Source organism: Bufo gargarizans, chromosome 6 (genome assembly GCF_014858855.1).
Source record: "Bufo gargarizans isolate SCDJY-AF-19 chromosome 6, ASM1485885v1, whole genome shotgun sequence".
In the NCBI taxonomy this organism is placed as follows: domain Eukaryota; kingdom Metazoa; phylum Chordata; class Amphibia; order Anura; family Bufonidae; genus Bufo; species Bufo gargarizans.
Window position 1 is genome coordinate 134,761,362 of NC_058085.1, and position 144,179 is coordinate 134,905,540.

General features: G+C 43.7%; 1 protein-coding gene across 1 annotated transcript; it reads right to left on the reverse strand.

The window, feature by feature from the left end:
* Window positions 1–18,953: 18,953 nt before the first annotated feature.
* NGFR (nerve growth factor receptor) lies at window positions 18,954–107,651 on the reverse strand. Its single transcript, XM_044298215.1, has 6 exons — window positions 107,537–107,651; window positions 70,432–70,567; window positions 37,135–37,494; window positions 28,670–28,886; window positions 27,882–28,030; window positions 18,954–23,147 (listed from the first exon to the last, which is right to left on the reverse strand). The coding sequence occupies exons 1-6, from the start codon at window positions 107,570–107,572 to the stop codon at window positions 22,849–22,851; spliced, it is 1,197 nt and encodes a 398-aa protein (XP_044154150.1). The 5' UTR covers window positions 107,573–107,651; the 3' UTR covers window positions 18,954–22,848.
* Between the last annotated feature and the right edge of the window lie 36,528 nt (window positions 107,652–144,179).

Below are 144,179 nucleotides of genomic sequence, written 5' to 3' on the forward strand. Positions count from 1 at the left end.
AGCAAGAGGTCGCCAAGGCAGCTGTGTCACGGCCAGCTCCTCTGAGGGCAGGGTTAGCATGGCAGAGATGTGGAAAACTTTTGTCAACACGCCACAGCTAACTGCACCACCACCTGATACGCAACGTGTTAGCAGGAGGCAACATTTCACTAACATGGTGGAACAGTACGTGTGCACACCCCTCCACGTACTGACTGATGGTTCGGCCCCATTCAACTTCTGGGTCTCTAAATTGTCCACGTGGCCAGAGCTAGCCTTTTATGCCTTGGAGGTGCTGGCCTGCCCGGCAGCCAGCGTTTTGTCTGAACGTGTATTCAGCACGGCAGGGGGCGTCATTACAGACAAACGCAGCCGCCTGTCTACAGCCAATGTGGACAAGCTGACGTTCATAAAAATGAACCAGGCATGGATCCCACAGGACCTGTCCGTCCCTTGTCCAGATTAGACATTAACTACCTCCCCATAACCATATATTATTGGACTCCAGGGCACTTCCTCATTCAATCCTATTTTTATTTTCATTTTACCATTATATTGCGATGCTACCCAAAGTTGAATGAACCTCTCCTCTGCCTGTGTGCTAGGCCTAAATATATGCCAATGGACTGTTGCAGTGGTGGCTGACATGAAGCCTGATTCTCTGCTATGACATGCAGACTAATTCTCTGCTGACATGAAGCCAGATTGTCTGTTACGGGACCTCTCTCCTCTGCCTGGGTGCTGGGCCTAAATTTATGACAATGGACTGTTGCAGTGGTGGCTGACGTGAAGCCTGATTCTCTGCTATGACATGCAGACTGATTCTCTGCTGACATGAAGCCAGATCCTCTGTTACGGGACCTCTCTCCTCTGCCTGGGTGCTGGGCCTAAATTTATGACAATGGACTGTTGCAGTGGTGGCTGACGTGAAGCCTGATTCTCTGCTATGACATGCAGACTGATTCTCTGCTGACATGAAGCCAGATCCTCTGTTACGGGACCTCTCTCCTCTGCCTGGGTGCTGGGCCTGAATATATGCCAATGGACTGTTGCAGTGGTGGGTGACGTGAAGCCTCATTCTCTGCTATGACATGCAGACTAATTCTCTGCTGACATGAAGCCAGATTGTCTGTTACGGGACCTCTCTCCTCTGCCTGTGTGTGTGCTGGGCCTAAATATATGCCAATGGACTGTTGCAGTGGTGGCTGACGTGAAGCCTCATTCTCTGCTATGACATGCAGACTGATTCTCTGCTGACATGAAGCCAGATCCTCTGTTACGGGACCTCTCTCCTCTGCCTGGGTGCTGGGCCTAAATTTATGACAATGGACTGTTGCAGTGGTGGCTGACGTGAAGCCTGATTCTCTGCTATGACATGCAGACTGATTCTCTGCTGTCATGAAGCCAGATTGTCTGTTACGGGACCTTTCTCCTCTACCTGGGTTCTGGGCCTAAATTTATGAAAATTGACTCTTACAGTGGTGGGTGACGTGAAGCCTGATTCTCTGCTATGATATGAAGACTGATTCTCTGCTGACATGAAGCCAGATTGTCTGTTACGGGACCTTTCTCCTCTGCCTGGGTTCTGGGCCTAAATTTATGAAAATTGACTCTTACAGTGGTGGGTGACGTGAAGCCTGATTCTCTGCTATGATATGAAGACTGATTCTCTGCTGACATGAAGCCAGATTGTCTGTTACGGGACCTTTCTCCTCTGCCTGGGTTCTGGGCCTAAATTTATGAAAATTGACTCTTACAGTGGTGGGTGACGTGAAGCCTGATTCTCTGCTATGATATGAAGACTGATTCTCTGCTGACATGAAGCCAGATTATCTGTTACGGGACCTTTCTCCTCTGCCTGGGTTCTGGGCCTAAATTTATGAAAATTGACTCTTACAGTGGTGGGTGACGTGAAGCCTGATTCTCTGCTATGATATGAAGACTGATTCTCTGCTGACATGAAGCCAGATTGTCTGTTACGGGACCTTTCTCCTCTGCCTGGGTTCTGGGCCTAAATTTATGAAAATTGACTCTTACAGTGGTGGGTGACGTGAAGCCTGATTCTCTGCTATGATATGAAGACTGATTCTCTGCTGACATGAAGCCAGATTCTCTGTTACGGGACCTCTCTCCTCTGCCTGGGTGCTGGGCCTAAATTTATGACAATGGACTGTTGCAGTGGTGGCTGACGTGAAGCCTGATTCTCTGCTATGACATGCAGACTGATTCTCTGCTGACATGAAGCCAGATTCTCTGTTACGGGACCTCTCTCCTCTGCCTGTGTGTGTGCTGGGCCTAAATATATGCCAATGGACTGTTGCAGTGGTGGCTGACGTGAAGCCTCATTCTCTGCTATGATATGCAGACTAATTCTCTGCTGACATGAAGACAGATTCTCTGTTACGGGACCTCTCTCCTCTGCCTGGGTGCCGGGGCCTAAATATCTGAGAATGGACTGTTCCAGTGGTGGGTGACGGGAAGCCAGATTCTCTGCTATGGAACCTCTCTCCAATTGATTTTGGTTAATTTTTATTTATTTAATTTTTATTTTAATTCATTTCCCTATCCACATTTGTTTGCAGGGGATTTACCTACATGTTGCTGCCTTTTGCAGCCCTCTAGCTCTTTCCTGGGCTGTTTTACAGCCTTTTTAGTGCCGAAAAGTTCGGGTCCCCATTGACTTCAATGGGGTTCGGGTTCGGGACGAAGTTCGGATCGGGTTCGGATCCCGAACCCGAACATTTCCGGGATGTTCGGCCGAACTTCTCGAACCCGAACATCCAGGTGTTCGCTCAACTCTATCTATGAACACAGATATCTAAGTATATGAATCTATCCTCCAGAAGTATCTCCTGAGCAGTACCCAGAGCCATCACTTACATTCAGTAGGCAAACTGGGGGGCAAACGAACTACAAGTTTTGGTTATAGCATAGTATGGGCTAAAACTATATAAACTTTTGCTCATACCAAGCTGAAGGTTCTGGGCCCTGGTGCAAAAGTTTAAATAAAGTCCCCAACCCACCATAAGCCGTTTACCATGCTGGTGTCTTCTTATGTAGCAGAGATGTTCCTAGGCCCCCTTAAAGGGTTTCTACCACTTCGGTTTCACATATTTAGCTGTCAGACACTAGCGATCCGCTAGTGTCTGCTCTGCCCAACCATCCTAATATAATTGCTTTTGGGGCAGCCGTTTTGCTAAAAAAAAGAACTTTTATTAATATGCTAATGAGCCTCTAGGTGCTATGGGGGCGTCATTAGCACCTAGAGGCTCCGTCTACCTTCAGAAACTGCCGCCGCCCAGCGCATCCCTCCAGCCCGCCCATCTCCTCCTGAATGCGATCCTCCTTGTGAGCGCCTGTATTCGGCGCATGCGCAGTGAATGTCTGACAGCTTCCCTGCTCAGACATCTCCACTGCGCCTGTTCCTCGGAGCACTATGGCGTCATCGCGCAGGCGCAGTGGAGATGTCTGAGCAAGGAAGCGGTCAGACATTCACTGCGCATGCGCAGAATACAGGCGCTCACAAGGAGGATCGCATTCAGGAGGAGATGGGCGGGCTGGAGGGACGCGCTGGGCGGCGGCAGTTTCTGAAGGTAGACGGAGCCTCTAGGTGCTAATGACGCCCCCATAGCACCTAGAGGCTCATTAGCATATTAATAAAAGTTCTTTTTTTAGCAAAACGGCTGCCCCAAAAGCAATTATATTAGGATGGTTGGGCAGAGCAGACACTAGCGGATCGCTAGTGTCTGACAGCTAAATATGTGAAACCGAAGTGGTAGAAACCCTTTAAGCACCAGGGCCCAGATTTAGTAGTTAGTTCTGTACCCTTATAGATATACCACTGATAGGCTAAAAGTAGAGTTTCCCCAGGACTATTATTTCTTGGTTTCCCCAGTGAAAGATTCTAAACCACTGACTGGTATAAAAGGCAAAGAAAATGGGTAGAAATCTAAAAAAAAATAGTATAGTGTGATGTTGAACTGCAGGAAAAACACAAAGGGCTGGAAAATAAGCTCCAAGATGCCTCAGTGTATTGCTGGTTTAGTAGCTTTTGTTGAACAAGAAGGTCTACTGCAAATGGTTAATTACTATTGATAGATTTAAAGGCAATGTACAACTTTTGGAGGAAATTTTTGCTTATGCTTGCATTTTACTCATATTAGCTAAAAATCAGATGGCCTTTTTTAAAAATATTGAGCGATTCTGTCACAAAGGGTTAACTGTTTTTCTAACTGTGTGACTGGTATTTCACTTTCACTTTGTGCTGGTCATCTAATAACCCTTATATTTAAAGGGAGTCTTTCACCCCGATTCACCCTATTAACCTAATAACAGTGTTATGTCCACGGCATCCCCCCTATTAAAACTGTGCTTACCGTTTGTTCCTTGCTATCATCGTTCTGCAGAAAAACATCGTCATGATTTTCCTGTATAAATCGTTGGTTGTTACGATAAAAAATGTCAGTTGAATATATTATATAGGAGACACACACAGTGATATTTGAGAAGTGAAATGAAGTTTATTGGATTTACAGAAAGTGTGCTATAATTGTTTAAACTAAATTAGGCAGGTGCATAAATTTGGGCACTGTTGTCATTTTATTGATTCCAAAACCTTTAGAACTAATTATTGGAACTCAAATGTGTTTGGTAAGCTCAGTGACCCCTGACCTACATACACAGGTGAGTCCAATTATGATAAAGAGTATTTAAGGGGGTCAATTGTAAGTTTTCCTCCTCTTTTAATTTTCTCTGAAGAGTAGCAACATGGGGGTCTCAAAACAACTCTGAAATGACCTGAAGACAAAGATTGCTCACCATCATGGTTTAGGGAAAGGATACAGAAAGCTGTCCCAGAGATTTCAGCTGTCGGTTTCCACAGTTAGGAACATATTGAGGAAATGGAAGACCACAAGCTCAGTTTAAGTTAAGGCTCGAAGTGGCAGACCAAGAAAAATCTCGGATAGACAGAAGCGACGAATGGTGAGAACAGTCAGAGTCAACCCACAGACCAGCACCAAAGACCTACAACATCATCTTGCTGCAGATGGAGTCACTGTGCATCGTTCAACCATTTGGCGCACTTTACACAAGGAGATGCTGTATGCGAGAGTGATGCAGAGGAAGCCTTTTCTCCACCCACAGCACAAAAAGTGCCGCTTGAGGTGGGCTAAAGCACATTTGGACAAGCCAGCTTCATTTTGGAATAAGGTGCTGTGGACTCATGAAACTAAAATTGAGTTATTTGGCCATAACAAGGGGCGTTATGCATGGAGGAAAAAGAACACAGCATTCCAAGAAAAACACCTGCTACCTACAGTAAAATATGGTGGTGGTTCCATCATGCTGTGGGGCTGTGTGGCCAGTGCAGGGACTGGGAATCTTGTCAAAGTTGAGGGACGCATGGATTCACTCAGTATCAGCAGATTCTGGAGACCAATGTCCAGGAATCAGTGACAAAGCTGAAGCTACATCGGGGCTGGATCTTTCAACAAGACAACGACCCTAAACACTGCTCAAAATCCACTAAGGCATTTATGCAGAGGAACAAGTACAACGTTCTGGAATGGCCATCTCAGTCCCCCAGACCTGAATATAATTGAAAATCTGTGGTGTGATTTAAAGAGAGCTGTCCATGCTCAGAAGCCATCAAACCTGAATGAACTAAATATGTTTTGTAAAGAGGAATGGTCCAAAATACCTTCAACCAGAATCCAGACTCTCATTGGAACCTACAGAAAGCGTTTAGAGGCTGAAATTTCTGCAAAAGGAGGATCTACTAAATATTGATTTCATTTCTTTTTTGTGGTGCCCAAATTTATGTACCTGCCTAATTTTGTTTAAACAATTATAGCACACTTTCTGTAAATCCAATAAACTTCATTTCATTTCTCAAATATCACTGTGTGTGTCTCCTATTTGATATATTTAACTGACATTTTTTTATCGTAACAACCAACGATTTATACAGGAAAATCATGAAGATTAACAAGGTTGCCCAAACTTTTACATCCCACTGTACATACATAATAGAAAAACACAAGTACAATGAGCATGAACTTAGTAACAGACTGGTACAGAAAGGGAGAGGACCCTGCCCGCAAGAGCTTACAATCTACAAGGGAAAGAGAAAAGACACAGTATGTGAGTACAAAATGCAAAATATTGTGATTTGTTATTTACATGCACTTAATGGAATTCTATGTACAACATATTGTTAACAACTTGGGAAATTGTGTTAGGTTGTCAGGCGATGGACTAGGTCTGCCCCTGGCTAGTTGGTGTTCAGAGAGTCTAAAGCAGTCGGAAGCGAAGACGTGTCTGTTTAACCTCCTGCACAACTAGGTTTAAGTTCGGAGAACCCTAGTCTCTGACCTTACAACTGCTCAGAAAGCAGCCATACTATAAAAGTTCTCCAGAGAGAAAGAGAGACTAGACATCTGAGAATGTCTAGAACTCACAAGGCCATGCATTAGACTCAGACAGCAAGGTATTGTGTTCCTTTATGGCAGAAAGGCTTTGCTGCTATGGAAAGGGAATATTGCAAAAGCATTCCTCATACTTTGAGACGAATTGGGCACCCATATCTCAGTTTTGCACCCGAGTCCAGGAACTGCAGAAGAACTTAAAAAGAACCTTATTGCATGCCTGTGGTTCTGCTGGGAGACTGCACAGTGTCTCTATAGAGAGAATAATATAACCACAATAATTGTTGCTGCCCACATGCGGCTAATGAGAGAATATTGCATTGTGATATACTGTGGAACTGTGCCTTTTGTACTACAATTCCTATCATCAACTTACTAATGAGATACTTTAGGGGTCATTTATTAAGACCCGCGTTTTAGGAGCCGGCCTCTACATATCTTAGGCGGTATACACCGCCAGCCTAAATCTTTGGCAGCTCCCTTGCGTAGGCATAGATGGACTTATTTAATTTTCTATGCCTAAAACAGGTGTAGAAAATGATAAATTAGACCGGTTGGCCGGCCCTCTTGTCCACCCACATCACGCCCCTTTTTTTAGACCTGGTGTGAGCAGGGAAAAGATATACACCAAAAATTGGCATATATCTAATAATAAATGAGCCCCTTTATTTATTGCAGGCCTGATCATTGTCATCATCGCCCAATGGCCATACCTTGCACCCACCAAATCATCCAGCATCAAGAACACCCCAACCAACCAGACAGGAGTCCCAATACCAGGTATGTCCTGAGAAAAGAAAGGGTGTGTTCTCCAGTCACTGTATGGCCCTACGGAGCACAACAGTGGAGATTGCCACTATGATCTGTGAGTAATACCACCACCGTCAGAGTTAGAACTACCACTCTGATCCTCCACACACTCCTCAGCGTCCGATGCAAATAATCCCTGTAACATAATTGAATTTACTGCTGAGCCTGCCAAACAGAACAGTCAGTGCCGCAGTGTTAGGCATAGAGAGACAGAGCCACAGCCTGGTCTTCTGATGAAAAGGAGGTAGATTCCAAACTATATCAGATGACCCATAGGCTATAGCAGTAGCTCACCATATGGGGGCACCCAATGGGTTAGGGAGGGTTAGCAGGGACTGGTGGTTCCTCCTTTCCCTATCCCTCTTTTAAGGGGTGCGCCCTGGCCCCCGTTTGTGGCATGGAAAGGGGTGGTCAGGGAGGTTAGGGGTTAATGGCCGGATCCTCCTGTGCTGGTTAAGGGGGGCGGGTAGCCAAGCAGGACATATATACCCCTGCCCCCGCCTCTTCACTTCCTCTTTAGCGGAAGCGCCGTGGCCCTCCCTCCCTTATGGTTTAGGCGTTGGATGGAGTTTTTTCTGTTTGCTGGTCTCTTATGTTTTGGATTTGGTTGGGCTCATATCTGCAGTTTGGGGGATGCCCTGGTCAAGTTTCTGAAGTCACAGTGACTGTGAATACAGCGGAGAGGTGCTGGAGACAAATTGGCTTATATCTGCCCGCTGGGAGTCCAGCGGCCTCGCAGACCGCCCTGTTTGGTTATGGTGGTCTTATGGTTTTGCCGCTTTAATAAATAGCTGTGGCCGATCAGCACCCAACAATAAAGAGTTAAAGATAAAGAATGGTTGTCAGTGTCTTTTGTTTTGGGCTGGTATGGGAGGTATCCCCTCTCCATTTCCCCCCCTTGGCTATTACCAACAGTCTGTAATCTCAGGTTATTGCCACTAGGGTCACCCAATAGGGGTGCATAAAATTGTATCTATATTATGGTCACAAAAAAATCCAACAACGTTGTAAGCCATTGTAATACTTTCGTTTGGAATTGTAATACACTGTTTTTCTGATGGGAGACTGCTTTATGCCAAACATGTAATATGCTCAAGAGAAAAATAATGCTTGCTATAAAAGGAGTCAACTTCATATAAATATGAAGAAGTAGATTTGGTGCGGGTCATAAAAGTGAGCTGCCACTTGTTACAGCAGGTTTTCTTTCATATAATTGACTGCTCTTGAACATGTAAGGATATCTGTAAACTACTTGTTAGCACTAACGGTAAAGTGCAATAATGGTCTGCAGGTGCGGGGTATGCCTGCAGACTAAGGTTCCTCTAGGGGTGTAAGTAGCACCGAGGCTCATTGGGGACATCTGTATGGTGCCTTCCATGGTTATGGCCTTAGGCTAAGGTTACATGGCCACTTTGGCTCCATGACATAAGTTACCAGGAATCCAGCAGGTTTGGACTTCTGATGACTTGTGGTTGCAGTAACTTTCCTTTTACAGCAGAGATACTGTAATCTTTTGGCGTGTGATGTGTCCTGCATTTTTTACAGGAGCATTTTCAGCTTTTTGTTGGTGTTATTTTGTGTTCTTGCTGAACCTGCGAATATCATGGCAAAAAAATGACACCCTTATGCATCTATATGCACGCACAAAAAGTAAAATACATATGGAGATTAAAGACATATGGATAGATGGATGATAGATACACCAAGCAAACTAAGCAAATGCTTGGAGCCACAGAGATCAGGGGGACAAACATACTGCTTGTGCAGCCAGTTCAGCAGCACAAGGCCCTAGTGAGCGAAGCATGAGAATTGAGAGAGTGAAGAGGAGTGGTGGCCGAGGCAAGGAGGGTGGACACCCTTTGTTCCCCTCAGTACACACCCTGAGCTTCAGGCTCCTGCCTGGTGGTAGTTCGGATGCCCCTGATGGATGGTTGGCAGGATGCAAGGCAGGAGGATAAGTGCAGGGGCTGGTGGATGGTGAAGGCAGAGACCAGGCCCGCTTGGTTAGCACAAATAAAGTCTCTCTTTACTCAATAGATGATGAGGGTTGCAGTACAAATATAATCAGTAATCACAGGAATCAAGTATTTCACAAGGCAGTAATTCTCTAAGAGGCTCTGTATTAGGGGTAGACAGTATGATGTCCCCCACTAAGTCTCTCTCCAGGTGTACCATGCATCTTCCCAAATGACCTCATGCGTGCAAACTCTCAATAAACTTTCAGCAGTTGTCAGCTGTGGGTTGCAGTCTTTAAATGGGTGGTCAATCCATTTCATAAGTGTACCGGGCGTCAAAAGCAAACAACCTAGATCATGGGCAGTAACATCCAAGATCATAAGTGTGTGTTACCTTTACAGTCTAATCCATACACCACCTTTATGGTCCTCAACCATGTGTATAAATTCAATGCGTCTTTTCTCATTGTTTGTTCCTTAGTAAAGTTGCAAGCAGCTTTCACTCTCATGGATGGTGCATCCCTGGAGAAGAGTACTATCAGGGCCTATTTGGCAGAGCACACCAAAAGAGGTCTTCACTCTAGCTTGGCTTGCTTGGAACTCCTTACAATAACTTTGCCAGAGGAAATGGGACCAGCTCACTACCCGCCAACTGGTTACCAATGCTGCCAGATTATCTATTTCCTCCTATACATTGTCTTGGTGGATCACATAAATCTTAGTATATAGGTAACCCTTTAAAAAGGGAATCAAGGAAAAAAAGAACCAAAAAAGTAACATAATCTCCTTACGTTTTTTGAATTTGTTTAATCAGATATCACAATTGTAGACCATAAAAAATACAATAGAAAAGCCGCACATTGCCCGGAAGTAGAGGAGAGGGGGCTAGGTTTAGTATGGATACTTTTTGTCTAAACAGTTCTAGTGGACATTTTGTTGTTTGTTTTGTTTGAAGGAATTTCCTAGTTAGTAACAGTACAAAATAGCTTTGGTAACATTGCCAGCCACAGTGTCAATACTACCTGCTCCTAGTACATACGATACATAGTACCATCCATAGTACATATGCTGTGCCCCACTATTATGGCAGTAGTACACTGCAAAAGGGTTAAAATGTGTTTTTTTTATCTAATGTATGTGTTTAATTTATTATTGGTGCACAAGTAGTTTATAGACCTTAATTACTTTTAGCAGTTTTGGAGTATGTGAGGTATGCTGGAGATCATATTACATACATAGTATATACTCATGGTTGTTCTGATATTATATTTATAGATACAGTGCATACAGAACATGTACCAAGTTTGTCATCCATTACATCTCTGCAGAGATTGTCACCCAGCTTTCCCAGGCTGCTGAATTCCATATTTGTCTAGTTATGTAGTGATAAATTCCATATAGCTAGACCAACTTGCCATTCAGGGTTCTAGAAAAGTTGAGTGGCAAGACAGTAGATCTGCAACAGATGATGTTTTCCTGGTACCTTATGATAGATTCACACAGTGTATCAGGGCAGCATTGTGTGCATTTTATATAACCAATGTGCCCCCATCACCAACACCCCACAAAGGTTGGTGAATGGCAAGTACTGTAGAATACCGAGCTGGATTTTCTTGCCAGGATCCTGGAAAAGCTGAGTATGATTCCCTGTGACAAATCCAAAGCTTTTCGGGCCTTGGGAATTCCTGGGAAAGCTGGGCTACTACCATGTGGAACTGTAATAGACTACAGAAAACCAAATCTGTCAAGATAAATCCTGATCCCCAGTCCTAAATAGTGAAGTAGCTAGACAGATTTGCTTTTCGGCAAAAGCTGGGTTACCACCATGTGGAACTGTAATACAGAATGCACAATACTACTGTATTTTTTGCTTTATAAGACACACTTTTTCCCCAAAAGTGGGAGGGAAAGTCAGTGCGTCTTATAAAGCACTGGCAGAAACTGCTGCTCCGCCGCCTCCACCAATCAGCTTCCTGCCCAGCCACATGCGCTGCTGCTAAATTGAAGAAGGGAGGGAGTGTTACTGGCATTATGTTGCCGCTGAATGTTGTGTTATACCCTGGACCTTCTCCACCTCAAGTTCCTGGGTGAGTGGACAGCCAGGATATGAAGGGGAGCTCAGGAACCAACCTGGACTTTAAATATGTATTAAATATGACTATAAAACCCCTCATCCCTAAGAATAGATATGGCCTTGCGGATCGCCCGGAGGTTGTTTCGCGGCGAACTTTGCGCGTTCGCGATTCGCCGAACATGCGAACATATGGCGATGTCTGCCGGCGCCATATTATTTTGCATTGCGCCAAGCTTTGACCCATGACACATCCATCAGGTGGGACAGGACAGACAATTGAGATGTTTCCGCAAATGGAAACACCCCCACCCTATAAAAGAACCCAATCTGACAGCCATTTTACATTCTGTGTTTTGCCAGTGTAGGGAGAGGTTGCTTTGTGGAGCAGGGACAGGCTGTTAGGGACACCAATTGCTAGCTAATAGGGCCACAAACGTCCTTTTAAGGACTGGTATAGGTGTGCTATCAATAGGTGTGATATACTGAGGGATGTGATATATTTATAATATAATTTCTAACATAGAAAGTATATTATAGTGCATTTGTATTGTCCAGCAGTTATGTGCGGTTCTGCTGCGATACCGCAGCTATATAAAGGGACAAACGCTATTGGGACAACTAATTGCAACGGGTGTGATATACCTGTTGCCCTAAAAATAACTGAGGGGTGTGATATACCTTCTTCCACAAAATACTGATTGAGGGCTGTGATATGCCTGCTTTCACAAAATATTGATTAAGGGGTTCAATATACTTGTTTCTCTTAGATATTGATTGAGGGGTGCGATATACCTGCTTCCACAAAATACTGATTAAGGGGTTCGATATACCTGTTTATACCAAATATTGATTGAGGCCTGCAATATACCTGCTTCCACAAAATACTGATTAAGGGGTTTGATATATCTGTTTTTGACAAATATTGATTAAGGGGTTTGATACACCTGCTTCCACAAAATATTGATTAAGGGGTTTGATATACCTGTTTCTACCAAATATTGATTGAGGCCTGCGATATAGAAAAATAACTGAATGGGAGGAAATGGTCAAAAACCCCAAACACTGTGGCATGTTTATAACCGGGGGAGCAATTCCTCCGCATGTGATCCGTTGCTAACGGCAATCCCCAGCAAAAGTGCATACAATCGAGGATATCGGCAGTGGACCATATGCACCACAATGGCATCCCACACAAGATGGGATAATGTGTGGATGCAAATATAAAAATACATAAATCACTGCGAAAGGTGCACCACAAAGATATGCAAGTGACAATACTGGCTAATCCCTCAGGCTGATGTTAAGAACTGAGACTTTAGCCAATGTATTCCCGTCAGGAACACATTGGAGCCCTTTTGCACCACCGTCAAGGTATCTCAGCGTGGCATGGGTTACTACCACTAGACTACCTACGGTGTGTGAACATGGTCTGAGAGGTGCTAAGATACAACTTTCAGCCAAGCTCCCACATACCTCCATAGTGAAATCACTCAGGTAGTGGGAGAGATGATAAGACTGTAAGCCCCACCTATAACAGGCCATGTGACACAGGCTACCAGGTGCAACAGAATGCTACCAGCAGTACGCAATGACACATTCTAAACATATCAAGAAAAATAACTGAAATAAAGTGGCCTAAATGGGAGGAGTTGCATATCTTTGTGGTGCACCTTTTGCTGTGATTTAGGCCTGCGATATACCTGCTTCTACATAATACTGATTAAGGGGTTCGATATGCCTGTTTTCACCATATATTAATTGAGGGGTGCGATATACTTGCTTCCATAAAATACTGATTAATTGTTTGATATACCTGCTGTGGGAATTCGCTCTGGTAGTTAGGACTATCGGATGCAGTATAGAGGCAAAATACAAGTTCATAATTCAAACTTCAGTGTTTTTTCACACATGATGCCCAAAACAAAACATCACTTTCACAGTATTGGTGTTACTTCACACCCAATGGAAAGTTAATAAAATAAAAGTCACCTTGGTGGCAGTTCTGCCTCAGAAAGTTCAAATACAGGCTTTAGGTGGCCTGTTCCCCTGACACACTGGTCTCCGCTCTCCAGCCCAGCACAGGCCCCAGATCCGTGCACACAGACCTCCTGAGCTCCACTGTCAGACAGAGGTAATCCTCTCCTCCTGGCAGTGCTGGCTGGTTTTTATACCTGGAAAAACCCGGCCTAGAATGTGGGGAGTAGTCACCCACCCAGCACTTTGACTACTCCCAATAAGAGCCATCCCGGATCAGCTATCCAGCCATGCTAAGTACCAAGGTGTCAAACAGCAACTGCTGATGACACATAAAAACTGTCTCTTACTCCCCCGAGGTCAGGAACCTCAGTGACACGTACCTATCATCCACAATGATTTCTTGTACCTTCTTACATACCTCCCCCTTTGTTCAACCCTGAGGGGGTGAACACCGGCCAACCAGTATACCCGGGACAGGGCATCCACGTTTCCCTGCAACCGACCTGCCCTGTGTTCCACGGAGAACTTAAAGTTCTGTAAGGACAGGAACCACCTGGTGACACTGGCATTTATTTCTTTGGCCTGGCTCATCCACTTGATAGGGGAGTGGTCAGTCACCATGTGAAACTTTCTCCCCAACAAATAGCAGCGGAGCTAGCCAGGCACTCTTTCTCCACTATACTATATGGGCCTCAGTTAAGGGTAGCTGCCAGTACCCTTTGGTGAGGTCCAAAACAGAAAAATACCGGGCTTGTCCTAACCTCTCAATCAGCTTGTCTACCCAGGGCATGGGATACGCGTTGAACTTGGATACCCCGTTTAATTTTCGAAAATCGTTACAAAACTGCATTTGGGTATCAGTACTATAGGGCTGGCCCACTCACTTCTAGACTCCTCAATGACATCTAGTTGCAGCATTAGTTGTACTTCTTCAGAGACGGCCTGTCGTCGAGCCTCAGGTACCCGGTATGGTTTCAACCAGATTTTGGCCCGAGGCTCAGTGACAATGTAATGCTGGATTATGGAAGTGCATCCAGGGAGGTCTGAGAACACATCCGTGTTCCTGCTGATGAACTCCCTAGCTTCCTCAGTCTGTTTAGAGGAGAGGCTGTCGGCAATCTTCACTGTGGCAACCGCTTCCCTCACATCAGACTTAGGGGCCGGAACCTCTCCCCCTAGAAAACTCGGCCACGGGCTATCATCAGTACTGGTCTCTCTATCCTTCCACGTTTGAGTACATTCACATGGTACACCTGCTCCGGCTTCCGCCGCCCTGGCTGGTGTACCTTGTAGTTTACTTCTCCAACTTTTTCGAGTACCTCGTAGGGTCCCTGCCACCTAGCAAGTAACTTACTGTGCACTGTTGGTACTAGAACCAAAACCTGATCTCCTGGGTTAAAGATCCGGACCTGAGCCTGCCGATTATAGACCAGACTTTGAGCTCGCTGAGCCTGCTTCTCCTCCTTCTCCTCCCTATCTGCTGCTCTGTCTCTCCCTCTGAACTCCCCTCCTCTTCCTCTCTTGTGATGTCCATCATCGGATTCGTCACCTTCACCACCACTGACATTAGAGATCTTGGAGTAGGCAGCAACAGCGGGGACCACCCTCCTTGGGCTGATCTGGGACTGTCGTCAGACTGCTGGGTGGCGACCATTGATACCTCCTCTTCCTGATCCGATGCAAACAATCGCTGCGCATCGGTAAGGTCTTGTAATGGATAGGAAAATAATTCCTCTGACTCGCTCGAGCGAAGGGGATATGGTGGTGGTCTCTTTGAGGGTGCACACAGAAGAGAGTGAAGAGGATGCAGATAGAGAGGATGAGGAAGGTGCAGAAGCGAAAAGCTGAGTTAGCCACTCAACCAAGTCTGGTGCGTCCTTTGACGTAATGACGCATGCACCTTCTGCAACTTTTTTTGGGGGGGCAACTAGTTAATCAAACCAGTAGAAATGATTTGTTCCAATAGCGTTTGGCACTCTGTGTGGCTACAGTATCTCAGCAGAACCGCACCCAACTGCTGCACAATACAATTGCACTATAATATACTTTCTGTTAGAAAATATATTATAAGTATAGCACACCCCTCAGTAAGTCACACCTATCGATAGCACACCTATACCAGTCCTTAAAAGGACTTTTGTGGCCCTATTAGCTAGGGATTTATGTCCTAACAGTCTGTCCCTGCTTCACACAGCAACCTCTCCCTACACTGGCAAAAGACTGAATGTAAAATGGAGGCCAGATAGGGTTTATTTATAAGGTAGGGGGTATGTCCATGTGCTGAAACGTCTCAATTGGCTGTCCTGTACCACCTGATGGATGTGTCATGGGTCAAAGTTCTTCACAAGGTAAAAGAATATGGAGGGTGCGAATATCGCGATATGTTCGCCCTTTCGGCGAACAGCGAATGAGCAAAGTTCGCCGCAAAACGACCGCCGGGCAAACCACAAGGCCATCTCTAATGGCAGTGTCCTGAAGGGGTTAAGGATGGGGGGCTATAGTCACATTTAATATTAGCACTGACCAGGTACTGTATCATTATTGGCCTAAGTGTTTGCATTTAATGTGGCTATAACCCCCCTCATCCAGAGGAATGCAACCATGTACTGCAGGGCCTGGATGCCATCTTAAGGATGAGGGGAGTTATAGTCACATAACATAACATCCACAGATCCCCCATAACAGTGCATTATCTGCAGATCCCCCCATAAGTGTGTCATCCGTAGATCCCACCATAACCGTGTGTCAGCAGCAGATCAAACATAACAGTGTGAAATATTATTTTATTTTATTAAATATTTTAGCACACCTTTTGGCTTAAAATATTTTTTTCTTATTTTCCTCCTTTAAAACCTGCGTCTTATCATCAGGTGCGTCTTATAAAGCGAAAAATACGGTAAATCAACCAAGACAAATCCCCTCCTCACTCTTAAATAGTGCCATATCTAGGCAGAATTGCCTTCCAGGGTCTTTGGAAAGCTAGGTTACTTGCACATTGTAAGGGTAACATTATCTAGACAGTGTGAACAGATCCACAAGACTTCCAACCTTCCCATATTGCTGCATGTCAAATATACCTAGATAGACAGTGAAAAATCCTTCCTGCTTATTGTCACGACCATGTTTATGGCCGTGACTCCTTAGGAGCCGCATACAGTTGCCCGCGGTTTGGGTTGTTGTGTCAACCGCAGCTGGAGGCATAATGTTGTTTGCCTCAAGTGCGGTTGCCGCGGACAACAGGAGTGTGTGCGGTTGCCTTGGAGTCGTGTGCTTGTATGTATGCACTTTTGACATCTTCCCTTCACTGTGGTTGCCCGTGGCAACGTTTGGTTGTATGTGTACATGTAGTGGCAGTGTCCCAGCCTTCGGGCTGACTCCCAGGACATGGTTGCCACCCATGTCGTTGCCTGCGGCAACAGCCACAGTGTGTTCTTGATTTGGACACTTCCCCTTTAAGTTGTGTTTTCCCTTCTTTGGTATTGGAAGGGTTAACTCCCTTTCTGTGTGTGTGTGAGTCACAGGGTGTGTCTGACTGTTGGGTGTGGCTTCTTGGCCCTATAAAGCCTCAGTTGAAGACAGTAGTCAGTGAGGGTGCTTCAGCCATGCTTGCTGGAGACACCCTCCTGGCTATTTACCAACTGCCAGTGGGGGCCTCCCTTCTGGTCATAAAATAATGTCGTTTGGTGTTTAGAAGATGTGTTTGTCTTTATGCTTCTTTATTGCAGCTTATGGATCTGGATTCCTGTGTGTGGTTATGTGTTTGCTGGGTTCATTTCACGTTCTGTGGACATCAGCTTCCCTGCACAGGGATCCAGTCAGCAAGGCTGTGGCAGGTAGGTGGAACTAGTTCGGTTCACCTGCCATATCCGTAAGACTGTTTGTGTTCCCCCTTCCCTGCAGCTTGGCCAGTGAGACCCCTGTTCCTCCGTGTCCAGAAGGAACAGGCCGTCTTACCATGACTCCTAGTCCAGGGACCGGTCGGAGGGTGAGTTAGGGATCCAAGGTTCCTGAGCATGGGTCCTCCTACCTTAAAGGTCGGCCCATGCAGCTAGGAGTTAGGGTCAGGTTAGGGACGCTTTAGGAGGTGACCTGCTCCCTAATCCTGTCGTCCTGGCCGAGCAGCCTAACATCATCTGGCATCGCACGGCTGAGGGTTTTCCCCATCCTCAGCCGTGACACTTATATAGGCAAACTTGACATTCAGGCCCCTGGGAAAGCTGGGTAGCACTGTCTATAGTGGCGGTGCACTGTACTGTCTAGTAGTGTTGAGCGGATCGAAGTATCCGAAGTTGACTTCGATTCCAATTTCAGGGACAATTCAATTAGCCGCAAAGCCGAATTTCCTTGTGCTTTGTGGTAACAACATACATTTTCCCTGAAATGGCTGTAAAAATTTAAAAAATCATACTTGCCTCATCCATTTGAGCGTGAAGAGGCCATGACAGCCATCTTGCTTGAAGACGCACTGTGTGAGATTTCGCGCTGGATCATCAGGCAAGATGGCTGCGGCGGCCTCTTTGCGCTTAAATGGATAAGGTAAATACATTTTTAACCGATCAACCCTTAAAGGCCTAATATTCATCTCAGATGCCGTAGTCAGCGTTGGATGCAGCATCTGAGGGGTTCAATCGCAGGAGGCAGCTCAATCACCGTTCCCTGTCATTGCAACTGCTACAAAGTATTTTGTCACCAAGCAAATTTTTTTATAAAAATCGGCGAAGCAGTTGACTTGAAATTTAAGAACTTTGCTCATCTCTACTGTCTAGTATTTCTGCGTACACAGAAGCTGCTAAGTTTTACAATTTTTTATTTCATAGTGTTGTGACTCTTATTGGATTTAAGCCCTCGGACCCTTTCCTGAACTTCCTGTGTGACTGTGAGGTCACGAAGAGGGCATGTAAACTGATAACAGCCTCCATCCAGCCAAAGATGGAGGGGCAAGGAGGGCAAGGAGGGATAAGGGATTTTTCTGACTGCAGGAAATTTCCTAAAACTGCTTTCTGTAGCAGTTTGAAGTTGTCCAAGCAGAAAGAGATAAAGATAAACTTTCCTTAGCAGTTTATGTTTTTTTCTTGTTTTTCAATGTATAATGGTCCTTTAAAATAGCCAACCTGAATATAACAATATTGTCACAGACAATGGGGCATATTTGCGGAGCCCTGCAAAGTGGTGGCTGGAGGACTCCAGTCCAGCCATCACCATGCGCACTCTCCATAGATGTGAATGGGAGATGACTGGCCACTGCTCCCATTCACTTCTACGGCCCCATAGAAAATGAATGAAGGGCGGCTGCACATGTGCAGTGCTCCCTCCACCACTTTCGGGGCTACATTCTCGATATAGATGCGGGTACCACTGCAGCAATATCCGAGCGATATGCCCCCATTGCCTGTAATGAGACAACCCCTTTAACCCTTAAATAGTGACGGGTGCAAAGCTGATATAGGGGATAGTGGGGCGATGGTGCGGAGCTTAGCAAATGCTTAGGAGCAGAGCTTAGTGGGTTCTATCTATTATATATCTATCTACTGATCTCCAATTATCTTTGTAGACCCAACCCACCAAGAACAGGTAGGACATGCAAACTCCAAACAGTAGCTGTCCTCATAAGATTCAAACTCAGGTTCTTACCACCATGCTGCCATCTACTTTTTCCCATCCAAACAGGCACACACCATTCACGCATAATCATTTCTTTGGGAAAAAATAAACACAAAAGGTATTCTGTAATAGTTGTAATGTCGGTTTTGTAATTGTCAGTCAAATTATTTTACATGGGGCTGGCTGAGGCAGGGAGAGGAAGGGAAGGATCTAGGCTTATTACAGAATAAAACATCAATATTTACAATTTTAACAAAATCAAACGCAGAAAAAAAACAGCCGAACAATAACAAACAATATTAACAGACCAAAAAAAATCCAACAAGTTTAGATATTTATATAAAAAGTGCTCTAAAAAATTATTTTTTTAAAATAGCAGAAATGCTGCAATTAGAATTTGTTACAGAAAAGACAACATATATAGTAAAATAAAGGCACATTATTTGTTGTATTTCATGGTAAATAATGGTAACTAGGCCCGAAACATGACCTCTGACCTCACAGGTTGAATTGGAAAGGCTATGACCTCTGCTTAAGTGCTTTAGCTGATACTGCTGATACAGCTGAATGACAACTGATCTATTTCAATTCTTCATTGCTTCTTTTAACAATCTATAAGCGTTACTCCAGGAGCTTAGGATATTTGAGAATCCTTTTCCAAGCCTGGGCCAAATGACTTTGGCTTAAGTGATCTTGTAACCTAACTCCGCTGATGCCTAATTATCAATTGCAACTTATGCAAAAAGCCAAAGGAGCAGACACTTGGCAAAGTATTCCAACTGCAGCTCTGAAAAATTGGCCTCACGGTGCAAATCATGAACGCTAGTCATATCTGTCAAAGGGATGTAAAGAATTAGAAAAACATGGCTGTCTTCTTTCAAAAGCAGCTCCATACCTGCCCACAGATTGTGTGTGGCATTGCAACTCAGCCCCTTTCACGTCACTGTATTTAAGCCGCTATACTAGACACAACTCATTGACAGTTATGGTACTATTTTTAAGCAAGCAGCCATGTTTTTCTAATTAATCTGCATTGTTGCAATCACAAGAGGCTGTTTGCCAGGAAATATAAGATAACATAGGAAAGAGCCAGAAGTAAAGGATTATACAAAGCTATATGGCTTATGGTCAACATTGTCTACTTTAGTTTTCATAGACCTGTTTGCAATTAGATTTCTCAAGTTACTTTTAATGTTCTCATCCACAGTGTTGTAGGTGTCTATTGCCTAAAAACCTACTCTAGTGTACATAGGCATACACAATAGAAAATATAGAAAAGGACAGTAAGAGGAGAGTGGAGAACATGTCCATATCATAATAGGAAGTGTTGTGGCACTTGAGTATGGGGGCATTATGTGTTGTACCCTGTTTCCAACATTTCTTATTAGACACTTTTTCTAACATTTTACAACATTTTTCACGGTACCATTCAAATTCTAGACTACTCACTAACCATCAGTGAAGTGTGAAGCACATACTATAGGTAACGGTATTAGTGGTATGGCCCATGAGGTCCTGGTAAAAGTGTCCATCTTATACTTCATACCTCCACATCTCCTCTATACTTAGCTGCAATCATTTATGAACATGAAATCTTATACCTGTCAGCTGAATACATGGAAGACAAAGAGTGAGAGCACCATGACAATGTCTTCTCAGAAATAACATTTTGTTTTGGGGTTTTATAGTATCTGGAACATCAACACCTAGTGCATTTTTGGCATTGTAGGCTTTGATTAGAATTTAGGTCACTAATAGTTAGTAAAAATCTACTACAAGGAGTAACCACCTAGTCTTTATCTGATCTTGAATTTTTGGTGGCCACTAAATGGTCAGAGTTTCTAATCAGAACTTAACTGTTACCCTTAAAGAACTGGCTACTGAATTCATTAAGGTGGTGAATTCAGAGACAGATGAATCTTACCATAGGTTGGAGAAAGAATCCGTAGCTGACATACTGCTAGAGTTCTGAGGATTTAAGGGTCCTATGGTCAATACAAGATGGGTTATATAAAGACTGGTGGTCTATAGGTCATTTTGACTTCATGGATTCAAGCAGAAAGGTCAAACTATATGCTTGTAATTTGAGACACCAGATAAATCTTCATGTCCCGAGACACAGAGAATTGATGCATAAGAAAAGGTGATTTCCAATATCCAACCACATTCTAGCCAACAGTGGTTTGAAGGCCTTTTAAACATTTAAAAGAGTTGTCCAGGATTAGGAAAAAATTGCTGCTTTCTTCCAGAAGCATTATCACACCTGTCCATGGATTGTATCTGGTTTTAATAGATCATCTTCATTGAAGACAGGTGTGGTCCTGTTCTTGGAAGAAAGTAGTCATGTTTTTCTAATACTAAACTGCTCATTTATGTCAACAAATGATTAGAATGGGTAACAAAAACTTTATCCTGGACACCAGAATATATTAAATGTACATAATGTTGGCTACTGTTTACTTAATGGTGTGGATCTAGCAATAGAATGCATAACCTGATTGTTCTCACTAGTGTCTGGTCTGTGTTTGGATAATGTTATATGTGTCCATTTTATCCCTGAGTGTGTCACAGGCTGGAGGTATTTCATATGGTTGTCCATAGGATTGCTATCACAAGACTGTACTTGGCAGCTTGATTTGGATCATCGTGTGACAGCCAATGGATCCTAGTAATGTATGTGACCAAATAAAGCAACATGGAGTCATATTAGCTTCTGTTTAGTGGTTCCAAAGCATATTTCAAAGAGGCCGCCATGATTGTGTGTTAAACAAATGTTCATGAATCTGCAACCAATCAATTCATCAGGTACTCTGTTTTAGAGGCACATATAATTGGACTGAATATTTTTGGATGTGGATATGTGGTTATTATTGGGAACTCAGACACAGGCTCAAAAAACAGATACTTTTTATAATATTTGCATTCAGAATGTGCTAATATTGCTTATACTATATGGGATAAGTTGTATGTCATTGGTACCACCATGAATGATTGTCTCAGAGCCTGAAATAGTAATTCATTGTATTCGGCTACATGCTTGGCAGTAATACTAGCTCTGCTGGCTGTACTCATTGATGATCTAAATGTATGCAACTCTAAATCCTTATGGGTTAAGTATACATGCTTGATCCCTAGATCATTGGTCCAAGTTATGGAATACTGGTGGTCCAATACACACTCCTATACTCAGAAAAAACTTTGGTATTTTCCTGTTTTTCCACAACTATGGTTGATTCATCTAATGGTAGCACATTGGATATCATATGGGTTCTTTTTATGGATATCTGAATGTCTTGATGTATCTATATAAAAAGTTTACAGCAGATCCATCCCCTTCCAATAGTGGAGACTAGTGGAAGGAGCTGATGACATCACTAAGGCTTGACATACAATGCGCTAAAGATCTAATTTGACCTAGAAATTTTAAGGGCTTAATGTTGACTTACAAGTGTGGGAGTTTCTGGAAGTGGGTTTTTTAAATATTTAGTCTTGATCTTTGGGTTAAATATGGTCCATCTGAGTGAGATACAACTTTATCAGGTTGTTGTGTCTCAGTACCATGACAGCATGAAGTGAACAATCTCTTTTTAGGTTAGCAGCCATTTGGGTAAGGGGGGTCACCCTTCGAGGCGTATAAAACAATATAATGTCTAGATAAAAAAAAAAATATTAAATCTAGATAAAAAAAAAAGACTGACTATACAAGAAGGTGGGTGCACCTTTGAATTCTCAAAACAATGTCTTAAGATTCATAGTTCCCGTTTCCTTATCATCTCAAAGTCTTATAGTCCATCACAGTGAGAAACCTGGAGATACAGGACATGAAAGGTCCATGGAGAAGATTACACACCACAATACTGAAAATAATGCTTCAGTGCAGACGGATTCTCCGTTAATACTGGGTGAAAAGGGTAGCTGAAGGGTTTCAGGGTCGAGGGGCAAACTTTCCTTCACATCTCGTGCGGAATGTTCCACTGAAAGATTTCAACATGGAACATCTTCCTTCTGTCCCATTGCGTCTTGATTACACTGGTGAGGTAGCAGTAGATTCACTATGCAAGCTCTGGGCGATGTCCTCCCTTTGAATTTTGCGTAGAGCTGTATATAGAGCGTCAGTGGTAGCACAGTCCTTGTTGGACCAATCAGAAAGCAGAGCTCGTACTGGAAACTCTTCTCTTGTAAAAGTGTCTATGATCTCATCTTGGTAGCCAAGTTCTCCAGCCAGACTTTTCCAAGTTTGATCCAATGACCCAGTCAGAAGCTTCTCCACTTCTTCTTGCTTATGTGGTGATAGGTTATTGTATAGGCGAAGATCATTCTTACCTGGAGAAAGGAACAGACACATTTTATTACTGATAAAGCTACAGACTACAAAAACATAGTACTGATAAAGCTACAAAGTAAAAAAAAAACCCTAAGGGGGAAATTTATCAAGCCACTGTGTCAATTTTGTGGCATAAGAAAGTAGCAAACACTGTGCAAAATTTTTACATGCAACAAATTTTACGCTTCCCTTGCCAGAAAGGGGGCGTGGTGAAGGAAGGGGTGTGGCAAAAGGGGGCATCCTCCAGCAGCGCATTTCAAAGACCGGAGTAAAATGACACTCTTTGTTAAATTTCCTATTCTGATCCTGCTTTCTAAGCTACCAAATTCATGTTAACAAGGAGAAGGAAACAAAATTTTACAGGAGAACAGGAGTTTTCTATTTGAACAATACTTGTCAGAAAGGTTTTTGGAAGATATACAAGTCCTTCTGCTGAGACCCCCAGTGATTTAGCTCTAAACTGTGAGGGCACCCAGTTGAATTCCTTTGCATTGCCACCACAAGGGAAATTAGGTATTACACAGTTTTTAAATTGATATCAGTGGGCTGTCTATGTACTGCATGGACTTTCCTGGGTCCTCAAAAGAGAGCAACACTTTTTGTAGCTTTGTAGATCCTGAATGAGAGTCTTATCAACTACTAATTTTTCAGGTTACACACCCTCACAAGGAAACAGGCAGCATTATATAGGCATCATGTACATACATTTATACACGGATGTGGTATACTTTTATAGCTGATCTATTACGTGGACCAAGGTTGACAAACAGAATTTTTCTTTTTTCTGGACAACTTATCCCGAAATTACGGAGAGCTAACATTATTTGTGGGCATATTGGAAAAACATATGGAATGATAAAGATTATAAGTAATACATATCTATGGGCTGTATTACATTTAACGATACGGCTGATGATTGTCAGGAGGGAAGCATTCCTTCCCGGCAATCACCTGCTCACTAGCCGAGGCGACTGCTGCTACTAGATGCAACAATCCATAGTATGGGTAGGAGTGATCGCTAATGCCATCTCTTGTCCCTATACTGATAATTTGCAGACAGCAGATCGTGACTAGACAGCATGATCTGTCACCGACAAACAATGATTTTTAAGCATGCTTAAAAATCTGGATTGCCTGATGAGCGAACACTTACTCATTCATCAGGTAATCGGCGGCAGTAGTACACTTTCAGATCATCACTAATGAGCATTACTACTTATTGCCGCTATCGATGATCTGGCAGATTATCTGCCAGTGTAATACAACCTTAGGCCAATGCACGCGGCCATGTTCCGCGGCCGAGTGCAGTCCGTGGTATGCCGGGCTGGATTCCTGTTCAGAGCAGGAGCGCACGGCATCATTGGTTGCTATGACGCCGTGCGCTTCATGCCGCCGCTGCTGTACAGTAATACACTTGTATAGATCATACGAGTGTACTGATAAGTACTTATTACAGCATTTACTGTAAATTGTTAACTGATGATAATTACCACTAAAATTATCTAGCCAAGTACCACCACCCTTATAAAAATCACAGACACTTTTTTTTTATGGACACAATAAAGTTGCCTATTTTAAAGGACTATCCAGAAATTTCTAGCCAGTTAGCAACCCTGACGTGAAATTATATTGTCATGTTCTAGTGGGTCTTGAGAACGCCAGAACATACCACGATCATACAGAAAACAGACAAAGCAACCAGAGAGCTAAACCAAATACTTTATTAACTAATGACCAACACAACTGGCATAATCCTGGACAAACAGGTAGGGAACAGTGGCAGATGAAGCATCACTGTTCCAAGTGACCGGTTTGACCTATACCCTAAAGGCGATCTGGTCTCTGTCGCAGTGAAGCAACCAGACTGCTACACCCTAGGATGGTTCCGGTCACTTGGCAGCTGACCTGCAAGGAACAGATGTTGGTTCATGACACCAGCTGTCCAAGAAAGTAACAAAACAGGAACATAGGCAAACAAACATAAACCCATACACCTACAACATAGGACACTGTTCAGACACAAACCAAGTACCGGAACAAAGATGAGCCACATAGTTAGGAACCCATTTAAAACTATATACAGGACACATGGCAAAAACAGGCAGACAAGTACATGCAAACAAAGACAGGCGCCTGGACGCCTTGCGGAACTGGATGCATGGCGATCACAGATAGAACTGAACATGGAGACATAGAAGCAACTTCTAAACAGGCTTAGACATGGTGAAATAGACATAGTAGTAACAAAGTACATACACCGGAACCCATGCGTAATGGGGAGCATGGCATTCGCAGTCAGACAAAGCGACATCAATGAAATATCAGGCGACCACACAGATCAGGGTAAAATGACAAACACCCAGGTGAGGAGAAAGCCCCCTGTACACAGCAACCCTAGAGAAAGACTCCTCTCAGGCACACAGCTCACTGAACTGAATAGCTGGGTGATGAGATCACCTGACCACCTGGTCATCAAACAAACAAACCAGGGAAACATTATTCCTACATGTACACAGATTTCAAGTCACAGGAGACAGATCACATATAGGCACAGAACACTGCAGCCAGCACGCACCACCCAAGTAACCAGCATACACGGGTAACGGCCTGCAGCCAGTACGCAAGGGTGAAGGCAGCCAGCCTACACGGTAACACATACTAAGAATGATCTCCTTGGCACATTGGTGGCCTTAGAAATCGGTGGCTAAGTATATTATAAAGCAATCTCATAAAACAATTTGCACTCATTCAGGGTGTTACGTAGAGTAACTGCGCTCAAATAAGAGTACACGAGGTGTGTAATTTAGCCATAGATTTCATGGATCAGGATTACCATACCCTTGAGTACTATATATTCTTGTTTTATTATGTAGATTTAACAAGTAACAATAATCTTTCCTTTCCAATTCCCTCATTTCCATCTTGGCTACATTCTACACCCTAAACCCCAGGACCTCTGTTCTGTTCAGTGAATACACAACCATGTCAATTTCCTTTTTATCGCCTGGGAACCAATGGTGAACCAAAAATGTAATAAAACATTGGCATAAAATCAACTTCTTTGACACCTACAAGGCAAAAGAATATTACATATTCAGACATTTATAAGAGCAGCAGAGGTACAGACAGTGCATGTGACAAGTCCTCACTCGATGTGCTTCTCAGGGTGACACACCAGTATATCAAGCTCAATATATTACTTGTCAGGAGAAGAAGAAATTGAACTACAGATTTAAAAAGAAAAAAAAAAATACCTTGATAACTTGCAGAAATTAGGTTTTTTCTCAAGGACTTGATCAAACTTAATAAAGAGTCTGATGTATTTTAAGAGAAATGTTTCGCTTTATAAGACTCTATAAGTCATACGGGAAAAATGGTGGTGTGCCTTACAAAGCAAATACTAGTGAACTCTTCCATTATGGAAGCGCTCACTAGTATGTATTAGGTACAGGGAGCGGGTGAAGTGCTGTGAGTGCTGCCAGTACTCACCCTGCCTTGTGTTCTTCTCTAGCCCCTGCTGCACTGCAGGTACTGACCGAGTACAGCATCAGGACATAGTGCGCGCACTATGACCCAACGCTGCATGCAGTGTGGTGACAGTGCAGTGCGGGTTGGAGAAGACAAGGGAGTGTGACTAGAGAAGTAATAGCCGGACCTAGAGAGGAGCAGCAAAGCAGGGGAGGTAAGTTAAGTTCTTTATTTTATCTCTGATCTGAGGTCTGATGGTGGTCTGGCATGCAAGTCTGATCTGAGGTCTGATGGAGGTCTGACATGGAGTTCTCATAGGGTTCTGGCATGGAAGTCTGATCTGAAGTCTGATGGGCGTCTGACATGAAGTTCTCATAGGGTCCTGGAATGGAAGTCTGATCTAAGGTCTGATGAGGGTCTGACATGGAGGTCTGATGGGAATCTGACATGGAGGTCTGATGGGAATCTGACGTGGAGGTCTGATGGGGGTCTGGAATAGAGGTCTGATGGGAATTTGACCTGGAGGTCAGATGTGAGTTCCTGATATGGGGGTCTAAACTGAGTTCCTGATTTGGGGGTCAGATCTGAGGATCTGATATGGGGGTATGATCTGAGTATTTGATGTGAGGTCTGATGAAAAATATTTTTTCTTATTTTTCTCCTGTAAAACCTAGGGTGTATTTTATCATCCGTTGCGTCTTATAAAGCGAAAAATACTGTAAGGGCTGAATAAAGGGATTTTCCAGGATTTACATATTGATAACCTACCATTAGGATAAATTGGCGGGGCATCAGACAACAAAGTTCAAGTAAATGGGAGTAGAGCTGCAGTAACCAGGCACATCCATTACATGTTGTATGACGTTGTTTAATTCTGGCGCCTTGTTCCAACACTGCAGTAAGTAAAACCCGCTGATCTACCGGGGTGCCAGGAGTCAGACCCTCTATGGATAGGTCATCAATAAATAAGTCCTGAAAAGCCCCTTTTATTTGCAGTTTCTACTGATACTATAAAGTGCTCGGTAGTCATATTAGACTAAAATGGTGGTCCCTTTGGACATCTTAGTTCTATCAGATGGTTTCTCCAGTGATAAACTATTATCACAAGTGGGGGGAGAAGAAAAGTCTAGTATCACCCTGTATTGCTTTTACTAGTTCAATGAAGCATTACATTGGGTCCATTGGAGTCCATTTTGTTGGCCATAATGAATTGTTTGACATTGGATATCATTCATGAGCTATCAGTCTTCACAGGTCTTCTATACCTTGTGTGTGTCCTGTAGGCTGTTCAGCTGTACTATCACTGTTCACAGAGATGCCGCTGTCACTATGAAGCTTCTCTCCTTCTGGGGATGGGGTCTGGTTTACCGGATGACTGTTACCCCCTTGTTTGTTCTGTTTACAGCTGTTCCATCTGTAGATATATAATGTAAAAGGTTGAAACACATTTATTTAGCACAGTTTACACTTATTCAGGTAGCAATGCATGGCAATATGGCTGAAGACAGATTGATACCATGCAACATTGTCATACAACATTACTGCACAAAGTCTGATGTATCTCTATTCTGGTACATAGAGGGAGACCCAGGCAACTGACGTCCTTCGGTGACACCCATAAACCCTAATAGCCTAATAGACCACATGGAACGAGTTTGTCCTGTTATATGTTAGAAAGATAATTGCCTTTTTAGCTCAAGTCATCAGTAGTAGTGGATGGGATAACAGCCCACAAATCTCAATTACGACAATAAATTTTTTAGCAGACATATGTCACCCAATGGTACTATCTTTGGCATTGTATTTAGCCCAAGCCATTTTGTTTTATTGAATGTTGTAGGCCTAATACATAACTCTAGAGATGATTTTGCAATGTGCAATGATATCTATGAGCACTGGAAATATAGTCTAGCTGGAACAGCGCTAGATGACATGATTAGGGGTGGTGTATTGTACTATTATGGAGGGTTTCTACTTGGGTACTGGACATTACCCATAGGTCACACAGGACATCATTTGCGCCATGTACAGGTATGAAAATTGGAAAACTCACCGTTTAAAGACTATAAATGCTACCAGTCCTGCAATAACCGCAGCTAAAATGGAGCAGTAGACTGGGATGAGGTTCTCAGCTGCTCCACTAGGAGTGATAGGCTCAGTACCGTCAGTAGATGGATTGACTGTCTCCATGTCTACAACAGTGCTGTCCTGAATGGTGGTATCCGTGCTGAGAGTAAAAGGTGTCACCGATGCCATACGTGGATTAGGATCTAAGAAAATGAAGGAAAAAACTAAAACTTTGTTTTATATTTCACTTACTATATTGTCTTACATTAACTTGGCAATGACAGTTCAATGATATACTTGGGTGACATGGTTCGTTCTCAACATTCCTGCATGGGAATATCCAGTGGGGATCATGGCCACTAGTCTGCAGCATTGGGGCATAGGTACAGAGGTATGTGATTTAATCGTAAAACTACAAAAAATACTTCAAATTAATGCACAAGTTGCAGACGTCTCCCTGACGGAAGATACATTTGAAATGTCATCTCTTGAAGATTCATTTGACTTTTGAGATCCCTGTATTGTTTAGGCCCCAAACAGGGCAGAATATATCTATGAAGGCTAGATGAGACTTCAAACAATCTTTTGGAAGGAAAAAGCAGCAAAATGCAATGAGTGCGTTTTATAAGTAGGCACATGCTCGAAGACAGTGGCGTACCGCCCATAGAGGCAGACCACGCCACTGCTATGGGGCCCGCGGCACTGGGGGGCCCGTAGCGCAGATAAGGCCCCGCCCACTCATGACCTGTAGCCGGCTATGCGGCTGCTTTTCTCCCCAGGGCCCCCCCCATGTTTAGCTGAATCGCCTCCCAGAGGCGCGGCTAAGGCCCTAGACACCCGCCCCCCTCCTCAGCGCCGCGGTCTGCAAACACCCGATCCTCCTCTCGTCGGCGTCCCAAATCCCGCGCAGGCGCAGTGCCGGCGATTGCCTGCGCCTGCGCTCTGATAATACGGCTGAGGGCAACAGCTTCAACATCGTCACTGGGCATGCGCCGAGCCCAGTGACGATGTTGAAGCTGTTGCCCTCAGCCGTATTATCAGAGCGCAGGCGCAGGCAATCGCCGGCACTGCGCCTGCGCGGGATTTGGGACGCCGACGAGAGGAGGATCGGGTGTTTGCAGACCGCGGTGTTGAGGACTTAGCCGCGCCTCTGGGAGGCGATTCAGCTAAACATGGAGGCGTTAGAGTTTTCATATTTAGGCGGGCACGGCACTTCAGAGGGGCACCGTGGAGAAAGAAAACCGCCCCTCTGGGCACCAGTCCTTACAGCGTCATTTGCTTATCCTAAGAATCGATTTTTAGAAGAAAGGACAAGACTGACATGGAAAAGAAGAACACAGATGGAAAAAAGGTACTTTATTAAACATGGATCCATGAGTACCTTTTTTCCATCTGTCTTGTTCTTTTTATTCTGTGTCTTGTCATTTCTTCAAAAAATCGATTCTTATGATATGTAAATGACGCTGTAAGGAGCCCAGAGGGGCGTTATTCTTTCTCCACGGTGCCCAGGAACGCCCCTCTGAAGTGCCGTGCCCGGCTAAATTTGAAAACTAATAACGCCTCCAAGTTCATCTAAATCGCCTCCTAAATCCGATCCTCCTCTCGCTGGCATCCCAAATCCCGCGCAGGCGCAGTGCCGGCGATTGCCTGCGCTATGATAAGATGACTGACGGCACTACGCCTGCGCGGGATTTGGGATGCCGGCGAGAGGAGGATCGGGGTGTTTGCCGCAGAGCGGCACTTAGCCGTGCCTCTGGGAGGCGATTTAGATGAACTTGGAGGCGTTATTAGTTTTCAAACTTAGCCGGGCACGGCACTTCAGAGGGGCGTTCCTGGGCACCGTGGAGAAAGAATAACGCCCCTCTGGGCTCCTTACAGCTTCATTTACATATCATAAGAATCGATTTTTTGAAGAAATTACAAGACTCGCAATCAAAAGAACAAGACAGATGGAAAACAGGTACTCTGTTAAACATGGATTCACGAAAAAAAAATTGGGGGTAAATTGCTAGTGACAGATTCCCTTTAAGGCTACTTTCACACTTGCGTTCAGAGCGGATCCGTCTGGTGTCTGCACAGACGGATCCGCACCTATAATGCAAACGCTTAGATCCGTTCAGAACGGATCCGTTTGCATTAACATGAACAAAAAAAAAAAACATATTTTTTTTTTGTTCATGATAGTGCAAACGGATCCGTTTTGACTTTACATTGAAAGTCAATGGGGGACGGATCCGTTTGAAAATTGAGCCATACTGTGTCAACTTCAAACGGATCCGTCCCCATTGACTTACATTGTAACTCTGGACGGATCCGTTTGCCTCCGCACGGCCAGGCAGACACCCGAATGCTGCAAGCAGCGTTCAGGTGTCCGCCTGCTGAGTGGAGCGGAGGACAGATGGAGCCATACTGATGTAGTCTGAGCGGATCCGCATCCACTCAGAATGCATTAGGGCTGGACGGATCCGTTCGGTGCCGCTTGTGAGAACCTTCAAACGGAACTCACAAGCGGAGACCCGAACGCAAGTGTGAAAGTAGCCTAACATGGCACCCCAAATAAGGAGATCTGCAGGCTGCAGCAGATACCCCATGTGACAGGTCACCCCCAGGAAACCCCTAACAGTTTCTGTAGGTCATGTATAAATTTATTTAATGGGGGTGTGGCATGGGAGGAGCAAAGTCAGGAAGTGGGAGGGGCCATGGTGGGTAGTGGGCGGGGTTAAGGGGCCCAATTCAGATTTTTGCTATGGGGCCCAGTGATTCCTATGTACGCCTCTGCTCGAAGACCAGAGATCTAGAAGGGTTCTCACTCAGTGATGGATACAGGAATTAAGAGGAAAAAGGACCATTCAGGACCAACGCATAAGTATACACCTACTCAAGAATCAGAGCTATAGGCGCCGAATGAGAGATGGTTGGAGTAAGAAAAAAAGGGTAATTCAGGGTCAATTTATAAGTGGACACATTCAATAGTCTACGAGCTACATGAGCTCTAGTTAGGGATGGTAAAACTATGACGGAAAATGGGCATTCAGGTCCCTTTCATAAGTGGGTACATGCTCAAGAAGCAGAGAATTATAGGGGTCTCAGAGAGAAATGGTGGAGGTAAGACAAAAAAGGGATTTTCAATACCATGTACTCAGTGTAAACATGCTCAAGGACCAAAGAAATATGGGGGCCTCAGGGAAGGATGCTGTAGGGAGGACAAAAATGAGCATTTATTGCCATTTCAAATGTGGGCATATGCTCTAGGACAAGAAAACTATAGTGGCCCTAGGGAAGCAAGATTGAGGTCAGATAAAACAGGGCTTTCAAGATGATTTCATAGAGGAACACATGCTCTAGGATCTGCATGAACAAGAGCCAAAGGAATGAGAGGATACGCAAGATACAAAATGCTGAGGTCTAGAATCAATACAGTTTCAGGCAGTAAGTACTTTACTATAGCATGTGTAAATGCATGTGCTGGCCTGCTCTATGTGCTGGAAAGACTGGGCAATGTTATTTGGCACTGGATGAATTTCAAGAAATTGACTGTGCCCTCAACACAGTGATAAATGGGTGTTAAAGACAGCAATCTGTAGACTGAGCACTGAAGGGATTTCATAAAAATGACTCCAATGGGATTTATAGATAGGTACAAGCAAAACTTTTTTCACTTTCTAAAATGTTTAATTTCTCATCTGAATGGACCATGTGATTTACCCTTCAGGAAGGCAGAGAACAGGCTGCCAACTCTAGGAAATATTTATAGTGATTTAATCTCATTGTACTCTGATTTTGAAGATGTGCCTCGAGCAAAACATAGACAGACTGCCAACTATAGAAAACATTCTTGTGACAACTTTATAAGAATTTTCACGGCATCGTCTGAAATACTGGAACATTCAACACAGGTTTGTGTTGTCTCTATTAATATGGTTGCCTAAATCCATGCCAAAGGCATTTTGTAATGTAATCTTACAATATGTCCTTGCTAGTTGCTCATGTTGGTGTGTGTTAGAGTCCATTCACACGTCCGTTTTTTCTTTCCTGATCTGTTCCGTTTTTTGCGGAACAGATCAGGACCAGATCTGGACCCATTCATTTTCAATGGGTCCTGGAAAAAATCGGACAGCACAATGTGTGCTGTCCGTTTCCGTTGTTCCGTTCCGCATGTCCGTTTAAATATAAAACATGTCCTATTCTTTTCCGCAAAATTCGGATCCTGGTACAATACAAAGTCAATGGATCCGCAAAAAACGGAAGACATTCGGATGTCATTCCGTATGTCTTCCGTTTTTTGCGGAATCCGTTCCTGGAAACACATAGCAAATTTTTTTTTATTTTTATTTTTTCAATTTTTTTTCAAAGAAATCCAAACAACTTTATTTGATTATTGAATGTATACATGTTTCCGTTTTTTGCGGATCCGCAAAAAAACGGATGACATACGGATGACATACGGAAACATTTTCAGGAACAACGGATCCGCAAAAAACGGACTGAAATTCGGATTATAGAAAAATACTGACGTGTGAATGTAGCCTTACTCCGTATTTATTGTGTCCTGTCAACTAGAGGTGCTCTAGGTGGAAAGTGGTATGACCAACATACTAGCCCATCTGTCAGCAGGCCAAGTGGTGGAACCACTGTGCCAACAACAACAAAAAAAAAAACGGTTTGACTTTGGGCTAGACCTAAGGGCATTACTCTGACTGTCCCCTGGTATTCACCCATTACCCATTATACAGGGTTCTGGACTCTGTTGCAGGGGAGCCACCAGGCTTCTACCTCCTGGAATATTCTTGGTGGGGTTGGCTGCTGACCTACGGAGATCAGAGAAACCTGGTGAGTGGTACTAAGGGAACAGGCAATACACGTAGTTGGGAATCAGGCAGAGGTCAGGATTGGCAGAATTCATGCTAATCTGTGAAACTATTTAAAGGTCAAGGCAGGCAGCACAGGATCAGTATGGTGAACAGGCAAAGGTCAGGAACCAGGAATCAGACAGACAAATGGATTATAACTCTTTTACAGGCTCCAGCAAGCTAGAGAAACCTAGCAAGATCTGTAGAGACCCTTTACTCAGAGCAGGAAGTGAGGTCAGCAGCACACCTATATTGCAGAAGCTAATTAGCAATTGGGAACAGCCTTGCAACAGCTCACAAGGCAAGAGAAGGTTAACCCTTGCAGTACTAGAACAGCGGGGGTATACATGAACAATGGCCCTAATTCACACCCAGGAAGCTAGCGACTGTACGCATGGGACGGAAGCTGCCATGAACCGCCATTGTAACAACCCAAGAGCAGAAGACAACCCCTGATTTGGACCATGCTTAGGATTCACTTAAAAGTGTAGGCACATAAGTTCCATATAAATTGAAGTTGGGAAACAGAATAAGGAGGACAATTCTGATAATCTGTTGAGAGACAATCCAACCCTGGTTGTCCCATTTACTTTGCTAATTGAGGATGAAAATCTATGCATGAACTGTATGGTTAGAAACACCTGCCACCATAATAAGGTGGATATCTTGATGTTTACTATGGTTTACCCTCTCTTCTATGTATACCATTGAAGATGAGCACTTTTCAGGTAAATTTGGCTATTGCAAGTCATAGGCCACTTTCAGAGGACCTTATGGTCTGATGATATACATCCACATCCAGAAAGCAACTCCAATGACGTATAGGTGGGTGCCAGTGAAAATATCCTTGATCTGGGGTTCATTAATATAAACCCAAAAACTCCACGACACTCCTGGAAATTATATATATATATATAGCCAGTTTTTTTTTAAAGATGTTGTAGGGTTAATATTTTATCCAATACTATAAACAAAAAAAAAATGCACATTCTAATACATTATCTGTACATTCTCCAGATGTCTTCAGAATGACACTACACATCTTTAGCAGGCTCTATCAGGCTATCTCTCCACTAATGAATCCATGCAGAGCTTTGTGTGATGTCTAGGACAGAGATGGCCCTGTTGTGGTCTAGGATGCCCATGGGCTGTTTCCTGCCTTTGCTGTGTCACACAATAAGGTCACTGTGAGCAATTAGAACAATGAGTCACAGACAGACAGAGGGACCCATCATCAGGCTGATGTGGATGTTATGTCATCCTAAGTGCATGTGAGAGCGAAGACGTAGTGATACTCCACCCGTATGGTGACGCCGGCATGTATCTCTGCAGGCAGGGATGTATATGTCATGTAGCTGTATAGGGGTTGTAAGAAGGTACAAGGAATCATCGTGGATGATAGGTACGTGTCACCGAGGTTCCTGGCCTCGGTGGAGTAAGAGACAGTTTTTATGTGTCAGCAGCAGTTGCTGTTTGACACCTTGGTACTTAACATGGCTGTATAGCTGATCCGGACGGCTCTTTCTGGAAGTAGTCAAAGTGCTGGGTGGGTGACTACTCCCAACGTTCCAGGCTGGGTTTTGCCAGGCATAAAAACCAGCCAGCACTGCCAGGAGGAGAGGATTACCTCCGTCTGACAGTGGAGTTCAGGAAGTCTGTGTGCTGGAATCTGGGGCCTGTGCTGGGCTGGAGAGTGGAGACCCATGTGTCAGCGGAATAGGCCGCCTAAAGCCTGTATTTGAACTTTCTGAGGCAGAACTGCTACCAAGGTGACTTTTGTTTTATTAACTTGACATTGGGTGTGAAGTATCACCAACACTGCGAAAGAGATGTTTTGTTTTTGGCATCATGTGTGAATAAACACTGAAGTTTGAATTGCGAACTTTTATTTTGCCTCTGTACAGCGCCTAATCCTAATTACCAAAGCAAATCCCCACAGGGTATATGACATTATTCACTGAATAGTAGGGAAGTGATGTGCAACAAATTTCCTGAGGCTTCCCTGTAAAATAAAAGAGTCTATGGCAAGCAGCCTGAATTCCAATATATAGATTGACTGATTGATTGGAGATAGATATGAGATAGACAGATAGATAGATAGATAGATCGATAGATAGATAGTGTGATAATATATTTGTAATCTTTGTATGTTAATATTATATCCGCGCAGGCTTTTATTAATAAATTTAGACAATTTATATCCTTCTTCACAAGTTCCTTCAGATTCACATGTACAGTTGCATAGATTCCTACCTTAAAAGGTTGTAGTCACTTGTTCTTTTATGCGGACATGAGCCGGGAGCTTGTTGCAGAGTGTTGTGATCTTCAGCTCTACTGCCGATTCATGTGCTTCCCCGGCTGGTGGCATCCTACGCGTTTCGGGGCCTGCGGGCTCCTTCGATCCCTGATGAAGGAGCCCGCAGGCCCCGAAACGCGTAGGTTGAGAACTGTCCCACGGAGGTACCAGTAGGAACAAGTGTGATGTCACACGTATTCTGTTCACACAGCGGCTCCTAAACGCGCGTCTGCCACCGGCCGGGGCAGCACGTGGATCAGCAGTAGAGCTGAAGATCACAACACTCCGCAACAAGCTCCCGGCTCATGTTCGCATAAAAGAACAAGTGACTACGACCTTTTAAGGTAGGAAACTATGCGACTGTACATAAATATAAATTGTCTGAATTTATTAATAAAAGCCTGCGCGGATATAATATTAACTACTAGCAGGATAGAACACAGGATTTGCACACACGGGAGCGCAGAAGTGTATCTCTATAATATTAATATTTGTAATCTTATAATCTATCCAGTGACCCTGGGACACAAGCTGTTTACGGTATATTTAATATAAAGCCTCTCATTTGTTGTCTGTATTAGCAGTTTGGAAAGAGAATCAGGATCGAGTTCTGTAGATACCAAGCCAAGTTTTCTTAAGAATTAATGGATTTTCTACAACTTTAAAGCAGCTTAGAAGTTGGACATGTGGACATGCTACTAAGAATCCTACAGTGAATATTCAATATTTCCTGCAGTAGAAATAACCTTCTTCTGATGCCTAAAGGAGTCATTTAATCCTGACTCGCATTTTTTATTAAACACTGGTCTGCTTTCTTCTTTCATTTGAATGGGGCTATGGTGTAATACCAGACACTGTCCATGGACAAAACTAGCGCTATTCCTGCTACTGAGCAGCTGAATAAAAAACTTTACAAATAGACTTGATTCAAATATTCTATGTGGTCTGATCCTGGTGTCATACTCCATTCTATCAATCCCCTAGACCAGTGTTCCTCAACTTTAGTCCTCAGGGCCACCTGCCAGTCATGTTTTCAGGATTTCCTAAGTATTGAGCAGATGTTATAATTAGTGTTAATGCATCATAGGAGTATGGCTGCAGGATTAGAATTTTCAGGGTTTGTTTGCAATCTTTTACCAATGAACTATTTGCATTGGAGCTATTTGCAGAAAATTGTTGGAGATTTTTTTATTAAAACTATTTGCAAATATAAACAAACCGATAAGATGTACATTTATATGGTGGATATTATTGGGATATAATAGTACACCTTTGTATACCTCTTCTGTCCACATATGTACTCACCGTAGCATACTGTGTCCGATGTTGCAGTGCAAACTTTCTCCTCGATCTCATCATCTTCACAGATTGTACATGGCAGACAAGGGTCCATGTTGTTGTCCAAATTTGAAAAGGTCCATTCAGGACATTTTTCGCACATAGTGTTTTGGTTCATATAACATGGTAGGATCATACCATATCCGATCGGACACGTCTTACAATGTAGACATACTCCGTTATCCTCGCTTTTGTAGAACCCATAAGCACAAGCACACACTGCGTCATCCGTCTCCACGCAGGGAGCTATCATGCGTGTATTGCCATCACATTCTGTGCAAGGCTTACAAGCTTCTGTGTGACTGGTCGTGTCTGAATAGGTTACACCTATGAGAGAAAAAAGAGAAGATCTTTTAAACATTGTAATAATAATATTACTGTGGCTCCAACCACCATTTCTTCCACTGGAAGACCATGATTGATTCCTCCCCCTTTCTCATTCATAGGAGTTATGACTTCTTAGTAGGTTCTCCGGATCTTTGTCTGGTAAGGTGATATTGCTGGTTTGATAGACATTGCCTCATGCATGTACCAACCATAAATGGGGCCAACAAGATTCTGGGCGCCCTCTCTATTGGTTTGATAATAGTGCAGGAGTTTGATCTACTCTGCATTTGTCCTGGCCTATAACTTTACAACAGCATAGAAGTTGGACCTGTGGACATGCTACTGAGAATCCTACAGTGAATATTCAATATTTGCTGTATTAGAAATAACCTTCTTCTGATGCCTAAAGGAGTCGTTTAATCCTTAAACCAGGGCCAGATAGGCCATAGACCTTACAGGGAAATTTCCCAGTGGGCCGATGCCCAGAGGGCCACCTTGGCCCTTCTCACGGCCGGACAGTTTTTGGGGATGTATTTTGTGATAGACTGTGGTATTTGGCTCTGTTTGGTGGTATAATGTGCCACAATATGGTATTGCTGGCTCTGCCTTCCATCAATTTGGACTCGACTACAAAACGGGGCCACTTTTAGTATTTTTTCCAGGGCCATTTTAAGTTCCCAGTCCTCACCTGCCTGAAACGCATTTTCATTATGTGTTATTTGTTGGTTTATATTGCTGGTTTGCTAGACATTGCCTCATGCACATACCCACCATAAATGGGGCCAACAAGATCCTGGGCACCCTACCTATTGATTTTGCCCTTGCCTAAAACTCACTCAAATGATTCCTTTACTTTGTTAATAAACTGGTATGTAAGCACTGTATATTATTTTTGCATGAATGGTAGTGGTGGCATTGTATAGTATTAGTTAAAGGGAACCTGTCACCGGCTTTATGGTGTCCTAACTAAGGGCAACATAAATAAGTGACTGATTTGCTTAGCACAATGCTGGGTCACTGTCTTTAATTGACCCAGTCAATCTGCCAACATCTTGTATTGAAAAGCTCCAGCTGATAATGATGAGTCATGAATATTCATGAGCTCCTGACTCTCCCCGCCCACCTGCTGCTGAATGACAGTTATTTTCCATAGGAATCAGCAGCAGGTGGGCAGGGGAGTGGCTATAGCTGTTAATTAAATATACGCTGGACTCAACTCATTAGCATGCAGCATGCGGCATCTTTGTGTGTATATTATGAGGTAACCATCTGTCACACCAGTAAGTGAATACATCTAAGGCACTTTTTAGTAGTTAATGATTGTATATAATTAGTTAGATTGTAATCAAATATCAACATGACAGGTTCCCTTTAAGTAACTGCTTCGAAGTGCTATTGGGACAATATATGCCACTGTTATTAGGGAACCATAATATTTGGCGGTTATAATGAGGAATTGTTTGGTTTGGTTATTTGTAAAATGTACACTATATGGCGAGTTGGTTCACCAAACAAAAGTTACCAACAGGGCACCTCAATTTAAGTCAGCCCTGATTGCTGTGATCTCGGGTGATTGCTCAGAACTTATGTTCCACACACCCAGAGGATGTAACAATGCACAATTAACCTTTTTTTTCAGAAACCATCACAGACAATAAAATAAATTGTATATTGCAATGTACATATATACACACGTTGGCTTATGTACAACAGAAATTGAGGATATTCTTAATAAGGGGAACCCTGACCTTGTGAAGTTGGACATGTTAGTTATAGCCCTGCCTCATTAACTATTATAACAACCTGAAAAGCCATGCTCTTCTCAAGTGGAGAACAGATGCACCATAGATACAGCCATGGTGACTCATACATGACTCATTGAGCAATTATACTGTACACAAAGCAGGACCAAGATAGATAATAAACATAATTCAGCAATAAAGTGAAAAAATACAATATTTATACAGAGTTCTCTATAAACATTTCCCAACAATTGCTCATTTGGAGACACACTCCATATTTCTCACCATTTCTGAATAAAGTTTCATGAATACGCCGATAGTCTGACTATAAAATGGTTATGGCCTGTACTTGGTTGTAGGTTGTGTGAAAGGAATTTATGGAAGGACTCCATGTATGGATGGACTGTATAGAAGGACTCCATATATGATGAGTATGGATGTATGGATTGTATGGAAGGGCTTAATATAAGATGGACTATATGGAAGGACTCCATGTATAGAAGGATGTCATATATTATGGATTGTATGGAAGGGCATCATATATGGATAAACTGTATGGAAGGACTCCATGTATGGAAGGACTCAATGCAACACAAAGGCAGAGCCTCATGTATGGAAAGACTCCACAGAGGGACTTGATGCATGGAAAGCTCAATGAATGGAAGGACTCCGTGTATGGTAGTACACTAACCACCAATGTAAAGGAGCTGTCCACCACCAGTGGTTTGGCTACAAGCCTAGTGTAGGGACTTCTCAAAGACTTCCTGGGAAGAATCTCAATGCTTTTCTCAGATAAGACTATACCTAATGCTAATTGGTGACACATAGAAAACAGCCACCAAAAGTTGCCCACATTGAAATAAACAATGTCTTGAATGTGATACATCTTCATACTACAAGCTGATCCACCCTGTGCACTACACCAAGCCTATACACATATACAGTGTTTGAGGGTACACTGGCTTATAGTTCTTCAGCTGTTGTAACAGCTGTAGACTGTCAGAGCATGCTTAGAGTTGTAGTTTTGCAACAGCTGGGGAGACACCAGTTGGCGACCATTTCTGGCTCTAATTTCAGTAGCCCCTAACATAAAATTCATCCTATAATCTTAATTGCCATCCTCCATAAACATACTCGTGTGTTAAGATGGGTGGCACAATAATACCCATTTGCATCATGCTCCAAAAGATGGTGCAGAGTTATACATTATGTGTAATGTACGTTTCCATTTGAATAGAGGAGACTATTGTCTGTGTGGGCAGGACAGATTCTATTTAAAGGGATTCTGTCACCTCCCCTAAGCCAAAAAACGATTTTAAAGCAGCCATGAAGCACAGCTTACCTGGATTAGGCTGTGCTCTTTTATCTTGAAATCCGTCCAGCAGTTACTGCAAAAAACGACTTTGATTGATATGTAAATGTGTCCTGAAGGTGCCCAGAGGGGCGTTTTGTTCTTCTTAGAGAGCCCAGTACCGCCCCTCTTTCAGTGCCCAGCCCGCCTTCCTTGTACTGTCTAACCGCCGCCCCCAGCCTGCCACAGCCTCTCCTCCCTCTCCTCCCCCTCCCTCACGCCGAACGAACTTTCGCACAGGCGCAGTACCCACTGAGGGCTGCGCCTGTGCGATCAGCAGGAGACTGAGGGCAGCAGCTTCATCTTCGTCACTGGGCATGCGCCGAGCCCAGTGACGTCCGATGCTCGCTCTTCCCTGCTGACTGAGGGAGGAGAAGCTGTGGCAGGCTGGAGGCGGCGGTTAGACAGTACAAGGAAGGCGGGCTGGGCACCAGTGGCGACTCTAGGAACAATATATAGGGGGGGCACAAAGATACCACAGTCAAAAATGGGGGGGCAAAAACAAAATAAGTATATAGAAATAAGATTACAAAATACTAGAGAGTTGCGGTATGCAGGGATACATTTATAATAAAACAATTTACTTACAAAAGAAGCTATTCAGTCGTCTGCTGTGCCTCCTCTGCTTGCTTCCGCGGATTCTTTCCCCTTCTTTCTGTCTCTCGTCAGTGCACAGGCGCACTGTTATGGTGGATCTGTGGAAGACACACTGTTATGGGGGCATCTGTGGATGACACATTATGCCTCTCATTAGCCCTCATTATGCCTCTCATTAGCCCCCATATCAGCCCTTATGCCTCATTAGCCCCCATTATTCTTCATATTAGCCCCATTATGCCTCATTAGCCCACATTATGCCTCATTAGCCCACATTATGCCTCTAATTAGCCCCCATTATGCCTCTTATTAGCCCCCATATGCCTCCTATTAGCCCCCATATGCCTCCTATTAGCCCCCATATGCCTCCTATTAGCCCCCAATTAGCCCCCATATGCCTCCAATTAACCCCATATGCCTCCAATTAGCCCCATAGACCCCATATGCCTCCAATTAGCCCCCATATGGCTCCAATTAGCCCCCATATGCCTCCAATTAGCCCCCATATGCCTCCTATTAGCCCCCAATTAGCCCCCATATGCCTCCAATTAGCCCCTATATGCCTCCAATTAGCCCCCATATGCCTCCAATTAGCCCCCATATGCCTCCAATTAGCCCCCATATGCCTCCAATTAACCCCCATATGCCTCCAATTAGCCCCCATATGCCTCCAATTAGCCCCCATATGCCTCCTATTAGCCCCCATATGCCTCCTATTAGCCCCCATATGCCTCATATTAGCCCCCATATGCCTCATATTAGCCCCCATATGCCTCCAATTAACCCCCATATGCCTCCAATTAGCCCCATAGACCCCATATGCCTCCAATTAGCCCCCATATGCCTCCAATTAGCCACCAATTAGCCCCCATATGCCTCCTATTAGCCCCCAATTAGCCCCTATATGCCTCCAATTAGCCCCTATATGCCTCCAATTAGCCCCCATATGCCTCCAATTAGCCCCATAGACCCCATATGCCTCCAATTAGCCCCCATATGCCTCCAATTAGCCCCCATATGCCTCCAATTAGCCCCCATATGCCTCCTATTAGCCCCCATATGCCTCATATTAGCCCCCATATGCCTCATATTAGCCCCCATATGCCTCCAATTAACCCCCATATGCCTCCAATTAGCCCCATAGACCCCATATGCCTCCAATTAGCCCCCATATGCCTCCAATTAGCCACCAATTAGCCCCCATATGCCTCCTATTAGCCCCCAATTAGCCCCTATATGCCTCCAATTAGCCCCTATATGCCTCCAATTAGCCCCCATATGCCTCCAATTAGCCCCATAGACCCCATATGCCTCCAATTAGCCCCCATATGCCTCCTATTAGCCCCCATATGCCTCCTATTAGCCCCATATGCCTCCTTTTAGCCCCCAAATATGCCTCCTATTAGCCCCCAAATATGCCTCCAATTAGCCCCCAAATATGCCTCCAAATGCCCCCATATGCCTCCAATTAGCCCCCAAATATGCTTCCAATTAGCCCCCAAATATGCCTCCAATTAGCCCCATATGCGTCTAAATGCCCCCATATGCCTCCTATTAGCCCCATATGCCTCCTATTAGCCCCCATAATGCCCCCAGCAGCCACATTTTTTATAAAATAAAATAAAAAAACACTTACCTCTCCTGCTCCTGGACGGACGCCGCCTGCCATTTTCTCCCTCCTCAGTCGACTGTGCTCTAAACTGGCGCGCACAGCGTGAGGTCACAGAGCGACCTCACGCTGTGCGCAGCCCTGCACAGCCGACAGCCGAGGACCAGGAAGTGGTGAGTACAGAGCGTTCACCACTTCCTGGTTCTTCGGTACTAATGAGCGCTTCCATAATGGAAGCGCTCATTAGTATTCACTCAGGGGAATCAGCGGGGGGGCACCCGGGGGGGCAAGGAACAACATAGGGGGGGCAATTGCCCCCCCTCGCCCCCCTCTAGCGACGCCACTACTGGGCACTGTAAGAGGGGCGGTACTGGGCTCTCTAAGATGAACAAAACGCCCCTCTGGGCATATTCAGGACTCATTTGCATATCAATAAAAGTCGTTTTTTGCAGTAACTGCTGGACGGATTTCAAGATAAAAGAGCACAGCCTAATCCAGGTAAGCTGTGCTTCATGGCTGCTTTAAAATCGTTTTTTGGCTTAGGGGAGGTGACAGAATCCCTTTAATAATAGTAGTATAAATATGCGGCAGACAGAATATTCTTTGCAATTTAAATGTAATTTTTTTTTAGTGATTTTCACAATAAGAGGTTCATGATCCAGTTTATAGGAAATTAAATGCTGTGTAACCACTATCCATATATGAGCCGGACGTTTCGGTCCATAGGGACCTTCTTCAGTGGCTTGGAGTTTTTATAGAAAATTAATAGCACATCTATAATGAGGTATCTGAACCCTTTGTGATAAATGAAGTATTCAATATGGATATATACACAGAATTGATTATATACACAGGGAGGATAAAGGCCAATATACAGAGGAAAAGTGGTGGAAAGAGAGAGTATAGGAGGAATCCTGTGTGGGGGTGTAAGGAAAATATTAGAGATGGTAGCTGGTAAGTGGTATATAGCATTCTATATATAGCTGTATTTCATACAACCACCATACTGCTATATACCATTTACCAGCTACCATCTCTAATATTGTCCAGTACATAGAGCGAAATGACATTTTGGTCTATATTTTCCTTACACCCCCACACAGGACTCCTCCTATACTCTCTCTTTATCCTCTTTGGCCTCTTTGGCCTTTATCCTCACTATGTATATAATCAATTGTGTGTATATATATATATCCATATTGAATGCTTCATTTATCACAAAGGGTTCAGATACCTCATTAATAGATGTGCTATTATTTTTTAGAAAAGGTCCCTATGGACCGAAACGTCCAGCCTATAGATGGAAAGTGGTTATGCAGCATTTAATTTCCTATAAACTGGATCATGAACATCTTATTGTGAAAATCACTAAATAAAATTACCTTTAAATTGCAAAGAATATTTTGTGTGCCGCATATTTATACTATTTTTGGATGACCGTCGAGTCTTTGCTGGCACCGAGAAGAGTAAAACAGTGTGCGGTACTCCATTCTCTAATATATAGATTCTATTTAATGGCATAATGCTCTAAAAATGAGGGAGTGGGGGCATGATGATTGACAACAGTGGGATCATTCTATGACTACAGTTTCACCTTTATGGAAACATGATTCTTTATAGGCAATTTTGAAGTATCAACCCCACGGGTAAATATATCTAATATTGTATGGGCCATGAACTAATAGTGTCATGTAGATTTTGCGCCACTTGAATAAGTGGACAACATAATGTTGATTTAACTCTATGACTATACAGGGAATTTGAAGTTCTACATCAGGAAAATGGAGCTTGGCCACTATAAAGATTAATTATGAAATAATTCAGCCTGGAATTTTGGACCTAAATATCAGACACTCTGTACTATTTTATGAGTAGTTGATACCCACGACCTTACATATTTTCCACCATGTAGACATCTCTATAGATATCCCTATGTAGATATAAGTTCATATGTAAGTTTATAATCAGCAGCAAAGGCAGCAAAACAAAGCAAGCTGTCCACATGATTAATATAAAATATCAGAGGAGGATACTTCAGGTCAGGCTCCATGTGGTGACCAGGCTCCATGCAGCACCCACGGGATAGCAGTCACCACATGTATCTTAACTCCTATGTTTTCTGTGTAGGACATTGACCTAACTCTGAAACTTAAAAAAAGGATGACATTTTGTAAGACAAATTCCATGGCTCTTCCACAAGATAATAGGCAAATGTTCGGAATGTTACAATGTTGTTCCCAGATTTATGAAAAACAAACTACAATTTGGCATAAATGAAGAAAATTGAGATTAGGAAACAAAACTATCATAATTAAAACCATGAAATAATTTCAAGAGTCAAGTGCAACCAAAGGCAAGATGGCTGACATTGGACCATTGTGAATTTACACAGAGAGGCTCTAATGATATGTAACTTGAAGCTCCTGGGTCCCAGTGCAAAATGTATTATAGTGACCCCCAGCTACTATGTGCCAGTTATTATATTAGTGTCTTCTTATTTGGTCTCTAACCTCCCTCAGGCACCTTAGCCTAGGTCCAACTGCCATAGTTACTATTAATTCAAAATTTGCAGTTATTGTCCTGAATTTTCAGACACAATCTTGGCAAAATTATCTTGCACTGTTTCACTCAAGAGCGGGCCAGGGGACATTACTTAAATTCCCCATATTTATTAACAAAAGTATTGATTGATACCCTGGAGCAGATCAAGTATACCAAAGGTTGTGTCACCCTTTTTCCTCACCATCACCTTGCTACCCCATGTCTATGGTCATACAGTAGCACTACCAACCACAGCCTCCAACCCTAAATCACAATCAACAACAAAGTTTACCTGCTCCCTGCAAAGTCACAAAGCCTCAAACTCCTGTCACTAATCCTTACTTCACTGACAAATTGAACAGAGTAACATGTAGAGCAATTAGCATTGATTTGGGTCTTCTTCCTCCATCTTCTTGGCTATATATGCAGTGTAGGAAGAGGAGCTGGTGATGATATTTTCAGGGGGTGCCTGCAGTACTTCACTTGATCCTTGTACTATACTGTTGTCATAAAACAGTAAATTGTGTTTCCACATGTGTTTCCACATGTGTTTCCACATTTGGCACACTAGGATTTGGAGTTTGTGTTAAGAAGATGGGGAGCAAGGTGGAAAATTGGTGGAATTTAAGATGTCTATGTGGCAAACTCTGCAGAGACAAGAAATGTGGCTGAAAGAAGTCATCATGGTGGTCTGGTCCAGATGTAGAAGGTAAGGAAAAAAATGTCTACCTCAGAGAAAACATCACTGGATGTAATAGGCATGTAGTGCTGTATTTTCTTTTATGTTTTCTAACACTGAAAGACCAGGCACCTACTAAGTTCCCTGCTACATATCCTAATTAGAGACAACTGGAGGAGGAGAGGATATGGCAACTGGTGCTGGCCACCACAGAAGGGCAGCTTTTGCAGAGGTATTTTTTGCTGCTGGGGCAGTATTTTGTGCTGCATTGTGGTATTTGGTTCTGCTGAGGCAGTATTTTGTTCAGCACTGTGGTATTTTGTTCTACTGGGATGGTATTTTGTACTGCAATATGGTGTTTGGTCCTGCTGGGATTTTTTGCTGCTCTATATTTTTGGGTTATGCTGGGATGACAATTTGTACTGCACTATGGTATTCGACTCTGCTGGGATGGCATTTTGTGCTGCACTATTAATGAGTCCTTCCTACTTGTGTTGCCCCCATCTACTTGTGTTGGCCCTGCCTACTGTACTTGGGTTGCCTTGCCTTCTGTCATTTTAAAACTGCATACAACATGGGGCCAATATTAGGCTATTTTCAGGGTCACTGTAAGTTCCCAGTCCATCTCTGGTAAGAAATATAGAGCTATCAATGTTGTAATCATTCATGGGCCCCCCAAGTACCTTAGGTCCAGGGCTACCCAAAACAGCCCCATTATAATCTACCACTGTTGTAACCTCTCCATCCCCCTGCCTATAGAGATTTGAACATGGTAGGTAATGCTGCACTATATGCAATACAGTGCACTTCCCCCTAATTCTAGAGGCTAAAAAGACATAAATGACAACCCAATAGTTTATTGGGAGGAATGACTATGTTTTCCTACTTTAAGAAATATTTGTTAAAGAAATGTTTTTTTTTTCTCGTAAACACTGCCAATATGTACAGACCCCACCCTCATAATGAAAGTCATGTTGCCTTCATCATCATCTGCACGCAGCTTCCATACACAGTGACAGTAGAGTGCACAAATTAACAATAGTGCCAGCATAGCACCCTAATACACAATAGGGTTACTCTTTGTGCAGTCATACAATTAAATAATAACATTTTTATATATTTACACGCCTGATATGGAAGTGAATATAAGTTATGTAAATGCACACTGTATACAGTAAACTCCCCCTAAAGATGGTTGCCAGAACCATTTGCAGGAGAGTTTCCCTGTTTTAAGAGCCCCCCTGAAAAATCTAGGGGAGCAACACTTATTAGGAAGTACAAATGTCATCTCATTAAATAGTATAGCTAAAAAAGATGGCGTCTGGCAATCAATCTTGTTTTTCCATTTCCACAATGCACCTTTAGGGGGTATTTACACCAACAGATTATCTGACAGATTTTCTGACCAATCAGATCGTCAATTACACACACACAGAACTTTTGTAATAATTATTACACACACCAACTATGGGTCTGGTAATCTGTTGGTGTAAATGCACCTTTAATTTAGCAGGGAAACACACAGTACAGCCAAGCACCTGACTTGTGGTCTTGCAGCTCTGGTCTCACATTACGCACTTAATTTTAGTTTATTTTATGATTTTCACTCTGTAAGGAAGGTTGTACTTGAAGAAATTATTTTACAGATAGATTATTTTAGAAGTGTTATGTTTTTAGATGGGAAAATGTGGATAGATAAGAGCTGTGGAATCTGAACTTCCTAAGTCTTCCCTGGAAAATATAAAATCCTATTGCCAATAGCCTGAATCCCAATAGATACATAGATTGATCTGAGATAGATAGATAAAAATAAAAACATTTGCTTGAGAAATATCTGCTCGAGAAAGATCCCAGGAGGAGGATCGAAACGTCGCTGCTTGGTGAATAAAAGTTTTTCCTGATTTTACGCCTTGGATGTGCCGTGGAATTTTTCATACTAGATAGATAGATATAGAGATAGATCCTGAACAAGTAGTTGGCCCTCATAATCCAAAAAGGTCAAACATATGGCCACAAAAAAAATAACATTCTGAGTAGTACTATTGTTCATCTATACAGAATATAATTTTCAAGGAAATAGTCACAAACCTAGCAAGGAGCCATGGTGAGCTAATGGGGGGCTTACTAATTGCTTATGACTTTACAGAACACTGATGATGGCATCAAGTAATCTAATGGTTTGATGATGTCATTGATTGCTGGTGGACTCTCACTGCCCTCACCTGTGTAGAGCAGACAATAGGCACATGCATATGTAATTAACAATTTCTGCTGTTTTCAAAGACGTGTCCTCTCACATTGACAGCGACCTGGCACACACTGATTCTACATTAATTGTTGTCATTCGCCATTTCTTCCCACAGTGAGTGAAAAATCAATTCAAGATGTAAAATCTGGCACAACGTGTTATGTGCAAACAAAGGAAAGTGATTTCTGTTCTGTATCCACAACTCTATTGTTTAACTATAAACCATTTATATTTCCACATCCTGACTCATTGAGTAACAGGGTTGGACTGGGGTTCCTTGGACCCACCAGAGAAATGTATTTTCAGGACCCCACCCCTATATCACCAATAAAGTGTAATAGGATTTAACCAAAAAAATAGACCCTAATGGCAAATTATTGTCCTCAAAGACAGCGCCAAATGTTTTTTATGCTAGACCTTTGAGGCCAACTACAATACCAGAGCCTGGGCCACCAGATGATCCTCTGGAACTCTGGTAGGCCACTCCAATGCTGCTGACTAGTATATTATCAGAATGTATTCAGTACTCGACTCTTGTTCACCTGTCTTCCTCACAGTACTGTGTGTGGCACATTGATAGAGGAGGCTAAAAGTAGCTATAAAAAGGTTACAAACACAGGTGGTAGCTTAGATAAACCCTAAAATTAGCTACCAAAATAATTTTATAGGACATAGCAATGACAGTAATTACTTTGGTTTGTAGGAATTGGTACAGCTCCAGGTGTACATAAGCACTTGGGTGACCAAGTCACAGTGGCCACCTGTATTGCCAACGCTTACATTTTAACAAGCATATAAGATGATCATTGATTAGCTTGGGTCTACCTGAACTCAGTGGGGCCCTGACATTTTCCCATGTTAGCCAGTCTCCGAGTTTTCTAGAAGAAGGGCCTTCCTGACACTCTCTAAATGAAGAGGCACTGACATTTCCATAACTTAGAAAAGCCAAGCACTGGCTTCAATTGACCATGTACTTGTGTGGTTTGTACCTATTGAAATTAGTGGGATATATGGAAGCCTACAGAACAATCCAGGTCACATAAAAAGGTCAAGGTGTATATGGAGAACCCTTTGAGTATATAAACCTGACATACACACCACAGTTTGGACCACATTCTTATCATTGGTGTGCGCATCCCATAAATATGAAGAAATGGTGTCCCTCCTTAAAGCCAGAAGATGTCATCAATGTCTGATAGGTATGTGTCACATTCGGGTGTGGGAGGGAAACACCACACCAAACACTGGAGGGAAAGGGGTGAGGGAATAAAACCTGGAAACTAGGGAAAGGAGATGGACATCTCCTAGTAAAACCGTAATCAAAGTCCTGACTAACTACCAGTATGAACTTGACCCCAGAGGTAGGTGAGTTCATACACAGGAATACCTAATGTCCTAACTCACCCTATAGGACACTGGTACTAATGTCAGGACTCAGACAACCTGTTCCTCCAAAAGGAAGGACCTCCAAAAGGTCTCTCTCAGGCCTTAATACCAATTACAGGGAAATGCAACACACAAAATAACCCATACAAAAGGGAAAGAAAAACACTTAACTTCAAGTAGCTATGGCAGCACCAGAGACTCAGCCAAGATCCATACACCAGCTATTCACAGCACAAACTGAAGCTATAAACCGCATAGCATAGTGGGAGAAACAACAATAAATAGAGAAGGTTAAATGACCATAATAGCCACACCTGGGGAAAGAATGTGTGGCAAGCACCAGAAACAACACAGACGTCATTTGATCCAAACAGAAAACATGTCAGATCAAACCACGTGCTGCGGGTCTCACCGATCTCCTGCCACCTGTCGCGGGAACGTCCATGACAGTATGAGTTCCAACCCTGGGATCCCTTCTATCTTGATCTTCTGATTGCCCTTCAACCTGCCAAGAGGACCAGCATTGACCACTTATAGCAGTAGATGTGGCCATGGCTCTTTCTACAGATGTCTATGTGATAACAAGCACATGGAATCCCACCCTACATGCATGGCATAAAAATATAAGGTATGGAAACTCCATTTAAGGTTCGTGCCACACTCATTTATAATATACTCTTATATGTCACATTAGATAAACCCATCAATGGAGTTCAGAGTCTGAATTTCAGGAGCAAGACAATCTTCAAAGTAACAGAACCCCTTGGATATTTCCATCACTGTAATTCGCAACATCACATTCTGAGCAGGGCACCATTCGTGACTGTGTCATTTTGCTCAAATCTTCATCTTCAGACGTGACTATATACTATAAATCCTTTCTTGCAAAGATGTTTCATCATGGAGTTCAAGTCTTTTTTTTGTATGAGAAAAATTTAAGTTGAGCGGACACCTGGATGTTCGGGTTCACTGGGTTCGGGATCCGAACTTGACACCGAACCCCAATTAAGTCAATGGGGACCCGAACTTTGGAGCACTAAAATGGCTCTAAAAAAGCAATGGAAAGGGCTAGAGGGCTGAAAAGGGCAGCAAAATGTAGTTAGCAGCATGGTAAGCGCTCTGCAAACAAATGTGAATAGGGAAATTACTTAAAATAACATAAAATACATAAAAAAATTATAATAATCTTGATCTAGGAGGAGGCGGTCCATATGGAGTAGGAGGTTGAGGAGGCGGTGGATGAGGAGGAGGTAGCCAACACTGGTTTTTGGTTTTTTATTTTATTTTGTTAAAATTTGGGTAGACCCCAAAACATTGGGAAATATAAAAATAAAGAGAAAGTGCGCTGGAGTACAACAATGGCTGTGTGAGGCCGGTATACTTGTCTATTCTGCACAAGGTATGGACAAGTCCTGTGGGATCCCTGCCTGGTTCATTTTAATGAACGTGAGCTTGTCCACATTGGCTGTGGACAGGGGGCTGTGCCTGTCTGTGATAACCCCCTCCTGTCGTGCTAAACAAACATTCAGACAATACACTGGCTGCAGGGCAGGCCAGCACCTCCAAGGCATAAAGGGCAAGCTCAGGCCATGTGCCCAATTTGGAGACCCATAAGTTGAAGGGGGCAGACCCATCAGTCAGTATATGTGTCTAGTGGCTCTGTGCGACCATCGCCTCTTCCTCCGAACTAAACAGGTCACTCGCATGACCTTGATTCCATGTGGGGTCGAGGACCTCATCGTCCTCGACATCTCTTCCACCCAGTCTTCACCCCTGCCCTCCTTGTCGGTCTTAACACTGCAGAAAGCCACAGCAGTTGATACCTGTATTTCATCATCATCCGAGACGTGCTGCGATGGTCCTCCCATGTACTCATCCTGAAACATAAGTGGTTGGACATTGGTGCAGTCTCTTCCACTTCTGGTGCAGGGCTATGTGGATGGCCCTGGGAAACCCTGCTAGCAGAGTCATCTAAAAGCAGAAGGGACTGCTGCATGACTTGGGGCTCGGACTGTTTGGCTGATTTGCAAGGGGGTGAGGAGAAAGACTGATGGCCATGGGCTGCAGGTGCCAACTCTGATCTTTCAGCAGGGGACTAGGTGGGAGACAATGTGAAGGAACTGGAGGCACTTTCAGCCACTCAATCTACTATCGCCTGTACTTGTTCTGGCCTCACCATTCGTAAAGCGGCACTCAGGCCTACCAAATAATGCTGAAGGTTCTGTCGCCTACTCGCACCCGAGGAAGACGATTTTTAGAAATTTTGGTCCCTGTCATCTATGCAGAGCAGGGGGTTTTCAACTGCAAAAATGGGTTAATGTCACCCAACAATGTAACAGACAAATTTTTTAAAATTATTTCCCTGTCTGCTATGTAGAGCAGGGGTATAATACAGCCCCAAAAATGGTTAATGTCACCCAACAATGTAACAGATGCATTTTTTTTTTATTATTTCCCTGTCTGCTATGTAGAGCAGGGGTATAAAACAGACAACAATGCAAATATGTCAACCCCTGAAATCACAGACTGATTAACTATATTATTGTCCCTGGCACATATGCACGTGCAGGTGTACTTCACACAAAAATTCTGTACCTGGCCTATGTTGGTGCAGGAACCTACCCTCCGAGCCACTTGTGAATGATTGGCCTGATAACCGTGGAAATGTCACCCCCCAATCCCACAGATGGATTTACTGTATTTATTTGCCTGGCTGTCAGATATGCAGCGCAGGCCACAAAGGTACTTTATGGAAGAAAAAACATGATTTTTTCACCCACAGTGAAACAGATGGATTTACTGATTATATTTCACTATCAGATTGGCAGCACAGGCCGCAAAGGTACTTTATGGAAAAAAATATAAGATTTTTTTTACCCTCAATGTCCCAGTTGTATTCACTGATTATATTTCACTATCAGATTTGCAGCGCAGGCCACCAAGGTATTTTATGGAAGAAAAAAGATGATTTTCTCACCCACAGTGAAAAAGATGGATTTACTGATTATATCTCACTATCAGATTCGCAGTGCAGGCCGCAAAGGTACTTTATGGAAAAAAAATATATGATTTTTTCACCCACAATGTCCCAGTTGTATTTACTGATTATATTTCATTATCAGATTTGCAGCGCAGGCCGCAGAGGTACTTTATGGAAAAAAAATATATGATTTTTTCACCTACAGTGAAAAAGATGGATTTACTGATTTAATTTCACCATCAGATTTGCAGTGCAGGCCACAAAGGTACTTTTTAGCAAACAAATATGAATTTGTCCCCCCAGAATCTAACAGATGGATTTACTGAATTGATTACATTCACATATGCAGCACAGGGGTACTTTACAGAAAAAAAATGTAAATATGTCACCCCCTGGGTCCCTGAACTCACAGATGGATTACCTATATTATTTTCCCTTCCCCTGGCACATATGAAGCGCAAGTGCACTTAAAAAATGGGTATATGTTGCCCACTGAACTAAAAGAACAGGATTAAATTATTGTCCCTGTCCCTGGCACATATGCAGTGCTGGTGCAAAATGGCCGCCGACGCCCACCTAACTAACAGACGGATAAAACTTATTTTTCTGTTTCACTGGGTTCAGGGCAGGGTACAAAAATGTTGCATTGCACCCCCCAAAGATCGCTCCCTCACAGCAGCAGCATCCTATCCCTACACTAGTAAGAGCAGAGTGACGTGCAGCGCTACGTGACTCCAGCTTATATAGAGGCTGGGTCACATGCTGCACTGGCCAATCACAGCCATGCCATTGGTAGACATCTAAGGGCACACTAGTTAAATGCTTGTAGATTGGCTGCCCTGCAGCCTTTCAAAAAGCGAAATTAAATCGCTGAACACTGAACCCGAACTTTTACCATAATATTCGGGTTCGTTAAACCCTATTCTTGAACAGGGACATATAGTAGACTGTCCGATATTTTGTCTTATAGTATCCATTATAAGCCTCATCATCCCATATATGTTATGTGCATCTTTCCAGATCCATGATTCCGTAACACTAGCAGTTTATGATGCTGCAACACTTGTGTAACTGGAAAGCTATTAAGTCAACATTAAGCCTATTTCTCAGATTCAGGGGAAAGGACACCAAAAACACGTTTTGATGCATGCAGACCATAGTCTCAACAGGACAGCAGGAATTACTACATCATTTGACTCAATGTTCTGCTGGAGGCATAAATAATTGACTTTCGTTGCATTCTTTGTATAGCGGGAGACACAGTGAATCATTTGTTTTAACAAGTTCTTCCAAGCACATCAATTACCATCTATGTAAAGGTTCGTTGGAAGTGGCACTGGCATTTACATGTGTATTAAATACAAGCTGTGGTGCCCACCAAGAGGTAAAAAAAATCATCAAGTCCTTGAGTTTTCTTTGTCAGACATTGTATGATGGATCTGCTTCTTGAAAAGATGGGTTACTATGCCTCGCCACTTATCTTTACCCTTTGCCTGCTATTTCCCCATCATATGTTACTGGAAACTTCAACCACCACGATTCTGAAAAACATCTCATCTTCCCAACTATGAAGAACAATTCATCGTAGGACATTTGATCTCCCCAAAACTGTAGGTGCAAGCGAGTATGCGCCATAAAGGCAGCCCATGTAGGTTCCATGGGAACCTATTTCAGGTTGGCCGCTATCTCCGTTTTAATAAATGGTGAGACATGGATGTCGTCTCCACATCTGTATGAACCATTGTTAGCTACAAGGAAGGAGAAATTGACTTCAGGGATGAATGCCGCTCGACCTCCTACTAACCTAAGTGTGTGATCATGTGAAGCGAGTGTGATGTACCGCCAACATGCATGTCACCACTGTGGCCAGTCAATGGCCTCAGCAGTGATGTGTCAGTATCAGCACGTGACTATTCAGCCTCACAAGTCACGTGCTCTTCCTGCACACGTCACTCCTAAAACTACTGATTGGCTTCTGCCCACGACGGTCACCCATAACTCAATTTTCAGATGTTAGACAACCTTTAGGTCAACGGTAGGCCTCAATGGTAGAAAATAAATTACTATAATGTACTATAGATAGCAGATTATGCTTTCCTATGCAATTTTGACTCATACAGTACCAGCCTGACAGAAGCCTAAAGGACACTCTTTTGTCGGTGAATGGGGGCCTATTGATACATGTGACATATGGTTTGCCCACACACACTGAACGTAAAAAATAAATAGGGCCTTAGATGCCATTGACAATGTCCGCCACTGTACAAGGGAGGAAAACCCGATGTGATTCATTAAGCATATTCTAATTCACTTATGGCATGTCTTGCAGCAGAGCAGTTGGCGCCTGGAAGCCGTGGCATGCCTTGTTTCCAGATAAGATATGGAATTCACCAGCTCAACGTATCAGAAGATGAAATTTGAAATTAAGATCCAGAAAGGGGATTAAATAATTTTATTAAGAAGGGAACACTGTTTCACATCATGTAATAATTAATGGACAGCATGGAAGCTTAATGCTTTTATGAACACAGGGCCTTAATGACTAGAGCAAAATTTGACCTTTTGTTATGTGGCATTTCAAGGTGACATATATATCAAAATGTTTTTTTTTCTCCGGAACACATGGATTTTCTAATCATTTTAAATGAATGTGGATAATAATTCATTTTGTAGATATTAATATTTATACAAAAAAATGTATCTTTTTATTTTCATGTCTCATAAGTGTACCCTGACGTTGCTATAGAGCTAAAAACAAAAACTCTATTTTAGCTTTACATGGATATCCCTCTGTTAGCTTTAAAAAGATCATGTGCATATGAAGGATAATCATCCAAGTACAGAAACGTCTTTGTAAAGGGGACAAGTGCCCTTTTTTTCTTTTTCACTTTTTTCTTTTATATATTTTTTTCATATTGTACTGTATTAATTAGTCAGTATTTTTTATTTATTATACTATGGGGTACATAGAACACATTATCTCTATACCCTGCTGTCTCTCTATACAGTGCCCTGTATACATATGCATGCAGAGAAGACACAGAAGTCCTCTCTGCACAGGGAGTACCTGTGATGTCATCACTGACATCAGGGGGTTCTCTAGTAGTGCTTCTTTAGGGAACGCAACACTCAGTTCTGTGAGAGGGAGCTGATTATTTCCATTCCCTGTCACAGTGCAGGATCAGGACTGTCAGAAGCACACAGTCCCAACAAGCACAGCTACCGACATATGGACCATGCCATTAGTCTGTTAATTTATATTGTTCAGAAGGGGTTAATAGGAGCCACGATCTGGGTGCCTAGTGTGAGTACCTGATCTAGTGGCTGTTAGTTACAGTCATACTTGGCCCTGAACTCAGCAGGAACCCCGTGTCCAGGAGGAAGTGAAATAAAACCGAGGGCTGGGCCCACAGGTACAGAGGGTACACGATGTCACACAGACAACGGTTCTTTCCCAGCGGTTGAGTTTACTGAACAATGTAGTGAAAAAGAAGCTGAGAATATATAAAACAGATTGGTACACATGGTAGCGCGGACAAGAATAGGACATGTTATATTTTTTTGCGGGGCCACGGAACGGAGCAACGGATGCGGACAGCACACAGAGTGCTGTCCGTATCCTTTGCGGCCCCATTGAAGTGAATGGGTCCGCATCCGAGCCGCTAAAACTGTGGCTCGTATGCAGACCAAAGCAACGGCCGTGTGCATGAGGCCTAAATGTGATGTTTTCCCCAAAGTCCAATAAGCAGCCTAGCTGCACTTGTATGTGCCTGGACGAGTTCCTCGTTGGGGTGCGCCCTAAGTATTGCGCAATCTTATTTGTAATCCACAGGAAAATGATGCCTGTCTCTTGTAACTTTAATCCTTACTCCAGCTCCCAGCATATAACACCCTGTGAGTAGCCAGTGAGAAAGGAAGGTGTCAGCGTATGAGTCCCTTGGGGCAGTGTTTCCCAACAAGTGTGCCTCCAGCTGTTGCAAAACTACAACTCCCAGCATGCCCGCACAGCCAAAGGCTGTCCAGGTATGCTGGGAGTTGTAGTTTTGCAACAGCTGGAGGCACACTGGTTGGGAAACACTGCCTCAGGGCTATGCATTAGCTCACAGCCCATACACCGCAATGTAACTTACTTGGAGCTTTATTGTATGTCCAAATGCCACTTCAACAGTGTGGTGTAATGTGACATGACAAAGCTGCACTTACAGTTCCTTGAGCAGGTAACTGGTGCTTTTTCTTATTTCCTGGTCCACTCCAGAACTTGATCCTACAGACACGACACTCCTGGGAACGTCGCTGCAAACCTCCTCTTCGTTCTGTCGCCAGTCTCCACCGTTAGCCGGTCCATTCCCTTCCAGATTCAGCAGATATGATCTCTTCTGGTTTCCAGCTGCACCAAGCACAGCCTCCGTCTGCTCACTTCCTGCTTCCCTAGGAACCTCCTCCCCTTACACAGGGAGACTGTGATGCAATAAGTAATTTGCTAAGTGCAGTGTCAAACCTGCATATTCTGTTTGCTATCACACTTGTAAGGGTCCAAAACAGACCATAAATTAGCTATTTTACAACTTTGCCAAAAAAATAGGTTATTAGTATTCCTCTGATAGGCAGCTCCTATGTGTGTTTTTATCATCTTATCCTTTGCGGCCATCTACTGACCAAAGTGAGAATTTGCAGTAATTGTACAATTTACAACATAGCAGAGTAATATATTTAACCCTTAGGCTACCGGAGGTTTTTTCGTTTTTGTGTTTTCATTTTTCATGCCTATTTTCCTTGAGCCATAACTTTTTTATATTTCCGGTCACATAGCTGTATGAGGGCTTATTTTTTGCAGGACAGGTTGTACTTTCTAATACCACCATTTATTATGGCATTAAATGTAGTGGGAAGCGGTAAAAAAATTCCACATGGGATGGAATTGGAAAAAAACCCCGCAACAATTCCTCCACTGTTTTACGGGTTTTGTTGCCACAGAGTTTTGTTTACGGCAAAACTGACCCATGCCCTTCATTCTCTGGGTCAGTATGATTACAATGATACCCAATATGTGTAGGTTTTTATGTCTAAATAGTGTAAAAATAAATGTAAACTTTGATAAAATATTTCTTTTTTTTTTTTACATCACCATATTCTGACCCCATAACTTTTTTATACTTATGTCTACTGAGCTGTTTAGGGGTTAATTATTTGCGGAACAATCTGTGGTTTTTATTGATACCATTTTGGAGTGTGCATGACTTTTTGATCACATTTTATAAAAAAAAAAAATTGTAAGAGAAGCAATGAAGAAAATAGCAACTTGGCCATTTTGACCCTTTTTTTCATTACGCCATTCGTCGTATTGGAATTATTATTTCTTTTATATTTTAATAGTATGGGCGTTTTAGGTCATTAATGATGATACCCATGATGTTTATATTTATTGTTATTTAGGTATTTATTTTTTAATTATACGGAAAAGGGGGTGATTTAAACATATTTTTTTATATTTTATATATTTTTAACTTTTTTATTTTTTTGTGATGATTTTGAAGCTCATATATAAGTCTATAAATAATGTTTTTTAATTTTTGATTTTGTTCTATCAGGGATTTTAAAAATTACATTTAAACTAGAAGTTGCTCATTTCTTATCCTGGGCTGCCATCTGGTGGTCAAAATAATAATTGCAGCATGAACACTTAAAGCCTGTGGTAGAAAGGGTTTTTGCGCATTTAGATGCCGTGATCTCGCTTGATCACGGCATCTAAAGCATTTAATTACTTCAATCGGCATTATTACTGGTAACGGTAATTAGCCGCAAGTCTCTGCTGTATAAAACAGCAGAGACCTGCCGGCAATGGCGCCTGCTGCACATGCGAGCGGGCTCCATGTTTACACATTGCTCCAGCGCCATACATGTATGGCGCTGGTAGTGAACGGGTTAAGGTCCCTTGCCCCACATCCTTACAGAAGGAAGACCATAAATATACATCAGTTTTGCAAAGAGGCTTTCTGCAAGCTACTGTATATTTACATGGCGCAGTCGGGAAGGATTTAAGAGGACCTGTCAGCTCTCCTGACATGTCTGTTGAAGTAAATACTTTACTTATATTTCCAATGAAATACTAATTATGGAGCATTTTTCTCAATTGTAGCACTCCTCTGTTATTCCTCCTGTAAATATATGAATACATTGAGCATCTCTGTTGTCAATGAGATGTGTCCCTTCAAAGTCAATGTCAGCATTGATTGGACAGTGTCAGGATGTTTCCTGTTTTCTTTCCCAGAAACATGGCTGCTTTCTTTCAAAAATAGTGCCACATCTGTCCAAAGGTTGTGTGTGGTATTGTAGCTCAATACCATACACTTAATTGGAGTTGAGCTGCAATCCCAGAGACAACCCAGGTGTGGCACTGTTTCTTCAAGAAACCTACCATGTTTTTGCAACCCATTTTAAGGTCAAAACAAACGATTTTCATGTTTGGGTGCTGTCCAAGTTGGACAGCACCTGGACTGAACACTGACACATTAACCCCTCCCCATTTTTTCCATTTTCATATTTTGGCCATTTTTGGATGTGGTGATACCAATAATGTTTATTTTTGCAGATTGTGAAAACAAGGTGTTTGAATTTTTAATTATTTTTGTATTTTTTTATACTTTTAATAACGTTTTGAACTTGATTTTTAGCCCCCCTAGCAGATTTGAACATGCGATAATTAGATCACTTATACCATAGACTACAGGAATATACTGTCACCTCATTCAGTTTCAAAGTAGGCATACTGCCATGCAGCATAGTTGCACTGAAGAATAATCGTGGCTTTTTTTGTGAAAATTCAGCACACTAATCTTGAGAAATGCTTTTTTTAAAACTTTTTTTCAAGCATACACCATTGCACTACCAGTAATGCCACCCAGCTCCTTCCGCTCTTCTTTGATTGACAGTCCCCAAAATTACAGAGCCAATAGAAATGACATGGTAGAAGCTAGTTCCACTGAATGGAGTGGCCCTGCCTATGGTGCTCTGAAAACCTTATTTGATTTTGCAGGTGACAGACTTTGGAGGTACTGTACCCCAGAGCAGGAGGTCAACTTGCAAATTGTTTGGTGTTTAATGCTTGTAATGTTATTTAATGTCATGTTATGCTCTGTATACCCAGTATGTTAATAGGTGGAAGTGACAGTGGCACGGACCACTACAGGAAGTTTGGGGGTGGATCCTGGATCCTCCCCTTACTGAGACTAGAGAGTCCTGTTCTGGAGTTAGCTCGGAGAGGAAGAGTGAGGAAGCAACTCCATGTACTCTATTCCTCACAGGACTGGACTAATAAAACTACAGAGTCTCAATCTCTGGATGATCAAGAAGGTTCAGAAATCTGCATGGCTAAGCACTCGAGTCAGAAAAGTATCCAGCTGCTTAAGCTATTTAGACTTTACTGCAGTGAGGGGAATACTGTTTAGACACCCCACACACTTGGACATGACTTGGCTATTCGTATCTATAAAAAATGCTATATGCCTCAGGTGCGAATTATAATGATTGCAATAGTGAGATTGCCAGCCATAGAATCTGCAGAAAGATACTTGATAAAGATAGAGAGGAATGAGTACCATAAAGAAAGGGCGCACCTTCCTTTCAGTACATGGGTCTTGGGAGCAACAGTGTGAGGAAAGTCAGTGTGTTTGACTGCAGCAACCAGAGCCACTAACACTCCCATCCTCTGCTCTGGCTCCCTCTAAGCTTGCTGCAGTAGTGATAGATTCCACCGGCAGGACTTAATAGTAGATAAACTAAGGCAGTCTTGGGAGCCTTCTGAAGGACACAGGCTGCCATAGCAACTAAGTGGTTCCTATTATCTCATTATGTATAAGCCATTTAAGCATCAAAACCAGCCAAGTCCCGCTAAATTACCTCTTAGATCATGTGGTTGCAATTGACCATGGCATCGGAGGGGATAAATGTCTGTGATCAGAGTTGTCTCTAATCATGGACTAAGGGGTTAAAGTCAATGGAGTAGATTTATTATGACAGATTTCATTTTCCAGTCTTAGTTAAAAAAAAAAAAAATACTGGAGTAAGATGTACAACCTTTATTAAGAGGAACAGGCCTCTTAAAGGGGTTATCCTATGATTAATGTAAAAAATTAGAATCAGACATCTTATCGTATATGACAATCTCTTTCTAACAAAGCTAGAACCAGTGGAACCAGCCCTGTACCTCACATGGACCCAGAGATCTCCCCATTCATTGCTCTGCTAGATTTATACCAAGCTGGCAGCTCAGGGGGTTGTCCTCTGCTGCGGCTGGTGACAGCTGAAGGATGCAACTGGGCATGTGCATCCACTACAGTGAGGGGGACACAGACATTAGAAATAACAATCAGCAAGTGGTGCTTTACAAATAGATTAAATAGCTCAGTTGCTATAGTAAATTTTTAATTACATGCGATTGTGAAAGTTTTCTGATCCAGGTGCTTGTTTGAAAACTGTAGAATATTTTGGTGGGACAACCTCTTTAATGAATTTTGGTGCATCGTCCAACAATTTGTGCACCAGAAATTCACATCTACACCAGCTATGACGTAATACAGGTGCGAACTATAATTTACTCCAGTGTATTGCATAATTTATACTAATTCTGAGGACACTTGGGAGGCCATGCCTCCCCCCGTTAAGATCCGTCCACTTTTCTTACCACTTTTGATATACAAATTATGCTGCAAATATGTCATGTGCAACTTTTTTTACGGCATGGTGTAAATAATTTATATATGTGCCCTAATGGTTCAATTCGGAGGATTTCGCATTCGCAGGTTTTTCACTGACAATTTCTCCCTGCAGAGGAAATCACAGCATGTCCTATCGTCATCAGTTTTTCACGCAGGAGTGGGCCATTCAAGCCAATGGATCAGTGGGAAAAAAAAGCTGAAGCACACTGACAGACGGTCTGTTTTTTTTTCGCTGAAGGTTTCTAGGAGACACTGGGTGTTTATTCAAAATATTTTTTTTTTTTACTGAAGTGAAAATCTGAGGCAAACTGATGGCATCTGTGCAGTAAAAAAAATGGCAAACTGAATTCAGTCACGAAAAATAGAAGCAAGAGGAAACTCTGACAAAACTTTGACGAGTTTTTATTCGTTTGTGTTAATAAGGGCGGGTTCGCATTAACGTTCCTAATTCTGTTATAACGAGATATAACGGAATATAATGGAATTTTAGGATGGAATGCAAAACGGAACCCTTTAAGAGGCATTCCGTTTTGGTCCTTCCTAATACGTCTATGGGTACAAATAACTGATCAGTTTTCTTCCTGTCGACAAGACTTTTTTTTCCGTCATGCATAACGGATGAAAACGGAACCCTTATTTGTGCCCATAGACATGTATTAGGACGGACCAAAACGGAATGCCTCTTAAAGGGTTCCGTTTTGCATTCCATCCTAAATTTCCATTATATTCTGTTTTATCTCATCATAACAGAATTAGGAATGCTAATGCGAACCCGCCCTAAGCCATAAGTAAACTGATGTGTCACACAGGTGATTTGAACTAACTATAGAGGGTGTGGATGTACCTACATGTTGGATCGTGAGAGCTCGAGAAGGTCTCCTCAAATGGCACTTGATAAGTTGGGACCCTGGTACCAATTTTGCACTGTGGCCCAGGAGCTATAGGAAGGCATTCGTATGAGCCAGTGGAGCTGAACATGACAGCTCGGCCGTCCAGTCAGCAGGTGGTTTATATTAACATGACAGGTTTTACCCTGATGTTTGCAGTTCGCATACCTTTGGGCAGTCTTAACTTCAAACATTTCACCAGTAATTCTAAATTTATGTAGCCTGGACCTCGCTCTGACGTATCCCTACAAATCTGTAAAACTTCAGTAAAGCCCAGTCTATAATAAACAAAGTAAATTGCAATTGAAATGCTGGGAGTTGCTGCAGTGCAGTAGAAAACTTCCACTGGTCAGCTTGGACTTACGAGAGGAGATATATGTTTCACTTTAGAGTTACCTGCACATGTTGCAGATTATGGGCATTTTTTTCCAAATTGTGGAAATAACACGGGCGGCATCCGTGTTTTGCGGATCGCAAAATAGGGCACGTTTGTGTGTACAAGCCCTTATAGAGTACCAGCAAAGTGAGTGAGATCTAATAAATCGCATTACCACTTACTGTATTTTTTCCATGCGGTAAATCACCTTCCATGTGGATTTTGAAATTCCCTGCTCCTGGCCACAAAACACTGAGGGAAGGGGGGCCCAAGCTGTACTTTTGCACCAAGGCCTATGAGACTTTAGCTACACCCCTGGCGATGGGAAGGTACAGGGTGTAGTTGCACCTGGACTTTGGAGCCTGAGGAAGCCCAAAATGTTCCTCTGCCACATATGAAGAGAGCAGTATTTTAAATAATGTATAATTGGGAGCTCTTGGGAAGCTTCAATTTAGGCCTCTGGGAGCTATCCCATCGTGATGATCAATCTGGGCCCACCACTATGGTGTTCAAATTTGCCACCCAGGGCAAGAAGGTGTTTGCTTTCCCCTCCCTTCTCATGGTGAATTCCCTACCCATTGTTTGTTAACAATGAAGTTCCTTTGGAAAGGGGAATCCTAAACTGATCCTTGCCACTAATAACAATGGGGATGTGAGTAACCAGGCATGGGATACCTGTCTCAATTGGCCTTTCAGTAGCACATATGACCTTCCTACGGTAGGTTATAAATGGACACAAGTTTAAAGATAGACACTCTAGGCACACAGTCGCTAGGCATGGCCTGTCTTGGCATGTGCCTTAGGTGCTGGGTGCTAAGGGGTTGCCAAAAAGCCATGTTGCCTGTGGTATTTAGATACAGGGTTAGGACAGTGAACTGAACCTAGGTAAAGGAAAGTTTAGCGACTACTTGAGAGCTAGGTGTGACCCATCATACATGTCCACCAGATTTACTGTACATCTTATTTCATGGCAATATTACTTACTAATTCGGCTTTTGAAAAGTGTTCAGTCGTCAACTAAATCTCTGTATTTACAGCAATAGTAATGACTAAGTAAACCTCAATACTCCATTAAGGTTTTGATGTGCTCCAAATCCCATTTGAGTTTGGAAGCAGAAGTCGGAGCTTCTCCAGACCATGCTCGGGGAGAGGCTGTAGAGTTGGTTTTTAAAGTGTAATACAACTTTTCACACTGGCATTAGAGTAATTTGCATCGTTAACTTATCCCATTAAAACTCATTTTAATAGCTGTTTGGCTTGTGAGTCAGAAGAGTGCGGATCTTGGACTCATTCCTATAGCAGGATTATCCTACTGTTCTTCATTTTCTTGCCATAACTGGTAAAGTCAGGGGTGGTGGCCGCCCCAAGAACAATAGGGATTAAGACACTCGGGAAGGTGTAAAACTAACTTCAAAGTCACATGTACCCTTCACTTGTACTTATGGCTTTTATTATTATCATGGTTACTATGGTGACTTGAGGGGCACCATTAGATAAAAATGCGTGCCGTATGAATTGTGCGACTTAAAGGGGTTTTACAGGATTAGAAAAACATGTATGCTTGCTTCCACAAACGCTACACCTGTCCATAGCTGGTGTATGGTATTGCAGCTCAGTCTCATTCACATTCAATGGACCAATGAACAGGTATGGGCTATTTCTAGATTAAAATGTTTCTCTTAAGCGGGTTGTCGGGGTTCACCCCTTTGACATAAACATCGGAGTATTTCATGCTTTCAAGCTTTTTTGTTTATATTATTGCACTGCTAGGCAAAGGCTTCCGCCTAGCAGTGTTCCCGGTGACGTCACCTGCTCTGATGGGCAGGCTTTAGCACTGCCCTAGCTGTTTAGGCTAGGGCAGTGCTAAAGCCCGCCCATTAGTGCCAGTGATGTCACCGTGCTCACTGCTAGGTGGAAGCCTCCGCCTAGCTTTCCCCATGGAGAGCCTGATACATCACCGGATCTCCAGAAAATGCCTTTTCCCTGCGTGATTCAGCAGGAAGGCTGAGTAGGTGAAGAAGGGGATATGTCCGGGTTCAGCTCTGAATCCGGACAATCCCTTTTAAATCTGACAAACTCCTTTAAAGGGACCTCTCTATCTAACTGTTTCCATAGACACTTAGCTGTTGTTTGGTTGATTGAAAAACAGTTTTCTGTTGTTGATCTGAGGCTCCGTTCTGGAGTTATAATACTTTTTGCTAATTTGCAAATTAGACCTTTGGTGCAACAAAGGCATCACCAGTGCATCATTTTGCACCCAAGCTTCACTTATTTCTGTGGCCAGCCCTTTGCTGCTTTGATTGACGGGGCCAGGCAGCAACAAAGCAGCGATAGAGGAGCTGGCCACAGAGAGGAGCAAAGCTTGGGTGCAACAAGAGCAATAGTGGTGCCCTCTTTGCACCAAAGATCAAATTTGCATATTAAGAAAAAGTATCATAACACAGGAACAGAGCCTCAGATCAACAAAAGGAGAACAGTATTTTAATCAGGTGAACCACAGCGATGAGTCTATGCAAATAGTTGGATAGGGAGGTTGCTGGTGACAGACTCAATTTAAAAGGGGTTGCATGAGATTAGAAAAGAGAATTGGGGACATTTACTTAACACGCCTTGCCAAACCCCCTTTTTGTGACTTTTTTAACGCTGGTATAAAAATATTCTGTCGCACGGCCGTGTTTGCTCTGTCCTCGCTGCTTGGGAGTGGTGAGAGAGTGGCAGGGGCATGGTGGGGGCCGAGCCAGGCTGGGACTTCGGCCCCAACAAATTGGAAGCAGGAAACAAGCGTAAAAGAGGAGTGAGAACTAGTTAGAAGAGTAGTTTTCACTCCAGGAGCATGGACCAACAGAGTTGCCTCTTATAATAAATTAGGTTCTTTGTACGCCAGTGCAGGAGGGAAACAAAAACCAGTGTGAAACGCCGGTGTTTGTAAAGGACCCCCATTCTCTTTTTTTCTAGAAAACAAGTGAATAGTACCATACCAGACCCAGACCACAGATAAGAATCATACTTTATTCCTTGACTTATACAACCCATTTAATGCAGTCACTGACTGTAACTTGGACCATACTTTCCTTCCACTGTGGAGTGATTTTTCTTTCTACTGAAGTAAAACTCAAATTAATGCCTCATTCACACCAGTGTTTTGGACAGTGATTTCCATCAGTGATTGTGAGCCAAGATCAGTTGTGGCTCTAAACACCGAGCAGGTGCAGATCTTTCCCTCATACCTTATGTCTGTGGAGGCTCCAATCCTAGGTTTGGCTCACAGTCACTCATGGAAATCACTAACCAAAACAATGACGTGTGAATAAGGCTTAAAGGCTAAGTACACCTCTGGGGGCAATTTATTTTTATAATTGCATTGTACTTATTTTGATCTAAATATCATTTTTTCAATTGGTCTTTATAAAAAAAAAAAATGGAATCCTTTTTTGTGTACAGAGCTGACATGCTCTACTAGCTGCCTGTGGATTTTCTTTCTTTACCGTCATATGGGGAGCAGACGGACTCCTTATCTCTGCTCTATGAGATTATAAGCACTCATTATAGTCCTTATTTTACTGATACGAATGTGGCTTAAATAAGTGTTTAGGACCTCTTAGTAGTTTAGAAATAAGAATCATTAGATGGCACAAAGTGAAAGTACCAGTCACACAGTTAGAAAAACAGTTAACCCTTTGTGACAGAACGACTCAATATTTTTATTAAAAGCCAATTGAAAATATGATTTTTAGCCAAAAATCTGTAAAATGCAATCATAAACAAAAATTGCCTCCGAAGGTGTACATAGCCTTTAAGAATAGTAACATGACTTAAGTCCTACTTACATAGGCTGATGTGCAGGGAAGTGATCTGAAATTAATTGTTTGTTCTGATTAGAGATGAGTAAATCGAATCATACAAATCGATTGTCAGGACCAGGTGAGATGTCCAACCGTGTCCACAGAGCGACAGGGGGAAGCCTCTCCAGCAGTGGGGACAGCCCCTCACGTATGAATCGATTTGCTCATCTCTATTCCTACTCATTGCCCGCTCATTCAGCTGCATCATATACAGCAATCATTTTCTTTGTATGCGGATGAATGATTGCTACTACGATAGTTTATCCCTTCACAGTTTCCTTGCTTGTTGGCAGCATATTCCTATTTACACAGGGCGATGTGCTCTTGAGAAATGCTGACTTTAGATACCTCCATTCCGCTCTGGAGGCAGACACCAAAACGCTGCTTGCAGCGTTTTGGTGTCCGCCTGGCGATGCGGAGCCAAACGGATCCGTCCTGACTTACAATGTAAGTCAATGGGGACGGATCTGTTTACATTGACACAATATGGTACAATTGTAAACGGATCCGTCCCCTTTCAATGTAAGTCAGGATGGATCTATTTGACTTTTTTTTTACATAGTAATGCAGACGGATCCGTTCTGAATGGATACCAGCGTTTTCATTATAGGTGCGGATCCATCTGTGCAGATACCAGACGGATCCGCACCTAAACGCAGGTGTGAAAGTAGCGTTAGTTGTGTAACGCTTCAGAGGTGCATTACCACTTTTGCACCCCGCTAGTATCTCTAATGGGCTAGTATAGTGTCATCATGTGTATTTATTTTCCGATCCTGCAAAATGTTTATTCATATTTCCTATTTTGTAACTGTTTAAGTGTAATGTGCCTGGTTTACCAGCAGATGGCGGCATATATGGCAGAGCTTCCTTACATAGAATGGAGCCTTCTTTCCATTCTATTCTCCCCCCTCTAGGGAGACGTTTAGCTAGTTAGAGGTCAGAATAGAGTACCCCCTGCTAGGGGAAGGATGTGTCCAAGCCGGCATAGCACCTTCAGCTCTTCTGGACATAGAGGCCAAAGCTTAAAGCCTCAAAAGCTAGGAGTAAAGTTTCCATGGACAAAGCTAAAGACTACAGAAAATGAAGCACAGCAGAAAGGAAAGGAAAAGATTCCTATTTAAACCTGTTGGCACAGTAGAGCCAAAGAGCCACAGACGTAGCAGAAAGGAGTTTGCCTGCCACTGTTAATGCCAACACCTGCTGAAAACCAAGAGAAAGCCTGTAAACTGTTCGAGGAAAAGTAAAAATGCTGTTCAACGATATACAAGGTCTGGACTCAATTTATTTCATCATCCTCTTTACCAACTACCCCTTTGCTCTGTTGCGCATGACCACGCCTGGGGTTTCAGCATATCCAGGTAGGAGCACTGTGACACGTGAAACACCATTAAGGGATATTTAGGCCACCCTACACCACTCTGGCATTCTTACACTGGGTACCACCATATCACTAATAGGGGCCCTGTGCTCTTGTTGCTTCAGTGCAACTGGCGTCACGACAAACACTTACGTCTTCTTAATGGATCTTGGCACCAGCGTGCGCTGCAGTTGTCCTTTAAGTTGGAGATTATTACTGGCCTAAGGGTATGTTCATACAAATTAATTCCTTGCGGATTTTAAGAAAACCATAGCAAATCTGTATCCCATTGTTTTCTGCAAGGATTTCAAATCCAAATTAAGAAGGGACGTCTCCCTCCTTGGTGCCTTTTCCTGTGGGAAGCACAGAGGCTGTCCGCACACAGATTCATGGAATTCATACTACAAATCCGTTGCAAAAATCTAAGGGTCATCCTTGGATGTATGCCATGTGTATGAGCGGCCTTACAGTAGGCCCACACATGGCAGCAGCAAAACACCCACAAAACTGCAAAGGGCAAAATCTGCTGCTGAAAAAATCCATACCGCATGTCAGGTTATGTGCAGATTTCATTGCGGACACTCTCGGCAGCGTGTTTTTTAAATCTCTTCCACTTCGCCGCTACTGTAAATGCTGCTTCTGCACGCAATTCTGCTAAGGGCTCTTTCACACGAGCCGATCCCGTGCGGGTAATCTGCTGGATAAAAGAGAGCCAAGCCCCATTCCAGACAGCAGAGACACGGAGCATTAACATGATTAATAATGCTCTGTGCCTCTCTGTGACCTTTTTACTACAAAATCTGACAACTTTATCTCACTAGGATTTTGTAGTAAAAAGATCACAGAGAGGCATGGAGCATTATTAATCATTTTCATGCTCCGTTTCTTACTGTTCGGAAAGGGGCTTGGCTCTCTTTTACGCAGCAGATTACCCGCACGGCATCTGCTCATGTGAAAAAGCCCTAAGTGTGGCAATACCTTTGGCTTTCGTGGTTTTGAATAGTCTACATGTGCTAAGTGGTCTAAGTCTTCTCACTGATGGCTACTCATAATAACTGATAAGGATGATATACTGGGTCTTACTGCAGCAAGCAGAAAGTTAGAAAAAAGAGTTTGCTGTTTCTCAGAAATAGCACCACCCTTGTCCACAGGCCATGAATGGTATAGCAGTTGAAATACATTGGGTTAAAGCTGCAATGCCAAACACATGGCTTATGGACAAGTATGGTGCGGTTTCAGCATGAAAAAATCAGATTCTTTGTGCCATGTTCTTACACGTCATGAAGATTTATGAAGTGCACGTGCGCATCTATAAAGTGTGGCTATGAGAGCATGATGGGAGTTGTAGTTTCAAAATAGCTAGACAGCCACCCGGTTGAGATCAATGTTCTCCGTAGAATCTTTCATCGACATGATAGTCACAAATTTTGTGCAAAAACTTTTTGGCCATTTTCCACCCCTCTTATTAGTTTTCCAAAAAGTGTGTGGGGTTTATTGTGGTCTCCTATGGCCCAACAAATTGACTATAATTTACGTAAGAAACGGGTACTGTTTATAGCTCAAGTCTGTGCCAGATATCATTTTGATTTTCCGGCATATGTACAGGCAAAACTGAATAGAATGTATTAAGATATGACAAATATATTACACCAGTGCAGTTAAGACTAAAACTGGCGTATGAAATGCCGTACTTGGCAAACTACCCTCAGTGAGTTCAGTGCTAAATTCCTGGTTGCTTGCACTGATCACTAGGGGGAGTTCAGGAGCTTACTGTATACTATTTCATTTATTAGTTAAATGAATAAACTGTATGAAGTTAGCACCTGAGCTCCCTCTAGTGGAGGGTGGAGACAATCAGGATTTTTTTTATTTAGCTCTATGTCTATATAGGGGATTTGGAAGCTTGTATCAGGAAAACCTAGCATCAACAGCTAAAAGATATCTCAGGACATTTATCAGCACAGAATATTGCATCTAAAACGACATGGGGTTAAAAGTTGGACATTCACTTTAATCCTATAAAGAGATTATTCTTTTGCAGTATTCATATATAATATTGTGTGGTCCTACAAGTACTGTGCTATCAGCACAAGAGCTAACCTGACAATCAATTCCTTAATTTGCTTTAAGATCATCAAATTTGCTGTAAGTTGCAATGTCTCAATAACCAGAAAATTGTTGTCCACTTACTTTATGAGCGTACTTAATCATTTTTGAATTTGTTCTCTCATTACACTCATTAGGGTAATATAAGAGACAATTCTATGTCTGACGCACTGGATATTATCTCCCTTCTTCCCAAGGTCACAGTCAAGGAGAGAAGAGGAAGAAGGGAGGGTGCCATTGATTTTGAAGTAATGAGGTTTATATTATGGCAGATGGAATCCAGATTTTGATTTGAAGGACATAAAGCGAGGCCCCCTAAGGGGGGCAGAGCATTGCCCGGGTCTGGGGCGCAGCTGCCGAGTTAACCCCTTGAAGTCAACAGGGCAGCAGTGATATGAAGGTGATGCACAGTATAAAGCCAAACAATCCCAGCCAGTATAGGACACAGAAGTGCAGGCAGATGATTAATGCACCAAGTATATACTGTATAAATATATATACAATTAGTCTGGTGTTACTTACTGTCAAGGCAGGGTTCACAGACAGTCTGATTCACCCCACATTCGTGTATGACACCCTCTCCAGATCCGCAGGCTATACAGCATTCTCCGCTCTTGGTGTATTGTCCTGTTGGACAGTCTTCAGCACCCACCAACAACTACAGAGACAAAAGACATCACTCAGTTAACAACATGTTATCTATATCTATCTTTCTGTCTGTCTTTCTAATCTATCTATTGATCTACCTACCTACCTTCCTATCTATTATCTTTCTTTTATATCTATCTTTCATTCTATCTATCTATCTATCTTTTACATCTATCTATCTATCTATCTTTCTGTCTGTCTAATCTATCCATGCATTCCATCCATTATCTATGCAGAAGGAAGCAGTACTTTAGTAAAGAAAGTGATGGGTACCAGCTGCCTCGACCTTGATCCAGGGTCACATACAGCCAAGAGTATTGCAGTTCTCCAGGGATTCCAGTTTATTTTTCCATGTTCAATGCACAAATACCAGCCCAGTTGCAATATGATCCATGCAGCACAATACATTTCAATCATTAAGTGCAATTAGTCATTATATCAAAATATATTTTGTATTTTAAAAAATGATATTGTGAACCATGTGAGTATATCTAAGCTGTATTGACATTGCTTACCATCATTCATCACAAAATTAGTGATTATCAGTGGTGCACCCATAGCACATCAGCTCTATATTCATCATCAAGCTGGGCTTATACTTTGGGGACGTGGCGCATTGTAAAAACCGCAACCGCTTTTACTGCATCTCATCTGCAACTTGTAGCGTACAGTATCGGTAACACACAATATGTAGGGGGCATGGTGTCCTGCAAGTACTTTATGGATTAATTACACTTTATGGTTTAAAGGGGGTTTTCCAAGATTTTTATACTGATGACATATCCTCTGGATTGGCCATCAGTTTCTGATTGGTAGGTGTCCGTCACCTGTGAACTCCGCTGATCAGCTGTTTGAGAAGGCACTGGTGCTCGCAGTAGTGCTGCGGTCTTCTCCACAGTTTTGCCTAGGCCATGTATTCTCACGTTCATCGGTCACGTGGCCTAGGCACAGCTTAGTCTCATTGAAGTGAATGGGGGTGAGCGAGATACCAAACACAGCCATTATACAATGTACGGCGCTGTGCATGGTGAGCAGAGAGAAACTTACAGGAGTTCCGGTACCTTCTCAAACAGCTGCTCGCGCAGAGGGTTCCCAGTGTCATTCCCCCACCGATCAGATACTGGTGACCTATTCAGAGGATAAGTCATGCAGAGGATAGATCATCAATAAACATTTCTTGTAAGACTCCTTTAAATGGATTGGAAACCTTTCACCAGGTTAAAGAGGACCTTTCACTAGTATACAAACTAAAAACTAACTCTATCTGTGGGCAGAGCGGCGCCCAGGGGCCCCCCTGCACTTACTAGTATGCCTGGGCGCCGCTCCGTAGCCAGGCTATGAGCTGTGCGCTGCGATTGGCCAGCACTGCAGCAAGGGACACGCCTCCTACAAAAAATCAGTCCAGTACAACAGACGGAGCTGAGACACCGGAGCCTATACCGGGCAAACGGAGCGGCGCCCAGGCATACTAGTAAGTGCAGGGGGACCCCTGGGCGCCGCTCTGCCCACAGATAGTGTTAGTTTTTAGTTTGTATACTAGTGAAAGGTCCTCATGCACACGGCCGGGCAGTGGCCATATTGCAGCCCGCAAACAGCTGGTCTGCAATACACAGGCACCAACTGTGTGTGCATCTCAGATGCGGACCCATTCACTTGAATCGGTCAGCAATTTAGAAGGTCGGTGCGGAACGGAGGCAAGGAACCCCATGGAAGCAACATCGAGTGCTTCCGTGGGGTTTCTGTCTGTGCCTCCGCACCGCAAAAAATCTACTTTATGTGATCTCCCTAAATGTGACATTACAATTTCTCCTGGGCCAAAGAAATGGACCCTAGAAGAAATCTAAAACTACCCAGCATTATTTTTCGGTACATAGTTGTATTATTTAGGAACTCAATTGCCATATTTTAAGGAAGTTAAAAAGCATTGTTAGGATAGCTCTTTCAGTGGGCATGATTTGAGTACTCTATGGCAGTGTCATACAATACTGTATGTGGCAGTATTATATTATCTTGGTGGCATATGTCAGAATGATGATATTATGTGGACCTGAATAAGAACAACTGTCTAATGGTGGCAAGCATCATGGAGATCCTACATTGCTTATCGTCCAGAGCCCTGTTTTCTTTAAAATGGCCCTGATTAGAAGATAATTTGACAGTATTCCCTTACAAGCAGCTGCAGCATAGTCACAGTATATAAGCCTTTGGAGGAGTCTTAGGTTCGCCAATTGTATCCTACATTGAATAAGCACCTAATAGTAGTGTAAAAGGAAACATTTGTTCACATACAGTAAAATCCTCCATGAAACTGCATTATAGGGGGTGATGTCCAGTACCTCCAACTTGTCAACACCTCCCTTCAATGGGAAATATTCCACAGCTGGGGAAAGAATTTGGGATTTCAGGACTTCAAAGACCTTGGAGCTCATCCAGCATTAGAGAAACGCACAAGCCGAAAGTAAGCTTCTTTCCAATTTTGACCCACCAGGAATCCCACGAGGAGAAGATCAGAGCTGTTGTCTCCTACGTCTGGGCAATCTACAGGCTTTTGGCCTTGGGTTACAAAGCATCAATTCCAATCTTAATGTTTCATTAGGGGGATTGCTAGTTCAGCAATTCCTTGAAGAGTCTGTTTAGGATTAGAAAAACATGGCTGCTCTATTCTAAAAATGGAGCCAAACCTTTCCATGTGGTATTGCCGATTGGCCGCAATCATTTCGATAGAGCTGAGCTGCAGTATCAGACACAACCCATGAACAGGAGTGGCGCTGTCTCTGAAAGAAAGCAGCCATATTTTTCTAGTCCACTAGTGGTCTATATATATAAAACAGAAAAGTGACATGACAGCGGGAGGTACAGGACTGATGTCCTTCCAATTAGTAAGAGTGTTTTCCAGTCAGGGAGCCATCTTCTAATGACTGAGACTCCTAATAAACTAGACCAATTTGCCATGAGACACTGGACAGCTTTCCAATAATCAAGCTGCTCCCTTTTCCCACACTCAGCATGGTAATAAATATGCGCAAATGACTTTAGTGGTTTCCAATATCCTTACCCCTCCCCCCCCCCCACCCAACTGGCCATGTCTTAATAGCATCCTCACACAGATGGCTGAGCCATTAGTGCAGGTAGATATGTCACTGACCACCTGTGGTCACAATGTATCCTGGCTGTTGTACAGTACAGTATGTCTGCATTGCACTAAAGCCAAGGGTGTGCCTCTATGGGGTGCAGAGCGAGCAGCCGCACCAAAGCCCTTGTGCCTTAGGGGGCCCAAAGGCCCCACTGTCACATAAAAAAGCACCACTATTATAAATGGTATATGGTAGGTGGGGGTCCTAGAACCCAGAAGCTTGACGTTACACCTCCTTTGTGATACATAAAAAGGTGTGAGATATAAGCAGTGTTACACGGGCAGACTATGGCAATTGCAGAAGGTCGTTGCCAATCATTACCCTATGTAATGCCCAGCAATCAGTCAACAAAAAAGAAAGAGCTGATGGCATCTTTTATGTGTACATAAAAATGATTGCATCTTGCAGCGTATCGCCCTGTGTAAGCAGCGGGTGTGCTGCTGACCATAATGGAAATTAACTACTGCACATATCATTGTAAGTAGTGACCAACTGTTCATCCAGCCTTTCATTTCAGCAATTGTTTGCTTGTGTAACAGGAGTGCAGTGCCCCAGAGGAATACTGCACAGGGTTAAGTGCCAGTAAAAGGATGAATGTAATGTTGCTGAGTTAAATGTTGTGATTTGTTGTTAAAGCACGTATTTATATATCCACTAAGCCTACCAAATAGCAAAGTATGGGAAATATATAGTTAACACTGGCAGACCCGGTTAGGTTACTGGGTTAATGGACCAGGTCCACTACCTGATTAATTAGTGAGTCTTAGCAGAGCTACAGACAAGACCTACATGTGCAAGCTTCTGCATGAAGAAAAGAGACCAGCCATCTTAGAAGGCCCAGAATCACAAAGGCTATGTAAGGTAATGACAGCAAGGTATTTGCTTGTTTATGGCATAAAGACTTTGCTGCTGTGAAAAGAGTTTATTGCCACGTGTCCTACCTCCTCTAAGGGCGTTGTCTAAGTGAACCCCTCGATCTTCACAATACCCCTGATGGTGGGGATAGACTTTTCCGAGGCGGTGTCACGGTCCCTCCACTGAGAGAAGTGAGAAGGTCGGATAGACTTGCTGCACGTGAGGGTATCTGACAGGTGTCTCTGTTTTCCTCTTTGTATGTTGTTGTTTGGCAGGATCTCAACTCTCCTCAGGTGCTGCTTGTTATCTGTGATGAGGCATTATTTAGGTCCGCCTCACACTGCTGACCATGCGGTTGATATTTCATCTTGGAGTTGCTAGAGCTTATTTGTCTTGGATCTCCTGTTTCTCCATACATCTCAAAGCTAAGTACAAGTTGCCTTTTCTGTTTGTTGTTCTCTAGTGTGTTTTGGTTCTAGGCCTCAGGGAGACGCAGGTTTCTTCATATGGGAAGGAACCAGCTGTCTCGTCTCCTGCTTCCTATCCTAGGGCTCGTCAGTTTTAGCGGGGCATATGTATCCGGCGTATAAGCATTTCCACCATCAGGATCTGCTCATACTGGCAGGAGTTAGGGAAAGGCCTGGGGATTACTAGGAGGTCACCATCCCTCTTCCTTAGCTTTCGACGCCTAGACTGTTGTCTAGTTATTCTGTGTGTATCTGGTGTTTTCCCCTTCCCCATTATCCGTGACAGGCGGACCAGGAGGTACCTGAGAAAGGTACCAGAGGTACATGCGTTGTCAACAGGCTGAGTCATAACCAGAAGCAACACTGCAGGACCAAAGGATGAGGCAGAGGCGAGGTCATACAGGTAATAGGTCAGGGCAGGTGGCACAGGTACAGGTCCGGCAATCCAGGTCAGCAACAGGTGAGCCAAGAAAAGCAGGCAGGAATCAAACAGGTAGCAGAATCCAGGAATACAAGTACGAATTCAGGAACACCAGCGGATATTAGGAACCTTAGCAGGACACAAGGACCTTGACACTGAAGCATCTGGGTAGGGTGCTGAGCCACTTATATATGTGCAGGATGGCTAGGATTGGTTGGCGAGGTCATATGATCCAACCCATAAAACACAGGAAGTGATGCGCTCCGGCCCTTAAGGAAATGCTGCAGGAAACAAGCAGCAAGCATGCTGTGGCCAGGGCTGAAAGGAAACACTGGCAGCAGATCACCGCTTAACACAGCACCTGGGACCATGGCGGTAAGCAGGGGAACAGCAGCCGCTGTTACAATCCATACTTTGCATACATTGCCCTGCACCCTGCCAACCACCTAACATCAATGGCACCCCTACTACCATCAGGCAGGAGCCAGAAAAGTCAGAGAGTGTCCTCAGGGAAGAAAACAAACCTCCATTGACTGTGCGCACCCCAGGGAGCGCCAAAGTGAGCACTGCCACTGTGTGCTGTGAGTACTACTACCACCATCATAGCGCTGTTTGACTTGCAATATGGCCAATCTTAGGTAATCTGCCTATATAAGAGGATACCTAATCACCACCAAGATGTTTTACTTGAAAATTATCAGTCGAGGTCTGTAGTACCATTCCAGAATAAACACTCCAGGATCTGAATGCCTGCTATTCCTGAAGACATGCACTCATCAAAGAGGACTTTCAAAAAAACAGGACTAATCTACTCCACTAGCAGTCGCATATGGACCTCACTAGTGATTGGACCCGAGGGGTGTGCATCCTGTCACTACTGGAGGGGCGCACCACTGGTCCTGATAGATTTAGCAGCCATAGCTTCCCCAGTTTATTGATTGAGAAATGACACATGAGGATGTTACTGCAAAGCTTTTACGGACCAACGCAGTATAATTTTATTAATAGGTCACTATATAGCAGATCAGAAGGGGGTGAAGCTCTGTGAAGTCCTATCATATTGTAAAAATCTGATCTCATTTGATTATAGCAAAATCTAATCCCATTTTATTATGTGCTGACCTTCTGATGGACCCGCCTGAGCCTGCCTGTACAGGATCCATCTCCTGAATCCTTGATACAAAGTGGGTTTCTTCTCTCTTCAAGGGTGAGATGAGATGTAAAACCTGGCACCCACCCAGCAGCAGAGGACTAGTATTAGCAGCAGTGACAAATGCTGTCGCTGGTAGCTCTTAGTGGCCCCATTGTCACCCCAGAGCGCTACTTGAGCTCATAACAGCTGCTGGCTTCCAACTGCAAAAGACCCAAGAATTTTTAGTATTTATAGGAGACTTTTCATATAGGAATATATACATCAGTAATATATATATATATCTATATAATCGAGTCAGTCTAGAATTTGGGATAAAATTTTATAAAGGCATTTGCCACTGCCACCATAACCATGAGTTGACACCAAATATCTTATTTATGGAATTGATACTGGTAAACGTGGGTGCACGGCTTACATAGCGTGTCGGACTGACAGCTATTCTTGCTCCTCTCGGTTCAATCAAGCGAGTAACTGTTCTCAACAGGGAGAGGGGTATAAGTCACTGACACCTTTGTCACCAGATTATCTCCTGAGAGTAAAGCATTGGGATGTTGAAATCCAACATGTCTTATCCTTCTTTTCCTTGATGTCTTCTCTCAGCAGAGAGTTGGGATACCCCCATACACATTAGACGGCTTAACAGTACCAGCATATGGCCACCTTAAAGGAGTTTCATTACACTTCACTTCATTAAATTTGAAGCCCAGTCTGCTGTACCTATTGATAAAATCATACTCATCTGCTGCCACTGCATTCTGCCTCCCTGGGTCCTAACTCACTTTCAGTCCTCATCCCTGAAAACTGCCAGATGTACGGGGCCACATTTGCTGCTGCAGCCAATGCCTGGCCTCAGGGGTGAAGTCTCCCCAAGCGGCACGTCACTGCTGGGACATGTGCTGTTTGGGAATATGTCACCGCTGAAGCCAGTCATTGGCTGCAGTGGCGCATATAACCCTGTTCGTCTGGAGGTTTACAGGATGGGGACCAGAAGACCGCAAATGAGGGAGCTAGAACAGTACGGCTGGCAAAAAGTGAGTATGTTTTTTTTAACAGCAGCCTGGGTTTCTAATTTGAAAACAGGGTTATAACTGAAAAACCCCTGTTAAAGAGGACCTTTCATTTTTTTTTTTTTTAGTTTAGCTAAATAAATACCTTTCCTTGCGGGGTACCCCCCCTTATGTTGCCACCCTGCCAGTTTTTTTTTATTTTTTTTCAAATATCGCTCCTACGCTCCGCTGTGCTCCCATGCTGTTTTCCCGCTCAGTATGTTAATCCTGGACATCGGTACAGGGAGGAGGAGACGCCAGGGTTTCTCAATGGGCGTCTCCTTATCCCTGGCTGTGCCGCGATCCAGTCACAGCGGAGAGCGTCACAGCCAGGGAGAAGGTGAATGATTGACCTTCAGTGCATATTTCTGGAAAATCCCTTTAGCACAGTTTGTAGCTGCAGGGGTTGCAAAGAAGAATTACAGTCAGGTCCCTAACATCTTCTGGGTTCACCCAACTACATAAGAAGCAGATCTAAGGAGTTATTTCCTCACTGTACATTACACTTAATAAGTGACGCCACACTCGTTCTTAATTCTTAAGTGTAGCATTTTTGTTATGATGAATGATACGTATCATGCACCAGTTCAGCCTTTCCGAACGTAGCTGTTTAAAGAAGGGATCACAGACCGATGCTAAGTTTACATTCCACCGAAACACCGGGACATTTTCATTAGTTTTAGATTCTTAGCACTCTATTTACTGGGAATACAAGCTTTTCCACATATAAACTAAATCGTTATACCCTCTTGTTAGAGCTTTTATGTGGTTTCTACATGAGGATATTGTATTAGTTACAGGAACAGTTAAGTTAAAGGATATATTCATCCACAAATTAAAAAGGTATCAGTATTTCTACACTTTTGTCAGGTCTTAGATTACAATTTCCCAACAATCAACATGGACACCATTATATAGCCAAAATGGTTGTTAACCAGTTTCCAGAAACTCACAAATGGTAAATGTGCCTAGTTAAAGTTGACTATATGTTTGAAGCTTTAGAAAAAAGGGACTGCAAAAATACCAGTGCCCTTTCTTCAATCCCCTGCTGGTCCAGCACAGATGGATCTGGTGGTCCCCCACTGGTCTCTGGTTACAGGTTGCTAAGTCATGATGTTCCGTATTGGTATGTGACCACTGCAACCAATCTGTGGCCTCAGTAGTCATGTGCTGTACTTACTGACATCAACGGTACAGCAAATCATAGCTAGCAGCCTATAAACAAAGACTGGTGGCGGACTGCTAGAGAATGTGTATTGTATTGGTGGGGAATAAAGAGGTGACAACTATTTTTCTGTTGTTTTAGAACATCCGCAGCTCCTCTTTTTCTTTCACACTTGGACAGCTCCTCTAGCAGAGATCTGGAGGCAGACATTGTATGACTGCATAAAATGGAAAAATTGACTTTTAGAAGTCTATGAAAGCTGTTATATAGTCAGTACAGGTTCTTCCTAGAAAGTGATATAATGGTTAAAAAAAATTAGTGAAGAGGCGCTAAAAAGTGATATACTGGGGTCAAAGAGTGACAGACATGATCTAAGTACTCCTAGACTGGAGAAAAGGATCTAGTCAGTGTTGGAATGGGGTACCTTGGGAAAACGAAATGACTGGCATTCTAGGGGCCTGTTACTGTGTCATTGGAGGAACATATGGTATCTGGTGGGTTAATCTGACCCTGAAGGTGGTGGTTCCATGGCATGAGGAAATAGATTATATGAATGGACTAGTTGCTGGCTGTCTCTATTGTTTGGTACACAGATACTAAAAAATAAGAAAAACTTCTTTAGTAAGATAAATAACTAGAGTTTTTCTAAAGCTTTCCTCTAAATTATTACATTCCAATCTCTTTTTTTGCAGAATCGGCACGCTTCTAAAATTGTAATTACATCCTATAAACAAATAAAAGTAATACATGTAATAACGGGCATCCAGATGTGCCCTGCGGGAAACACATAAAAGCTAAAATTATATTAATATACTTAGTGAAGTGTTGGTGCTTAAATAAGGCAACAGATGGGCTAAGGTTTATGGACACTACTGATTCCCACCAGTCCTTGTGCCCTGCCTATTCAAATATATGGTTGTGCTTATCCCTAAGAGCTTACTGCTTATATGAAACAGCCATATATACCAGATACAATACATGTACTAAAGCCAATGATGTCAACCATGGATACAAGGGTATGTCTTCATATGAATCAGTATACTCCTGGTTATTTGCAAGCATCAAAAAAAAATTCTTTCTTGGTGGTTCTGAATGGCTTAATCCCAGTACCAGTTTGGGTCTCATCAATCAATTGTCAATAATATACCAACAGAAATCTCAAGGTGACCAACACAATAGTGAGGTGCCCCCATTTGACTTCTCTGATTCACATGTTTTCCATGAGAAATCAAATCAGAGGAGGTCATGTCAATGTAACAGATCAATTAAAAGATTTCTAGCAGAAAAGTGCGAATACTTAAGAATATTGACCCAAACACAGTCAATCCAAAGCAAAGATGCATGACACATGGAACATTTGTGGCTACTATGTAGCCTGTCAAAGTTGGGCTCATACATCTTCCACATTAGCGGCGGGAATTTTGGTAATGTTTTGTCTTAAGCATTATCAAACATGGAAGAAGAGAATCAGACCAAATTTGATGCACTTCTAAAGAGGTGGGAAAAACGACCAATGAGCTATAAGTCAACTTGTCCTTCTCTGAGATGGAGTGGTAACAGGGAAAGACACTAGGAGGTAATTTTTCCTATTGAGATCTGTTTGTGGTTTCTATAGGCAACTAATCACTTGAATGTTGTAGCTTCTACCCAATCGTAAGTCCTGTTATAAAGGAAGATAATAATAAGTAAAATAATATTATTTGTGTGTTTATGTTTTTCTAGAAGCTAGGGTCTAATCCTGTGGTGCTTGTACCCCAGGAGGTACGTGCCATGTTCCCAGGCAGTGATGGCCAGTTCGCAGTGTTTGCCCACGAACACATGCGGGCTGCCATCTTGACTCACAAGGCCGGGGATGCACAGGGAAGCCCTTACCTGTGCCTGAGCCGCGAGCCGGTGACCGCATTTGTTTCAGACCGGTTCGTGGCACAGGCACAGGTAAGGGCTTACCTGTGCATCACCGGACATGTGAGTCAAGATGGCAGCCCGCATGTGTTCGCTGATGAACACTGCAAACTGGTCATCACTGTTCTCAGGTTACACTTATAATGTCCACATGCTGTGCTTTAAAAGTGAAGCACAGGGTATGATCAAAGCCTTGGGGTACTCTGAGGTAATTCATTTGCCTAGGGGGTGCTTGACTTGACTTAACAAACATTGAGAAACACTGATGGAGACAACACAAGATGAAAATGTTCCATATAGCTTTTACAGACTCCTACATTTACTGGGTCAGTTTTGAAGTAGAAGGTCTACATGTATGAATCGAATTCAAACATATATATCTAGCTCCACTGTTCTGTTCCCCATAAACAGGACAACACTGATATCTTAGTGGTAAGTCTGTAACTTTCTAGGGAATAAAGTTATACAAACTGTGATGTTACATAATGAAACCTTCCATCATGGGTGGGCAGGAATGTAGATGTCAGATTATTTGTCAAGCAGTTACAGATGTTTATGGAATAGATTGTGAGTAATTGAGCTGCCACAATCCATGTGTTGATCTTGCCAATGGTCAACCAAAATGTCTGTAGCTCAAATGTGACACCCACCGTCTCTTTTATACATCTAGACAAGCCATTCGCCATTTCAATAATTGTTATCCATACACTCAGCGTAACCCGAAAATATGTTTACTCATCCTATAAACATCTATAGTGTATACATAAACCTGTGTAATATGAGGTGCCACAAAAATATAGGCTACATAGAAAACATTATGGACTTTACACAGCCAAACTCAAAGTGAAACTCCAAGTTTGGGTAAATTCTTCCTAAAATGTGGAAGCAAACAAATAAGACAAAATATTATCTGAACAGCTTCCAAAACAGCTTCTACTGCGAGAGAACACCAGCTTCTTAAAAGTTGACGGGAGATCATTTAAAGAATTTTATCATATATACACTGCCTATTAAAGTGGTCCTATTAAACTAGACATATTGGCTAGTAGGGCTCAATTTGAATTGTCCCATGCTTTATTTCCCCTATGGTGGCACTGCAAGAAACACTTATTGTCAGTCAAGTCTCCCTAAACATTATAGCTTTATGCTGGGAATCCAAATTGTGGCCAGCTCATTGTCATTGGACCCTTACGAAAGAAAGTAGACAAGCCCTTTAAGCTACCACATTGAATAAACATAATTTTGATTGTATTCTCTTTTTATATGCTGCCCCTTTTCAATTTGAAAATTACTAACAGAAAGTCCAGGAAAATATCTGCCCCATGATTACCACTGTATCTCACTTTATCTCACTTACCTCTAGTTATGAGAACTTCAAGGACATTTACATATATATGTGTGACCGATATTAACATCTCTTAATTATAAAGCCCAATGTACCGTACGTTAGGTTTTATAGTCCTTTAAACAGCTCATCAATACGAAGCCTGGAGAGTAGCACTAATAGGGTGCTGAAACATGAAGGCACCTCCAGCACTGGTAAATACCACAGCCTAGGTAACTAATCTTTGAAGGAGGCGGAAGACGAAAGGATTTCAACTAAGATGAATTTTCAGATCCAATGTCTTATAAGTATGAGTCTGCAAAATGCCCTGTCTTAATGGACTGAGAGAAAATAAAACAGCATGCTAATATGCACATTGATTTCTAAAGATCTTGGAGATGAAGAAAAAATAACAATAAGGTTCCAATACTAAGCCAAGCTGTATGGGGTCTCCCTCGCCATAATACTATATATGAAAAGCATATGTCCCCTCCTGCAATCACACCCCCTCTGCCATTATCCACATCAAAGTTCATACCCCGCCAAAGATCACAGGGCATAAAATCCGTGAACAAGTGGTATAAAAACTTCCAGAGGAGGGAAGACTATGTTCCAGTTATGCTGTATCACATATGCTATATACAACATCCCACATGTGAAACACAAGCAGAATACTTTTCAAGCACAGGCCAGGTTATTCTGCAGTACCTATGCCCTACATATGGAGTAACAGGAGGAGAAATTGAGATTATATGAAGTACTAAGAGGAGTTATAGGGAGATGTTATACGGAGTAACAGGAGGAGATATAGAGAGTTTATATGGAGTAATAGGAGGAGATATAGGGAGAGGTTATATGTAGTACTAAGAGGAGTTATAGGAAGAGATTATATGGAGTAATAGAAGGAGATATACGAAGAGGGTATATGGAGTAATAGGAGGAGATATACGGAAAGTTACATATTAGGTGGGGATATAGGGAGATGTTAGATGGAGTAACAGATATAGGAAGAGGTTATATGGAGATGTTATATGGAGTAATAGAAGGAGATATAGGAAGAGGTTATATGGTGTAATATGAGGAGATATATGGAGAGGTTATATGGAGTAATAGGAGGAGATAAAGGAGAGGTTATATGGAGTAATAAGAGAACATAGAGAGAGAAGTTATATGGAGAAATAGGAGGAGATAGAGAGAGGGGTTATATGGAGAAATAGGAGGAGATACAGGAAGATGTTATATGGAGAAATAGGAGGAGATATAGGGAGAGGTTATATGGAGTAATGGTAGGAGATATAGGGAGAGGTTATATAGATTAATAGGAGGAGATATAGGGAGAGGTTATATGGAGTAATAGGAGGAGATATAGGGAGAGGTCATATGAAGTAATAGGAGGAGATATAGAGAGAGGTTATATGGAGAAATAGGAGGAGATATAGGGAGAGGTTATATGGAGTAATGGTAGGAGATATAGGGAGAAGTTATATGGAGTAATAGGAGGAGATATAGGGAGAGGTTATATGGAGTAATAGGGGGTGATATAGGGAGAGGTCATATGAAGTAATAGGAGGAGATATAGAGAGAGGTTATATGGTTTAATAGGAGGATATATAGGGAGAAGTTATATGGAGTAATAGGAGGAGATATAGGGAGAGGTTATATGGAGTAATAGGGGGAGATATAGGGAGAGGTCATATGAAGTAATAGGAATAGGAGGAGATATAGAGAGAGGTTATATGGTTTAATAGGAGGATATATAGGGAGAGGTTATATGGAGTAATAGGAGGAGATATAGGAAGAGGTTATATGGAGTAATAGGAGGAGATATAGGGAGAGGTTATATGGAGTGATAGGAGATATAGGAGAGTTTATATGGAGTAATAGGAGGAGATATAGGGAGAGGTTATATGGAGTAATAGGAGGAGATATAGGGAGAGGTTATATGGAGTAATAGGAGGAGATATAGGGAGAGGTTATATGGAGTAATAGGAGATATAGGGAAAGGTTATATGGAGTAATAGGAGGAGATATAAAGAGAAGTTATATGGAGTAATAGGAGGAGATATAGAGAGGCTATATGGAGTAATAGGAGGAGATATAGAGAGAGGCTATATGGAGTAATAGGAGGAGATATAGGGAGAAGTTATATGCAGTAATAGGAGGAGATATAGAGAGAGGCTATATGGAGTAATAGGAGGAGATATAGAGAGAGGCTATATGGAGTAATAGGAGGAGATATAGAGAGAGGCTATATGTAGTAATAGGAGGAGATATAGGGAGAAGTAATATGAAGTAATAAGAGGAGATATAGGGAGAGGTTACAAGTAGTAATAGGAGGAGAAATAGGAGTAATAAGAGGAGAAAATCTGAAAGTAATAGGGGGTACAGATGGACACGTATGTACAGTAATAGAAACTATTATGGTACCAAAAAAACTTGATACATTTCAGATTTTCTTTTAATGGAGATTATATGGAGCAGTGAAATTAATTACCAGGTAAGGTTATAATGTGAGAGTCACTCAGCCACGAGTTCTACGTGTTAAAAGGATAGACCTGTCAAAATATTTAGCTCAAACCCCATTTAAAATCCCCTGTGGACATTGGGCAAATTTATGGTTACTTGAAAACGATCTAATAACATGGAATGAAAATCTAATTAAAAAATAAGATGCTATTATAAAAAGCTTTTTTCTTGGAGGTTGGGTAGAAAAATAAACAGTTGTCGGAATAAAGACCTTTTAGCTGAATTACATCAGATTTATTATGACTGAAAGTTAAATACCCTATAAAGTAATGAGGCATGATCTGTTCATCAAAGAGGATGCCTGAGATTAGGACAACATGGCTGCTCTCTTCTTCTAAACAGCTTCCCTCATAGGATCTTTCTGGTATTGCAACGCAGCTCCCTCCAAGTGAATGGCGCAGAGCTGCAAGACCAAACACAGCCTATGAATTGCTAGGATATGCCACCAATCTCTGGGACCCTCACCTATCTCTAGAACAGAGCCCATAAAGTGAAAGAGAGCGGACCAAGCATGTGCGGCCGCCCTACATTCATTTCTATGGTAGTGCCCGTAGAACTTAATCGAAAGTGCACCGCGCAAGCATGGCCTCTGCTCCATTCACTTATATGGGGCCAAGGAAACAACCAAGCCAGTGCTCGTCTATTTTTTTCAGTCTCATAGAAATGAATGATGGGCAGTGCACTTGAGCAGTTTACTCTCCTCCACTTTGCCGGCTCCGTGCGGGTCCCACCTCTCACCTCTCCCACCTATCAGACATTGGCGGCATACCCTAATGAGATGGGCCAACCCCTTTAATTTACTAAATTTACTAAACTGTTTCAGAAAGTGTCCATCTGGTCGCTATCTGCATATTAGCCCCGATTTATGAATTTCAAGTTTTATAAATATTTGGTGCTATATGTTTCTATAGTCCCTTCTATTATCCAATTCAGAGAGGTGCTGCAAAATGGGGGTTCATAATCATTTTTCACCCAAGCTGATTATAGGATGTCTCACTGCTTGCCACCAGCCACCAGCTGTAATAAGTAGGGAATCTGTGCAGCGCCACCACAGGGGAAATGAAGCATTACACATTTCTCAATAAAATCAATAGGTTGTCCTTGGGATGCATAGACGTGCCTGATCCTCCAGAGAAAGAGGTGCTCTTCGTATCTGCTCTCTAACTAGGAGGGGGATCTTGAGTGATTAGGCTTGAGCTAATACATACAATAGGTGTCAGGCAACAAAATCTATGCTATGTTATTACTGACTTTTGTGTCAGGGGTATCATATATACAGTCAAGTGATTTCATGACATCCCTTTTGTATGCAGAACACTTGCCCATAACACCTGCATAGCTTTTTGTGTAATAGAAGTGGCATCTGCAGAGCCTCTGTCACAGCTTTGATCTGCAGAGCATCTCCGTGTCCCTCCCTCGGATTGTTTGAATTCTTGCAGAGTTTTTTACAGCCGCTTTTTGGCCCTGTCCTCCTGACTGACATAACTAAGTGACGCTGACAACCTGCAGGTGCAAGTTTACCACAGTTCGCAGCAGGTTCCTAGTAAACACATAATGCCCGGAGCATCTTATGTACCTGTCCTTTTCACACCCTCTGCAGGAAACTTACGTTTTTATACCTCACACACTGACGTAGAGTCATGGAGTAGCACGAAATGCCATGGAAACCCATATAAATATGTATCCTGTGGATACAATGTACTTAAAGGTTGATCTCTGAATTGGGCATACATAAAAATCATTGGGCCCCATAGCAAGAATCTGAATTGGGCCCCCATGTCCGGATGCGCCAGAATCGGCAATACCTTGATTTTCGTTGTTGTGCTCCTATGACACAGCAGAACAGCGAACGTCACTAGCGCAGATGCGAACATAGCCTAATATACACCTCAGCTGCTGTAGAACATCATAATAGTCATAGGAGAACTACAAATCTCATCATGACCAGTTTAGGCCTGTGTCACACTGTTTGACAGTAGTTCCAGCCAACTGTTTCGGCAGAGTACGGCCTGCTAGAGCTCTCTGGGTACAATGGGGCCGGTGGGTATTCCGGGAAGCTTCATCAATGCCAGATCCATTTAGCTCCATCCATCAGACTGTTCTCTGTCGGAACAGACTGCTGCAACAGGTGAGAAACAGGTGACAATTAGTGGGCAATACATGGAGGGGTAAAAGAGGCGAGAACTACAACTCCCAGCATGTCTAGGCTGTTATTATGGAACACAAGTTGACAGGGGTGTTGCTAGGTTAAAACATTTGGGGCCTCGGGGGCCATGATGTCACCGTCATGTGACCAGTGCAGGAGAGGACAGCTCAGCAGTGAGGAGAAGTCCTGGGAAGAAGCTGTGGTGAGGAGAGGTAAGTGAAGGGGTAAATTACTCAGTGTGAGAGGCAGAGCCATGCTGGGAGTTGTAGTTATTAAACTGGGACTGTATGTTAGGGCTGAAGGGAGGGAAGTTATTTACATGGGACAGTGGGGTGGAGTGATGTTATTTACATGGGACTATATGTTAAAGGTGGCTGTGGGAGGGAGGGATATTATTTACATGGGACTGAATGTTGAGGAGTAATGTGATTTACATGGGACTGCCTGTTGGGGTGGCTGGGGAGGGGTTATGTTGTTTACATGAGACTGTATGTTGAAGGCGGCTGAGTAGGGGGAATGTTATTTACGTGGGACTGTATGTTGAAGGCGGCTGGGCAGGGGGTAATATTATTTACGTGGGACTGTATAATGAGGGGGCCAGTAGAGATAGTGTGATGTTATTTATATGGGATTGTATTTTAGAGGGGGCTATAGATAGAAAGGGATGTTATTTACATGGGACTGTATATTGGAGGGGGCTGGAGAGATGGTGTGATGGTATTTACATGGCACTCTATGGCGGAGAAGGGAAATAATGTTATTTACATGAGACTGTATGGTAGAGGGGCTGAGGAATTATAATTTTTGAGGACAGTAAACAGAGGAATATAACTACAGGGGGCACTGCAGGGGGCATTATAAATAATGGGAGGGCTTCTGGGCGAGCATTATAACAGTAGGCGGCGATATAAATACTGGGGCACTTCAGGGTGAGCATTATAACAGTAGGGGGCATTATAAATACTGGGGGCACTGTGGGAGAATTTTTAATCCAGGAGACATTAGGCATTCTTATTACTACTGGGGGCTCTATAGGAGGGACTTATAGATCCACATTATTTCTACTAACAGCACTGTGGGGGTCTTATTACTACTGAGCGGTCAGTAGATAGCTTTATTACGACTGGGGGAACAATAGGGGGGCCTTATTTCTACTAGGGGCTCTGTAAGGCATTATTAATACTGGAGGGCTCTTTAACTAATGGGGGCACTCTTGGGGAGCATTATCACAGTTGGGGGCACTGTAGGGGGCAGTATTACTAATGAGGGCATTCTAGAAGGGACTTACTATTGGTGGGACTATGAGGAGCACTATTACTATGGGGGCACTAATTTTTCTTCAGGATAGTATTTGGGGGTACAGAAAAATGAGGAACTAAGATGTCTGTGTGTCACACTCTGTAGAGATGAGGAGCGGCTGAGAGAAGTTGTCCGGACGGAATGGAGAAGATGATGACAGAGAAGATCTACATCAGACGTCACCTGGGAGAGGTAGGTGCTGCTGTATAGCTGTATAGCTATAGCGAGCTTAGGGGTCGGTTGGTCGACTTAGATAATTGGGCCGTATGCATTGGGGCTCGGGAGAGAGTATAAGAGGAGAGAACTACAATCCCCAGCATTACCAGACTGTTATTATACAGCATCAGTGGATATTATAAGAGGAGAGAACTACAACTCCCAACATGCCCAGATTGTAGGGCATCAGTGAACATTACATGGATGTGGATACAGTAGGACAAAACTCCAACTCCCAGTATTAGGATGTTATAGGCCAGGGATGCTCAACCTGCGGCCCTCCAGCTGTTGTAAAACTACAACTCTCACCATGCATTGCTGTAGGCTGTAGGGTGTGGAACAATGTTCATAAACGCTGTTGAATGTAATTTATATTATGCCTGCAATGTCTCTCTTCTGTCATTAGATGGCGACAAAGGATAAGATATAGTCTCACTAAAGCTGTTTAGCAGAGAAAAGTTATATTCAGTTTTGTCTTTCAAAGTTCAAATAAGGACCTTCAGAAGGGTGATAGCAAACTGTAATTGCAGATTTGAGGCTGCACGAAGATATTAACTTACTGCGTCCCACTCTCCCTGGAAGAGGAGGAGTTCCGGTGCAGAGCAGGAAGTGACCAGACGGAGGCTGCCCGGTGAATGCTGAGGATGTCAGGAGAGAACCTGTGGAGCCTGGAAGAGGATTTACGGCTCACAGTTGAGTCTGGCAACAGCATCAAGGGAATATTCGCAACAACGACTCTAGGAATCACGTGACTGTATGGTCCAGTTCGGGAGTGGACCAGTGGTTCAGGGAGAGAATACTAAGAGTCTGCCTAAGTATCCAAGGAACTGTAAGTGCGGCTTCGCCATGTCCCATCACATTGCACTGTTCCAGTGACACTTTTGGACATATATGAAAACTGCAGGATACAGACTTCACCTTCTTTGGATTACAAATAGTATTGTGTAATACATAGGGTGCACCCCAATGTTAAAGCTTGCTCAGGAACATTCAGGCGCATCCAGGCTGCTTTATGGACATTGGGGAAAATTACACAAGTACTGGGTTAGTGTTAGGCAGTACTTCAGGAGCGGGACAAGGTAAGTAGTTACTGTGGGTTTTTGTTTGTTTTTAATACAGAGGGGGCACAGAGGGCTTTATTACTATGGAGGGGGCACAGAGGACTTTATTACTATGGAGGGGGCACAGAGGGCATTACTAATGTGAAGGGGGCACAATGGCCATTTCTACTATGGAGGGGGCACAGAGCCAGAGGGCATTACTACAATAAAGGGGGCACAGAGGGCATTATTACTGTGAAGGGGCAGAGTGGGCATTATTACTGTGAAGGGGGCACAATGGGGATTTCTACTATAGAGGGGGCACAGAGGGCATTACTAGCATAGTGGGCATTACTACTATTAAGGGGCACAATGGTCATTATTTATGTGAAGGGGGCACAATGGGCATTATTACTATAAAGGGGGCACAATTGGGATTATTACTATGAAGAGGACACATTGGGGAGTATTACTATGAAGGGGACACAGAGGGGATTATTACTGTGAAGGGGTACAATTGGGATAATTACTGTGAAGGGGGCCAGAGAGGGCATTACAACTGTGAAATGGGCACAGAGAGGGCATAACTACTATGAAGGGGCACACATCTGTACAAAACTACTGTGAAGGTTGTACAATGAGGGCAATAATACTGTGAGGGGGTACAATATCTTTAAAGTATTGGGAGGTGGGGGGAGAAAGGATCCTCCCTGGGTGCCAAACACCCTAGGAACGCCACTGTATGTAAATGTAATTGGGAATGGGGTGTTCCTGCAGGGCTGGGCCCCCTTCCTCCACGTGCCCCATAGCAGCTTCATGGACTGTCTCTATTAGAGGTATGCTATTATCTCTGACACTGGTTCTGCAAATGAGGGTTTGCTGACTGTGCTCCCTACAGGCGTGGTAATAGAGGGAAACATTTGGGTGGAGAAATGGCACAAAAGTCATGGAAATAGCTTGGAGGAGAAAACAGATGTGAGGCCATTTTGTTATGGCCAGTAAATCCTGCCATCATAATACAGGCCCCATTTGGATCTTTTGTGAAGGTGGCCCTCAATCTTCTAACGTACTTCTAATGGAAGTGACTATAATACACCGTAAGATGGAAGATCTACCCTTAAGCTTCTGCTGCCCCAGGGCACAGATCAGATAATCTTTTATTCTGGCCCTTGACAAGGGATACAAAAAGGTGATGATCCCCTACTACTTTAGTCTCAAATGAGGACTGTCAAAACCACTGCTTGCCTCGTTCATGAAGACAGATGATCAGTAATAAAGAAATCATTAGTAGCTTTGAAATAGCAATTAAACCATCACTACTGATGGACCTCACTGGATGGACTTCACTCAGTGAGTTTCTGCCTAAGGATATTGCATTCTGTTAACCAATCAGAAATCAGGTTTTATGCGGCCAAGGATAGATACATAAAAGCAGATGTATGAGAGTGTCAGAAAGACCCATATGATAGGATCTGCAGGATCAACTATGATGATGTTGTTATAGAGGGTGCAAAAGTTGCAGTTGCACCCAACTCCTAGTTCCTGAGGGAACCAAAAAACCTGCCATATTAAAAGTCGCTCTGCTCTGATTTATGAATGAGAGTCCAGAGTGGCCATATGACCCATCAGAGGTTGTCAAACATTTAACAGTTTTATTAATATTGGACTCAGGAGGTAGAGAGGGTATGTATTGAGGTGGTATAATAAGAGGCAGGTATTGGGAAGGAGCCCAACCTTAGGGTACAACCACACGGTCAGGCTTCTGCATGCAGTTTTGGAAGCCAAAACTAGGGATGAGCGAACTCGAACTGTATAGTTCGGGTTCGTACCGAATTTTGGGGTGTCCGTGACACGGACCCGAACCCGGACATTTTCGTAAAAGTCCGGGTTCGGGTTCGGTGTTCGTCGCTTTCTTCGCGCTTTTGTGACGCTTTCTTGGCGCTTTTTGAAAGGCTGCAAAGCAGCCAATCAACAAGCGTCATACTACTTGCCCCAAGAGGCCATCACAGCCATGCCTACTATTGGCATGGCTGTGATTGGCCAGAGCACCATGTGACCCAGCCTCTATTTAAGCTGGAGTCACATAGCGCCGCCCGTCACTCTGCTCTGATTAGCGTAGGGAGAGGTTGCGGCTGCGACAGTAGGGCGAGATTAGGCAGATTAACTCCTCCAAAGGACTTGATTAACTGATCGATCTGCAGCTGTGGATCATTGAGCTGCTGATCCTCAATTGCTCACTGTTTTTAGGCTGCACAGACCGTTTGTCAGTCTCATTTTTCTGGGGTGATCGGCGGCCATTTTGTGTCTTGTGGTGCGCCAGCACAAGCTGCGACCAAGTGCATTTAACCCTCAATGGTGTGGTTGTTTTTTGGCTAAAGCCTACATCAGGGTGAAGCTGTCACACCAAGTGCATTTAACCAGCAATAGTCTGTTCATTTTTTGGCCATATACAAAATCAGGGGCAAGCTGCGCCTGTCACCAAGTGCATTTAACCCGCAATGGTGTGGTTGTTTTTTGGCTAAAGCCTACATCAGGGTGAAGCTGTCACACCAAGTGCATTTAACCAGCAATAGTCTGTTCATTTTTTGGCCATATACAAAATCAGGGGCAAGCTGCGCCTGTCACCAAGTGCATTTAACCCTCAATGGTGTGGTTGTTTTTTGGCTAAAGCCTACATCAGGGTGAAGCTGTCACACCAAGTGCATTTAACCAGCAATAGTCTGTTCATTTTTTGGCCATATACAAAATCAGGGGCAAGCTGCGCCTGTCACCAAGTGCATTTAACCCTCAATGGTGTGGTTGTTTTTTGGCTAAAGCCTACATCAGGGTGAAGCTGTCACACCAAGTGCATTTAACCAGCAATAGTCTGTTCATTTTTTGGCCATATCCCAGTCTAATTCTGTCACTAAATCCATACCGGTCACCCAGCGCCTAAATACTAGGCCTCAAATTTATATCCAGCTAAATCTGTCCCTAGTGCTGTAGCTGGGCGAGTTATTTAGTGTCCGTTCAAGCACATTTCTTGTTCTGGGTTGAAATACAATTCCCAATTTAGCAATTTCATAATTTAGTGGTTCCTGCTATATCAGAGCTATTTGAAATCTATCCCAAAAAGGGTATATAATATTGAAGGTGCACATTGGGTCATTCAGAATAACTTCACACACACCCGCTACTGTGTATTTCCAAGTCTAATTCTGTCACTAAACCCATACCTGTCACCCAGCGCCTAAATACTAGGCCTCAAATTTAAATCCCTCTAAATCTCTCGTTACCCACCGCTGTACTGTTGTTGCTGGGCAAGATATTTAGTGTCCGTCAAAGCACATTTTTTGTTCTGGGTTGAAGTACAATTCCCAATTTAGCAATTTCATAATTTAGTGGTTTCTGCTATATCAGAGCTATTTGAAATCTATCCCTAAAAGGGTATATAATATTGAAGGTGCACATAGGGTCATTCAGAATAACTTCACACACACGCTTCTGTGCATTTCCAAGTCTAATTCTGTCACTAAATCCATACCGGTGACCCAGCGCCTAAATACTAGGCCTCAAATTTAAATCCCTCTAAATCTCTCGTTACCCACCACTGTACTGTTGTTGCTGGGCAAGATATTTAGTGTCCGTCAAAGCACATTTTTTGTTCTGGGTTGAAGTACAATTCCCAATTTAGCAATTTCATAATTTAGTGGTTTCTGCTATATCAGAGCTATTTGAAATCTATCCCTAAAAGGGTATATAATATTGAAGGTGCACATAGGGTCATTCAGAATAACTTCACACACACGCTTCTGTGCATTTCCAAGTCTAATTCTGTCACTAAATCCATACCGGTGACCCAGCGCCTAAATACTAGGCCTCAAATTTAAATCCCTCTAAATCTCTCGTTACCCACCGCTGTACTGTTGTTGCTGGGCAAGATATTTAGTGTCCGTCAAAGCACATTTTTTGTTCTGGGTTGAAGTACAATTCCCAATTTAGCAATTTCATAATTTAGTGGTTTCTGCTATATCAGAGCTATTTGAAATCTATCCCTAAAAGGGTATATAATATTGAAGGTGCACATAGGGTCATTCAGAATAACTTCACACACACGCTTCTGTGCATTTCCAAGTCTAATTCTGTCACTAAATCCATACCGGTGACCCAGCGCCTAAATACTAGGCCTCAAATTTAAATCCCTCTAAATCTCTCGTTACCCACCGCTGTACTGTTGTTGCTGGGCAAGATATTTAGTGTCCGTCAAAGCACATTTTTTGTTCTGGGTTGAAGTACAATTCCCAATTTAGCAATTTCATAATTTAGTGGTTCCTGCTATATCAGAGCTATTTGAAATCTATCCCAAAAAGGGTATATAATATTGAAGGTGCACATTGGGTCATTCAGAATAACTTCACACACACCCGCTACTGTGTATTTCCAAGTCTAATTCTGTCACTAAACCCATACCTGTCACCCAGCGCCTAAATACTAGGCCTCAAATTTAAATCCCTCTAAATCTCTCGTTACCCACCGCTGTACTGTTGTTGCTGGGCAAGATATTTAGTGTCCGTCAAAGCACATTTTTTGTTCTGGGTTGAAGTACAATTCCCAATTTAGCAATTTCATAATTTAGTGGTTTCTGCTATATCAGAGCTATTTGAAATCTATCCCTAAAAGGGTATATAATATTGAAGGTGCACATAGGGTCATTCAGAATAACTTCACACACACGCTTCTGTGCATTTCCAAGTCTAATTCTGTCACTAAATCCATACCGGTGACCCAGCGCCTAAATACTAGGCCTCAAATTTAAATCCCTCTAAATCTCTCGTTACCCACCGCTGTACTGTTGTTGCTGGGCAAGATATTTAGTGTCCGTCAAAGCACATTTTTTGTTCTGGGTTGAAGTACAATTCCCAATTTAGCAATTTCATAATTTAGTGGTTTCTGCTATATCAGAGCTATTTGAAATCTATCCCAAAAAGGGTATATAATATTCAAGGTGCACATAGGGTCATTCAGAATAACTTCACACACACGCTTCTGTGCATTTCCAAGTCTAATTCTGTCACTAAATCCATACCGGTGACCCAGCGCCTAAATACTAGGCCTCAAATTTAAATCCCTCTAAATCTCTCGTTACCCACCACTGTACTGTTGTTGCTGGGCAAGATATTTAGTGTCCGTCAAAGCACATTTTTTGTTCTGGGTTGAAGTACAATTCCCAATTTAGCAATTTCATAATTTAGTGGTTCCTGCTATATCAGAGCTATTTGAAATCTATCCCAAAAAGGGTATATAATATTGAAGGTGCACATTGGGTCATTCAGAATAACTTCACACACACCCGCTACTGTGTATTTCCAAGTCTAATTCTGTCACTAAACCCATACCTGTCACCCAGCGCCTAAATACTAGGCCTCAAATTTAAATCCCTCTAAATCTCTCGTTACCCACCGCTGTACTGTTGTTGCTGGGCAAGATATTTAGTGTCCGTCAAAGCACATTTTTTGTTCTGGGTTGAAGTACAATTCCCAATTTAGCAATTTCATAATTTAGTGGTTTCTGCTATATCAGAGCTATTTGAAATCTATCCCTAAAAGGGTATATAATATTGAAGGTGCACATAGGGTCATTCAGAATAACTTCACACACACGCTTCTGTGCATTTCCAAGTCTAATTCTGTCACTAAATCCATACCGGTGACCCAGCGCCTAAATACTAGGCCTCAAATTTAAATCCCTCTAAATCTCTCGTTACCCACCGCTGTACTGTTGTTGCTGGGCAAGATATTTAGTGTCCGTCAAAGCACATTTTTTGTTCTGGGTTGAAGTACAATTCCCAATTTAGCAATTTCATAATTTAGTGGTTTCTGCTATATCAGAGCTATTTGAAATCTATCCCTAAAAGGGTATATAATATTGAAGGTGCACATAGGGTCATTCAGAATAACTTCACACACACGCTTCTGTGCATTTCCAAGTCTAATTCTGTCACTAAATCCATACCGGTGACCCAGCGCCTAAATACTAGGCCTCAAATTTAAATCCCTCTAAATCTCTCGTTACCCACCGCTGTACTGTTGTTGCTGGGCAAGATATTTAGTGTCCGTCAAAGCACATTTTTTGTTCTGGGTTGAAGTACAATTCCCAATTTAGCAATTTCATAATTTAGTGGTTCCTGCTATATCAGAGCTATTTGAAATCTATCCCAAAAAGGGTATATAATATTGAAGGTGCACATTGGGTCATTCAGAATAACTTCACACACACCCGCTACTGTGTATTTCCAAGTCTAATTCTGTCACTAAACCCATACCTGTCACCCAGCGCCTAAATACTAGGCCTCAAATTTAAATCCCTCTAAATCTCTCGTTACCGCTGTACTGTTGTAGCTGGGAAAGTTATTTAGTGCCCGTCAAAGCACATTTTTTGTTCTGGGTTGAAGTACAATTCCCAATTTAGCAATTTCATAATTTAGTGGTTCCTGCTATATCAGAGCTATTTGAAATCTATCCCAAAAAGGGTATATAATATTCAAGGTGCACATTGGGTCATTCAGAATAACTTCACACACACGCTTCTGTGCATTTCCAAGTCTAATTCTGTCACTAAATCCATACCGGTCACCCAGCGCCTAAATACTAGGCCTCAAATTTATATCCCGCTGAATTTGAATACAATACATTGGGCCAAATAATATATTTGTTGTTGTGGTGAACCATAACAATGAGAAAAACATCTAGTAAGGGACGCGGACGTGGACATGGTCGTGGTGGTGTTAGTGGACCCTCTGGTGCTGGGAGAGGACGTGGCCGTTCTGCCACATCCACACGTCCTAGTGTACCAACTACCTCAGGTCCCAGTAGCCGCCAGAATTTACAGCGATATATGGTGGGGCCCAATGCCGTTCTAAGGATGGTAAGGCCTGAGCAGGTACAGGCATTAGTCAATTGGGTGGCCGACAGTGGATCCAGCACGTTCACATTATCTCCCACCCAGTCTTCTGCAGAAAGCGCACAGATGGCGCCTGAAAACCAACCCCATCAGTCTGTCACATCACCCCCATGCATACCAGGGAAACTGTCTCAGCCTCAAGTTATGCAGCAGTCTCTTATGCTGTTTGAAGACTCCGCTGGCAGGGTTTCCCAAGGGCATCCACCTAGCCCTTCCCCAGCGGTGAAAGACATAGAATGCACTGACGCACAACCACTTATGTTTCCTGATGATGAGGACATGGGAATACCACCTCAGCATGTCTCTGATGATGACGAAACACAGGTGCCAACTGCTGCGTCTTTCTGCAGTGTGCAGACTGAACAGGAGGTCAGGGATCAAGACTGGGTGGAAGACGATGCAGGGGACGATGAGGTCCTAGACCCCACATGGAATGAAGGTCGTGCCACTGACTTTCACAGTTCGGAGGAAGAGGCAGTGGTGAGACCGAGCCAACAGCGTAGCAAAAGAGGGAGCAGTGGGCAAAAGCAGAACACCCGCCGCCAAGAGACTCCGCCTGCTACTGACCGCCGCCATCTGGGACCGAGCACCCCAAAGGCAGCTTCAAGGAGTTCCCTGGCATGGCACTTCTTCAAACAATGTGCTGACGACAAGACCCGAGTGGTTTGCACGCTGTGCCATCAGAGCCTGAAGCGAGGCATTAACGTTCTGAACCTGAGCACAACCTGCATGACCAGGCACCTGCATGCAAAGCATGAACTGCAGTGGAGTAAACACCTTAAAACCAAGGAAGTCACTCAGGCTCCCCCTGCTACCTCTTCTGCTGCTGCCGCCTCGGCCTATTCTGCTGCTGCCGCCTCGGCCTCTTCCTCCGCCTCTGGTGGAACGTTGGCACCTGCCGCCCAGCAAACAGGGGATGTACCACCAACACCACCACCACCACCTCCGTCACCAAGCGTCTCAACCATGTCACACGCCAGCGTTCAGCTCTCCATCTCACAAACATTTGATAGAAAGCGTAAATTCCCACCTAGCCACCCTCGATCCCTGGCCCTGAATGCCAGCATTTCTAAACTACTGGCCTATGAAATGCTGTCATTTAGGCTGGTGGACACAGACAGCTTCAAACAGCTCATGTCGCTTGCTGTCCCACAGTATGTTGTTCCCAGCCGGCACTACTTCTCCAAGAGAGCCGTGCCTTCCCTGCACAACCAAGTATCCGATAAAATCAAGTGTGCACTGCGCAACGCCATCTGTAGCAAGGTCCACCTAACCACAGATACGTGGACCAGTAAGCACGGCCAGGGACGCTATATCTCCCTAACTGCACACTGGGTAAATGTAGTGGCAGCTGGGCCCCAGGCGGAGAGCTGTTTGGCGCACGTCCTGCCGCCGCCAAGGATCGCAGGGCAACATTCTTTGCCTCCTGTTGCCACCTCCTCCTTCTCGGCTTCCTCCTCCTCTTCTTCCACCTGCTCATCCAGTCAGCCACACACCTTCACCACCAACTTCAGCACAGCCCGGGGTAAACGTCAGCAGGCCATTCTGAAACTCATATGTTTGGGGGACAGGCCCCACACCGCACAGGAGTTGTGGCGGGGTATTGAACAACAGACCGACGAGTGGTTGCTGCCGGTGAGCCTCAAGCCCGGCCTGGTGGTGTGTGATAATGGGCGAAATCTCGTTGCAGCTCTGGGACTAGCCAATTTGACGCACATCCCTTGCTTGGCGCATGTGCTGAATTTGGTGGTGCAGAAGTTCATTCACAACTACCCCGACATGTCAGAGCTGCTGCATAAAGTGCGGGCCGTCTGTTCGCGCTTCCGGCGTTCACATCCTGCCGCTGCTCGCCTGTCTGCGCTACAGCGTAACTTCGGCCTTCCCGCTCACCGCCTCATATGCGACGTGCCCACCAGGTGGAACTCCACCTTGCACATGCTGGACAGACTGTGCGAGCAGCAGCAGGCCATAGTGGAGTTTCAGCTGCAGCACGCACGGGTCAGTCGCACTACAGAACAGCACCACTTCACCACCAATGACTGGGCCTCCATGCGAGACCTGTGTGCCCTGTTGCGCTGTTTCGAGTACTCCACCAACATGGCCAGTGGCGATGACACCGTTATCAGCGTTACAATACCACTTCTATGTCTCCTTGAGAAAACACTTAGGGCGATGATGGAACAGGAGGTGGCCCAGGAGGAGGAGGAGGAGGATGAGGAAGAGGGGTCATTTTTAGCACTTTCAGGCCAGTCTCTTCGAAGTGACTCAGAGGGAGGTTTTTTGCAACAGCAGAGGCCAGGTACAAATGTGGCCAGCCAGGGCCCACTACTGGAGGACGAGGAGGACGAGGATGAGGAGGAGGTGGAGGAGGATGAGGATGAAGCATGGTCACAGCGGGGTGGCACCCAACGCAGCTCGGGTCCATCACTGGTGCGTGGCTGGGGGGAAAGGCAGGACGATGACGATACGCCTCCCACAGAGGACAGCTTGTCCTTACCCCTGGGCAGCCTGGCACACATGAGCGACTACATGCTGCAGTGCCTGCGCAACGACAGCAGAGTTGCCCACATTTTAACCTGTGCGGACTACTGGGTTGCCACCCTGCTGGATCCACGCTACAAAGACAATGTGCCCACCTTACTTCCTGCACTGGAGCGTGATAGGAAGATGCGCGAGTACAAGCGCACGTTGGTAGACGCGCTACTGAGAGCATTCCCAAATGTCACAGGGGAACAAGTGGAAGCCCAAGGCCAAGGCAGAGGAGGAGCAAGAGGTCGCCAAGGCAGCTGTGTCACGGCCAGCTCCTCTGAGGGCAGGGTTAGCATGGCAGAGATGTGGAAAACTTTTGTCAACACGCCACAGCTAACTGCACCACCACCTGATACGCAACGTGTTAGCAGGAGGCAACATTTCACTAACATGGTGGAACAGTACGTGTGCACACCCCTCCACGTACTGACTGATGGTTCGGCCCCATTCAACTTCTGGGTCTCTAAATTGTCCACGTGGCCAGAGCTAGCCTTTTATGCCTTGGAGGTGCTGGCCTGCCCGGCAGCCAGCGTTTTGTCTGAACGTGTATTCAGCACGGCAGGGGGCGTCATTACAGACAAACGCAGCCGCCTGTCTACAGCCAATGTGGACAAGCTGACGTTCATAAAAATGAACCAGGCATGGATCCCACAGGACCTGTCCGTCCCTTGTCCAGATTAGACATTAACTACCTCCCCATAACCATATATTATTGGACTCCAGGGCACTTCCTCATTCAATCCTATTTTTATTTTCATTTTACCATTATATTGCGATGCTACCCAAAGTTGAATGAACCTCTCCTCTGCCTGTGTGCTAGGCCTAAATATATGCCAATGGACTGTTGCAGTGGTGGCTGACATGAAGCCTGATTCTCTGCTATGACATGCAGACTAATTCTCTGCTGACATGAAGCCAGATTGTCTGTTACGGGACCTCTCTCCTCTGCCTGGGTGCTGGGCCTAAATTTATGACAATGGACTGTTGCAGTGGTGGCTGACGTGAAGCCTGATTCTCTGCTATGACATGCAGACTGATTCTCTGCTGACATGAAGCCAGATTGTCTGTTACGGGACCTCTCTGCTCTGCCTGTGTGCTAGGCCTAAATATATGCCAATGGACTGTTGCAGTGGTGGGTGACGTGAAGCCTCATTCTCTGCTATGACATGCAGACTGATTCTCTGCTGTCATGAAGCCAGATTGTCTGTTACGGGACCTCTCTGCTCTGCCTGTGTGCTAGGCCTAAATATATGCCAATGGACTGTTGCAGTGGTGGGTGACGTGAAGCCTCATTCTCTGCTATGACATGCAGACTAATTCTCTGCTGACATGAAGACAGATTCTCTGTTACGGGACCTCTCTCCTCTGCCTGTGTGTGTGCTGGGCCTAAATATATGCCAATGGACTGTTGCAGTGGTGGCTGACGTGAAGCCTCATTCTCTGCTATGACATGCAGACTGATTCTCTGCTGACATGAAGCCAGATTCTCTGTTACGGGACCTCTCTCCTCTGCCTGTGTGTGTGCTGGGCCTAAATATATGCCAATGGACTGTTGCAGTGGTGGCTGACGTGAAGCCTCATTCTCTGCTATGACATGCAGACTGATTCTCTGCTGACATGAAGCCAGATTCTCTGTTACGGGACCTCTCTCCTCTGCCTGTGTGTGTGCTGGGCCTAAATATATGCCAATGGACTGTTGCAGTGGTGGCTGACGTGAAGCCTCATTCTCTGCTATGACATGCAGACTGATTCTCTGCTGACATGAAGCCAGATTCTCTGTTACGGGACCTCTCTCCTCTGCCTGTGTGTGTGCTGGGCCTAAATATATGCCAATGGACTGTTGCAGTGGTGGCTGACGTGAAGCCTCATTCTCTGCTATGACATGCAGACTGATTCTCTGCTGACATGAAGCCAGATTCTCTGTTACGGGACCTCTCTCCTCTGCCTGTGTGCTAGGCCTAAATATATGCCAATGGACTGTTGCAGTGGTGGCTGACGTGAAGCCTCATTCTCTGCTATGACATGCAGACTAATTCTCTGCTGACATGAAGACAGATTCTCTGTTACGGGACCTCTCTCCTCTGCCTGGGTGCCGGGGCCTAAATATCTGAGAATGGACTGTTCCAGTGGTGGGTGACGGGAAGCCAGATTCTCTGCTATGGAACCTCTCTCCAATTGATTTTGGTTAATTTTTATTTATTTAATTTTTATTTTAATTAATTTCCCTATCCACATTTGTTTGCAGGGGATTTACCTACATGTTGCTGCCTTTTGCAGCCCTCTAGCCCTTTCCTGGGCTGTTTTACAGCCGTTTTAGTGCCGAAAAGTTCGGGTCCCCATTGACTTCAATGGGGTTCGGGTTCGGGACGAAGTTCGGATCGGGTTCGGATCCCGAACCCGAACATTTCCGGGATGTTCGGCCGAACTTCTCGAACCCGAACATCCAGGTGTTCGCTCAACTCTAGCCAAAACCAGGAGTGAATAAAAAAAAAAAAGGAGATGTCATATCTAACCATTCTTATCCACTCCTGATTTTAGCTTCCAAAACCGCATGCAGAAACCTGACTGTGTGGACTGTGGAGATACCCTTATGCCACATAGTCCACTAGGTTATCTCCTGTAGAGGTTGCAGAAATACATTCAGTGAAGTTTACAGAATCATTTGAAAAAATAATTAAAAACAAGTCTACACACACAAACAAACCAGTGTAGACACGCAACAATTCACATGATCGCACAATTAAACACACGACCAGGCATGTGAACAAACACAAGGTCTTGGACACACAGATTATTGAAATATGTGGTGGCTTAGTTAGAAGTAAGATAAAGTGCATGAATCATTAGTCTTCAGCTCTGGACCTGTTATATACACACCCTCACCACTATAGAGGACGTGTGACTTAACTTACGGATCCTGTCATCTGAATGAGTGCATTACACTGTACAGAAGCCCTGAAAGAAATACACACATTTGTGGCAGTGTTGGGTTTGTCAAGTACTGCAGCGTTCACACTTGGTACAGCTCAGGGTGATATAGAATTTTCTGAACTATGTGGGTTCGGCCACCCGGTCAGGTTTCTGCTTGCAGTTTTGGAAGTCAAAATCAGGAGTGAATCATACAAGGACAGAAAGTTTGAAGGTCAGATACAACTTTATTTTTTATTCACTCCTGGTTTTGGCTTCCAAAACTACATGCAGAAACCTGACCATGTGGCCGAACCCAAAGAGTCATCACAATTAGGGATGAGCAAAGCGAGCTTCAGATCCTAGCTCAAAACTTCGGTTTAATGCTGGTTCGGGCTGGTACCTGGAAACCTGAGTTTGGATCCAAGTTTAAAATAGTTTTTCAGTTAAAAAATCTAATATCGAAGTTATTCACCGAAGTCTCACGAGACTTCAGGAATAACTGACTTTGCCTGTTTGGAGACCATGCATTTTAATGATGTACAGAGACGGATCTCTAAACAGCATTAAACCAAAGTTTTGAGCGAAGCGACTTCGGATCCAGGATCCAAGCTCGCTTCGTTCATCCCTAATCACAATATACAAGCAAGGCGGAACCAAAGAATAAAATGAGAAATTCAACTTTGCTACATTTGTATAGAGAGCTGCTACCTTTATACCATTATATAAATCCTGCCTATCATTGGTTCACACGTATTATCAGTCTGGTGGACTGATACTCATACTCATACTGATACTCATACTCATACTCATTTGAATTGTATATATGGTTACTATGTTATTACTATTATATTCCTGAGAGAAGTAGAGCACCCAGCACCATGTCTGAAAGATCTACAGTTTGTGATAGACTTTAGGGTGGAGTAATTTTAGGAATGTTGTTCTAGACTGTTTGACGTTTGACCCAAGAAAGTGAAAGCTCAAATAGACTGGGGAAGCCTGAAATTCAGCAACTTTGTTGACTAGAATAACCAGAGATGACTGGCTTAGTATTACACTAAGTCAGATATGACATTGCAAATATCTATGGTGCCCAAACCTCAGCCAAAGCAAGACACTACCAGGAAAGCCCAGAGAAATGGTAGCAATGGTCAATTAAAATGTCAGGGAATGCTCAGTAAGGCTCATACTCTAGGACCAATTTCACAGGGAGTCCATTTACACACCCAAGTGTATGACATCAACTTAAAAGAACGTACAAGCATCATGCAAAAGATATCCCTTCAAAATCAAACTCATGGCTCCATTACTGGACAGTGTTATGCCAATAACTGCTCCACACTGCACTTAAAGGGATTATCCCATGATTAATGTTAAAATGAGAATCAGACATTATATATTGCATGACAATTTCTTTCTAACAAGGCTAGAACCATTTCTGTACCTGACATGGGTACAGAGATCTCCCCATTCATTCCCCAAATTGCTCTGCTAGATTTATTTCAGGCTGGTAGCTCAAGAGTGCATGTCCTTTTGCAGGGGATGTCCTTTCTGCTGCAGCTGAAGGATGGAACTAAGCATTTGCATCCACCTCAGAGAGGTGGACAGAGACATTAGACAAAGAGCAAACAGCAGGTGGCACTATACAAACGGTTTCATTGAGGCTTTACTACATTTTTAATTAAATGCAATTGCAGAAGAATTGAGACGCAAGTGCTGGTTTGAAAACTCTAGAAAAAATGTTGTGGGGCAAACAAAGAGTAGCTCAAAGCGTGAAATGGCAAGAGAGACCTGAAACCATAAGAACAACACATATTAAAGATGTTGAGAAACTGCAACATTCAACATTCAAATCAAGGGTATACGTACCATAGAAGAAAAACATATGGCCAAGCCCTGGTTGGTTATATTACTTATGTTAATGGTCATTGAGCACCTGTGCAGGATCTACACCATTGGAAAAACTAATGATCATGGAATGGACATTAGGGGTAAACAAACACCGGTCTTAGTGTCTCAAGTTCTTATTTAGTGGTGTCAACCAATAAATCAAGTGGAGGTTCAATTTTAATCTGTTCTATGATGTATAAAATCATGTGTTGGATTTCAGCTAAAGGTTGTGACAACCTGCATCATCCATTGCATCTAAGGATATTAAGCCCAGGCCACATGTTAAAGTGTAATTGTCATTTCCGTTTATTTTTTGTATAACGTAGAGACAGAAATGTTAAAAAATGTTGTAATAACTTTATTAGGGAAATATGTTTCTTAGTATTAGTGTAAAGAGTCTTCTAAGCAGGGTCTTTTAGTCTTCAGTTCTACTGAGCGCTGAAGACACCTGTGTGTAATATACAGAGACTTTCAGACTACCTCTTTTCATCATCCCAATCCCTAACTATGTATATGTGCCCTATCACTTCTCATCACTCTGCCTATCTGACTTGTTACACACAGGCGGCTTCAACGCTCAGTTAAATACTGAAGACTGAAGACACTCTCCTTAGCAACACTCAGTTAGTCAGTTAGGCCTTTGCTAAGAAGACGCTTTAAACTGAAACAACAGTTACACTTTAAAAGGGTATTCCGGTTAGATTATGTTATCCCCTATCCCCTATAGTGGATAACTATTAGATCAGTGTGGGTTCTACTGCTGGAACCCCTACGATTACCAGAACAGGGGTCTTGTACTCCCTGCAGCCTGAAATGAGTGCAGAGGCTGGTCGCCCATGCGCTCTGTAGCCCTGGATCATCTCATATGGGACGTTCTTTACAGTCCTATAGAGCCCTCTGTTCAACACCTGTTTTTTTATGTCACTTGCGAAAGTGCGCTCATAATTGATGCTATTCAAGTGAAATAGTCCATAAGAAAACATTATAATCAGTTTCACATTCCTCAGTTAATCAACATTCATAGGATCTTTCCAGCAAATTTAATTTCTTGTACATTTCTGAAATAAATCATGACAGCTTTTACAACAATGTATTGTTCTGCACAAGATGGATGTCAATCCCTATTGAGTCCCCACTGACCTCCTACTAAGCTTTAGACACACACAAATATTTTACTCAATCACAGACACACTATGGGCACAAAACCATGCTAATCAACATCCAACATTCTGTCACCAGTCCACAATGGTTTATCTACTACTCTACCAATTTAGATGGTATGGTAATCCCTTATGACAAGACCCAAGTCTGGACAACACCATTTGTAGCTTGATAATCAAAAACATGCCAATGAGAAGCTTAAAGCCCCATGCAGAAGACAGAACAACCTGGAGAAACATTACTTTGGTCACCAAGAATCCAACTCAAGTACTAATAAAGCACCTCATCAAAGAAGCCAACTCAGTAGACATCAAAATATCTCAAAAATAGTTATTGTAGAGATCAGAATATGGACCATCTACTCTTGCAAGTAACACTGCATCATACAGTCCAGAGGCCACTGACTGCTTTTAGGAAAGAGTTAAAATTGGATTGCAGAAACAATAGATTTTCAATGGACCCTCTCAAGGTAGCATACTTTTAACTCTTCCATGACCAGGTTTTGAAGGAACACTTGACCTGATGTTTCGAAAACCGATTTCATAACCTAAGCTAAACGTACAATACCTGTAGAAAACAAAGCCCAATATCACACATAGTGCCATATACTACCCTCTGTTTGATTTGGAGGCTCTTTAAGAGAAAATCTGGGGTATGATTAATATTGGTGAAAAAATGATATTGAGTTTCTATAGTTGTGGTAGTAAAACTATTGGCTTTAAGAGTATCTAAAATGTTACCATCTGTGGCCACATTTACCAGTGATCCTCCCATAATCTGGGCACAATGAACAGCTATTACTGAGACTCTCACTAAATAAGTACATACATGTTTTTTTTTTTTAAATGTGGCCATAATACTCCCCTTTGCAAGTCTTCTCAGAAACACCCACTTGAAGTAACTTGCATTTAGAATACTTCACTATTTAAACCACTACCCCAACCTATCTCCATATGCCCTTCACCACCCGTTTTTCAAAAAGTTACAAACCAAATCATCTCCCCATTCAAAACTTTTCCAGTGTAATCTAGAAAACATCTAAAATAACAAGCATGCCAAATTCACAACTGCTGGCTAGAGCTTGACACGCAAAGAAAATCATCTTGTAATTTACTTCCCACCTACACTGGCACAGTCTGTACATGACCACAAACGTACCCAGGAATTTTTATTTGAGTTGGGTGTTGACTAAACATAACAGGAGAATAAACGATTAAGATTGCATCTGATTACTCTGTTAATCTCTATCATTCCATACAATAAAGGAAAGTGCATGGGTAGAGTTCCATGCAGAGTGAAGGGATTATGGAAATAGACAGTTTGTAAATCTGTCTTTGGTTTGTGCTGATGCACCTAATTTATGAAATGGTGCACAGTGATAATGAAATTGGTGCAAGTGTGATGTGGTTTACACCTAAGTCTTTTAAAGCACGTCTGGGGCTTGCCTCTTGTGGAGTTGAAACATTTTTGTGACTTTTGTGAATGTTACAGAAGATAAATGAGACTTAAAAGTGATTTAATCTGCAAAGTTAGCCTTAATTCCAGCCCACTTTTAAAAGTGGCATGGGGTGGTGCAGGAGTCCAAAATTCTGCACAAAAAAGTCACATGCTCCAGCACTTGAGACATTTTAACACCAGAAAACTGGCGTATCAGATTTCATAAATGTCTCCCAAAGAGCTTGCAATCTCGACAAAGCTACTGTAGATTAACTATGTAGGGAACAAGAAATTAGAACCAAAGAGCTTGCGCTCACTTAGATCAAGCTAATAGATATTGTACCATATAGTTAAAAAGGAATTGGACCCAAGGAACTTGTACACTAAATTGAGCTATGAAAGAGAGAACAAAAATTTAGGGGAAAAGCGAAATAGACCCAAAGAGCTTGCACTCTGTTCTGAGCTATTACAAATGGGACTATATGGGAGTAAATGAATTGAACCCTAGGAGTTTGAAAAGATGGAACAATTACATAGGTGAAAAAGAGACCAAAGAGCTTGAACTTTACATTGTCGAAAATATACAGGAAGAGTGGACGTAACATACATCTAAAGAGCTTTCTCTCTAATCTGAGTTATAAAACGGAAATAATTAGAATATAATTATTATATAAATAAAACAGGGTTTGAGGAAATTATGAATTAGACTACAGAGCTTGCAATCTAATCTGAATGAATACAGACAGTGCACTGTCAGCATGGCTTTTCCTGAACCAAATAAGGTCATTCCAACTTTGCATGTCATAAAAGTAAGATGAAAATGTAATAAAGACATGAAAATAAGCAGAATATGAAAGGAAAGGAGACTGCAAGGAGGAGCAGAAGATAAGCAGAGAGTGACAGCTTCCATGCACCAACTAACCATATGATATATTCCATTAATGGATTTTACATAGGGAGGGGGGCGGAAGGTTTGGGACTGGCTCCTGGACTGAAGGGCATGCATTGTGCAGCTTCTACTGAAATCTGAGTCTGTAGGGTTTTGTGTGCACAGTAATAGAAAGGTAATTATCCACCACTGCATTATCTACAACAAGCCAAACCCTTATACACTGCAGATCTGGGCTAGTAAGGCTCCCAGCAAGGCAACACAACATAAATAGAATTACAAAAAAACTATAATAGAGCTGCCATAGGGCAAGGACATCAAAAGCCAAAGCTTAGCCCGGAATGACCCTTCTGGAACAAGAGGCAAGGATGCTATCCTCTAGTCCAGATGATGGAGTTGGCCAGTCACTAGCTGGACCGCAAGAAGCATGTCATGCAAAAGATGATAATATCATTATATTATGTAAGGATCTAGGTCTAGGAATGATATTGTGGAGCATTGCAGATGTGGTCCTACAGAAAGGGTGCACTTACTATGCTGCACAGGATGACAAGCAGGGGAGCCTCCATTCTCCTGGTCCTGATGGTTGTGGAGTGATAAGCAGACAGAGAATGCAGCGAGTCAGCTACACCTGCCCCTAAAGCTTTGACAATCCATCCCCTTCTGTTTAAAGAAATCCTTCCCCTTAGCTGTCCTCCCATTAGCTGCAAGTCCATCCCATTGAAACACAGCATCGCCTCCCTGCCTCCCTCCCATACAGGGAAGCAATCCAACAAGCAACGACTGGTTGACAGGATTGGATTTAGGGAATGATGTTTGGATCTGAGCCCCATAAACACTTAACTGCTAATTATTTAAGAGGAGACGAGAAAAGAGAAGATGCAGCGTTTTCCTTTAGTCCCTCGGCTGATCTCCTTGCTGTGCATTTCAGCTCTGCACACATGTGGTTTGACAGGAAGAATCTGTGCTGGGCTATGTAAAGCAATGCCATGGGACAAATAATACCAGCCTGGCAATGCCTGGGTAGTGCTGGACCTAATTTATGTGAATTAGATCACACTGGGTATCAGATGATACAAGTGGGTCACAGGTCGGAGCCTGAACATTCCCAGTGACACTGATAGAACTTGGGACCAGGGGAAACATGTCCCAGATCCTTTGCCCAGTGCTCTGGATCTCTTGGCGCCAACAAATATCACATTTAATTGTATCTATGCCCTCTCTCTTCTCCGGTACCCCATGATTCCCAGGTATCTTCAATGTTCAGTTTCATCTGCGCCCACTCCATTCCCTGGTACCCCATGATGCCCAGGTATCTTCAATGTTCAGTTTTATCTGCGTCCTCTCCCTTCCCTGGCACCCCATGATGCCCAGGTATCTTCAACGTTCAATTTCATCTGAGTCTTCTCCCTTCCCTGGTACTCCATGATGCCCAGGTATCTTCAATGTTCAATTTCATCTGCGTCCTCTACCCTCCCTGGTACCCCATGATGCCCAGGTATCTGCAATGTTCAGTTTTATCTGCGTCCTCTCCCTTCCCTGGTACCTCATGATGCCCAGGTATCTTCAACGTTCAATTTCATCTGAGTCTTCTCCCTTCCCTGGTACCCCATGATGCCCAGGTATCTTCAATGTTCAGTTTAATCTGCATCCTCTCCCTTCCCTGGTACCCTATGATGCCCAGGTATCTTCAATGTTCAGTTTCATCTGCGTCCTCTTCCTTCCCTGGTACCCCATGATGCTCAGGTATCTTCAATGTTCAGTTTCATCTGCGTCCTCTTCCTTCCCTGGTACCCCATGATGCCCAGGTATCTTCAATGTTCAGTTTCATCTGCGTCCTCTCCCTTCCCTGGTACCCCATGATGCCCAGGTATCTTCAATGTTCAGTTTCATCTGCGTCCTCTACCCTCCCTGGTACCCCATGATGCTCAGGTATCTTCAGTGTTCAATTGTATCTGCACTCTCTCCCTTCCCTGATGCCCAGGTATGTTCAGTGTTGAATTGTATCTGCGTCTTCTCCCTTCCCTGATACCCCATGATGCCCCAGGTATTTTTAGTGTCCACAACCACCATACTTTCTAGAAATTTGGTGCACTCTATAACTACAGAAAGTGCTGCAAAGACACCTATAGCAACCAATCGAAGCTCAGCTTTCATGTCTCAACAGAAGAATACAAACTGAAAGCTGCGCTGTGATTGGTCATTTTTTAATGCCTTTAGTGTTGCACAGTTCTAGCCTAGTTATACAGGGTATAACGTGCTGTCTACCTGGGCAGATTTTACCATCCAGAAGCGCGGGAAAGCTGGGTGGAAATGGATTAGAATGCAGCACCCACAGGGGAAGTTATCCAACACTTTCTGGACCCCAGTTTGCAAACCTGTCTAGTTATCCAGAGAACATACCACTGGGTAGATTTGGCATTTTGGAGTCTGAAAAAGCTGGATAAAAATAAAAAAAGGCCACTGTTCTCGCAAAGGAAGTCGTACATCTCTGTTCAGCTCCCAAGTGGTTAATCTGTCTACAGTAGTTAACCTGGGAATATAATACTAGATAACTGGAAAGACATGTCATTCAGGAGCCTGGGAAAGCTGAGTGTAAACCTAAAAGGCCACGATTCTCACAGATGATGTCATAATCTCCTCCTGGGTGTCAAATCTGCCTAATTATACCGGAAATATAGCAGTGTATATCAGGGCAGCTTTTTATTCAATACACCAGATTTGCCATTCAGGGGTCTGGAAAAGCTTGGTGAAAACGAATTAGGTCACAACTTCTAGATGTAGTAATCCAGATGTTCCTGAATAGTGAATAGCAAATCTTCCTAGATAAGTAGGGGATATAACACAGTATGTCAATGCAGGAGTCTAGGAAAGCTGGGTGGCTGCCAGCTCCCACAGAGGATGGCATCTAAGTCTTCCTGCCTTTTGAGTTGCACGTCTGCTTTGTGAATATAGCAATGTGTAACTGGGTTGATTTGCCATTCAGGAGTTTGGGAAAGCTGGGTAGAAAGCCTAATGGCTGGAGCTCCTTAGTCTTCCTGGTCAGTGGCGTTGCTAGGGCTGGTGTCACCCGGTGTGGTAGAAAAGGGTCTCACCCCCCCCCCACAAGCCCCCCTCCCAAAGCTTAGAGCCCCAGCACCCCCTTTCCCCCCTGGCAGCAGCTCACCTAGGTCAGGTGCACACCACTTTTGCTGGCTGGCTGACCGAGACACCAATTGCTGTTCAAATTCTTCTGGTGACCGCTTCTTCGTGTGGTCATTGTGTTCTGACCTGTGCGGACGAGTCACGTAGGGGACGTCCATCAAGCTCCGTCCTGCCACTGACGTCCCTTCACGTCCTTTCACGACCGACCCAAGCGTTTACAGGGGGAGGGGGGGTTTGGATGGTAAACAGATCAGCCGACAGGGGGGGAAGGTTGTGGGTGGGGGATGCTAGCAGTCAGATCGCTTACCCGGGGGGAAGGGGTGCTAGTGGAGTGGTGTTGGGTCTGGACTCCGGCGGGTGACTCACCCCATCAGACTGGCGTCACCCGGTGAGTCACCCACACCCCCTCGCAACGCCACTGTTCCTGATTCCCGTTGCATGTCTGCCTAGTTATCCAGGGAATATAACACTGCATAACTAGGCAGATTTACCATTCAGGAATCTGGGACAGCAGAGTGAAAACCAATCAGACTGCAGCCCCCGCAGGGAATGTCTTCTCGCTTTTCCTGACTCTTAAGTATTAACGGATAGGTTTGGATATCAGGAGTGTGGGAAAGCTGTGTGCAGCTAACAGCCTGAGTCCATATTGCAATATCTTTTAAAACGCAGCAAAAACACATAGTAAACACCATTGGGGTCATTTATCAAACTGGTGTAACGTAGAACTGGTTTAGCTGCCCATAGCAACCAATCATATTCCTGCATTCGTTTTTCACAGTTCCTTTGGAAAATGAAAGCTGGAATCTGATTGGTTGCTATGGGCAGCTGGGCCAGTTCTACTTTACATAGGGTTGTCACCCGTACGGGAATGACCCGTACAGTCCGGGTTTGTTATCCTGTGCCCGGGTACAAGCCTTTCTCAGACCCGGGCACAGGATTCAAACTGCAGACTTGCACACCTGACAGCTGGCGGCGGGCTGCGGCGTCGGGTGTCAGTCAGCGTCGACGTCGGGTGTCAGTCAGCGGTGGAGGCCGATGAGGTGTCAGCAGCGGACGATCAGCTGTGATGCTAGCGCAGGGCGGCGCTGTCTTCAGACACTCCCTCCCTCCTTTAAATGTTTTCTTTTACTATTGTTCCTCCTTGTGTTTCCTTTTACCCCACTGTCCTCTCTGATATCCTGTCTGCTTGGCCTGTTCCTCAGTAACAGCTCGCGCTCCACAGCTAGACCCACTTCCGGCCTGTGGAACGCAACTTCCCGATGCGTTCCACCCGTGTTCGGGTTTGGCTTGAAGAAACGGTGGCAACCCTAACTTTACTCCAGTTTGATAAATGACCCCACATGTGTGTTTTTACCGTTTTTGTGAAGCAGTAATTGCCCACACGGTTTTTACATGGGAAGCACATCTATTTAACATGTTTCACATGTAAAAACCACGTTACCGGTTAACAAACCGCAAACCTGCAGCAGTCGCATGTGTTTTTTTTACAGTACATTACTTTTTTCACAGCGACAACAACTGCAATGTGTAAACCCAGTCTAATGACGGCTGGAGTCGTTGCCAGCTTTCCCGAATGTAACAGCGTATACAAATATTGATTTTTTATTTTTTTATTTAAAGAATTAATGCTGTCATTTCTCTGCCGGGTATGACTCGCCCACACATTCCCTGGCACATAAGATGAATAGTAATAATAACTCATATGCCCCCGGTCACAGCTTTTTCCTTGTAGTTTTCCTCCACTCTTCCTTCATTGCCAGTATACGGCCAGTATAAAGTGCAGTGCTGATACTCACAGCCACATGACACAAGAAATAGTCCATGCGCTGCAAAATTGTAAAATATGGCAAGGTCTGAATGGCGCCATTGTCACCCGCTCGCTCTGTGATTAATGGGTCATTCAAACATGCATCATCGCCACGTGCAAAGCGCAACTGGAAGAAGTCAAATAGAAATTTAATTTTTTATTTGATTATTATTGTCAGGATTGTTCATTTTTTTTTTATTAATTCCTTTAATCCAGCATTTGATAATTTGAGATCTCAGGTAGTTCAATACAAAATAATCTGGATTCCGAAAAAAAAAAAAAAGTGTCAGATGTATTATTTTACAATGCTTCTGTAATCTGGAATCTTTGGTTATCTGATACCTATCAGATTCATTAAAGGGGTTGTCTCAGGCCATTTTCAAAAAGGGAAGATTCTTGATGGACATGGACAGTCTTAAGAACCCTACCCTCCATTATTATCATATGCACTATTACTATGCTCTCTGTTGTGGGGTTGTGGGCTGCCATACAGATTCTTTGATAGAAGTTAATATCACTGTGTTTTATGCATTTTATGTCCCATAGGCTGTACATGGAGAGGGAGCTTTTCTAGCTAGGCAGGGCTGGCACTACCCTTTCTTCTCTAGTAGGAACTGGAAGTAAATCAATGTACTGTAGTCCAAGCTGTAGATCAGCAAGGGGATGTTCACATGCAGATTTTGAAAACGCACTGAAAAAAAAAAAATCACAGCTGGTATTGGTGCAGTTTTTGGCGCCCTTTATTCAGCTTCCAATTCATTTCAATGGGAGAATCAGCGCTCATTCATACTGGTTCTTTTTTCCACACAGTTTTTTTCAGCGTGGAAGAAAAAAAAAGCAAGTTCTGCTTCCCATGTGGAAAACAGATCCCAAATTGTTGTGTGAACAAGCCCTAAACAGCAAGGGAGCAATGCTGAACAGAGAATCTTCCCTTTCCTGTGGATTACATAAGCAAAAGTGACAAGTTTATGTGTCAGCCCTGTTATGTGTCAGAGTTATCAAATACAGCAGAAAGTTTAGCGGCCAAACAAGAAGGATTGCAGAGCAATTGTTAGAAAAAAGAAATGCCCCTACATTGTGGCTACAGACTTCTCTGCATACTGGTGGAAGTAATACGCTTCAGGAGAAAGGTGGAAATAGGGAAAATGCACCCCTTGTAAAGGAGAGATTGTACAGTCTGATTAAAAAGAGTCCAGCCTTCCATACACAGGCTTGGGAATTTCATATACCTACTGTAAAGACTGCTCTTAATGTATACACTGTTTGGATGGACCATCTGCTAACTGCCTCAGTAAAGTACAGTGGACTTATTGCACTAAACCCGGCATCATCATTATGTGCACCCGCATTGCTGTCACATCACTTCAGGAAACCCTCCCATGTACCCCAAAACCTAACACCACCAAGGGCACCCCACCTAACATCAGGCAGGAGACCCCAAACCAGGGTGTGTACCAAAGTGAGTAAAATGTGTGTCCATCCCATCACTGCACAGTCTAGGGAGCGTCTGAACTGTGAGTACAACTTCTCCCATCCTCCACAATGCTCCGGAGGCTCGCTGTAGGAGCGGTGGTGATGGATCAGGGGCTGTGTTCTGGGCACTTAAAGGGGTTCTCTGGCTAACACAACCAATTTGCAATTAATCTATAAGGGAATTCTGAGTTAGTAGAGGTGATCCCCGTAAATCAGAACCTTAATCTGTTTGCCAAAGCAAAGATTAGCTCTTCAGTCTAGAAGACTCAACAGATTCATGAATTACACAGACAGATCACCGATTTCAATCCCTGGAGACAATTTGAACGCGTTCTGGTGGGTTCCCCTGCAAATTGCAGCAGAACATTCAACAGACATTAGGAGACCATCTTGGCAAATGAATGATCAATCCTCATTCTAGAATTTTCTACTAGACTTATCACTAAGGACATTGATTGCCACCATGACAAATAGAGGACCAGTAATGCCAGCCACAGCCCACCAATAAATATTTCACCAATTCTCATCTTTGAGTTTTTTAAAGGGATTATTCGGGATAATTAAAAATCTCAGAAAAGTCAGCTAATTGCCTATAATAAAAAATCATGTTATACTGTCCTCCTTCCCCAGCACCATTCTCTGCGACACTGGTCCAGTCCTCCTGCCACTGCTTGTTTACAAAGGGGTGAGACAGCTGAGGACAGTGATTGGCAGCAGCAGTCACGTGCCGTATACTGGCTCGCCACTGATGCAGTTTGTAAAAAGCAGTGGCATTTAACGGCGCAGGGTGAAAGAGGTGAGTATAACATAATTATTTTATTTTACAGAGTTGGGGGTTTGTCCAAGTTTTTTAATTATCTCAGACAACTCATTTATGTTTTTTCAGTATTTAGCTCTTAAGCCACGCATAATGACAACATAAATCCAATGCTTTTCCTGGAAATGCTCAGACCGCGAAATGGGTATAGAATCCTAGAGATCCAGATACAGCATAAATCCTCTTACAGTATATACAAAAGGTTAAAACAAGAGAATGATTCAGAACAGAGATGACTATTAGGCGGCATTCATATGACTGCCAATGATTTCCATTGTTCTGCTCCGTTATAAGAGCTCATAGAAATGCCGGATCCAGCACATAACTGAGAAGAACAGAACCAGGCAGACTTCACTAACTATAATCGGGTTTGTCAGGTTTTTGTTTGTGGTCCATCATTTTACCATCAAGTCCTACATTACATTTTTTGTCTGATATTTTTGATGGAACCTGCAAAAAGGGCCCTGAATGGAGACACCAATGCTGGAACAAAAGTTATTTATTTTATTTGTCAAGTTAGAGAAACAAATCTCCTATACAGCTTTGCTATAAAAGGAAACCCCACAGTTTTACTGTCTAAGGGCACTATTACACAGGCAGATAGAGCAGACGATTGTCAGTGGGAAGCATTCCCTCCCGTCAATCGCCTGCTCTCTAGAAGAGGAGACCACTGCTATTATGTGCGGCGCTCTCCTCAGTATAGGGACCAGCGATCGTTAATGTATCACTCGTCCCTTTACTGTCTCATTATTTGTTGGCAGCAGAGCGCCTTGTACATGGGGTGAATGGGTGATCTGCCGCTGGCAAACCAGGATTTTTTAACATGTTAAAGGAACCCAATTACCCAATGAATGAGCATTTGCAGGTTCATTAGGTAATTGGCAGCAATATTACACTGCAAGGTGATCGCTAATGAGTGTTCATAAGAACGTTTGTTAGCGATCATCTTAACGATATTCTGCCCGTGTAATAGTGTCTTAACTCTATGAAAGATAAGATAGATAGATATAATGCATTTGGAAAGTCACACGCTTAATTTTTATTTTATTTTTGTTATGTTGCGATCTTCTGCTAACATTTTTCCTACAGAAATGTATTGTATATATTAATGATAATGAGTGGACCATCAAATTTACTGAAAAGATCAGTCAAAGGGTAGTGAGTTTTTTAGATCATGGAAATTTTTGTGGAAGATGGTAGACTGAATACCGGAACATACTTCAAGCCAATGGATAGGAATGGTTATATTGATTTCAACCGCTGGGACCCACACCTATATTGAGAATGGAGCCCCGATAGTGTTGGAGTGCGAACTGCGCATGCACAGCCGCCCTCCATTCATTTTCTATGGGGCCGCCGAAAATAGCCGAGCGCTGGCTCAGCTATTTCTAGCGATCCCATAGAAGTGAATGGGAGCGGTGGCCGGTCATGCGCAGTGTGCTCCCATTCACTTCTATTGGAGGCGCGTTTGGTGGTGGCCTGACCGGAGTCCTCCAGCCACCACTTTGCAGGGCTCCGTTCCCGATATAGGTGCGGGTCCCAGCTATAAGACAATGGAGACATATCCTAGCGATATGTCCCCATTGTGTGTTGTAAGAAGGTACCTGGAATCATCGTGGATGGAAGGTATGTGTCACCGAGGTTCCTGGCCTCAGTGAAGTAAGAGCCGCTATTTTATGTGCCAGCAGCAGCTATTGCTAATTGACACCTAAACATTTAGCATGGCTGTTTTGGCTGATCCGAGACCGCTCTTACTGGGAGTAGTCAAAGTGCTGGGTGGATGACTACTCCCCATGTTCCAGGCCGGGTTTTGCCAGGCATAAAAACCAGCCAGCACTGCCAGGTGTGTGGATTTACCTCCCTCTGACAGTGGAGCTCAGGAGTCTGTGTTCTGTGAACTGAGGGCTGTGCTGGGATTTGTGGTTTGAGCCGGGCTGGAGGACTCAGGCCCCTCTAAAGGTGAACAGGCCGGCTATGTCTTGATAAGGCTGAACTTTGTGAACAAACACCAAGCCACCTGCGTTTTGTGATACACCTTATCTGCATTTTATTATACACCAATGTGTGAATAAACACCGCTGTTTGATTCAAGACCTGTGTACTTTTCCTCTATACTGCATCCGCTAGTCCTAACTACCAGAGCAAATCCCCACACTGTAAAGAGACAACCCCTTTAATATCGAGTGGGATATCATGGCGGTATGTGTGGATTAAAATTTGAATCTGAATCATATAGGAAAAGGCAGTAGCAATACGAATCTGAACTACATATGTAACATCCCGAAGTATGTTACTAAACTCTCTTTCCCCGCTACAACAGGTTAAGTGTAATCTTATTGTCTGTCTATATAATTATATTGTTATTAATGGCATTTAATGTATTTCTAGGCCTGTTTTATATTATGCTGCAATTTCCCTGTACACCAGCAGGTGGCAGCAATGTGTGATCAGGTCCATAGCCAGTTTAGTATTGCTAGACTGGAATAGTTCATTACAGTTTTAGCTCCCCCTCCTCTGTGAGCATAAGTGGGCTGGTCCCATGTCCTGTCTCATGGGGAGGAGAAGGAAGTTCTAGTTAGTGTACCAGCTACCCCCACCTGGGGTAGGCTGTGTTAGTAGGAGCTTCCAGAAACAGGGATCCCAAGACAGGATCTTGCCTCGGCTGAGGCCCAAGATCACTCTTCCCAGCCTGAGCCATCAGCCTCAGCTGGTTGACAAGAAAAGCAGCCACCTCCAGCCTCCAGGAAGAAGCATCCCCTGCGAGCCAAGCTGTGAGTACATATCCAGAGTCCAGGAGAAGCCAAATTCCTCCTCAGCTAGTCAGGCCCATTACCAAGCAGAAGTCAGACAGAGCAGAAGATAAATACCTGCCAGATTCTCCAGACACATAGTATAGAAGCAGAAGAGATACTGATACCTGCCATACATTGCCTGTACCTGCTGGGACCCAAGACTATTGCTGTAACGTGTATGGATTACTGCTGCTATTAAGTAAAGACAAGTTGGATTATATCTCCAGTCTGGATCTCATTTACTGCTACCAAAGTTCCTCAGTTACTCCTACTAGCAACACTCATTTTATTGCAAGTGAGCCAGGATCCAGGAGTCCAGCTGTACCAAGGTAGGAGACATCGTTGACACTACACAGAGACATTATCCCCCTCTGGCATTCCTCACCTGGTACGTGAGTTATAACATCTTAAAGGGCTTTGCTACAATTGGCGTCACGAACAAACCATAAACTTATATACACATATCCTGACCCACCGCATCATTGGCCATGGTACCAGTGTCCTGCTCATTGCACATAGGAAAGCAGTTAGAAACACATGGAACTTAGGGGGCCAATAGACCACTATATCTGCATATTCTGCTGAAAGTTTTTATAACTTAATTATGACATGAGCTATGTAATTGAAGACACGGAACTTACTTATGAAGCTGTGTGAAAGCTTAATTGCATGAGTTTGCATATATGCGGGAAAAGTGGAGGAAGGTCTTCCGTATTGGATTGGTGACAAAAGACACATGATTCCATTGATAGAAATAGAAAGGACGTAGGTTTAATCTCTGTGCTTCATGATTGGCTGTAATAGGCCTCATGGTTCCATTCAGAAAGAAAAAGAAAAGGGCTGGCACTTAGTTCCGGGCTCTGATTGGACAGTGTAACCACGTGACCTCCATTCCCCTGGATTTAGCGGTTGTAATCAGCAACTTTAAAGGTTTATCATGGTATTATGTCTTTTTAAGGTGAGAAAAGTTGCAATATATACCGAGGGTGTTTAAGTTTGTTGTATACATATGTTTTTAAGTATTTATAAATCAGAAAGGAAAGTGTTATTGAGAATGGGCGGAAAGCGACACCGTCCGGATTTGATTGAGTTTATGTTTCTGCCCCTGACGAAGTGGAGCGAAACCCGGATCAGGCATATTTGGTTTTGATTCTATTATGCGCTGATGTGAAAGCTATTAATCTGTTAGTGAATAAAGGTGTGTTTTGCGTAACCTGTGTAAGCAGACCTTCACTATCTTGTGTCCCAGAGAAGAGGTGGGTGGAAAGCTTGAAGTGGAGGGATCATCAGGACTGAAACTACCTACCTCACAAGAAACTTTTGTTTGTTTCAGCTGCGCAGATGCGGTAACCCTTTTTATATTTTCCCCATCATCCTGCACTCAGTACCAGGGGCGTAACTACCATAGTGGCAGATCATGACCACTGCTATGGGGCCCAGGGCAAGAGGGGGCCCAGTCTTGTTTGGATTATCTCCTCTTCTACTGGAGATGAAAATTTTGTCAGGACTCCACCCTCTAAAGGAGCAAATGAGGCAGTGGAAAAATGGCCCAAGGGTCATTGAAAGGGGTTTAGGCAGAAAACCTTCTGTCCTGTGTGGTGGGCCTTGGGGCCCTTACTGTCCATGGGGCCTTACTTCTCTATGTATGCCACTGCTCAGTACCCCAGTTAATTTATTGAAGCAAAAACTAAAATATTGCATTGACATAAGTATTCAGACCCTTTACACAGGATGTAGTTTAAGGCAAAGCACCCTATGGCAGCGATTACAGCCTCCTGTCTTCTTGGGTATGATGCCACAAGGTTTGCACACCTGGATTTGGGAATTTTCTGACATTTTTCTCTGCAGATCCTCTCACGCTCTGTCAGGTTGGATGGGGACCGTCAGTGAACAGCCATTTTCAAGGTCTCTACAGAGGTGTTCCATATGGTCCAAGTCAGACCTCTGGCTGGTCCACTCAAGGATTTTCACAAAGATGTCCCTAAGCCATTCCCGTGTTGTCTTGGCTGTATGCTTAGTGCCATTGTCTTGCTGAAAAGTGAACCTTCAGCCCAGTCTGAGGTCAAGAGCACACAAGATCAGGTTTTCATTAAGAATATCTGTACTCCATTCAGCTTTCATTCAACCATGACCAGTCTCCCTGTCCCAGTCAATGAAAAACAACAGGATGATGCTGCCACGTCCATGCTTCAAGAATTCCAAAAAGTTCCATCTTGGTTTCATCAGACCAGAGAATCTTGTTTCTCACAGTCTGAGAGTCCTTTAGGGTTTTTTGGAAACTCCTGACAGGCCTTTGTGTGTCTTTTACTGAGGAGATGCTTCTTTCTGGCACTCTGCCATAGAGCCCAAATTGGTGGAGTGTTCCAGTGATGGTCAACCTTCTGAAAGTTTCTCCCATCTCACTGTGCTCTTGGGAACTCTCAGTGCAGTAGACATTTTTTGTCTGCTCCACACAATCCTCCTCATGGCTTGGTTTGTGATTGAATACATTGGTGCTGGCACTGACACTGTCTGAATATGAGACACAATATTTCAGATATAATATTTCAAATATAATAATTGGAATTTAATACTTTCTAAAAATAAAACATGGAACATAAAATATATACTGTATAATTGTTATCATTGAGCTTCTAGCCACAGGGCCCTCGCCTTCACTGTTAGGTGTGGTTCAGTCAATGTATCCTTTCATAGGAATAGGAAAAAGTATAGAAGTATAAAAATAGTTCAATTGGCGGTGCTAAGTATCTGTTTAAAAACTGTTCAATCAGGATATGTGACCACAGCATCATTTCTAACTACAGGAACAGCACCTTCACCTACCTCCAATAAGGACCACACAGCCGCGCTACTCCCTCCAACAACTTACGGTGCAAAAAGCAGCCCTAGAACAACAAGGAAATCGTGAGTACAGCAGCCGCAGTATCACTATATATTCCTGTTCTAACAGGCGCCGATTGACCACCACAGCACCAGCCTAAATCTGTGATGGGATTTACTGCTCTCTTCTGTTAACAGACTTGTAACAGTTTTTAAACAGATACTTTGCACCACCAATTGAACTATTTTATACTTACTTTTATACTTCTTCTTCTTTTTATATTCCTTTTTATCTCTTCCTATGAAAGGGTACATTGACTGAACCACACCTAACACTGACCGCCAGGGCCTCGCGGCTAGATGCTCAATGCAAAGGATTATACATATTTTATGTTTTATGTTCCATTTTTTATTTTTAGGAAGTATTTCATTCCAATTATTATATTTGAAATATTATATCTGAAATATCCAGTTTCATTGCCAGACAGTGTGATTGCCAGCACAACCAATATATTATTCTTTTGCTATCTTTAGCCAGCCATAAGGTGGAGCACCCACGTTGTCCGTTTTTTATATACAGTGGGCCGCTAATTCATATTCTTAATTATTATGGCTTGGTTTTAACTCTGATATGCATTGTCAGATGTGAGATCTTATATAGACAGTGGTATGTCTTTCCAAATCATGTCCAATCAACTGAATATACCACATGTGGACTCCAATCAAGGTGTAGAAACATCTCAAAGATGATTAGGGCTCTATCACATGAGCGCGTCCCTTGCGAGAATCACTCTCCATGTGAGAGAGATCGTGGGGTCTGGACTACAGAAGCGCACGGCATTATCGCATTATCATGATTGACAACGCTGTATGCCTCTGCCTGACCTTTCTGTAACGGAATCATACTGACATAAAGCTGTCAGTATGATTCCGGTACATAAAGGTCAGGCAGATGATAATGCCGTGTGCTTCCTAAGTCCAGACCCCATGATCTCTCTCTCTCCCAGAGTGTGATTCCTGCAAGGGACACGCTCGTGTGAAAGAGCCCTAAGAGAAATAGGAGGCTCCCAGGCCCTTTTTTTTTTGCGCTAAACTGCTACATAATACAATGTGAAAAAGGTGAAAGGGTCTAAAAACTTTCAGATTTATGCACTGTAGATTCATAGATTATAGATAGATAGATAGCAAGGAGTTCCGCTGCTCCCCCTCTACCCCCTAAACTATGCCATTGATAGTTAAGAGATAAAGAACATACCCATGCCAAAATCCTCAAGTTCTCCTAACGGTGTTCTCTGCTATACAGTGGCTCTTAAATGGGAGCTGACATGGCCCAGAAACCTACATTCTTGTAGCTATTGACTTGTATATGATTATATTGTATTTTCCTACTCAAAGGGTTAATTAGTGGAAGCAGCCTGTTTCTCCAGAGGGATCAATATTCTAAGATTGAAAAGATTGAGACCTGGAATTTCTAGCCTAGGGGCTTTGGGGTTTTCTGAGATTCACTAAGTCCAATGCATTACGAAATTTGAAGCCTCAGATACAAAAATCTTACTGAACCGTACCCTGTCTAGCTCCCTGGTATTATTTGGGGATATAAAATGCACAGGGACAAGGATTTGGTTAAGAAGATGGGAGTTTTCTGTGCAGCCATCCAAAAAAAAGGATTCTGAGAAGAGAAGAGTAATGATTAGAGCTTGTAATACAAACGTCTTGTCCCTTCTGGGTATAGCTGAGAATCTTCTACTGGTGGCTTATTCCTTATTGTAAGATGAGATCTTTACATCATAGCTATAAACAGAAGATTTTTGGAAATGGGAGAAGAAATGGGATTACAAACAATTTTCTAAATCCCAGTTCTTTGAGAAAACTACACTTACAGCAATTCTCTAGTATGTAATTATAAGTGTTCCCAATTCCAAATCCATCCGTCCATGCCATAATCCCTTTGAAGCCCATTAGGTAGAATACAGACTACCACAGATTGCAGACTATGTGCTGCTAGCAAAAATAAGAAATCAAACATGTTACCTACCTAAATTGTTAAACTGGTTCTCCAGGTTCTTTAAAAATGTTGCTCCTCCCTCCTCACCGGACATGTGGACGGAAACATACTTTTCTGCTCCCTGCTACTCGGTTCCGGCTCCTTCAGTCCATCGCTGAATGTGCAGCTGCAACAATGACCGCGGCAAGTCAGTGGGTAATCTGCTGCTTGGGAGACATGTAAGCCGTGTACCGGGGTGGGCTCCCCACAGGGCCGGCCTTAGGTGTTCAGGCGCCCTGTGCGAGCTAACCTTGTGGCGCCCCCCCCCCCCCCCAAAAAAAAAAAAACACTGCTTGTTGCTGGCATCATGGCATAGGCTGGCTGACTATCCAACCAAGTAGTTACCAGCCCGCACACCCCAAAGGCCGGTGTAATGTTATACTTCCCTACTTCGTGAGATCTCCCTACCCTCGTCACTTCCGGTCGCACCGGACATGACGTGAGGAGGTGTGCAGCGCCACGCAGGCGCACAACGACAGGTTAGGGAAATTTCACAGCAGAGTGCGCATGCGCCAGGAGCCTTGCCGGCGGTTAGGGTAGGGAAAAACTATGGGCCAGTGCGCAGGTGCAGTGATCGGATGGATGTTCTCAGCTGGACACCGGCCGACACTGCGCATGCACCGGGAGCCTCACCAGCGGTTAGGGAAGGGAAAAATTACGTATGGGCCAGTGCTTTTTCCCTACCCTAACCGCTGGTGAGGCTCCCAGCGCATGCGCAGTGTCGGCCGGTGTCCAGCTGAGAACATCCATCCGATCACCGCACCTGTGCACTGGCCCATAATTTTTCCCTACCCTAACCGCCGGCGAGGCTCCCAGCGCATGTGCACTCTGCTGTGAAATTTCCCTAACCTGTCGTTGTGCGCAGTGCGCCCCCCTCCAATATAATAAACATTGGTGGCGCAGTGCGCCCCTCCCAACACCCCAGTATGATAAACATTGGTGGCGCAGTGCGCCACCCCAACACCCCAGTATAATAAACATTGGTGGCGCAGTGCGCCCCCCCAACACCCCAGTATAATAAACATTGGAGGCGCAGTGCGCCCCCCCAATATAATAAACATTGGCGCAGTGCGCCCCCCAATATAACAAACATGAGCGCAGTACGCCCCCCAATATAACAAACATGAGCGCAGTGCGCCCCCCCAATATAACAAACATGAGCGCAGTGCGCCCCCCAATATAATAAACATTGGTGGTTCAGTGTGCCCCCCCAACACCCCAGTATAATAAACATTGGTGGCGCAGTGCACCCCCCCCCCATATAATAAACATTGGTGGCGCAGTGGGCAGTGCCAATGAGGGTTAAAAAATAAAAAAATAATTAACTCACCTCCTCCTATTGATCGTCTCCTGTTCTTTCTTCAGAACCTGTCAAAGGACCTGTGGTGACATCACTGTGCTCATCACATGATGCATCACATGATCCATCACCATGGTAATGGGCCATGTGATGAGCTCAGTGACGTCACCACAGGTCCTGAAGAAACAGGAGACCGGCAGCTACGCGATCAACTGGAGGAGGTGAGTTAATTTTTTAAATTATTTTTTAACCCTCATTGGCACTTCCCACTGTGCCACCAATGTTTCTTATACTGGGGTGTTGAGGGGGGGGGGGCGCACTGTGCCACCAACGTTTCTTATACAAATACAGGAGGCGGGTGCCGGAATCAAATAGCCGGCACCCGACCTCTGTGACAGGGAGCTGCGATCAGCGGCAGTTAACCCCTCAGGTACCACACCTGAAGGGTTAACTCAACTGCAGCTGATCGCAGCTCCCTGTCATAGAGGTCGGGTGCCGGCTATTTGATTCCGGCACCCGCCTCCTGTATTTGTATTACAGGTCAGTTATCTTCATTGGTGGCGCAGTGGCCTCAGCCCCTCCCCTCCTCCTCCCATCTCTCTTCTTATTGGCAGCTGCGGGGGCAGCAGGCAGGTCAGGCACAGGGGAGGAGGAATCAGGTCAGACAGGGGAGGGGGAGATGGAGGGGGCGCCCCGAGGGAGAACACAAGTGCAGCCTCGCCTGCCGCATATTACATTGCGAGCTGTCGGCCGCCCAGCGCCCCTGTTGCTATGGCGCCCCGTGCGGCCGCACAGCCCGCACACCCCAAAGGCCGGCCCTGGCTCCCCAGGATACAGCGAAGTCACGAACGAGGAAAACAACTCCACCACCAGCTTTTCACAAAACAGAATTTTACAAAAAATGTGGTAATGAACACAACCACAAATGCTAGGAACATAAAATAAATTTACATACACCCAGCCTGAAGGCTGAGACCCTTGTGCTGCACAGCGCGGTGCCCTCCGATGGATGCAGGCAGAAAATGCTGTAATTTACCTACTGGCGAGCACAACTAAACTGCCACACCTTACCTGTTATTACCCTAAAAGAACAAGAATCACTGTATGGGTGTGCGATATGGGTTTACAATCTTACACAGATCTACAGCATTCCCCCTCCCATAACTGGTCCTGTAGCACGTGCATGAGTATTCCTTCTGAGCAAAATGCAAGCCTGGCATGAGTTTGTGGGAATTATATCAGCTCTCAGCATTCCTGGCAGCGATCTTCCTTCCTCTGGAAAGGATCAGGGTCTTGGATACTATCAGCTTCACTTAGTTTCAGCTCTGGTCACTAAAGGATGCTTTCACACCTGAATGCCGTCTGCTTCTCTGCTCACACAGCTCTTCAGTCTCTGCTCCTTAAGATGGCTGCCTCCTCTTCTTCTCCATGCTCTGAAAACCACACCTCTGGCATAAGCCAGAATCGGGCAGTGGTCAGCGCCTTTTTCACTGCTTCAAAGGCCTCTTGTTGCCAGGGTCCCCATTTGATGGGGCGATTCTTTGGGCCCCCCGCAGTGCCCCTTAATAGCTCGTTTAACAGGCCCACCAAATGAGCGAATTTGGGTTTAAATCTTGTGTAGTAGCCAGCCAGTCCCATGAACGACCGCACCTCTCATAGTGTACTCGGCTGGGGCCACTTCTGGACGACCTCCACCTTGCCGGGGGCCGGCTTTACCCCCTCCTGGGTAAACAAATGTCCCAAATACTCTATCTGCTGTCAAAACAGTTGGCAATTCTTGGGCTTGATCTTGAGCCCATGGTCTCACAGCCGTCTTAGGACATGTTGCAGCTTTTGGAGGTGATCCTCAAAGGAGGCCCCAAACACTACTATGTCGACCAGGTATATTAATACTGACTCGAAGTTGAGATCTCCCAACTGCTGAAATGTTCCAAGGGCATTGTAAAGGCCGAATGGCATCCAGTTGAACTCGTAGAGTCCCATCAGTAGGATGAAGGCCGTCTTCTCTTTGTCCTTCTTAGCCACCGGTACCTTCCAATGCTGGCCAGGTTAAGAGTCGAGAAGAACTTCGCATGAATCAGGGCGGACAATGATTCCTCAATCCGTGGGGTAGGCATACCGGATGGTGTGGGCATACAGCTTCCAATAATCCATGCGGAACCAGAGACTCCCATCTTTCTTCCGCACCAAGACTACTGGAGCAGTCCAAGGACTTTGACTTTCCTGAATCACCTGGTTTTCCAACATGATGGCTACCATGTCCTTCACCTCCTGGTACATTTTAGACAGGATTTGTTGGTAACGTTCCCTGATCGGTGCAGCATTGCTGGTGGGGATTTCGTGCTCGATGGCTGAAGCACACCCAAAGTCCTCATCATGTCTCGAGAACGCCTCCTGAAATTCCCAAAGGGTGTCTTCCAGCAACTTCTGTTGTCCTGGAGTCAGGATCTTGCAGTCCACCCCCATCCGGGCCATGATGACTCGACTGTTCCACTCCGCTGTTGGGGTCTCCCTTTGATGGACCTCTACAGCATAGGTCCAGGCTGATCTCCTATCTGGCTGTAGCGTGAAGCCCCTTTGTCGAGGGATGCCCCCTTTGGACATTTAAACTTTGGCCAGCAAGGTATTCCCAGGAATAGTGCACTCGCAGTCTTCAACATTGAGACAGCATACAGGCACACATGCATCCTTCACAATAGCGAGGGCCCGGGCTACCAGTGGGCGAGTCTGCATTTCCTCTTGGTAAGCGGGCTCGATCAGAACCTCCAGTCCATTCAGCTGTCGTCCAGCCCCCACCGGCAGCATCAATATTTGTTCTTGTCGAGGTGGGATCTTCACCGGGGTCCTCCGCGGCACCTTCACGTGTCCAATGGGCCGACAGGACATGTTGTTCTTTCGCAGACTACAGCTCCTCACCATCTGCTGTAGAACCTTCTGGGTTGGCCGGTGTGTGGTGGCCCATTGCCAATACTTTGGCCCTTCTTTGGCATAGAGTTGATGGTCTAGGTTTCTCAGCAACATTCATACCTAGTGTCACGTCCATTCCTCTCCGGGACGAATGGTCCACCAGCACGAATCTCTTCTTGCCGATGTCTTGCCCAAACAGTCGAACCCGCATCCAGACTATCCCTCGGACGTCCATCTCTCTGTTATTGGCAGCCATCAGCCTGATGACGCTCCCATCTTCCAGCTCCATCATATGTCCAAAGTGTCTTTCAAAGAACTCCAGATGCATAAGGGTTCACTCCAACCCTGTATCAACTAGACAGCGTACCTTCTGGCCTTCCAACTCAGCTTCCATAACGGGGCTGCTGGCATACAGGTCGCGTTCCTCACGCATAGGGCTTAGCTTCTGGTGTACCGCCCAGCTACTCGGTCGGAAGTTTAACGTTGGCTCGGACTTCATCTGTTCGGGGCACTCTCTGGCCATATGGCTGTACTGTCGACAAGCCCAGCAGAGATCTTATGTTGTGGTCCCGCACCTGAGTTATCCTGGGTGGAGTGGAGCGGGGTGCTGGGGTCATTTCCGGAGGCCGGGAGGGAGATTCTGTCTTTATCTGACTGGGACACTTCCAGCTGAAGTTCTCTCAATTCTGTCTGCAGGGCCTGCACCACATCCTTTAAGGACTCTGAGTCTTCAGACCCCGACTGGTCCCCTGTAGCATGGGAGCTACTCACTACTCTCGTCGCCACATTCCTGTGCTCTTCCTCTCTCTCCGTTGCGGCTAGGTAGATGCTGTAGAATGTCATGTTGGCCGACGTCCAGGTCATCTCTTGCAATTTGTCCTGTAAGAACTTCTTGTAGAGCCCCACTATGAACTGGTCTCTTAGTAGCCGTTCCACATCCCAGAAGGCTCCCATGGCCTCTGAGTCTCTCTGCCGTATTTCATTTAGCATCTCCTGTAGGGCATTAGAGTACTGCACCAAGATCTTGCCCTCTCACTGTGGTTGGTTGAAGAAGTGGCACCACAACTGCACTACTTTAGCACTTTGTAAGCCGTATACCGGGATGGGCTCCCCAGAATACAGCGAAGTCACGAACGAGGAAAGCAACTCCAACACTAGCCTTTGCCAAAACAGAATTTTACTAAAAACATGGTAATGAACACAACAACAAATGCTGGGAACTTAAGATAAATTTACATACACCCAGCCCGAAGGCTGAGACCCTTGTGCTGCACAGCATGGCACACTCAAATGGATGCAGACGGAAAATGCTGTAATTTCCCTACTGGCGGGCACAACTAAACTGCCACACCTTACCTATTATTACACTAAAAGAACAAGAATCACTGTATGGGTGTGCGGTATGGACTGGCTTGCGGTATTCCCCCTCCCATAACTGGTCCTGTAGCACATGCCTGAGTATTCCTTCTGAGCAAAACGCCTGCCTGGCTTGAGTTTGTGGGAATTTTATCAGCTCTCAGTGTTCCTGGCAGCGATCTTCCTTCCTCTGGACAGGATCAGGGTCTTGGACACTATCAGCCTAACTTAGCTACAGCTCTGGTCACTGAAGGATGCTCTCACACCTGAATGTCGTCCGCTTCTCTGCTCACACAGCTCTTCAGTCTCTGCTCCTTAAAGGGGTTCTACAGTTTGTTTTAAATGATGATCTATCCTCTGGATAGACCATCATCATCTGATCGTCGGGGGTCTGATACCCGGGACCCCGCCGATCAGCTGTTTGAGAAGGCAGCGAACAGAACTTAGCCTCGCCCAGGCCAGTTGATACTAGTTGTGGTAAAAAGTAAGAAGGCTGCGGTTCTGCTGGGTCGCCGCTGCCTTCTCAAACAGCTGATCGGCGGGGGTCCTGGGTGTCGGACCCCCGCCGATTAGATGCTGATGATCTATCCAGAGGATAGATCATCAGTTAAAACAAACTGTAGAACCCCTTTAAGATGGCTGCTTCCTCTTCTTCTCCAAGCTCTCAAAACCACACCTCTCATGAATATGGAAATATATATATGCAGTCAGTCAGCTGTGCCTAGGAAACAGTGGCATATTGTGGCCAAACAGCAGAATATCAGTCCAGAACATTTAATTTAATACACACAAACAGTGTTCAAACAATGAGAGCTGTTTCCCCATCTCACAGACATGTCACACAGGAACTTTGTCCATGTTGGAAGTTTACAAGCGGGGACTGGTGTGCATTGAACACTGCAGAAGACCGTTGGAGCCAGAACAAAGCTGGTTCCCTCCAAAAATAAGGTAAAATTTGTTCAGAAGCTGGAGAACCATTTTAAGAAAATAATTACAACAATATGTACAAATGGTATTGTATGTGCATATATCCTTTTGATACAGCTATCTATTCTTCTATCTATCTACCTATTAACCTATCTATTACATACATCCCAACTTTTTGGACATTCAAAGAGGGAACCTTATGATTCATTGTGTGAAAGATCCATTTTTCCTGCATATCTATACACTTCAATAGTTTTCTCTTACACAATTGTGCAGAAATGATCTGAATATCGAAATTTCTAATATTTAAATTGCATAAAATAATGAAATAATATATAGGGAGGGTTCTAATATACACATGGGAACCAGCAAATACTTTCTGGATCAATATTGTAAATGCTATAATGAAAATCTATACTGCTGATCAAAAAGAGGGAAATTTTGGAGCAAAGAGGGACAGAGGGACAGAGGGACTGTCCCTCCAAAAAGATGGACACTTGGGAGGTCTGCTATTATCCAGTAACCTCTGTTTATCTGCCTGATGTGTGAATCCTCCATTTAAATCTAGAAATACATTTTGATTTTCTACAAGCTCTCCAGCTACCTTTGAAAATTAGATTTGCTAACATCCTCCACAGCTGTGCTTTTCCAGTGATTGGTGATATTCATATTGTGGAGGCTCTGCACCACCCAGAACGCAAAAAACTAAATTAAAGGTCAATGAGATCCCCTCAGCTAGCATACATCATACAAAGGATCTGGGAAAGTATTGTAGCTTCCTCTCATAAGGAGAACATAGCGTTACAAACTGGGACAGTGCCTAGTATTTATGAATACGCAATATGCATAGACTGAAGGAGATTTGAGCAGAAGACCATATCATTAGATGTGTGAACAAGTAACCCTACCATTTACAAGGGATCCAGCCAATTAACTACGGTGAAGTGACAAGTTCTTCAACTTATCAGGAACTCAAGAAGTTATGGGGTAGGAGCAGACTAATAAGTAAAGCAAAGAAACAGTACCCCAGTGCCATAAAATGTATCGCACATGGACTGATTAATTGCAGTTAGGCAGCACTCTGGTCACTAATGAGTTAATGAAATTTTAATAATTCCAAACTATCCACCACATACCCCAGATATCTCACGCACATACATGTTATTTGTCCCTTGTGGGATTCCCACAGCATGTAAGCCCATGCAGCTGCTTACATCTGGAAATGACCCTTATAAAACGTAGCACTGCTGTAACCTGCTAATAACTAAGCAGCCTGACATCACAGCACAGGGGATGCTCATTTCCTCACATACACAATACTGGAGGTCTTAGGTATCAAAGAGTTGGCACACCAACTCCCAAGACGTTCCTGGAAGTTCATTACTGATGTAGGCACAGAGAACACTCTGTAAAGTAAATCAATTGACTAAACGTAGGATTTATCATGCCATGATACACATGATAGCTCTCCAATGATTCCTTTATTTTACTTGCTTATACACTACTGGCATATTCTGCAGCACTTTAGAGACATTACCATCACTTGAGGTCTCTAATGGAGCTCACAATCTAAGTTCCCTATCACGATGTTTCTGAGTGAGGTGAAAACCCACGCAAACACAAGGAGAACATACAAACTGTCCTTAGTCACAATCAAACCCAATACCACAGCAACGCAATGCACTAGTTTTAACCACTGAACCACCGGTCTGCCCACAGCAATAGGGAGAGTAATAGGAGGAGATACAGTGAGAGGTTATATGTAGCGACGAGCCATGTTTGGAAAAATTCAATTCGGCCGATTCATTGAAGTTCACCAAGAAATGTAATTTGTTCCGAATTAATTCATCATGAATCGCTGTAAATCAGGTATACCCAGGCTACTCTGCCTAATCATATTCTTCTCAATCGGTGGCCCAATTTTATTGTGAAGGCTTGGACTTTCAACCCTTTCCCGACCACCGACAGTGGGCATTTAAAAATGGTGCCCGCTGGCGCGTGCAAGGTGTCTACTGTTTTGAGGAGCAGACACCCGACAAAAATGTCCGCGACTGACGGTAATGCCGGTTGAGGACTTTGAATCCTTCAGATGTCGTGGTCATCCGGGTGTGCTCCTGCTCTCCCCAGCAGGGACCAGGGGAGTCGGGCATGTATGCAGCAGCCCCTGTCCTCCTGTGTTATGGCACCAGAGATGGTACACAGCATTTAAGTGGGAAAACCTTCCTCAAAGCAATAAAATTGAGGGATTCACAGCAGGGATGACCACAGTCCCATGTGGACTCCTCCATAAGGTCCAAGATCCCTCCCTGAACCTAATGGTATTTTGCTTTTAAAATAATTAGGCTTAAAACCAGATGCCAAATATGGTGGATGGATCAAGCATGGCTGCTGGATTATTGCAGCAACATTGTCCCGAGCGCATGAGTGCTTACCACGTCTCTCCCTATGCTCAGCTCACATCACAATGGTGGAGAGTGGAGACCACACAATATGAGGCTTTTATAGGGCTGTAACAGCACAGGTGATGGCTACCTGCAGACTGGCTGGCTGCTCGGCATGAGGGGTGATCTTACGTTCCCGGGATTCTTAATCTCACTTTGTAACACATGCAGCCGCCATTTTAGGAACACCTGATTCGTTACCATGAAGCAAGAGGAAATCGCTTCACTTTGTTGCAAATCAAATCTTTCCTAAAGTTCGAAATGAATTCTGCTTCGAATGCTTCACTTCGGTCAACACCAGTTATATGGAGTAATAAGTTATTACTCCACAGGGCAGCACAGTGGTTTGGTGGTTAGCACTGGCGCTTTGCAGCGCTTAGGTCCTGGATTCAACATCTGCATGGGGTTTGTACAGTATGTTCTCCCATTGTTTGCATGGGTTTCCTCCACGCTCCAAAAACATACTGATAGGAATCATAGAATTTGAGCCCCATTGGGGACAGAGTGATGCTATTGTCTGTACAGTGCTGCGGAATATGTCAGCACTATGTTTCTCCCAGTGGCGTACTGTCAATATAGGCAGACCACACTGTTGCTATGCGGCACAGGGGGGCCCAGAGCGCATGGAAGGCACCGTCGCCTCCGGCAACAACCGACCCCGCAGGCTCCCCCCTGCTGCATTTCACACTGGCCAATCAGCTTTTAGCAGCGCAAAAATCCTGCTGCTGATTGGCTATAAAGGTGTTATGCACCCCCCAAAATGCCCTGGCACCTTACTTACCTCACTCCCCATCACCCGCATTGCTCCTGTTGCCCGCAAGGCTGCCACTGCATCAAAACTGTCGCGCGGATGAAAACATCCAGGGACGTGGGGGGGCAGTCAATAGCAGAACTCGATGAGAACGAGCCTCCCTAGCATCACGGGTGACGCTAGGGAAGCTTCATTTCTGACACTACCTACTATTGGCTGCACCTCCCCACCGGGCATAAGTATTATCTGAATGCGTTGCCCGGGCATTTTTGGAGGCATAACAGGGGTTAGATAACCCCTTTAACAATTAGGATACTGAAGGTTTTTTCCTTTTTTCCTTTTCATTTTGCTTCCCTATCTTCCTTAAACCATAACTTTTTTATTTTTCCATTAACATAGCTGCATGGGGGCTTATTTTTTGCAGGACAAGTTGTACTTTAATATGGCATACAATGTAGTGGGAAGCGGGCAAAAAATTCCAAATGATGTGAAATTGGCAAATGGGGGTGGACCAGGACAGGAGGTGGGATGGGCCAGGGGTGGTAGTGGGCGGAGTTAGGGGGCCCAATTCAGATTCTTGCTATGGGGCCCAATGATTTATATGTATGCCGCAGGTTTCTCTATATAACTTCCCCTATATCTCTTTCTATTACTCCATATAACCTCTCACCTTATCTCCTCTTATTTTTCCATATACTATCTCTCTATATCTCCTTCTAATACTCCATATAACCTCTCCCTATATCTCCTCATATTACTCCATATAACCTCTCCCTATATCTCCTCCTATTACTCCATATAATCTCCCCCTATATCTCCTCCAATTACTCCATATAACCTCTCCTATATCTCCTCCTATTACTCCATATAACCTCTCTATATATCTCCTCCTATTACTCCATATAACCTCTCCTATATCTCCTCCTATTACTCCATATAACCTCTCCCTATATCTCCTCCTAATACTCCATATAACCTCTCCTATATCTCCTCCTATTACTCCATATAACCTCTCTATATATCTCCTCCTATTACTCCATATAGCATCTCCCTATATCTCCTCCTATTACTCCATATAACCTCTCTATATATCTCCTCCTATTACTCCATATAACCTCTCCCTATATCTCCTCCTATTACTCCATATAACCTCTCCTATATTCCTCCTATTACTCCATATAACCTCTCTATATATCTCCTCCTATTACTCCATATAGCATCTCCCTATATCTCCTTCTATTACTCCATATAAAGTCTCCTATATCTCCTATTACTCCATATAACCTCTCTCTATATCTCCTCCTATTACTCCATATAACTTCTCCCTATATCTCCTCCTATTACTCCATATAACCTCTCCCTATATCTCCTCCTATTACTTCATATAACCTCTCCAATATTTCCTCCTATTACTCCATATAACCTCTCTATATATCTCCTCCTATTACTCCATATAGCATCTCCCTATATCTCCTGCTATTACTCCATATAAACTCTCCTATATCTCCTATCACTCCATATAACCTCTCCCTATATCTCCTCCTATTACTCCATATAACCTCTCCCTATATCTCCTCCTATTACTCCATATAACCTCACCTAATATCTGCTTCCATTACTCCATATAACCTCCTCCTATATCTCCTCCTATTACTCCATATAACTTCCCCTATATCTCCTCCTATTACACCATATAACCTCTCCCTATAGCTCCCTATTACTCCATATAACCTCTCCCTATATATCCTCCTATAACTCCATATAACCTCTCCCTATATCTCCTCCTATTACTCCATATAACCTCTCCTATATTTCCTCCTATTACTACATATAACCTCTCTATATATCTCTTCCTATTACTCCATATAGCATCTCCCTATATCTCCTGCTATTACTCCATATAAACTCTCCTATATCTCCTATCACTCCATATAACCTCTCCTATATCTCCTCTTTGTTGTTCAGTCGCAATTCAGTCGTACTCAACTGTTTGCGACCCCATGGACCACAGCACGCCAGGCCCCTCTATCTTCCACTGTCTCTCGAAGCTTGGCTAAGCTCATGTTTGTTGCTTCCATGATACTGTCCAGCCATCTTTTTCTCTGCCGCCCCCTTCTCCTTTTGCCTTCGATCTTTCCCAGCATCAGGGTCTTCTCCAATGACTCCTGCTTTCTCATTATGTGTTCAAAGTATTTCAGCTTCAGTAATGCTCCTTCCAATGAACAATCAGGGTTAATTTCTTCAAGGATTGACTGATTGGATCTTATTGCAGTCCATGGAACTCTCAGAAGTCTTTCCAGCACCACAGTTCGAAGGTGTTGATTCTTCTACGCTCAGCCTTCCATATGGTCCAGCTCTCACAACCATACATTACTACAGGAAAAACCATGGCTTTGACCATATGAACTTTTGTTGGCAAGGTGACAATCTAATACTGCTTCCATTCCCCCCCCCCCCCCCCCTCTATTTGACAAGAGGGGATGGGTCCTGATGCCACAATCTTAGTTTTTTTTACTGTTGAGACTTAGGCCAACTTTTGCACTCTCCTCTTTCACCCTCACACACTTAGTACATTGAGGCATGTAGACATATTTAAAAGGGGCATACGGCCATCTAGTTCTCCTGTAATTTTTACGACAATGAGGGTAAGGACATGGCCCTACCAGAGGCTTTATGGAAGAACTGCTGAGTTAGCTGATTTGCACGGTGGGGAGAGAGGTGGTGGTTAAGGGCTGCGCTGACAAGGGCAAGGCAAGGGGGGCACACAGGCAGCGGACACAGACATTGTCACTCATTGTCCTAATGTCCCTAACAGAATTAATGTACAGCAAGAATCTGAACCATGTCTGTGCATCCCTGAGTCCCTGGCTCTTTCAGCACATGTCCAGTGTGTTAGGCTACTTTCACACTAGCGTTATTCTTTTCTGGCATTAAGTTCCGTCCTAGGGGCTCAATACCGGAAAAGAACTGATCAGTTTTATCCTAATGCATTCAGAATGGAGAGAAATCCGTTCTGGATGCATCAGGATGTCTTCAGTTCAGTCTTTTTGCCTTTTTTGGACAGACATAATACCTACAGCATGCTACGGTTTTATCTCTGTCCAAATCTCCAGAACACTTGCCAGAATTGCCATTTTTCTCATTGACATATACTAATGCTGGATCCGGCCCCGAGTGTTCCGGCAAAACTGATCCGGCATTGCGGTCTGTGCATGCTCAGGCCGCAAAAAAATGTGAAAAAAATAAATGCCGGATACGTTTTTCCGGATGACATCAGAGAGATGGATCCGGCATTTCAATACATTTGTCAGATGGATCAGGATCCTGATCCTTCTGACAAATGCCATCAGTTGGCATACGTTTTGACGGATCCGGCAGGCAGTTCCGGCAACGGAACTGCCTGCCGGAATCCTCTGCCGCAAGTGTGAAAGTTCCCGTAGTGTTGTGTGCGGATATGCCTACAGTGTGTGCAACATATATCCAGTGTGTGCAGTACAGTATGAGTTTAGTGGGTGAGTGATGTGTGCATCAGATGTCCAGCGTATTAATGATGCGTGTGCCATGTGTCTATTGTGTCAGTGCCATGTGTCCAGTCAGTGGCATGTGTCCAGTCAGTGGCATGTGTCCAGTGTGCACTGTTTTTGACATTGAATGGCAACAGGCTCAGGCCTCATTATACATAATAAGGCCATTGGAGTTGAGAAAAGAGTTATACTCTAAATACTGATGCTTGCTTCCATTCATAAGATATAGGGGGGAAAAATATCAAGATAGAAAAGAGGCGCAAAAAAGGTGCAACTTCCTTGGATAAGTGCCCTTTTGCTCAGTATGTGGGTGCTAGGGGTGGAGCCTAAATTCCCCATGGATTTAAGATTATTCATACTAGAAAACTGGTATAAACTACATGTGAATTCTGGCATGATTTCAGTTTCTGGTGCATGGATCTCTCCAGATGCACCAAAGTTATTAAGAGGCATGCTCCTCTTGAAAAAATCAACCCAGCGCAATCAAGACGGGCAGCAGAAACACCAATCTTGATAAATTTCCCCCACAGAATCTGAATGATGTAAAAATTACGGGGGGGAATTTGTGAAAATTCTATGCCCATTTTGCACCAAACGTTTATGCCTTTACGGTCAAGCTTGCATTTTTGTAAACAGTGCGCAAGGTGGAGGCAGGCCATGGGTGAGCGGACCAATAAGTGTGCCAGAAAACTCCAGGAACCTTTTTACCAGTGTACAATTCATAGGTCATGGACCTCCCAAAGATGTGACAAAATTTCTAAAAGACAATAATTTTGCCGTATTCTATGCCACCATATTTTTAAGACCTGCGTAACAAACACCAATGTTAATATATTCCCCCTTATGTGCCCTCTGGGACTTCTTCTCCCAGCACAGTTTCTGAAACAACAAAGTGGAGGGGGCCCAAAGGATGTAAACTAGTACTAAGATCGAGCTTTTTTAATTTCAGTATGGAGCTCCCTAATTCTTCCTCCATTATTATTTCCCCTCCTTTATGACACCATAGAATCATATTACTCTTACTGCTACGACCAATATTTCTCTAAATATTGCCCCTATATGAATGTAATAACGATGTAATAATAATGATATGGTAGCATTGCTGCAATGATCTTTTATAATCCTGTTCTTCCTTCCCTATTCCACCATGCATCTCTCTCAGTATCCCAGCCCCCACTTCCAGGCTTCTTCTGCAGCTTGTAAGGCCTTCTGGCAGGGAACGAGTGTCTTTATATAAGAGACCCTTTTAAAGAAAGATTGGATGCAAGCTTCCAAGTGACATCCATTATTAAAACCTGCAATAAAGCCCATTTATCCCAGAATCAATCCCTTAGGATCATCATAAAAAGCTTTTTAGCTGTGAAATAGTAGAGGACGATAATTAACCTGGCAATCTCTGCATTCCTATTCATATTACACTTTAATCCGGCTTGATATACAATCCATATTATAAATATATATATAATATATATATATATCATCGCATCGTATACAGTATACTTATAGAAGGTTTCTACCTACTGACATTATTGGTTTATAAGTCCGGTGACATGTGTAGATAATGGAAATTGGTGAATAGCAATTTGGTTCCCATCTTTGCCTAAATAAAAGGCTTTGGGTTTTCCAGCTTTTTTATACTGTTAACCTATCCTCTGGATCAGTATCTGATTGGTGGATAGGTCATCAGTAGTGGTGATCGAGCATGCTCGCCCGAAAACCAGTTCGCCCGAATACCGCATGTGCTCGAGCGCAATGCTCGAGTCTCCGCCCCGCACGTTTCTTGGCTGCTATGCAGCCAATAAACGTGCAGGTAAGTACTGCCCTCACTGTAATGCCATAGCCATGTTGGCTGCTGGCATTACAGTGATTGGCTGGCCGGAACGCGTCATCTGGTGCTATATAGCACCCGATGACGCATTTTCGGCTCATTCTTAATCAGGTAGAGCTGAGCTGAGGAAGGGACAGACAGTGTAGGGAGTGATTTAAGAATATTTTTACCACCAAAATTTTTTAGAGACCCAAAATCCTTTTTAGGACTATAGTGTGTGGCAGCAATATCTATTTTTAGCGCATCCTGCGTTAAACAGCGTACGTTAGGCTGCTGCAGACAGCGACATTAGCTGCGCCACATCTCCAGTGTAAAGTGTGCACATCCCAAAAATATCTGTGACATACAGTGTCCTTTTTCTATAGACGGTGTACCCTGCGGACAGTGACATTAGCTGCGCCACATCTCCAGTGTAAAGTGTGCGCATCCAAAATATATCTGTGACATACTGCTAGGTATCATGGATGATTGTTTTTCTTGTGCTCTGGCAACAGGCACAGTTTCACTGCGCCCAGGGCCACGGCCTCTGTGTGCACCATCAGCATCACGGCCACTTCCCCGTTCCTTACTGCTCACCTTCTTCATATTAAATGTTATATATGACTGAAAGTCTGTCACACGTACAGTAGCGTAGGATTTGGAAGTGTACTTGCAAACAAATTTAAAAAGGTATTTGGTATGAGGAAATGTCACACCGGAGATATCCCGCAGTTAATGTCAATGCTGTCACCAGCGGCTGATGAAAAATTACAGGGAATGTCACAGGTATTTGGGATGAAGAAACGTTATACAGGAGGGGTACCACATGTAATGTCACTGTCTGCAGCATCTACGCAAACAAGTACAATGTATGTCACTGATAAATTTTTGAAGCGCACATGTTACACTGCAGATGTGGCCCTGGTAATGTCAGGATTGGGTTAAGAACCACCCTGTCTTCCACCAAGTCCAGTCTCAGTAGCCAAGAATATGCTCAACCCAATCCTCACCCTGATCCTCCTTCCTCCCACCATGGAGAGTCTGGGCAAACAAGTGATCCCACACTCGGATATTCTGAGGAGCTCTTTTATGCTCCATTCCTTGATTTGGCCCTCTCGCCAAGTACGCTTGGAGAGGGACAGATCTTGTGCCCTTATTCCCAAACTCTTGAGCATCCACAATCACAAAAAGATGATAGTGGGGAACAGCAATTACTGTTTAATGAGGTGGATGATGATGAGACACAGTTGCCAATAACTCAACGGCAATTACTGTCTCAAGAGGTTGATGAAAAGGATGAGACACAGTTGTCAATCACTGAGGTAGTGGTTAGGTCAACGAGTCAGAAGGATGAGCAGAGTGAGGAAGTGGAAGAGGAGGTGGTGGACGATGAAGTCACTAACCCAACCTGGGAAGGTGGAAAGCCGAGCGAGGACAGCAGTGCAGAGGGGGAGGGATCTGCTGCACCGCAACAGGCTGGAAGAGGCAGTGGGGTGGCAAAAGGCCTGCAACTGTTCCACGGAGCACCCCCTTACGGAAATCTCCCTTGCCAAGGGGTAGGTGTTCCGCAGTATGGTGCTTTTTTTAGTAAAAAAGTGCGGATGACAAAAAATAGTAGTTTGCAACCTGTGCCGTACGAAAATGAGCTGGGGCGTGAACACTAGCAATGATCTGCCAAATGGCACCTTAGCACTGTAATAAGTGGGACGTATGCCTGGGTCCACAATCTGTGTCTGCGGGTCACACCACTGCCTCCTCTTCCCCTGTGTTACGTGCTGGCTAATCCCCTGTCGAAGGCGCAGGCCCGGATGCCTCCCGCCCTGCACCTAGACCTTTGTAAACACCATCAGCGACCACATCCACTTCCGTGTCCCAGCGCAGCATCCAAATGTCCTTACCACAGGCATTTGAACGCAAGCGCAAATACCCAGCCACCCACCCACAGGCCATAGCACTAAATGCGCAGCTTTCCAAAATAGTGGCCCTGGAAATGTTGCAATTTAGGCTTGCGGACACTGAGGCCTTCTGCAGCCTGATGTCGGCAGCCATCCTGCATTACGCAGTCCCCAGCCACCACTATTTTTCAAGGTGTGCCATGCCTCTTTACACCAACATGTGTCCCGTAACATCACACGTGCCCTGACCAACGCAGTTACTGGGCAGGCCCTCGCCCATAATGTTTTAGATGGTCAGATCAGCAGGCCCTTGCTCCAATGTTTTTGAGGGTCACCAGCAGGCCATTAATCATAATTTTTTAAGGCTGCGTATGATGCCCTCCTTTATGTGTAACAAAGGGTGTATTGTAGTGCCGTTTCCTTGTAATTTTTGGCAGCCCTTTCACTAAGTGCATAGGCTTTATGATTGTAGGAGTCCCACTACATGAACAATTGTACCACAATGTGAATGAGGCCCTCCTTTATGTGATATACAGGTTGTATCGGAGTGCCTCTTCGTTGTAATTTTTGGCAGCACTTGCACTTTATATACAAGTAAATATACAGGAAAGAATGTTTCCTAACAATTTTTCCTCTAAAACCGTTTTTATCTTCAGTTTTGTGTGTATTATTGTCTGTCTGTAAAAGTGGCGTGCTACTCGGACAACATCGTTCCCAGCAGCGACCTGGGAGTCCAAGATGCATCCAGACATCCTCCCCATGCTGTTCCCGAATAATTTCGGTGGCAGCATCCCGATGTGTTCGGCCAGAGTACCTGGTCAACACTAGTCATCAGTATAAAAAAGTCAGAAAACTCCTTTAAGCAGTTCTTGATAATGGAGAAATGCAGAGACCAATGTTGGGTCTAGGCCCCTGGATAATAAAGGAATCATGGGTTTGTTATGGAACTACCAGAGCCATAATGTTCTGGGTTATGAAATTGCAAAAAATGAGCATTTACAATTGCTGAAACAACAGCCTCCTCTAGCCTTGGGCGCACTAGCACCGCCCTAATCTACACATTTTAATTCTGTACCTTGTAGAGACACCATATGGAAGGCTCAGATATCTCCTTTTACATACTTACCAATATTATATAATCCCAAATTCTATTTTAATCCATGTTCGTCCCACAACGACCAAAAATGCCTCTTTTAATATAAATAGAGTAATCCCTACTCCATGTTTTTTTAAGGGATTGTCCCTTGGAAAGTGGGTCTGTTGGCAAGTATGCTATTATAATGAGGAATCTATCTTTGTTTTACTGCTGCTCAGAAAATAGTACATAAATCCAAAAAAGTAGTGATCAATCCCAACTTCCTCATTTACATGTACAGTACATTCACCGTAACTGGCTTAAAGGATATGTCCACTTTTGCAACCAATTTCCAATATTTTTTTGCATCTAAAATTTGTAAAAAATTTACCTACTTTGCAATTATTCTTGATTAAATCTTACCATTTTGGGTATACAGCTTCTATGCAGACCTATGTGTCTTCCTTCCTACAGGTTGTAAACTCTGTGTGTAGAAATTGCGGTCATGTTTTACTTCACTCCTGATGCCCTATCTTTGTGCAGACAGTAATAAAGGGGGCAGATGCAGTCTTACAGCTTCTGGCTTCAGTTCCTTCTTACTCTTGTGTTTCTTTTTATCTCAGGGCTGTCATATAAAGAGACTGGAACGAGAAGACTTTATTGAAGATTATATTTATACAGCAATGATAAAAAGCGCTGATAGAATTGGAGCACCGAGAATGATGAGGATCAAAGGGGAGGAAACAACAGAGGAGAAGATAAACACAGGGTGGAGGGAAGCCAAGTGCAAGGGGTGGATTGGGAAACTAAAGTGACCCTGGAAAAAAGTTACTTAAAAGTTGCCCCGTATTGTAGGAGATTCTAAATTGACAGGAGGCGGGGCAACAAAAGTAGGAGGGTCAGCAATACCATAGTGCAAAAAATATATACCACAGTGCCGCACAATATATTTCTCCAAAAGCTGTCCCACTGAGTTGTCCATCAGTATAGGCCTTTTCTCTCCTTTTCCAGTTGTCTCTAAATAAGATGTGGAGAAGGGTGCTTAGGAGGTGAGATGCGGGACATAGTTGAATTCAGGGAGGCATGTCGCTGGTTGGGTACATGAGTACCTGATTCTCACAGAGTTAAATACCACTGATAGTTTATTATGTACCCAACCAGCGGCAAACTTCCCTGTAAGATCTATGGCCAATCCGCCTCTGCCAGTGTGATACATAGGGAGCGGATAGTAAACAGGAATCATGCGATTACAGAGAGATACGGCGGCCTTTAAGGTGGACACAAAGGGTGTAGCTAAAGTGGAAACAGCAGGGCATTTGCCCACGATGCTGGATGCCTAGGGGTGCTCCAACCAGCCACATTGCCTTGGCCACAATATTTTGATACAAGGCAAGGGCAGTGAGATAAATATTTGCCCTGGGTGAGGAAAGAAAAACTATGACCTTGCTGGACACTACTAAAAAGATCACAACATGAGTAGTATGGTGAAATGAACAAGTTGGGAAAAAGTGATTGCGAAAGTCCAAAGTTAACGAAAGTTGGAACAAGGTCAACGGATGACCTTCAAGGACCTGCAATTGATGACCCAAAGGATGAATACCTCTGTAACCCACCTGTGCATTGTATTACTTTTGGACTGGCACAGGATACATTGAGGTGTAAAACCTAAAGAATCCCTTAATCTTAACCCTTAACCTCCTTAAAGAGGTATGGACTTTAATGTAGGATTAACAGGTTTTGTAAGAAGATTAGTATGGAATGAACAAAATTAAGAGATCAAGTCAGATGTCCAAAACAAGAATTGAGTAAGAGACAGTATCAAAAGGTTGGCGAGAACATGCATTGGATATAGCTGGATCTGGAAATCAAAACCAGAAAAACTCAATATAACCAAATGATCCTAGGAGGCCAGGACCAAAAACATAGAAAATAATCTGTATTTGGAAGCATGATTAGGAATGTCACTGAAGAGCTGAAAATACAGGATTTAGCCATTAGTTGACATACTCACCCGAAGAACGAGCAGGAAGAAGATGCAGAGTTGGGAGAAATTACGTAGAGTATTATATACATCGACTGTATACAGAAATGCAAGCACTGTTAATATAATCTAATATCTCAATATAAAATTTCCTACAAGGAAGTAAACTACTGTATCTCTTTCTTATCTTATTAGTGCATTCTTCTAAAGAGAACTGAAAAGTCAAAGGCCCAGACAGACCTTTCCAAACCACTATCTCTGAGGTCCCTGGAACCGGTAGGGCAAGTCGCCAACCGTTGTCCAGGACAGCAGAAAAACCTTCTGTAGGCCCAATGTGGAGAGGCACCAGGAAAATAGGGGCGTAGCTATAAGGAAAGCAGATGAAGTGGCTGCTTTGGGGCCCAAACTCAGAAGGGGCCCACCCAGGATGAGGATGAAAAGATTTTATTGCCAGGGCCCCTTAACTATGCAATGACATTACTTTGTGATACAGTGACATTGACACTGTAGGAAATGGACGGAGTGGCTACTGGGCCTGGTCTGAGAGAGCGATCTTAACTAGCCACAGGAGTAGGGGTTGCATGGAAGAAGGGGGTTGCAAAGAAGTTTATCAGGGCACAGTCATTTCTAGCTACGCCACTGCAGGGAAAGGTTACAATACTAGGTCCTAAGCTCATCTGCATCAACACCACAGCAGGACAGAAGATGCCAGAGGGTTCTGAATGTACCAAAAGCCAAACTATACTTATCTAGCTGGTTTGGATTATAGCTGCTCCTACGTAGTCACTGTTGATTGCAATTGATTTGCCCAGCCACTGTAGATTAGAACTGCTTCTACTTAAATGGAATCTGTCAGAGGTTTTGTCATTGCTAAACCATTAAAAGTGCTAGCTAGGTGCTGAGGGAAGCAGTCATACTTTCATTATCAGGAGTAGGTTGAATATAAACTTTTATTCTGCCATTTCTGCTCCTGCAAGTGCACTGTGGGCAGAGCTTCACTATGAAGTGCTCTCTGCACTGAGCTACTTCACAACCCCTCCACTCTGAGTGACAGCTGTAGCATCCAACCAGGAGACTGCTACAAATGTTAATCAAAGCAAAGGGGGGCAGCTCAATCCAGAGAGCAGACAGCAGTTCACAGTGAACTGCAACCTCCTGCCCAAAATCAGTGCCTAGCAGAAGAAAATTTCACATTTACACTGCTCCTAATAATTAAAAGGCATTCCGTTTTGCTTTCCATCATAATACAAGTCTATGGGCAGAATAACGGATCCGTTCTGGCTTCCGTTATGCAAGAATGGACTCCTGCATAATGGAAAGCAGGACAGATCCGTTATGCTGCCCATAGACTTGTATTATGAAGGATCAAAACGGAATGCCTCTTAAAGGCTTCCGATTTGACTTCCATCTTATGGATTCCGTTATTTTCCAATATAACCATCTTATAACGGAAAACAAAAATGGAATCCATAACCCACCCTTACACTTTTACTCTGGTTGGTCATAATTTTTCCGGTATATTCTGCTTTCAGCAGTGGCAGATATCTTGTTCATTGTCCATGGTGAAGATTGAATCACATTTTCCTTTACATCATGTGGATGGCTGGGTACTGATGGTTTCTTGTGGTATTAGACCCACACAGCTACTATGAGAACCATAGAATTGGTCAGCACTGGCTGAACAGAAACCAAGAACAGGAGGGTCAATTCACAGAGTGGGCATTATTGCTGTATTATATATCCCTATTAGAAGTTTATCACCACCATAACCCATTCTCCAGACTTGCATGCGGTATGCATTTACCCTCACACCTTTATTAGTCCCATCTGTATTGTTGGGGCATTTTATGCCTTGAGTGTCTTACTTCTTAGGAAAAATGTAATGTGTTAGTATTTAGGGTGTTCTGTTTTCTACTAAATGAAGGGAATTGGGGATTTTTGATGGTAGGGCACATTAAAGGGTTAATCTGTAGATTGTTCTGCATAACATAGGCTACAGCATATGACGCTTTGCAGGTTCTGGGCGCTGACACGTTAATTGGTCTATTTAATCCCGTCTTTCGCTCAACATCTGTCTTTATTTTACCACCCTTTCCTCTTAATCACCCTTTCTCTCAGCTCTCCGCTTCTCCCAGTCTTTTATTTTCTTGGAAATCTGACTTACAAGACTTTATACATGTTTGCATCTAATGCTTCTTATGTCATTCTTGTATCTACTGTATTCTATCAACAGCTACTTATCCTCTTCTTCAGGGCCTATTCACTTTACTTGGGTCCTCTGTCCTGGTATTTAGACCCATTAGGAGGAGGAGAAG

What these genes read in the sequence shown, in the direction of transcription:
- NGFR (XM_044298215.1), bottom strand. Translation starts at nt 107,572, where the DNA reads ATGGAGGCTCCCCTGCTTGTCATCCTGTGCAGCATA. An exon ending in CTGTGAACCCTGCCTTGACA is followed by an intron (nt 37,495 to 70,431) that starts GTAAGTAACACC and finishes TTTCTCTCATAG; the next exon opens with GTGTAACCTATTCAGACACG. An exon ending in ATCGGACACAGTATGCTACG is followed by an intron (nt 28,887 to 37,134) that starts GTGAGTACATAT and finishes TCATTTTCTTAG; the next exon opens with ATCCTAATCCACGTATGGCA.